At 40.8% G+C, this 144,179-nt stretch overlaps 1 protein-coding gene across 7 annotated transcripts; it reads left to right on the top strand.

Annotated features, from left to right (window-relative positions):
* Positions 1 to 78,400: 78,400 nt before the first annotated feature.
* Positions 78,401 to 140,445, top strand: LOC146519080 (semaphorin-3F-like). Of its 7 annotated transcripts, none has more exons than XM_085159262.1 (19): positions 78,401 to 78,855; positions 84,269 to 84,450; positions 119,184 to 119,344; positions 119,700 to 119,762; positions 120,242 to 120,361; positions 121,628 to 121,717; positions 123,402 to 123,495; positions 125,440 to 125,559; positions 125,815 to 125,954; positions 126,961 to 127,075; positions 131,927 to 131,996; positions 132,098 to 132,242; positions 132,471 to 132,693; positions 133,768 to 133,856; positions 133,984 to 134,025; positions 134,692 to 134,849; positions 135,216 to 135,283; positions 135,522 to 135,655; positions 137,584 to 140,445. In XM_085159262.1, exons 2-19 carry the CDS (start codon positions 84,333 to 84,335, stop codon positions 138,034 to 138,036), a joined length of 2,403 nt encoding a protein of 800 aa, XP_085015388.1. In that variant the 5' UTR covers positions 78,401 to 78,855; positions 84,269 to 84,332; the 3' UTR covers positions 138,037 to 140,445. The 7 variants fall into 7 exon arrangements, with proteins under 7 accessions (XP_085015388.1, XP_085015387.1, XP_085015386.1 ...); XM_085159261.1 differs by having other exon boundaries at positions 135,522 to 135,670; XM_085159260.1 differs by having other exon boundaries at positions 134,692 to 134,851; positions 135,203 to 135,283.
* The last annotated feature ends 3,734 nt before the right edge of the window (positions 140,446 to 144,179 follow it).

Here is a 144,179-nt window from a genome sequence, read left to right as displayed (position 1 = left end):
AGCTGCGTGGTACATATCACCATCCTTAGTGCTCGGCACCCTGTAAAAGACAGATGGTGACGTGCACACACACACACACCCTGTAATAACCCAGCTTAATGGGGCTCCATAGACAACAGCTAAGTGCATTCCTGCACCCCAGCCTTTTATGAATGTTTATTAGTGTGGATACACGAGTGAGTGTTTGAGTCAAATTAGCTGTGGTTAAGCAATCTCATTAGACTTTTTTTTCTCTTTAATGAAACTTTGTTAGATAAATGAAAGCTCCTCTCAGGAGATGCTTATTCACAAGGAGGCACCACAGCATGTAGAGCCATATATTTGATTTGGCAGATCTTTACATCCTGATATAACCTCCAGGGGATTTGTGTCTCCTCCAGGGACTGAATATGGGATCCCTCGCTTGTTTGTTAAATATGTAAAGTACTACACTATGAAGCCACTGATTACTTGGTTAAATTAAATACAAAATTAAATTTTCACACCAAAATAATTTATTGTATGTAGAAGTGACCCACCTTGCATTCTTTTTAATATCCAGAAGGGGGCGACTCCTGGGATGCAAAAGAATTTGGTGGTATTGTCTGTGAAAAAAAGGCATTGCGCTCCCTCATTCTGTAAGCTAAGTTAATGTTTCCTGTTTATATTTGTTGTCTTTATTCTCTATTTTATATTGTTGACTGAATTTGTTATATTGACTGAATATAAAATTCATTTAGGAAAATATGGTTATTATTAGAATCAGAAGGGAGATTTCCCAGTGTGTGCTCAATAAATAATAACTTTACAGTAATAACCAGTGAACGTACAACGACCAAAGTTTCACAGTCAGAGCCACCACTCACTCATCATGCCTGGTTTCTCGTTTATGCCATAGATGACACTAAGTGATAGATGTAGCTACTATGATTCATTTATTAGTTCATTTATTTCCCTGTGTGGACCTGCATTCTATTTCATGGCCAGCAGGGGGCGAGCCCTCTGGTTGCAAAAGAATCCTGGTTGTATAGAAGTCTGTAGAGAAAACCTTATTTAAGCGAGTGAGTGTGTCCTCTTGGTGTTTTTTAAATCACATGTGGTGATGAGGGTGGGTCTGACTGAAGCTATATGCTCATTAGCTGCCAACTTGTCAGTCACAAGTTGGCAGCTAATGAGTATGTCTTGGATAATCCTCTTTTCTCAAACTTAGACTGACTAAAATTTTAAAAATAGCTCATTGTTATATATAATATAAACCGAAATTAGCAACTGAAAACACAAACTCAGCTGCAAAGTGTTTATGGAGGTCCTGGCAATTTCCTATAGACTTCTATAGACCTAAAGTCTTTTTGCAACCCCACTCATTGCCCCCTGGTGGCCATTAAATAGGATAGCTTGACTTTTGAGCTCTGGAAGCTATGCCAATCTTTTACACCATAACCATGTTAGCAAGCTATTACTAGCGTTAGGCGCGGTACTGCAAGCATGGTTGAACGCAGGTATTGTTAACAGTGTTGGGTAAGTTACTTTAAATTAGTAACTTAGTTACATTACTAGTTACTTCTATCAAAAGTAACTCAGTTACTTCAAGTTACTCGTTACTTTCAAAGTAACTAGTTACTAGGGAAAGTAACTTTGGTTTTACTCAGAATTCTCTTGTTAATGTGTTGCTTCCATAACTTTGCCAGTCTTCTAGCTTGCTTACTTGCAACAAGTGCACTGCGCCACCTACCAATAGAAAAAATAATAAGAATGTGCATATTTCCACGAGAGAAATCCCACGCCTGGACCGCCGTTGACCGCGGCCATGATTCTAGCCTACGTCGCATGCTAGATCAGCTGATCGTTGATCAGTTTCATGATTGAAGTAGAAACGGATGAGGGAGGGGAGAGAATGAGAGAAGAAGAGGCAGCTGTGCAGCAAAGACACAGAATAACTCCAGCTTTGTGTCTTTTTCATTGTAGCTGAAGTCCGGGACAAACTGTGTTCCTTTTCACCTCAATACGAAACGCGCAATATTTTCTCTGAATACAAGACGATTCTGTTTTTTACGGGACGGTTGGAAACTCTAATAATTAACCTTATGAACAAAATAAAGTTTAACATCAGTAACATCATAGCACCCACCCAGCTGTATAGAAACTCCGTCATGCTAGCTAGTACGCAGTACTGAAAAAGTCAGAATAACGAAAATAAACTCCACCTAAACTTGGTTTATATCTGACCCAGATAGACTGCAGGTCATAACTTTTTACCTGAAGTTCAGTTCACCTGACACTCGGACCAGCGGCTGCCTCGGGTCTCTGCTCCTCTTGCCTCCCCTTTCTCTCATCCACCTGCTGCCTCCACCACTTGCTAATATTACTGAATCTGTGGAAGCTCTGCGATAGCCACCACACAAAGTAACGAGTAACGACCGTATCTAAATCCCAGTAACGACTAACGCGTTCCTGATTTTGGCATAATAACTAGTTACCGTGCTCGTTACCACAATAATAACGTAGTTACTGTAACGCGTTACTTAATAACGCGTTAGTCCCAACACTGATTGTTAATAATAGGCATATTATTTTATATTAATACTTATCTGTTCAAGGCTCTTTTTTTGTAATTTTTTGTGAAACAACCAAGTTTTCTTTCATTACTATTTTTTCAACCAATTATTCAGGTAAAACATACAAAAATAAATGACAAAAACTGCTTCAACCAACACACATGATTTATACTTGAAACAGAGATTTTCATTAGTTACGTAGTTAAGAGTGTACTCGGGCTGCAAGTGAGAAACTTGTTTTTGATTTGACATAAACCTTTTTTTTTGCGTGATTGTGGGAGTCCGAAAAAGCTGCTGAGACCTCCAAATGCAATAATTCCATTTCCACTCAGTGAGAGTAATCTTTCAGGTCCATTCTGTTATCCGGTGTCCTCTCAGATAGCCAGCTCCCCTGTGAATGCTTTCATACTCTCACCTCCCTGCCTCGGCTCTGACACTCTCCCCTCCTCTGATTCCATTAAAAATCATAACTTCAGCTCCTGGGGCTCTGATCAAACAGGGCGGCTAATGCATTTTCACTGCGTTTTGATTTTTTTTTTCCTGTGTACCTCATATTTACATATAGATTGAGTATTTATCAGTCTGCGTTTTAAGGCAGATTCACTGTAGTCCACTTTATTAAACCATGTTGGATTTATGTATATTTAATGAAAAGTTGGTGTAGGGAGTGTAATTCTTTGAACAAGGGAGTGTATTTGCTATGTGGGGTGAATAGTAATGCAGGGACTGAGCACAAGCCTGAACCTCTTCTCTCAGGAGCTCCACACATGTGCAACCTTCAACATGTGATTAATAATGCAAAACAATACATCAAAATCTTCCTCCGAGCGCAAAAATCTTTATTGGTTGTCTGGACTCCAGGAAGTCATTGCACCTGGCTAAGACATAGTCCCACACATAATTCACTACTGTTTTTTTAGGCATGTATTATATATATAGATTTATAACATGCAATAATTTGAGGTGCTGACATCTAATTTTGCTGTGTTTTGGCCAATCTGGCTCCTTTAATCTCCTTCCGGTCTGTAGCTAAGCTAAATTAAGTAGCTAGCAGCACAGCAATAGTAGAAAGCAAGTGGTAATATGTTAACTGTTACATAGCACACAGGAGAGGTGAAAAAAAAAGGCTTTTTTTTAGTTGAAAACCAAGGGTAGATATTGGGTAATTGCTACCCACACAATGCATACAATTAGTTTCCAGTAGTGCAAACACAACACTGTTCTCTATCTCACCGTAATTAGGCGGGTTTATTCATTAACATGCCCTGGGAGGTCTTTAAACCATGACAAACACAATTGTGAAGAGTAGAATAAAAGAGCATGTCGCCATAAAATGTGTCTTTTCTGATAAATGTTGTCCAAATCCCTACAAAGGAAGTATTCACTGTGCGCTTCCAGCGTTCATAGCTGAAGGCTTGAAGAATCCGCTGCTCTTTGTTTGCCTTAGCACCAGGTATGACTGTGTTAGAGGACTTTGCAGGGGCCGCGTGACTCCTTTATCCTCCAGTCACCGTAACTTCAGGTTGACAATGGCTGTAAACCCCCATGGATCATGAATAGAGAGCACTGACAGGACAAATGGTGCACTGTAGGCTGGAATGTTGAGGGGGGAAAAAAGATTAACAATAGGGGCAAAATAATGTGGTGCAGACAATGTAGCAAATGAGCAAAGGGTCAGCCGTGCTGATTTTTTTCCCCTTTCAAAAACACAGAGCGTTGTTTCACTTCCATTGCTCCAAGCACTAAGCCTGGCTGCCAGAAAGAGTTAAATATCATAGGCCACCTTTATTCCTCTAAATAAGGCCTTGATGAGACTTTGGACTCAGTTCAGTGAGAGGGACAGATGTTCTCAAACGAATTGGAAACCAAGCGACAGCTGGATTTAGACCAGGTAGCCTGCCTTTGATATCAGCACTGCAGGTAGCCTTGGCAGAGAACATGAGGCCAATCAGATGGAAGTACAGCCTTACCTTGGTTTGATCCCCTGCCAGGGCACACCCTACACCTCCAAGCTGACACGGTGTGCATATTCATCCTTACTGCGTGTCAAGTTGCATCGGCAGCAATGATGGAGTTAGCATAGCTCCAGATAAAAAGTGATTTATGAAGAAGCCTCCAGTGTTTTGTGAGCTGGCGATCTGTTGCTCTTCTTCTGACTCAGTCTTCTTGGCTACATTTGTTTGAATTCTACTTTTTTTTCAGATTACCTTAGGGAAATATCTACAGCACTGTCTCTCGAGCACCATGATTTATTCTTGCTCATACAGTACAAGTAACATTTGTCCCCCTGGGTTTGGGCTCCATTATAAACTATGAAGAGGCTGAAGTTTTGCTGATGAGAAACAGCTGCAGCACAAGTTACCTCAGTCGCATGAAGACAGGAAAAAATAGCAACTTGGCAACTTTTAGCCAGCTACCTGGACATGCACGCTTTTCAGCTACAAGCAGCCTGCAGAGGGAAACAGAGAAAGCATGCTATGGGACAGCAACGTCTCTCAAATGCATACTAGATACTGAGTTTTGCTATGACATCCTTTTTTCCTTCCTGTAACATGTTCACGTTTTCCACACTGTGTTCTAAGTGTGTGACTTTAATGGATTGTCCGTTTTAATTATGCTGACTTGCTTGCACTGGTTTGCAAATGGTAGTTTTGCTTTAGCAGTGTTGTTGTTGAGATTTTTCCAAAGCAAACTTTCCAGTCATTAATTTGCTCGCCTATACAACCACTTCTATGTGTTATGGTGTAATTAAAAAAGTGTTTGAACATGATCTGATGAAGAAAAGTGTTTGTCTACACAGGAAAGGAGATGAGGCATGGCAATCACAGCGGAAGAAAGAATTACATTCTTTGACATAGTTAGCATGTCCTTCACACTCACTCCGTTGCCAAGTTAAAAGCATTTCTGGGAGCCTGATTAAAGGTTGCATACAGAACAGCACTGGAGCACAGCATATGCAGGTCTTTGAGAGCAGAGTCCTTCCATAAAAAAGCATGATGAAGCACGACTGGAACGCTATTGTTTTTTCAGGAATGTTGTTTCCTTGCTGCTGGCATTCGCCTCCGAAATGAGAACATGTTACTATTTCTGGTGCAGAATGTCTCATTGTGTCAGACCACAATGAGGACAATGCCCTCTGAAGGTGACACTTCATAAAGGTTGGTTGGTGGTAAACAATAACCCGGGCCAGGGATCCAATGCCTGGGAGCTCAAAACTAAATGCCAGTTCAGATGAGAACTCAGAGGCAATAAAAAAGCCCTGCACCTTACACTCCATTATACCTCCTGATATTATTCTTAAAGGAGTTTGAACTGTTGGATTTTTTAAAATCAGTTTAATTATTTGTAAATGAGCTATTTTAAAGTATGTGGTATTTAGGTATTTGCTTGGTTACTAAACTACAGAAATTTAAAGAACAGACACAGTTTGACACCTTCAAGTTAAACTGACTGGTTCTTACATAGTCTATCTGAGAACACAAAGCACGTTTTTCCTATGTAAATGCTTTCTGTCTAACATACACACACACACAGAGCAAAGTGCAGTTAGTATGTTGCCCGAGGACACATTCCACACAAACTGGAGCAGCCGGGATCGAACCACCAACCTTCCAGATAGTAGATGACCTGCTCTATTTCCTGAGCTGCAGCCACCCCAAAGGCAGAGAAATTTAGCAAGTAAGTAAAATCTGTTTTCTGCATGTTAATCTAGAAGTTTTGAAATTTTAGGTATCATAAAAAAGTAAAAAACTGACATTTAAGATGCTAGTCTAGTCTCTCACATGCGTCATATTTTAGGCTGTTAAGAAAATGAGTGCAATGAATTCTGACTTAAACATATTAATTAACTCTGTTATAAACAGAAATTGATGCGTTATTATTTGTCATAAAACACTTTTTTCCTTCACTTAGAGAACATACAGTGAAATTTCAGGTTGCTATGTCAACAGCAGGCTAGCTGTCTTTTTCAGTTTCCACTCTTTCAGGCACTAGCTGTAGCTTTGCACTTGCTAGCTAATTAGCGAGCGGCACAAATCTTCTATTCTAACTGTTGCACAGAATACAAATAAAACGATAAACAAAAACAAAAACAAAATGGAGTGATGAGATTTTTTTTCACCAGCAGCCCTAAGTCGGATCATTTCCAGCTTCCATCAACTTAGCATTAACATTGTCCAGACACTACACATGCTGAGGTAACTTATTTTAAGCATGCAAATAAATCTAATGCTTGGAAACAATTAAAAGCACTATCTTTTAATGTCAATAGAAAAGAGAATTAAATCATGTTTGCAGACTTCCTGTTCTCCTCCCATCATGTGCACCTGCAAGAGGCTAATTCTGAGTAAACATGAGAGGGAAATTATTATTTGTTCTTGTGAAATTGGTTATATTTTCTTTGGAGCCACACAGACAAGTTCCTGGCTTGAGAGGATATGGACACAGAGAGAGGTTGTGCATACTGACAAGCTACAGAACAGGTTTTCCAGTTTATATGTTTGCACTGAATAGTTTACAGTCTTGGCTATTTCTCACTTTAAAAGAAATGTTTTTGTGGATTTTTTTTTCAGTCTCCAAGTATATCCTATTTTTATATCTGAAATGTGGCCTATAGTTGTAAAAAAGGAGGGCTTTCATTTTCCTGTGACACTTGCATTGTGTGCCTTTTTTACAGGCCTGGCGTGTGGAATGCATCTGTAGCTTTCTCTGGCTTATTGCATTCTCATTAAGCTATAAAGGCTCTCTGGAGCTGGCCTGCTTTCTGCAGCTACGGTGGTCTTCTCAGCGAAAGACGTGTCATGTCCCACGTCATTGTGAACTACCGTCTCCACCCTTTCACTCAGAGACACGTCACCTCTGCCTCTCAACATGCGAAACGTCACAAACTCCTACTAATCGCCATGCATGATTTCTCTGGAGATGGTTGACAACTATCTTTGTGTCCTTAGCGCTGCCTCTCGCTCTCGAGAGGCTCTGTGCATTCCTGCAGCCGTTGGTCACTGAGTCGTTTCCATTGTGGCTGAAGAGCATGGGAGAGCTGTGCGTCTCCGGACTGATGGATGGCCTGTCTGACTTTATCTGAGCAGGACGGACGCTGCGTTGGCTGTGACCCAGAGATTGTCACTTCTGACTGCTTTATCAAGGCCTGACTTATAGAGCTGTCATCCTCTTAGAGCAAGGTTCCCAGGCACCTCGTCCAGCCATTCCCTCCTTGTCTGTCACAGTGCCACCCAGGGACCTTGGCCTGTATGGCTTCATGCTTGACTGGATGCCTGCATCCTACCCACCCAGGGACTCATTCATTAAAAAAAAAAAAAAAAACTTGTCTTGATCCATCAGCCCCACCCTTACTTGTTGTAAGAGCCACTCTATTGCCAAGTGGTTTAGATGTTCACGTTTTAGATATACAGCAGATAGACTGTGAGTGTAAGTAAAAGATGTTTCCTGAGCAATTTCATAAGATGCCCCTTCCTGTTACATCTTCCTTGTCTTATGTGCTCAAAAGACATGACTTTCAAACACTTTCAGTACCATGGTGGATATGCCTCTTTTTCTGCTCTTCACACTACAAAGCCCGAGTGTAAAAAAAAAAAAGAAGAAGAGAGAGAGAAAAAAGATGGCAATTTTTCAAACATATTCTTAAAAGCTCAGTCCAAGCTCGAGCTTGCTATGAAACCACAGCGGAGTTCCTTCCTTATTCTCACTTTGATGAGCCATTGGAGAGCTTGGCAGGAAGCCAAGCGAAGTCTGGGGCCCTCTTGCACATTCTGATGTTTTGTTTCAAACAGAGCAGCTTTTGTTCAGCTGTCGGAAAGGGAGGGATTGGCAGCACGTCGGAGTGTGTTTAGCAACCACAAACACACTGCGTGTGTTTATTTTTCTTTTTACATTTTTTTTTACCAAGGTAATAAAGACGCAGTTACACGTGTTTCATACCGCAACCATGAGCATCATCAATTAAGAGTGCGAGGAATCGTGCCCGTGTTTGCGTGCGTGTGTGTACGCTCATCTTTAACAGATAAATGGGCTCAAGGATATTCCAGAGGGTAAAAGATCAGTTACAGAGTTTCGTCTTCAGATCTGTCCTTTGACTTCTGTTGACAAAACCCGATGTCCTTTGAGCAAATCCATAAATAAAATATAAAAATGACTATTAAATTATTTTCAGCATGGTTTGTCACTTAGAGGCTACCTGTTGCAGGGTCTTTTGGTTACTTTGCTCATCGTAGACTTTACTTGTATAAACTGTATAAACTGTAAATAAGGCGCATGCCATTCAGGACGGCAGCTCACTGCTCATCAGTACTTTGCTTTAATGCATATTGTGACCATCAAAACTGAGACACCAGGGACTCGTTAGGACCACTCGGCATTTTGACTCCAGATGTGAGGCCATTTGAGTGCATTCACACTAATTTCCCCAAGAGACTGAGAGTGTAAATGACTGTGGTTTCACTGAGAATGGCTTTCTGAACAGTAATGGCAAAAACAAAACCTTTCCCCCCCTACAAACTGTGTTTATCCTATTCGTAGCCATGGCTACAGGTGTGTTAATCTGTCAGTGTGTTGTTGCTTTATCCTCTGGCATAATGGCGTATCATATATCTAACTTCTGTGGGATGTCTGAGAGCGCAGATACAAACTTGGCTTTTCACGTCAAGTCCTATTTCACTACGTGGGTGAATGGGCCGTTACATTATCATGCATTTATAGATACACTGTGATCCTTCACTTAAATTTGATGTATAGCTCTAGACTGGATTTTGACCATCAGAAATCAAAAGCACCAACAGGCCTATGGTAATAAACCTTGAGAGTGGAGAATGGGGCCAGTGTGTCAGCCAGAGTCATTCCAGGCAAGCTGGAGTCTTTCCTGTAGCCCCCTCCATTGCTCTGCTTTCCATCCAATCTGGATCATATGCCTTTAATAGCGTGTAATCTCTTAAAGGGTGAGATTTATGTCCTCCTCCTCTAGAGTAGGGGCCTGCGATCTTTTAGGAAGAGTGAGCGAATGCTCCTGTGGGAAGAAACGATCAACCTTCTGTAAATTTGTGTGGGAAAAACTTCAAGCAAAGCATCCATAGTATTTATAGATGCTTTGCTTGAAGGTTTTAAAAAGTTAAAGTTATGAATAGCTAATTGGCTAAAGCCTAATTAGCTATTCATAACTTTAAAACTTTATTCACGAGCTTAAGCTGGACACATTTTTCAAGTACCTTTCTCACTTTTAACGCACTGCCCGAGATTCCACATTATACAGAGCAGGTAACAAATATGTGGACAGCTTGGCCATCAGCTTGCAGCTTATATAACCCCAATAGCTGTATTGTGCCAGTTTATTTCCTGAAACTGTTGCTGTGATGGTTCTGTGAAACTTAGTATTGTGTTAGATGATGGAAGTCATGCAGAAACAATGCACATTTGTTGAGCTTATAAAAGAACAATGCCTTTGCTGATTTATGGCAACTCTCTTTGGTGGGCTGAAGTTGCGCATAGTTTTGATATACTGGCTAGTTCCTTGATAAGCTGCTCTGCTACTCCAGCTTCAGTATGTATGGAACATATTAACTCTGGGAAAATCTCAGAGCAGAATTAAATGCTCAGTCAAAAAGTGCACTTCCAAAATTGAAATTTCAGTTCTTGTCAAATTAAATGCTCAAACCTTCACCTTAATATGACTAAAGGTTATCAGCTCTGTATTTATCTGCCTGTACTAAGCCCATAGATGGTATAAAAGATGCATGTAACTACCATGACACTCACTGATTTGTGGTGTCCCTTCCTGGAGCCTTGAGGTGAAAGTTTCCACTGTTGGGGTTCCAAAAATCTGGATGCAACGAGGCGGCGCGTCTGACTGTGAAACCACATGCTCACTGGCTAATGACTTGTGATTGATAAGCCTTTAGCCAATGACTGCACAGTTTCATACCACAGATAATACCACATAATACCACAATCTGATACACGGTTTGACCAAGATTTAGAAAATACCCTTGCTTTTTTATTCACTTTTTTATCATTTATCTCACTTATTTTTGGTCATTTATGATCAAAAATGAGTGAAAGAGCCATCAACTCAACAGGAAATGTTTACAGGGGTCAACTCAGAGAGCTATTTTCCCATTACTGTTATAATTTAGGGTGTTAGCATTTGCTGTTTGGTCATAAACACAAATTACAACTGTAGGCTCCAACAGTTGCAGGTCACTGAGCAATGTTTGGGACAAAGTTGGTGAGCTGTGTAAAAAAAAACTAATCATGCTTGTGCAAATTGCCTCAATGAATATCCAATAGATGTTGAGGCATTTCAAGAGAAAAGCATGCTGTCAGCACAATGCCATAACTTTTTTTTTTAACGTGTTTTAATATATCAGGTTAATCTGACCGGTCCCTGTTGCCTCTATGTAGCCGTTTTACAGACTTCAGTATCTTTCTTTGATCAAGCTCATGTTGCATTTCTCAGAAGAACAAATGAGCCACTTAACATACAAATCCAAGCCAGCCTGTTGAAGTTAACCAGGAGAATATTTCTTGCAATGGGAGCTCACAGCCCACATACATCATGACAAGCACATTTCTGGACGTGTAACATGTAACATTAACTGGGCTTTTCTACGCATTAGCTTGTCCAGCTTGTGAAATTCTAGCCTTTCTTGATTATAGCTGATGCATAAATCAAGGATGACTTTATCTTGTGAAAGCAACACAGTCTCGATGAGCGAAAAGGTTATTGGATTAATGGTACCGGCAGCAGCATTTACAAGGCTGCAGTACCTTTGATGTCTCTTAATGCAAGCCTCATGGATGAAGGACATACATCTATCATCACAGACTGATGAGTTTGTTTGGCTGAAATATAGAAGCCAAGTAAGATTCAGTGGCCTTACCTCACTGTGCTGAGGTCAGACTTTGAAGTAGATGCAGGTCCTTTCAGATGAAACTTTGCCATTATTTTCAATGATTTATGCATTGTTTGCATCAAAGAAATAATTGTGATTGTATTCATATGGTGCTGGTGAAGGATTACTTCAAGTATCATGTCCTGCTGATTTATCTACATATCTGCCGCAGGGATTTAATGATCTGAAGAAGAAACTTTTCATCTGAAAGCATAGCAGCTGTGGCAACAGATGCTTCAAGAATTACTTGTATTTGTTTTAGATAAACGCTGATTGGTTGAGTCCATTTCTTGTCCTCAGCTGCATTTATGTCTACTCACGGTCCCTTTTTTAAAAGAAGCCAAACTTCCTTCTGTGAACAGTACTGCAGCAAACACACTAAGACATTCTGAGTTCAAAGTCTTAGACGCTTACCAGCTGTTTTGTCTCTCACTCCAGCAATGCCCTGTCGCTGAGGTTACATGTCTGTACGCAGAACTGACCCATGTGACCTGGCAGAGTGCCCAGGTAGACAGTGCCACCCTCTGCCAAGGTGACCTGTCACCACAGGCTTTTATACCAGTCTGCCATGGGCCTTGCATTGCCCAGGGGAGCTGTAAAAGTGTTAACACCATGCTCACTTGGAGCACTGGTATTAATAAAAGGCCTGGTTACAAGAATAGCCACCTGTTCTCATCTGGTCTGGGATGACTGCCCTGACTGCCCCCAAGGACCCCATTCCAACCACAGCTTCCACAGACACACTGACAGGAGAGGCAAAGCAAAACAAACACACCACTGTGGCTCATTGTGGAACTCAGTTTCTGGACTGTCACTCAAAGTACTATTGCACTTCAATTTGCAAGGCCTCTGACAGAATATCTATGATAGCTGAAATCCTATTAAAACAAACTGATTCTTCTGTTCAATGCTACTATTTGTTTAGGCTACTTAAAAAAAACAACACAATTTTATAGTCATAACTATACACTGATACGTCTTCCAATATAGTGATGAGTTTTTGTAAACGTATATTATTGCATTAAAAATACAAGTCACCAAGTTTCCCCAACATCCTTAATACAGTGGCTGAGATGGACATCGCTGTTCAGCCTGATTATGTTTTATTTATGCAACTAGACAGTGGCCACAGATATATGTTACTTTTAATTTAAAGAACAATTAATAGCTCTTTCAAATTATATATGACCATTTAACATTTGTACATGTATATTTTCATCATCTCTTCCTCATTATGTCTTTCATGTCCTCCACCACAGCTTTCTCTACTCTCTCTTCCTCATTACCTCAAGCATCATCCCCTAAACTGAAGTCAAGGATCTTGTTCCTGAAAATGTGCATACAAATGCTTATTTATTTCCAATATTGTTGCAATTACTGTCAGCAGATTAGACAGGCAACCGTCCTGACTCTGGAAAGCTAACAACAAGCCAGCTAAAAAACAGCTGCTGGTTGTAAGCTAACATTTTGTTAGCTAATACTAGGGTAGAGTGTCCTAAAGATCACACGTTCGCTCTGATAAACAGTTTGACTACATGCTCACGTCATGTGAGAGTTTATATGCTAAGTGTTTGAGTCCAACAATTCTAGATCCACTTCAAAGAAAGTTTTACTAATGCCAGCTAACAGCAGCTAACGGCGACAAAAACAGCAGCGCTTACCAACAGAAAAGTTGAGGATATCATCAACAACTCACCTCATTATCACTGTAATTGGACAGAAGTGATATTCACTGACTCCTCAACTCATATTGGACTTATTTTGCAAAGTTTTATAGCCTCCTCGAGATGAAATAGCTGGTCAATTGAAGCTAATAGCGGACTGACAGCCTACTCTACAGAAGAATGGTTGCCAGAGTTGTTTGTCCTACATTGTGGCCACTATAGCTAGGATCATGCACATAAATTGGGAGAGGTAAGAAAACAAAATCATGATGACTGCACTCTGCAGTCTACCAACACCTAGTGGTGAACCTTTACACACTACAACCTAAATGTGAATTCCTACTACAGTACCAGCTGCTGACTTCCACTCTGTATTCACAAATGTACTGTATATGTGTAGGATATTTAATATAATTTATATTTGTATTTTTAAGGCATCACACAGGAACATTTAATGTAATCTAAAGCCTAATTAGCTATTCATAACTTTAAAACCTTGTTTTAAAATGATCAGGGATTTCTAGCATGACTATTGAAATTGACACGTAGCCAGCTTTTTCACTGGTAGTCTGAGTACTCAGCAAAATGGCCAAGAATATTTTAAACAGCTGTCAACTTGTCACAATGCTGGTCTAACTACACATTGGCTTCTACAACAGTCTAAACTGGCAAAACCAAAACACAATCCAGCTTTCACACTTATGCAGACGCAATAGGAGGTTCCTCCACATCACAACAGGTTTTGTTTTGGTTACAATAGAAGAAATGTCCTGATATGTGGTGACAAAACCAAGAAAAAGGGAATTATATGTCACAAGTGCTTCCAAACTTTCACTGCACCAACCATGTTTGGAGTTTATAAAGTACAGTTTAAGCTAACACAATTGATATCAAGTGAAGACAAAATGCTTTAAGGTGGCACAGTTATCTGCACACAGGAGGTCGATAAAAACATGTGTAAATCTCTTTTTTAAAGAATCATGTAAGCTTTAAATTAATTATTAAGCCTTTTATATAACCAGAATTTAAGCAAATATATAAAATGGAACCAATTTTCCAATGCTCTCTAGACGTTTTTCTCAACATACGGAAACCATATTGGCAACATCAATGGGGAATTATCTCGGGTCGAAACCAGACATCTGTCTCAAAGAATTGGAAGTGAGCCATAACTGTTATTTCAGTTTATTCAGTGGTCACTGAAAGCCTTACCTGCATGTAAAGGCTCATCAAAAAAGGCTGTTGTCAACACCACTATAACTCAGTTGGCTGAGCAGGTGACTTCCTGCCATTTCCCCCCCTTTCCCCCCTTCTCATTCCCCAGTCAAATAAAAGCCAAAAACGCACCCAAAATAATAATAAAAAAATTGTCCCAATTAAAGTTTCTATGTGCAGTTTCACAATATTTTTACTTCATTTATGGCTTTGTCCCTTACTGTTTGGATATATTTACAAATTTATATATTCTGAACTTTTCTTCTTGTTTTTCTTTCCCGTCCCCGAGTCCAGTCTGGCCTGATTACAATAACTTAAAATAACTAATAAAGATCAAATAAACTATGACAATAAAGCGGACCAGTATAGCAAAAGGCCCACTTGGGAAAGTAAATCTGTTGGGCATTTTTCTTGGCCTTCAGACAATAATTCTGATTGCTACAGTGCCAGACAGGACACAAAAAACCAAACCAAAACAAATCTATAAAGCACTTCAGAAATAACAACTAATAAAACTGACAGTTCAGGGATGGGCAGGATCCAACAAGGTGCGTGTGTACAGGTTAAGTTGCCTTATCTCTGTTGGCTGCGAAGTCAAGACTACAAGGTTATTGTGGGTCATTTATGTCAACTGATGAAAAACATGTCATGGAATAAGGACTATGGTATTTCTAGTTCTGCTACATTACTTTTGATTCCTGAGGCTGACAGTGTCTCATTTAATAGAAACAGGCTGCGATTGCCTTGTCATTTGCTCCCCTCCTCCTCGTTCACCACACACACACACACACACACACACACACACACACACACACACACACACACGCACATGTTTCAGGTGTTCAGCTAAACGGCACACAGATGGAGACTAAACCTCTGGGCACTGTTTCCATTTACCTTTCAAAATAAAGATCTTGCACTGTGTTTATTTTATGCATGATGGCTGATTACATATAAGTAATGTATATTTAGATGGCTGCAGACCAAAGCGAGATTTCCTGAGCCGTTTTTTTTTCACAATTTATTATCTCAGTCTCGTAAGGGCATCATTAAGCTGTTTGTCAGAGTCAGTTTAGAGTATTAATGGCTAATTATATGACCGCTTTTCCAGCTCAAAGTCGCTTACAAGTGCAATAATTAATTCATCGTATTTTTTTTTTCAGTGAAGGCACATATTTAATCATTCTGTCATCAGTGCTCTTTTCTGTGGGCCTTTTGGAAAGTATTGTAAGGGAGGAAATGAAGGCACATTTTCAAACCCACCACGCCTTTGTTCCTTCTTTTTACACCCGCAACTTTCTGCACTTCTACATCTGGGGCAGCTACTCAGAATAAAGGAGGTGCTGTTCAGTTTGCATGTAGAAATCCACACTTTTAAAGCCCAATGCTGACTAGTGGCTTGGGTCAGAATGACAGTTTTTCCATTCGGTCAGTCCACTGTGGATTCTGTGCAAAAAGAAAAAAAAATGCCTAGGTGTAAGGAAAAGGGTGCAGTCCCTTTTAGATTCCAGGATCTGCAGCCAATGTCATCCTCACTGCAGCTGTTGGTGGAGGCCTTCCTTTATAGCTGATTACCTCACCATAACCGGGTTATGAAAATATCATCACTCGTTATACTTGTGCGTAAGGACATAGCGTGGCACTTCCCTCGCTGCTAAATCGAGAATGGTCAGCAATGATTGTGTGTCACTTACAAGAGGTAGAAAGCTTCCAAGGAATCTCTAATATCCAACTGTGATTTGAACGTTTCTGTGCTTTTTGTCTTTTAAATCATCGCATTTCAAATGAATTCATTTAACCTCTTTTCTTTTTTTATAGGCGGCAAACCCATCGCTGTGTAAGAAAGACCTGACTCATGGCTATTTCAAGCCACATCTATTTCTCTTCCCTGAAGTTTCCATCCTCCACTTTGACATCCCTCACTGAAAAGCTGATGTCACTCCAATTTTCTTTTCACGCTCTCGTTTTCTTTTCTAAAACTTGTTGTCAAAACCTTCCACACTTTCAGAAAAAGCTTGTTTACTGGAGCAGAAAGTGCAGCGAGAGCGGCTCAAAGGGGGTCTGAGTTTCTTTTTGTACAGAGGTAATTATGTCAAAGCAGAGGACTCTTTTCTTTTGTTTTTCTTTTCCACCTAAATTATCTTCCAAGTTTGCCAGCAGCTGTCACGGGCAATTTTTGCTCTTGAAAAGATGAGGAGGGGAAAAAAGAAAAAAGGAAAGAAAGCAAAGGGCCCAGGAGACATATTTAGACATAAAACAGAGAGGCGCAGAACAGTCATGATAAGTTCCTCGTGAAACAGTATCCAGTAGTTTTACCCAGTGCCTGTTTGCCTTTTTACACACCTGTTCTCCTCACCTTTCTCCTGAATGAGTCTTTAAGATCCTTCCTTATTCATTCATATCAGCAAATTTGACTCATCTGTGCAGCATGCGACCGTTCTGAATCTCAGTGTTAATGGATCAGCGTCCTTTTCTGTCCTCCTGGTAAAGATTTAAAACTACTTTTATTGCTTCTAGAGAACTGAGCTCGCACTATGGCGCGTGGCCTCGCAACAAAGTTGAGCATAAATTAGACAGAGGTTATGATCTGGGGCCCCAACGCTTGTCAGACGGTGGAGGTGAATGCGTGTTCGGGTGAAGAGGTGACCAATACATTGTTTAGAGGCAGACAGAGACAGGAGAGGTCAGAACCGACAGAACAGCGAGAACGTGGACACCAGAACTTGCCTTGGCTCACACATTCTGTTTAGTACTGTAAGTGCATGTTGTGAGTTAAGGACAAATTTTCAGGTGAAGAGCTGATTTGAGGTTAGGTTGGGTAAGCTGCTAAACTGTGTGTGTGTGGGCTCCATTCAGGTTGGTCATGAGACATCCTGTGTGAGGAGCACAGAGGCTTTTAAACGTCAGTAGACTGGGTCTCTATTTATTGTAATGGCTAACATTAAAGTACACAACACATCAAATAGACTAATACAACAGCTGTGCGGGAGAAAAAAGTTGGGAAAAACATGCGCAATCTGATTATAATGTGTAAAATCTGATTATGTACCAAAATTAGATTATGGTGCATAATCTCTTTTTTGTTGGAGAAAGCATTACAACTAAGAAAAGTAAGAAGTATTTCCATAGCAAGAAATCAACCACGTCTTTCAGTCTTTTAGTTTTTCTCTTTGTCTGTTTTCAGTGAACAGAAGGATGAAAATGCAGAAAATGTGAAAGAATCTGGTAAAAACAGAAAATGATCTTTTCATGTTTTCATTCAGATTTGACACAGGGATTAAAAACACACATAGAGGAAATCTGCAAATGTAAATGCAAATGAACGAGTCCTGCTGTTCCACAAGTATTCGGGACACTATTGAGACACTATGCAGTCAGAACTCATTATCAATATGGCACTGCATGTACCACAAAAAAGTAATACTTCTTCTCATTGCTCCACCCAGATCTAAAGTTGATTCCCACTGGACATTTTCCCGTTTCATTAGTTTTTCTTATGACCTGAAGGATTTCTTCCTCATTTATGCAACTCCAGTTTTTATCACAATCACCATCCATACGTCTGTCTAATAGGCTCATTACAAAACTGATACAAAAAAGTCAGTTTTGTAATTGCAAGGGAAATTTTTATAGTATTGTTAAGATGAGGATTTTCTGTTAGCTGTTGCAGTCATAGATCTCATCCAGTCAGTTTTAATTACCAGTGAGACCAGCTGGATGAGTGCTTGGGGTGCACTGAGCTAAATTGACCTTAGCAGTTGAGTCTCCAGTTTGACTCTTCAGTGTCTGCATCTTTGACCCGTCTCACCACATTCTCTGTCTGTCTCTGCGGCTACTACCTTGAATAAAGGGAAGTAGGAGGACTGGTTCTTAGATATTGCTGCTCTACTGTACTTGAACATTCAGAGCACTTTATACATCAAGCCTCATTCACAGAGTCATACTACAGCTTTGTGTCTACTCCTAAGTACTTTCTAACATTCACACTCTGATGGACACATCAGAGAGCAACTTGGGACTCCGTATGTTGCCAAAAAGTATGCTGGTATGCAGAGTGGAGCAATCTGGGATAGAACCACCAACCACCTGACTTGTAGATGACCGACTCGGCCTTCTGCCTGCCTGTCTACCAAAAAGTAAATGGGTATGGAAGGAGAAGAACTCTTTCCTAGTAAAAAAAGAAAGAAAGAAAGAGTTTTGGTTAAAAATGAAAAATGGGTTGGTGAAAAGATGTCTCTGCAGATGACCAGCAAATTAAAACCCCAAACCTTTTTGCTATTATGAGGCAGCGTTAATCCCTGACACACTAGCATGTAGGAGGAGAGTTGCTACTTTCTGGAGGCTAACCATGCAAAACAGGACAAAACAAAACAGACAATAAAAAAACTGTGATAAATATGCCTTTTATATTTCAAAGTAATTCCCATTGTAGTCTGGTAATACAGTTCTTTTATTTGGTCACAACCAAAAAAATATGAAATGTGTTCCTTTAAAAAAAAACATTCATAAATTTGTGATTTCTTACCTTTCAAACTAATTTAAATGTAAAACTACTGAACAACTGGATTTGACCCAGAACACATTCCCCATGCGTACTTTATGGTTATGTAGCAGTCTGTAAATAAGTAGCTCATTTAGCACTTGGGAGTGATTTTCAGACCCAGTGAAATACTTGTTTTTACTCTGGTAATTGCAGTATTTCCAACAGCGTTGAAATTTGCTGAAAAATGGTCATATTAACAAATCCCCTGAACAGAATGATGTCCCTTTGGATATTACACTGGATGTTCTCATACATATACAGTGAAACTCAAGTTATGACTCATGTGTAAAGTCCACTTGCTATGTAGTAAAACAGAGAAAGGAACGCATGTACTGACAAATAACTTTGTGAGTCACCTGCAGTGAGCCTTACTGTAACACAACCTCTTATGTTTTATTTATTTTTGACTTACAAAAAAAAAAAAAAGAAAAGAAAAAAACAAAGTTTATATTTAGATTAATCTATGCACATTTATTTTAAGCACAGAGTTTTTATCAGTGCACTTTCTATGAAACACGAGACAATAATTGTAAGAACAGCAACCATGGCTGAAATAGCTGGAGCTGCTGATGAAAGGAAGTGGGTGATCTGACCTTGGGCCACTAATTTTACCTTCTTACCTTCTTACCGGCATGTGAGAGCTCACTGTACATCTGTCATCTTCCCCAGGATCATTGTTATGATTTGAGAGTTGGATTACACGCTGGCGGTACCTTTGTCTTTGTTACTTTCTTCATGTGGGGCCCTAAAGTTGATACTCTGTGGTCCAGTCAGACCATTCTCATTCCCAGGGCATCAAACACTGCAATTTCAAAGCTGCATCAGTGCGTTTGGATGTAGGCTTACAGCTGTAAAGGGTTAAGCCACATGTTGACTCTTGTGGTCACAGTTAGATGAAGTAAAGAGATATTAATCATTTGGGAAACGACTTGAGCCAGCTAGGAGTCAAACCTGGAATCGTCTGATCCATAGTCAGACGCGTTATCCATTGCACCACTGGCCCATGAGATGAGGAGCAACACATCGCTCAATTAGCACCTACATCCTGAACACAGGCTATCCTGACATTTAGAAGAACTTTGTCTGTAGTTATAAAATGATATCATCCAATATCGCTGCAGCCAGTGCATCAAAACGTCAACAGACACCTCGTTCATGTTTCTGCAATGTCAGTATGAGACGTCTTTTTTTTTTTTTTTTTTTTTTTTTTTTTGGGCTTATTCAAAAGGCCACCCACTCCATGAGCTCCATATGAGAAGCTTTTGAAGTTTTGCTTCAGTCTGTGTCTTTGTAATCAGATTGTGGTTTGAGCTGTGTTGTTACTATATCCCCCCGCAAGACTACATGTCATGCACATTATGTCAGTGACCACAAATATTGTTTTACATCATTCATCCCTTCACTGTAACCGCTTATATTTGGGATACATTATCAGGCTGGAACAAAGAGCGGCTCGTGCGCGGCTCGTTTTAGTTTTTGTTTCTCTTGTTTTTTTTGTTCACCTAAATAGAATCCTGCACCTCTATCTACCTCTGTCTGTCGTGTTCATTCAAAATGTATGTTTGCATGACGATAAGACAAAACAAAAGATGCGTATCTTTTTCACATGATCTCATCACAGTCCAAGCTGATTAGGCCTGTCCCCACTTTATCCACTTTTCCCCTGCAGACAGGAAAGTTATGTATTTTAAATCAGTGTATCTTGATTACGAAGAGGAAGAATCCAGTCTTTCATCTGTTTGAATGACGCGAAGCAGACGCTATTGTGTGTCGTGTCAGCTGATATCATTCGGGCCTTTGTAGCGGTCGGATGGATTCACCCTGTTTAGCTGAAGCTTTATCTCCCTGTCTCGTACCATCATTCTGGATCACTGCGTTACAAGACAACGTTATGTGGGTTGCCACTTCTCATTAAATGTGTCGCCACTTAGGGGAGGATGGAGATAAAAAGCGGCATGTTTTTGAAAAACTATCTGTGTACATATGCAAAAACATCCAGGGCGCTTACGGGGAAAACAAGTATGTACAGCTGCTTGATGGAAAAACAAGGTAATATGGAAATAAAATATTTTTAAAAGCAGTGTGTTCATGTCTGCATGGTGAACTGCTTTCTCTAAATATAAAAAACGAAACAAAACAAAAACTAAATATAACAGCAATTCTGCCCAATATTTGGTTCTTGGTTATGGAGCTAAAGTCTGGATTACCAAAGTTATTAAAATACATCCTGAGAGAAACATGACAGTTGGAACACAAAGGTTAACTTCATAATGGAATGATAGGAAAGTCATGTGAGAAGGACTTCTGTGCCAATCTGTTGTGTAGCTGTTAAATGGACTGATTCTTAAATAGCGCTTTCTACTCTGAGTACTTAAAGTGCTTTACATAAAATGTACATTCACCCAATGATTTCTTTCCCTCTTTTTCCTACATGCACCGTAGAGCCAGTGTTGCCAACTCCTCAGTAAGGAAAATCGCTATTGGCTGTCCTAAAAGTCGCTAGAAGTCGCCAAATGACGTCATCACCTAATTTGCATAATTGGTCATGCTAATGTAATTGTAATCTATGTTGTTGTAGAGAGAAATAACATCGTGGAAGAGACATAAAGTGAGTAAAAAACGTCCTAAATGCATTTAGAGTTTATTTAGAACTACAAATTAAATTTATTTGAGCAATTATTGTTTTTTTAATGTCACAATTCCAACCCTGCTCCTTTACCTGGGCTTGGACCGGCAAAAGTGACCCGAAATAGGCACTCTGGTGGAGTTACTTTGTGTGTGTGTGTTTATAAGTAGTTTTAAACCTTGTGATCCACAAAACAGCATAAGAGTAAAATAGTAAAAGAAGAACTGACTGCGTTACAGCACCCGCTGCTTGTTGAGAGTAAAAGCGATATGCGCTTTCACGTCTTTTTTTTAGCGACCTTTTTTTAGAAAAAAAGTCGCTAGGGGGTCTGAAAACTCGCTAAATATAGCGACAAAGTCGCTAAGTTAGCAACACTGCGTAGAGCAACATGGGGTTAACATCTAGCGCAAGGATGTTTAGCATGCAGACTGGGATCAAACCACCAACCTTCCAGTTAGTAGGTGACCTGTTCTACCACCTGAGCTACACCCACACCATAGCAACAGAAAAGCTCAGGAAGCATCATAGCTATATATACAATAGTTGTCAAGAAGCAAACTATGTAAACTTCAACACTGGGCTTGAGTGAGTCCCTTCTTAGATAAAACTCTGTAACTGTGTCAGATTAGATGAAATAAGACTCATACAATCAAGTATAGCTTGCTGTTCTCTACATAGGAAGTGCCAAAAGCCAGTTACAGATAACAAGTTAGTAAGCATTAGAATCAGTGAAACCAGCTAGATTTGTTTTATAAAAACCAGAAAAAAAAAAAACCTGATTAGGGACGTATGCATGAGTAAAAAGGACCGTAAAACGTTATTTGCCTTTAAGCACCTTTGAGTCATACTGTTTAATTTTGTTTTGGATCAAAATGAAAGTTTCAAAACCTTCTGGCATGCCAGTCCTTCTTTCTGGACGTTTTGGAGGGTCCCATAGGGGTCGTTGTCCGATACACCAAGTCTGTTGTTGTACCAACAGGCTATATATAAAAGATGGATCCAGTGAACATGATGTCACCCACTAGTGTGACTGCCACCTTTTTAAACTAGATATCACCGTAAGATCAGATATCACATCAGATATCACAGCAAGAGGAGGATCTGACTTACCTAGCACAGCACATTCATACAATAGCAGCTCATAAATCATAAAGTGAAATGTCCCAGTGAAAACTAGAAACTGATTCAATGAGTCGTTACTTTCTCTTTTATGCAACTAAACTTCCTTTTGCAGGCTTTGTACACCTTTTGTATACAGTCTATGTTACTGCCGGATACGCGTTTGCTCTCCTGCTTCACATCGCAAAGACTTCTCAAGACTCTGGTTGTTTTCACCATATTGTGCAGTGTGACATCAACACAAAACAATAACCACGTCAATAAGGTTCAGGGTCTGGGAACCGTGAACATCTCAGCTAAATTTCATGGGCGCTGATCTGGTAGTTGTTGTTACTTTACTTATGTGAGAGATAATTGAGAGTCGTTTACACTTGCAAAGACAGAGAAAAGGGAAAAAAAGAAAAGAAAACAACCAATTTGGTTGAGACCATACGGCTGGGTGACATTTGGGTTTTAGAGAATATAGTTAATCATAGGGAAAAGACATTTCTCTCCATGCACCACTGGAGTCACACAGCAATAACAAAGAACAGTTCAGCAGCTGTGGTCACATTTGGCGCACGATATGCCACTTTGTTTGTGTCCAGTATCCAACAGGACTACATACCTGAGTGAGGCACAGAACAGGACCTGTTTTCATTAGAGCTTTTCCTGAAGGGAACTGCAATTTTCCTTTATTAAGCTTTAAAGTTAGAGATGAAGATGGATTGTGTTTCCTTCATACTGGGGAATGAGTGCCAGGCATGACTAACTTGAAGTCATTTTAAGGGTTCCCCCAGTGTGTACACACAGCATGTAGGCATGCACAATCTTGCACATACTGTGCGTGTGTATGTGCAGCGGAACATATTTAAATGCATATACACAAGTGGCAGCATTTATTTTCCTTTCACACACTTCGCACGCACGCCCAAAGCACTTCTGTTCTCTTTGAAAATCAAATTAGGCTTGTCAAAAAAACAAAAAAAACCCCCAAAACCACCCCCCACCCCCAAAAGAAAAAACAAAGAAAAAAACAGGCACTGTAAGTTAAAGAAGACTTTTAGACTCTGTGATACAAAACAAATGTCACCTTAACCTTTTCAAGCTGACAAGCTGTTTCAGCTGCGCCTATTACTCTGAAAGGAAACCACATTTTTGATATTCATCTGACATGTGCTAATTTATCCGTCTTTACATGAGACGCAAAGGAACATGATGCATTATTAACATGGAGAAAGGATGGATCTCAGGTTGGATTTACGCTTTTGATCCTTTTGGAGAGTCTTTTTTTTTTTATTTTCAAAGCCAGTTGAGGAATGTTTGGGAAGAAAGGAATTTTAATTTCCAGAAATTCAAACCAACACACAAAGTGATATACTCCCCACTCCTTCTAGTCCCCTGCTGGTTAACTAATAGGTTAGGAATGATTGACATGAGAGATTCAAGGATCCATGGCTTTCTGCACATTTCAGCTTAAAATTAGGAAAGCACTGGGATGTGACTGGCTCTTTCTCTGAGATGCACAATTCAGTTTATCTTTTGGCTACCAACCTTTGAATCTCAGAGCTTTAATCTGAATTCCAGCCACTAAATAGCCATGAAAAGATATGATCTAGATTCCCCAAAGCGTTAACAACTATCTTCACGCTGTTTTACCTCTCATCGGCTTTTCTTTGCTTCCTGTGTAGCATGCTTCTGATCCCGCATTTCCTGTTGTTTCATTATTATCCTGCTTCAAGATTTAATTCCCAGAAGGTTTATGAGCTCCGTACTCTGTTACCTGCTGACACTAATCTACATTGAAAGTCTCCAGCAGCTACAAGGCCCAACATCTAGCTGCAAAAAGCTTTTCAGGTCCCTCTGTACATCCACTTCCTTTCAGCTGAGTTGTAATGTGGCTTGTATGTCTGCAAATATGTCCTTGACATTGGTGGACCCGCTGGTGATATGCATGAGTGTGCATTTCCCTGCAGTCTGTGGTCTTTAGAGGTTGAGTCCATCAATAAAACAACAAATCTTTTTTTTTAAAAGTTTTTCTAACATTTGTTGAATGCACCGTACATGTGTAATTTTCTTGATGAAAACCTTGTGCTACCTCTGGACTGGCAACACTGCCAGATTCTGTCCCGGGATAGGCTTTCAGCCCCCTCAGTGACCCCATTAAGTGGTTAAGAAAATGGACTGATGGAAGTGACCTGACAACATGACACAAACACCTTTAAATGCTGTTTCACAAGTGCTGAGCAAATTTTAGTGTCTTGATTTGTGCGGCCTTGTGTGACAGCTCACAATCAGCCCTGAGAAGACTTCACCGTGTCTCTTAAAAGTCCTAAACTTCTAAAAAGTTTTTTTTTTCCCCATGACTGTTATAAATATGTCAGCACGCACAAGTTGTGTGTACAGGCATCAGGAGACCCGACACTGATCGATGAGGAGAAAGCGTTGCTGTGAAACAGGAGAGCTCGTGCATCACAGTGATGTTACGTCATCACAGTTTGGACGTGTTTTCAAGCTCTGTTTGCAAATTCTGCATCATAATCATGTGCAATTTGTTAGAGCTGGCATGGAAAAAATGTCCTTTTGTCAACAAAGGCCCAAAAAAATCATCACGTTTTAGTTATACTGAATTAATTCGTAGCCAAAAGTTCACTAAACATCCTCTGATTCGAAGCCTGACGAGGAAATGATGTGACGACGGGCGACAAACATGGCAGACACGACGTCAGCTAGAATATTTTTTCAACATTAGCTTTCATCAGCCAACCAAAAATACCCACATTTTTTTGCTTTTACCTTTGGACTCCAGCTATCCGAGCCTTGAAAGATTACAGGAATAGCACACAGGGAAACATTGCCCAGCATGTAGATTGAGTGATAAGCCATACAGTGAAGCCATCCTCTTGGGTATAATCACTGTAACATTTGCTTTATGGGCACATGCTAAAGCTGGAAGCTGTCAGCTGAATGGACACAAACACAACTCTTTCAGGCCTAATGACTTGTGGAAAATGATGCTGACTTTTTTGAATGGGATACTATTTGAGGCAGAAAATATTTTGGGCGAGCACCTAGAAACAATCAGTAGTATTTCACTTTAAGGTATTTTGCCACTGGCTTCACTTTTTAGATTCGGTTACTACATCTGATATTTTAAACACGGTCTCTTTGTGCTATTCATTAGACTAAGTTGTGCTTCCACACATCCTTCCACGGCCCAGAAGTTGTTTCCCTCCACCATCATGGAGAATTTCCAATTTCATAGACTGTACCTTGAGGACGATGGGAAATACTATGGGGAGAGCTTAGAGTGAGGAAACAAAGGTGTGTGTGTGTGTGTTTTATCGTGTGAGGTGACGTAGATATAGATTTATCAGCTTCTCCACAAAATTCACTCAGTTTGATTTTGATATAGTCAAATATGAAAATATAAATGATTACCAGAGTACCTGAGTATTTTTTTTTAATGTATGATATTATCTGCAGTGGGGACATTTCTAGTTGTGTTTTCTTTAACGTGTAGGTGGCTACTCATTACTTTTTCTATTTCAGCCATTCTGTTGTAGATTTGCTACTGTTCTTGGGATCATTGGCCTTTTGCATGAACCAGTTTGAGCCAAGCTTTATGTGTCAGACAGATGGCTTCACGTTTGGCTCTGGAATACTTTGGTATTCAGAGGAGTTCCTATGCGACTCAATCACTGCAAGGTGCCCAGGTACTGTGACTGCAATACAAGCCCAAATCATCATCCCTCCACCACCGTGCTTGACAGACGCTGTGAGGTGCAGGTGCTAATATGTTATGGTCAAGCATGGCCGCTTTGATCTCATCTGTTCACATGACATTGGTCCTGATCTTACAGTTCGTTCAGATGTTGCTTTTCAAAGGGAAGTCTTTTTCTTTTTTAAGAGAAGATGTTTTTCTCCTGGCAACTCTTTCAAGTAAGGCATACTTCAGGCTATTTCTACTTGTACTGTCATGAACTTTAATATTTAACTTGCTAACCGAAGCTTTTAGAGTCTGCAATGTAACTCTTGGGTTTTTTACAGTTTCTATGAGCATTACTCGGTCTGACCATGGGGTGATTTTCCTGGGACACCCACTCCTGGGCTGATTGACAACTGCAGTGAATGTTTTGCACTTACAAATGATCTTTTTCACTTTATTTTACTAACACATGTGCTCCAGAATAGAAAAACTGCCAAAACCCCTGCTTTTATATGCAGTGCTCACACTTTCTGATCATCAGTGCATTTGATTAGCGGCACCTGGCTGCTACTTGTAATTTCTATGGAAGCAGTAAGGCTGTTCTTAGTTTTTGCACACACCGCTTCTGCACTTTATCTGAATTCTTGGTGAACAAATAATGACACTGTGTAATATGCCATGTGTTGTGCTTCACCTCAAGATGTACCTATTTTTACCACCTAATTTTAAGGATCGGATTATTTTCATTATGTTCTTATACATAAAACCATAGAATTTAAAGAGATTTACTTTCTTTTTACAATAACTATATTTTCACCACACAGCTTATTGCCAGTGGGGTTTTTTTGGATTAAAAAAATACCCAAAATAAATACAGTGAAGTGCTACAACAGTAATAGAGGCTACTGCTTTCTACATTGCAGTCTGAATGTTAAAGTGCATTTATATATAAATAGTCAACAGATTTGGATAATGGGTGCTTGCTTTATGGGAGTAAACGACTACACTAAAATTATCTATTGAGCAGGGAATACCAGAATTATCACTGTTGGTACTTGCACGTGCTTATTTATTGTAATTCAGGCATAAAAGTATTATAACACTTGCCCCAAACCATTTTAACACTCTCACTGGGCCCTTTTATTACATGCATTATTAGGTGTATCTGCTGGGCCTGCATTTTCTCTCTGATTCCAAAGCTTCTCTTGGCACATAAATGTACCACGAGTCAAACAAACGTGGCGCAAAATGGATTAACTGTAATAATTTACCTGGTTTGAGCAATTTGCAGCAGGCCTGTGCAAGTTCATTTCCTCAGAGTAATCAAATAAAACAGAAACCAATGACTGCTATCGAGGCTAAAAAAACACAAAAAACACAAACACAAGTTTGTAAATATATTACAAGTTTTGGAGAATAAATGGGAATATAAAGAATTTTTGATGTGTTGTTTAAACATGCAGGAGCACTGGTTTATGTAGAAAGAAAAAGTTGTTTTCACTAGAGTATCTATGTTTTTCTCTGCTCATCGTGCAAATACAAATTGCTAAGCACACTGGGAAACCTCTTTGTGATTTATCATTTGTGCTTTGCGAACAAGCATGTTAGGATTTGGGAAAATGCATTTGTTGCTCAGAAACTGGCTGCATACTGTAGCTGCAATTAGAGCGTAATTTATCAAAGCAGAGCTCAGTCAAGCCATGGCAGAGGTAGTGTGTTGTACCCCCTGCTACCAGCTAAATTTCCACATTTTTGTTCAGCCAGAATGACTTCATCTGGATGAGGAAAAATATAAAAATATGGGGAAGGAACTCACTTTACTGGGCAGTCTTGGTAATTAAAAATGATTGACAGGCAGCCAGGTTAATCCTTCAATCCAGCCTTTGCAAAAAAAAAAAAAAAGTCCCCCAGAGCTGTTTTGGGTCCTGGCTTGGTTCCACCCAGGTCCTGAACACATGTGGTTTCCAGATGTGGCTCCTGGGATGGATGCAGTCAGGCACGTGGATGACTCTCTGTAGAGAAGCACTAAGGAGAGACTCAGTGGTTAAAACACTCACACATTTACATCCCTCATGTGTGTCCCTCAAGGGAGGATCCTCCTGCCAAGACACAGTGGTTTAAGAGGAGCTGCAGCTCTTATAATTGATATTTTGGTAAAAGCTTTCCCCCCAGGCTTTATAGAGCTTCACTGAGAGACTAAGTAACCAAATCTGTCATAAAGTTGTTTTTGGGCAGTTTAAATATCTGTGAAACCCCACTGTAACACTACCCACTCACTGTCAGTCACTAGGTGGTTAAACTAGGAGAGCATACAGAGGTAAACATCTCCCTTGGGGGGTTTGAAGAGGACATCAACAGTTAAGAGGGATAGCTGGGTCCAGAAGTTTAATTTCCCCCAATTCTCTAGTCCTATTTTAGTTTTTTGTTTGACCAACATCCTTATCTTATAGATAAACCACATACATTTATACGGCTTTTTCTTTCTTTCATGCTTTATATATCACTCTGGCATAGTGAACAGATTTCATCACTATAATACACACTGTACACGTTGTCCAGGACAACCTCTGGAAATGTAAAAAAAGTGCAGTGAAACCTCAAAAATCCCTTTGGAGAAACGTTGCCAAACTTTTAAGTTGTTTTTCATTTGTTTTACTGGATAACAGCCTGCAGTGATTTGTTATAGTTTTCAACACACCTCCTGAGCAATCCCAGCCCATTCTTCTTTGGCAAATCTTTCAAGCTCCTCCAGATTTGATGGTTATCTGACATGGACCTTGTCTTTTGTTCACCCCACAGATTTTCAAAGGGATACAAGTCAGGGCTTCGTGCAGTCCAGCCAGTAATGTTCACTCTGGTCTTCTGGAGGTAGTTTTATGTATGTTTTGGGCCGTTGTCATGTTGGGCTACAAAATGAGTTTTGCTGCTGACTGCTTGAAGTTTTCTTTAGAAGTCTTCACACATCCTTCTTTCTTCATGATTAATTCAACTTTGACAAGGTTCCTGGTTGCAAATGTACTGAACCATCTCCACAGCATAATACTCCCACCACCATGTTTCACAGTGGGTGTATGGCTCTCTCTTCTAAACATGAGCAGGGTTTCTGTGACCAAAGAGCTCTAATTTTGTCTAATCTGGCCAAAGGACACACTTCTAGTACACAATATCTTTCTCCAGGTTTTCCTTAGGATACTTTAGTCTGGCCTAAAAGGGCCTCTTCTGCAGACGGGGAGTTTTCTCAGCATGCAACCGCATAGTCCATTCCTGTGTAGAGTTCAAGGCTTGTTCAGTACTGTGTGGCACTCTTTGAATTTCTGGATGTTATGTCTCACTCCAGTTGCCCTGATAATTCGTTGTTTTTTTTCTGAAATTATTTTGTTACTGTGTGCAAATAATAATTCATGCTTTGTAAAGAAAACTAGTTTGTTTAGAAATGCTATGCTGAAAATCCCTCAAAAAGTTCATTTTCAGAGGGAAACGTCTAAGGCAATATAACCTCAGCTTGTAACCTGCCACCATGAGCGTTTGTGGACTGAGGGTGACAGGAAATACTTAAGGTTACATCTTTACATCTTTACATCTTTACTGTTACATCCAGGCACAGAAATCATAGCTGTTATCTCTGGGACGAACGCATTAAAGAACTAATACTCCTTCCTCAAATTCAGACTTTTTAGTTCTGACAACTGGACAGCTCTCTCAATTCAAGAGTTTGCAGTTCTGTTTGATCATTTTTTGAGTTTTTGCTAACTCTAGCAAGTCTTAGAGACATCCTCACCACGTGGCTCCATCACAGTTTGAGAGAAAAGAGTGCACATATCTCTGATCTCGACCAAAATCCCCAGAGAGCAGGTTTTCATCTCTATTCTTGATAAATCTCTGAACAAAAACAAGAGATTCTGATGTTCTTCAAAGCGGGCTGAGAAAATCTATAACCCGTCTGGGCGGAGCCTTTCATCAATATCACATGAGGATCTTAGAGCATTCTCATGTGAAGCTGGCAAGGGGAGGTTTTGTTTCTCTGCTGAAACTCTGGCCACGCAATGCTGGCTTTTCTGTGTGGAGCTGTGGGAATGTGGCAGTAGAGGACACACTGTGGCCACTGAAAACCAAGCAGGTCTTGACAGGTTGAAGGTCTCGCTCAAGGAGAGATTGTAAAGGTTTGCCTGCAGCTGTAGCTGTTTTAATTGGCTGGAACTTCCACATGAGAAGAAGTAGTCGTGTTTTTCGATCGTCACAAGTTCTCCTTCAAAGGAACAGATCAAAGATCTTAACATACCTGCCTGTTGAGGGCTAAATGCTGGATTGATGGATGCAGACCTGTAACATTTACTGAAAGTTGTAGTCATTCAGTCTGGATTTCTGTACTGATAAGGAAAACAAAATAATTAGAATCATTAAATAAAATAAAATTGTAATTAAATACAATGAATTAAATAAATGAAATCTCTTGGAAATAACCACATTATGATTCCCCCCCCCCCCCCCCCCCCCCCCCCCCCCCCCCCCCCCCCCCCTTGTTTCTGGAGATCTGTTGAATTTTTGTCTCATATTCCACTCTTTGGTCAGCTCTGTTTTGCTACTAAATGTTCCAATTATTTTGAGCAGCAAGTTGCAAACATCAACTGTCTTCTGTTTGGAGTCGGACGGGCAATTAACATTTAGGTTTTACAGGTTTGCCAGTGAAAATAGGTGCAAGCAGAAGTTTAATGTGTGTCACAGGCTGGAAATTCATAACACTGAGCTGACATGTTTTGTAAACCAAAACTCATAATTAAATGTGCGTTCGTTACCCTTTGTACATGCTTGATCCTTTAAAGTGGGATTTTTTTGTACTTGTAGAGTTTTTGCTCTATATTAAAGAATCACTTTGCTATAAAAGAAACTTTCTCAGAAACTCAAAGCTCCAGCTCCCTCCACAGATTTTCTCCAGGATTGAGATCCGGAAACTGACTGAGCCACTCAGTGACCTTAATGTGCTTCTTCTTTAACCATTCCTTTGTGTGTTTTCGGGCACTGTCACACTAGAAGACCCATCCATGACCCATCTTCAGTGTCCTGGCTGAGGGAAGGAGGTTATTGTCCAAGACTTTACAGTACGTGACCCCATCCATTGGTCCTTAGCTGTTATCAGAAAAACACCCCCAAAGCATAATGTTTGCACCTCTGTGTTTGACTGAGGGGATGATGTTCTTGCCACCAAAGAACTTGATTCTGATTTCACTTGACCACAGCATTTCAAACCAAGCCTGAAATCTGAATCATTTAGATGCTTAAGAAGGTACAGCCACAATCGCGTGCCAGAATTGTGGCTGAGTTCAAGGAAACCAAGTACTTCACTGAATGACACGCAAATCATTTATACGTTTTTTGTAATGTGTGTTTTTCTGGATTTTTGTTTGATATTCTGTCTGTCTCTATTAAAAGTATCATAAAAATTAGAGTAAATTTGTGAGTAAATTTACAAATTCAGAAGGTTATCAAAAAACTGATCTCCATGTACATGTTTACATCAGGGTCCAGATGCATAAATCTGTGTGGGGTTTTATGTATGTCAGTGGATTCACTACCCTTGCTTACACTCACACAATCAGCCACAAATGAACATGTAAACAGCGTTGTGGCAGCTCTACCACTCAGACCTGTCAGCAGGAAAAACAACAAATGAGGTAGAGTCAACCACATTGTGTCTTCACATCACCTGGTAGATGTGGTTGTGGTTTACACCACTAATTTATCACTGTGCATTCCTGGTCCGAGGTCTAACTGACTCATTCTTACTGTGATTATTTTATAAATATTAGTTTTTGTGTGGGAAAAGGTGCAAACATGCTGTATGCTTCAAGTTTTCTCTTGAAGATGTACGAAACAGTTTTCATATAAGTTATAAAGACAAATTTATCTCACTATTTGCCTCAAAATAATAAAAACAACCCCAACGAACAGTTCCTATCAGCTGTATGAATGCCTTTCCTTCTCCCTGTCATCTGTTAGTGAACTGTTATCTGTCTTTTCATACTTGGCAGCACCGCTCATCGACAGCAGCCACACCTGTACGTCTGTCAGTGTTCCTCCCTCTCCACTGCTCTCCTCTCATTACACACAAAGCATACACTGTATGAACCAGTGCCCAAGGAACAACCACCTTTATTCATCTTCACTCATCTATTTGTTCTTCTTGTGCTCCTCTACCCGCTTTGCAAAACACAGACACCAGAAGAAGGTTATTATCTGGAGGAAGGATGATGAAAATCACAACAAATCTTTCATTTCAGCAGTCCCAAGGACTAGTCTGGGTCTCGCAGGCAGGACATTCTGATCGCTTGATCTGGAACTGATACTGTTTAGGGAGAAACATGGAAGGAAATCCTTGAGTCTTACTGAGACAAAGCGAGGGAGTGCAGCATAAAGGCCTCGTGTCAGATATGGAACATTTATGTTGCACGAAATCCTTAAGTCTTCGTGCTTCAGAGCACTTCCTGGCATTATCTATATGCACTGGTACACACATTGTCATCTTGTAGATTAAGCCAGGAAAGAATAACAACGCCTGACCACACATTATATACAGTGTTGCTTTCTTACTGATGGGTCCTGTGACACGACGGGATAAAGAGGACCAAGTGCACTGGCCCTATTTGTGGTTGCACAGAGTCTGGTATGTGCAGAATTTGTCTGAAAGTTTCTGTGTCAGTGCTGTGGCTTGACCTCTCTCTGGGTCTCATCAGGGGTCTCTCGGCTTGAGACGAGGAGGCAGGAGGGGACTGGCACTTCACCCCAGAGGAAATGAAAGAGCCAAAGGTACCCAGTCCCTGCTGACCTCTTACCCTTTACATTGTCACTCATAGTGACCTCATAGAACCTGCCAACAGCTTGCCCTGTTTTAAATGCTGCTGATTTAAAATGCATACTGTGGTGCCTCCCAGTGATTTCAATGGGAGGAATGAGCCTGATGTCTGTCAAAATGAGCGTTTCCTCTCTTGATTTGACAGATGAAAAAATAACAGCTATGTGACACAAAACAAACCCCATAGCTGCCTTTTCAAACCATCAGGCATTTGGGTTGGTTGCATTTCTGACTCATATATAAAAAGCACCTTTCTGTGCCAAATGTGCACGCACCATGACATTAAAACTGTCCAGTCTAGCCAAGAGCACAACTCAGTTTACCATGACAGCGGCGCCATATTTGCCACTCTGAATTTGTGGTCCTAGAAACTGGAAGTCCCTGATATCAGAGAGAAGGCTTACAAAGGAATAACTGGTCCAGGGAGGTTTTACTGTATTAGCCAATTGAAATTGAATGAAAATCAGTTTTCATTTGATCTTTGACATCATCCTTTTTCTAAGTTTAACATACAGATTTTAGGTCTGACCAACAGCCTCAGCTGTCAGAAAAGACGATGTCTAGTGATAGTTATTAAAATATATATATTAAATATTATATGTTATTTTACATTTTTGAAATATAATTTATTATATAAATTTCACGAATCAAAATAGTCCCAGGTATAGTATTTGATGCATAAACTTAAGTGAGAAAGCACAAAGTCTAAGGTCAGTGCAAGCTTTTGCCCCAGGTTGGCTAAACTCTTCAGTATCCTGAAAACGTCAGTTGCTGTCCTCCCTGATGGACCACCCTGTATGTGGCCTGCACAGAAAAACAGAAACATGTCCAAGTAGTCAGCTGGAACTTAATGATGCTCCTTCACAGAAACATGAATGAATGTCTACTATAAAATTTTTAACAACCTAAATCATCTTAAATCTATACAACATACCTGCACAGAGGAACAGGAAAATGTGACATCGGTGTTTGCAGTTTGAAATGGTAAATAGACTGGTTCTTGTATAGGACTCAAAATGCTTTATACAACATGTCTCATTAACCCACACATCTATACAAGCACTTTTTTTCTACATCTAAGTGCTTTCTATCTGATATTCTCATACATTCACTCCCTGATGACTCAGGGCAACTCAGCGCCCTGTATCTCACTCAGTTATACAATGGCATGCAGACTGGAGCAGCCAGGGATTAAACCATCAACCTTCTGATTAGAATATGCCCTGCTCCAGGTCTTAAGCCACAGTGTTGAGTATGAGTGCAATCAAATACACCTGCCTTTGATTAACTTAACCCAAGCACATCCATTGCCCACAGCAATTGGGAAACACACACAAAACCACTCTCAAATAATTAACAATTTCCTGCTGCAAAACAGAAGTGAGGCAGTGTGTTGGTCTACCACGTTATATGACTTTAAAACCCTTTCACTCCACCACAAGGTAGATGTTAGCATTTTCACAAGTTGTATATCCATAAAGAAGACACTGAAATAGAGCTGTAGCACTATAGAGCATCAATGTGTGAAAAAAACTTATCTCAGAAAAGAACATGGCAACATGGCAAAAACAAAACAACCAACATTTCTTGAACAATGTCCTTTAGAAAGATGAGACAAAAGCAGAGATAATTGGCCGTAATGCAGAGTGCTGTGTTTGGAGATAACCAACCACAGGACATCAGCACAAACACCTCACACCAACTGTCAAACACGGTTTTGGAGGGGTGATGATTTGGGTTTGTTTTGCAGCACAGGACCAGGGCATCTTTTAGTTGTTGGGCTGTCCTTGAACTCCTGTCATGCAACAGAATAATGACCCTAAAAGCAGCAGAATGGGGGAAGAAGGTGTTGCAATGGTCCAGAACCACTGCTGTGGCGATCGTGGCTCAAGAGTTGGGAGTTCGTCTTGTAATCGGAAGGTTACTGGTTCGAGCCCTGGCTCGGTCATTGTGTCCTTGGGCAAGACACTTCACCCGTTGCCTACTGGTGGTGGTCAGAGGGCCCGGTGGCGCCAGTGTTCGGCAGCCTCGCCTCTGTCAGTGCGCCCCAGGGTGGCTGTGGCTACAATGTAGCTTGCCATCACCAGTGTGTGAATGGGTGGATGACTGGATATGTAAAGCGCTTTGGGGTCCTTAGGGACTAGTAAAGGCCATTTACCATTTACCTTGACAAAGAGCTGTGCATAAATAAAAGCCAGCAAACCTCAATGAACTGAAGCAGCATAAGAAGAGTGGGCCAGAGTTCCTCCACGACAATGTGAGAGACTCGATGAAGTCATACAGCAAAAGATTACTTTAAGTTAGTGCTGCTAAAGGTGGTTATACAAGCCTTTGAATCATGGTGTGTATTAAGTTTCACATGAATGTTTACCCCAGTATTAGTGACAGAGGAGACAATGAAACATTCAGAGGTCTGGTTCGATTTTGCTAGAATCCATTTTAAGATTTTGTTCATACTGTGAGTTTTTCTGTCACTCTTGTACGTTTAAATGAAACCGTGAGGAACATTAAAACAAAAGTGACCAGTGTCTGAAAGAATGCTATCACTTTGCTAGCTAGCTTTGAAGAGGCTAGCAGTATCACTGTGCCATGTCTGAAAAGGTCTATAGCGACTCAGGTTAATATACTATAAACTGTTCCTGTCCTATGTCACAGGGTTAGTGGGGTGCAAAGAGGGTCTGAATAGAGCGTGTGTGTGTGTCCATGAGTAAACATGGAGTCATTAGCCACTTCCTCCTGTGTCTCCTTTGCACAGCCACAGCTACTTGACCCTCATAAAAGTGATGAACAGCGTGTCTAGAGATCCTTACTCATATGAACGCAGCGAAAGCTAAAAAAGTTTAAACTTTCACCCTGTAGGACACATTTTACTGTTGGCTCACCTCATATTGACAGAGACAAACAATAACTTCTCAAACTCACATGGCCTAGCTCCCAGTGCCTCATCAAATCAGTCTATAAGGCTTCACGCACTTCCTTTGAGTCATGTAGAGGTTTTAAGATGTTTCAGGACAGAATAGCCCATCGCCCGACAAACATATGACATCGGTTAATGTGGAGCCAGGTTTGTTTCATGGGCTTCACTGTAACGTTACACCACAAGTTGGAGGGCATTTGCTGTGCTTGTGTGATTTTAATGGAACCAAGGGAGAATAGAGGCTCCGGCTTCCTACCTCAACTCTTCCAGTGCACTGACTAACAAGTTTGTTCAAACATTTTCCTTCCTTTCTCACAAAAGATGTATACAATTCCCATTAGTGTCTGCTAACAATGACTTTTATAGATTATAGATGTCAGCCAGCACATTGGTTTCTATATTGTGCTGCCTCATTTTTCATTCTTTAAAGCCTGTCATGCAGTATGGAGGGATGTGGTTAAAGTTTACCGTTTACTATAAGCATGTCAGCGATAGTATATGGGTCTACTCTAATTATATCAACTTTAGTAAGTAACCCCCTCAACAACCACACGTTATGATAGTATTAAATCTTGAGATCTGTAAGTGACATACAATACCAGAAGAATGAGTGTGGAGACCACATTGTTATGATTTTCTTCAATAATTAATCCTCCTAATTCAGCCATCCTGTTGTATACCTTGAAAACAATTTTCAGTCTTTTATTTGACTTTAGGTTTGTTCAGCAGTCGGCCTACACCATCCACACCTAATTAACATCGTTCACTTTAACGGTGGAGTAACTCGACACTAAGCAGAATACCCAATAAAGGCAAAACATTCCCACCCTTACCTGATCCAATAAGCAAGAAGTGGTAGGAGGGCTCATTACGGCTCACACGGGGCACAGTGTCATAGCACGACTCATAAAAAAACATGGCCACAGCAGCTGTGGGGGCTACACAGCTCACTTACACAGGCTTTATTTGTGTTTGGTGTGTTTGGGGGGGGGGGGGGGGGGGGGTGGTAAAAGCATTTTGGTACACTGTCTGTCATGCTGCTAGAGGGGTCCAACCTGGGCTTCATTTTATAAGTCCTTGGTGCCAGGGGCCCCTGCTCACATCAGCGTGGGAACGACGCCTAGGTTATGTGGAAGTTTTTACAGTGTATTGTCCAAAGGAGTTGGAGGAGGGTGCCTCAGAGACCATGACCTTTATAACATCCATATAGCCACAGAAAATTGCTCACAACCCGAAACTCAAACTTTCCTGGTCTTTGTGTTAATTAAAACATAAACAGAGACGATGATTTATATGCGTGTTAGTTGTCTTGATGGTAAGCCATAGTTTTTCTTGCTCATCTCTGCCCTGTAATGGATGTATTCAGCCAGGATGTATGTGAGCAATGCATCAGTGGGCTTGACAAATCCACATCTTAGACTTTTAGTTGTATTTGCTCCGGTCCACCACTGAATCATTGGTCTTTGGTTAACGAATCAGCTTTGACCAAAACCCAGACATGCCTTTTATTATGTTGTCCACATTTTCAATTTAAGAGTCATTAAACATCATAAGCAAGGAATGTTATTTAATCTTTGCTCATTATAAGAGCAAGACAAGGGAATCCCTGGATTATCTAGGGTTTCATTTTTAAAAGTTGCACATAGTTCAGCTTTTAATATTTGTTACATAAATGAAGTGGGAGGTTACAGACCAAAGGAAGTAAGAAACTGCTGTGAGGCTGTTTCTCACTTACAGACAAAGAGCTTTTAGATAATATACTAACTCATCATATAAGTATATTAGCTAAAAAGTTAGCTTATATGCTAGTATTATTAGCTAAAAGGTTAGCTTATATGCTAACTTAGATGTTAGCTTAAACATGACTTCAGTTTCAAAGTTGACCAGGATTTAAGAACTGCACTGCAGAATTAATGATAAAATAAAAAAAACAAACAAAGAAAACATTAAAATATGTGTTGGCTTTGCCCCGCCTCCCGCCTGCCATGCTAATACATATTATTTTACTAAGGTGACAAGTAGGTATTTTCAGCCACCACACAGCTGAAACGACTCTACGAGATTTTGTGCATCTGTGAAATACACAGCAAAACAAGGTGTTTTACACTGGGATCCAATAACAATTAAATCCAGCATTGCAATAGAAGTAACTGCAACCACATTGTTAAGGAATTTGTCACCATTTAGTTTGTTATTCGCACCGTAAATCTCATCTTTACCCACATATGCAGTTATGGCACATTATTTTATGTAGTGATTTATGTGGAAACAGGACATTTTACTGGTGTGAGTTAAGAGGACACAGCTTAGCGTGTATCCTAGCAGGTGTCTCTTCTTCCAGCAGTCTCTTACGTCCCATGTGTCCACTCCATCAAAGCTTAACATTTGAATGGACCTCCCTGTTCTCATGAATGTACATATATACAATTAGGTTCCCAGGGTAGAGCATGAAAAAGCCTTTAGCAAGATGTGTGCATGCACCTGTTGAGGGGTATGCTGGACTGTTTGCGTGTGTTTGTGTCTGTGAAGTGTATGTATGTGGTCATTGAAAGAATCTGCTAAATATGCCAGTTCAAGACAGGCTGAAGACTGATGTTGGAAGACATTTGTTTCAGGATTTAGATGTTTTTGCACCTGCTACAGACATTACTTGTGTTACAACTGTCTTGTAATTGCAGTAGAAAGAGGAACCTCCAGCATTTTTTCTAGTTTTATAGAATCAGATTAAAATATAAATATTTGATATTTTTGAATATTTTGTTATAAAGTCTCATAATTTTTAGCAGGTAATCGAGCAACCCTGCTGCCTTTAAAAACATATTAAAATGTCTGTAGGTATTGTTCAGTGGGGCTTTTATTTTGACGTACTAGACATACTTTCTATAAAAGTTGGGAAATATTTAATATGGCAATTCTTTGTAATTTATCCAAATTGTTGTATTTGGAAGTATTTGTTGACAAAAGGAATTATTTTTTGAATAATATTATTTTATTAATTAAAATTTGCATAAATTTGACTCACACATGGATTATGCCTTGTTTCCACAGATGTTTCACGAGTCCCATCTGGTGATCTATATTACATTATAATAATCCTGCCAACTGCCACTTATCTACTTCTTAGGCTAAACAATCTAAGATATCCCCTGAGCTTTTAATTCATCTGTGTTTCATCATGACATACATCTGGGACCAGTTGTTTGTGGCATTTGAAGCCTCATGATGAGCGGATGGAACCTGAGACTGTGTACGTTCCCATGAGTTCAGGATGAGCTTCATCTCCACTGCTCTGCTGTGCTGCTTCAGCCCAAACCACAACAGATGTTACTGAGTGCACATTAGTAAATATTTACCCTGGTGAGGAGCCTATGAAACTGAGGGAGGTGCACAGTCGATGGCGACGCTGACAGAGCAGCAGATTCTGGCCTCTGAATTAGCCCGGTGTTTTCAGTCTCAGAGGTCGTGTTGAAAACGCACTGTTGTTATGCAGCACGGTCCAATTTTGTAGAAAAAGCTCGGAGGAAGTCTAAACCCAAACTATGGGAGGCAGCCATTAGAGCTGGTTTCAGAACTGGCAGAACATGCTCTGAACTGAAGCCCACAGCCGGAGGAGACTAAGTGAAGAGAGCATTATGCTTCTGATAAGTACTTTCATAGTGCCCCCTATAGTGATTTCACATTACAGAGGTCCCTGCTGAGTGTTGAGTGGGGTGAGATGTAGTGATAAACTCTTTATGATATAAATCTTTGAGCTGATTAGGCTGATTTGAACAGCTAATGTCATGCTTACAAGGATTTTTTAATGAATGAAAGGAAAAAGCTTTGGAAAGTTTAAAAAAGCGCTTTATTTAATATCTCCCAAGAGAGTTTTCAAGAAATATGTGCAATACATACAAGAAAAGGAAAAAAAGAGAAGATTTACTTATAGTATGATATGAAGCCTGACCTGCTGCCAAGTAATATCCCAGGAGAGGGGGGGGGGGGGGGGGGGGGTGTAAAAATGTGCCTCACTGCTCTCAGCCTCCTTCTTTCTAATGAAGATAAAACAGGCACGCTGCACTGAAGTCTGCCTGGATGCAAGCCATTACCAAAGCTAATTGGTAATTACTAGATTAATCAGCAAAAGAGGTACCTTTCAACTTGTGTAAGTTTTGAATTGAGCGCTTGCTGTGTTTCTGCTAGTTGCCAGCACAAAAGCAATGCAAAGTTAATGATAAGACAAGATAAAACAAGCCAGCGACGCTGGTTTTATCACATGTAAATGTGTACTGTGAGCATTTATATATGCAAACATAGGCTTCAGTGAATGTTTCTGAGATGATCCTTCTGCATGCCTTATGAATGTTTAGAGTGTTTCTGACATGCCTACATGGTGTCAGACATGATTTGCGTGTTGTGTCCATGTAGCCGGCAAAAAAAAAACCACTCCTCTGCTTCCCAACGTGTATCTCCAGAAGGGAATAAAAGCATTAATTATGCATTATTTGAATGATTATACAAGCATATGAGATTAGGAAGTGCAGTGATCTTCCATGTTGCAATAACAGCCTGTCTATGTTGGTACAGCTCGTCTCATTAGCACCATTCCCACAGCTGGATGCGGGCTAACAAGATAGCCGACGTTCACTCTCTAATTAGCTCCTCTGGCACCCCACATTCCCCTCTTGGAGCTCAGCACCGGGCTTTGCTATTGGAGGGGGTGAGAGATATTGATCGCTTCTTTAATGATAAATTCCCTTTGTGCTACGGAAGCCAGTTAGTGAGGTCTGTAGGACTCGCCAGACCTTTTCCCTGTAAAATGGTTTCGGTAAAGAATGAGAAAAATATCTTTGGTGTTCAGAATAAGGAAACTCCAAGGCACCTTTCAGTGTGTTGTCTTCAGCTGGCCTTGAGTGCTGAAGCAGAGTGGCACAAAAGGGAGGAGGGTCAGTAGTTTCCTCATATACAACAGGCAGAACTTTTGCTTTAATTTTGCTTATGAGTACTGGATTGCAATGGCTGATGTGTTTTCTCAGCAAATCTGCAAAGTTCATTCTTTCATATTTTCCCTATTACTTATCTGCATCCTTGTTAATGACCATAACATTGCAGTTAGCAAGTCATTGTTGGCAGGTCAAACATGTCAGCGGCACTGGGCAAGACAGAACGATAGGTCTCAAAGAGAAAAGGGAACCAAGGGGTTAAAAGGGCACAAGGAGGGTCAGAAAGTGGGTACCGGGAACAACTCTTGGTAAGGAACCCTTTCAGCCATGGTGTAGGGTGTCTCCAAACTACATGCCAGTGGTTTATTTAGCACCAGGCAACAAGTTGTGGGGAAACCCAATCTCCTTGCCGGCAAGCGGCTGCTCCGTCTTCAGAAAGGGCCGCCCTGATCTTCGTGGCGTCTTCTCTCTCACTTGTCTGTCTTTCCCTGCATGAAGTCCCCCATTAGGTGACGTCTGAAGCCTCTTATAGCCCACCGCTCAAGCTTTTTCTCCCGTGGCCAAGTTGAAACCTCTCATATTACACTGGATGGTGGGTATCCTGTCAATGATGGCCCAAGGGCAGATGCAACGTTGTAGGGAGGGCGGGTTCATCTGTTGGTTTCCAAGTATGGTAGTTTGAAAATACTCCAAAAGAAATGGGACCTGGTGGTAGACCTTGCTGGTCTATGCGCTTCTGGACCAGGTTAAACATACCAGACTGTGTACTTTTGACCATAATAATATAACTATTCTGAAGTTATTTAGAGGTTCGTAGCTGACCTCTTTAATATATATCCAAAATAAAAACAAGCACATAGCCAACATTTATCCAGGACGACATAACTGAGTCAAAAGCAGTAGTGTTAACCAGCAAGGACTGGACAGGAATGACCGTTTGGATTACTCATATCTCATTAGCATGCAAACATTGATTAGAAATGATCTGTGTACTGTCTGAACTGTTGCATGGTGGCGGTATGTTAGGCACACGCTGGACAGCGTGATTAATGATGGGAAAGTCAGTCAAACATGTTCCCTGGCTTTCCACATCCAGACAACAGTTAAGGGTGTAGGGTTCACTGTTTGCTATCACTGGTGGATTTATCAGTACCACGTTATCACTGCTGTCTGTTGTAAGGGCCAATGATGTGGCTACAGCTGGTGCCCCTAAATAGACTTGTGACATGAAATTGGATGATCAGAATGAAACTTGGATGGGCTGACCTATTGTTTTAAGACTATCACGTCTAGATAGTATGTGATGTATTACACACTGCTGTTATGCTGTTATTGGAAAAGACACGTCACTATTTTGGTCTTAGTCAATAATGGCCAGAGAGATTAGTTACTATCTGCTTTGAGAATTGAAACTATGCATTTCATGTGCCAGGATACTGATATTATTAGAGAAATAGGAAACTGTTTATTCAAAGTAAAGCAAGAAAGATGAAAACAGTAAAATATTTATTGATGTACGTGACTTGGAAAATGTGAATTAGAGCTGGTGAAACATGCTGGTTCGTTAGATCTAGAAAAAACTGGATGGTCTATCTGAAGAACAGATGTTTATATTTCCCCAATTTCCCCTAGAACCTCTCATTAAGTTAACATTTGGGCTTTTGGGTTAAATGTCTGAACACCTGTAGGTTTAATTAGCACCAAAAGTGCTATAAATATGCAAATGTATGGTATGAATATATCATATAACTTTGATAATCTTGTTACCTTTCATATTCCAATCAGCCACAGGTTTGCTATTGTGGTGGGGTGTTTTTTGGTAATTTTGGAAGTGTTAGCATGCTCAGTGCTAAACCATTTTACCCACATAGCAAAATTGGCAGCCACACAATGTGCTTACACATGGCCCACGTACCGCAAAGAATGACGGCCCTTTGGTGGCCCAGATCAGGTTTGCCAGAGGTGGCCCGCACATGGGCCAGCACAAGGGCAGTTGCAGACATACTGGTGGTCCTGTGCTGGCCCATGTGTGGACTACCTCTGGCAAACCTAATCTGGATCACCAAAGGGCCGTCATTCTTTGCGGTATGTGGGCCATGTGTAAGTTGTGTGCAGCCATGGGCCAGTTGCAGACACACTGCTGGCCCTGTGCTGGCCCAGAACAGTTTCAGCTCTGGCCCCAGATGTCAGCCTAATGTGTACCTTAATGAAGCTATGTAATAACAACATGTGCTGGAACATGATAGTGCAAAAGCAACTCTGTTCAGACAGTGAATGGACTGATTCTTATATAGTGCTTCTCTACTATCCCAGATTACTCTATACAACATGCCAAATTTACCCAATCACACACTTTCTCTAAACTAAGTGCTTCCTAACTACATTTATACACATTCACACTCTTGACATGCAGAATGGAGGAGCCAGGGATCAAACCACTAACCTTGCGATCAGTAGGTGACCTGCTCTACCTCCGGAGATACAGCCTCCCACTGGCAAAGATGAGTAAACCCTCACCAGCTTTTGGATAAAGTGTACACACACAAACCTGTCAAACCTGCACAGTATTGCAACACAACATTTGGGTCTTCTAACTAAAATAGGAAAATAGGAACATAAATAGTGCCATCATTGCCAGACCTGGCCCACATCTGGTTGACATACACTCTACCATGACACCAGTCAGTCTGAAGTGCCAGCTTGACGCCGGATCTGGGCCAGACCTGTTTTCTATGCCTGGGCCACATAAACCAAACCACAATCTGTCGAATCTGCCTTTGTTAAGGCAATGATGAACAGTAATGTTCATAGCATTGTAGCCTCCATTTGTACATACACATATTTCTACACTAGAATTTAAATCACTTTGAAGAATCTTCAGGCTGGTTTTAAGCTTTACTTTGTGTTCTCAGCTTTGTGTTCGAATTTAAACATGTGTGCCATTAGTATAGGAATTTGATCCTAATGTTTATATTATTAACTTGTAATCATGTGCATTTCAGGTCGTGTTACAATGTAATGCAAAAGTAATGAGTAGTGTAACAAATTACTATTTTTGGGGACTAATTAAGTAATTTAAAAAAAGTAATGTGGCAAGCTTAAGCATAAGAAGGAGACAGAGATCTCTATTCTGACTTCAGTTCCTGTGTTCCTTACACTGTTCGGCTACAGGAATGCAGCTTTATTAGCATAACACTCCAAAATACAAACAGTGGTACAGCAGTCTCATTCGTGGTGACCGTTGCTAGCCCCGCTCAATACAGAACAAACAGCTGCAATTTGACAACTGAGGAAGCTTCGCCCCAGAAAGGCAGCAGGTCCGGACAAGGTGTGTCCTAGGATGCTAAAGGCGTGTGCTGCTGAACTTGGGGAGCCGCTACAACGAGTCTTCAATCTCAGTCTGCGACTGGGGAGAGTGCCCGCCCTATGGAAGACATCCTGCATCGTCCCGGTCCCCAAAAGGAACCGGCCCAATGAGCTGAATGACTTCCGACCGGTGGCACTGACATCACATCTTATGAAGACTCTAGAGCGGCTCTTCCTCAACCTCCTCCGACCACAGGTACAACATGCCCAGGACCCACTACAGTTCGCCTACAAGGCGGGTGTCGGAGTGGAGGATGCCATCCTGTACCTCCTGCATAGAGCCCACTCACACCTCGATGGGGGAAAAGGCACAGTCAGGATCCTGTTTCTTGACTTTTCCAGTGCCTTTAATACCATCCGGCCCTGTCTGCTCCAGGAGAAACTGAACAGGATGGAGGTGGACCCCTGCCTGGTCGCTTGGATCTCCGACTACCTCACCGACAGGCCACAGTACGTCAGGCTAAAGGACATCACGTCTGACACTGTGGTCAGCAGCACAGGAGCACCACAGGGAACTGTGCTGTCCCCTCTTCTCTTCACCCTGTACACCTCTGACTTCTGCTACAACTCTGAATTATGCCACATTCAGAAGTTTGCAGACGACACAGCCATCATGGGGTGTATCTGGGATGACCAGGAAGAGGAGTACAGAAGTCTGGTGAGGAACTTTGTCGCATGGAGTCACACAAACCACCTGCAACTCAACACCTCAAAGACTAAGGAACTGGTTGTGGACTTTGGGAGGTCCAGAGCATGTCCACTGCCGGTTCAGATAGAGGGGGAGGAGGTGGAGGTGGTCAACAAGTACAAGTACCTCGGGCTGTGGGTGAACAATAAACTGGACTGGTCATGCAACACAGAGCACCTGTACAAAAAAGCCCAAAGCCGACTGTACTTCCTCAGGAGGCTGAGGTCTTTTAACATCTGCAGGAAGCTCCTGAGGATGTTTTACCAGTCGGTGGTTGCTGGAGTACTGTTCTATGCTGTGGTGTGCTGGGGGAGCAGCACAGCAAAGAAGGACTCATCCAGGCTGGAAAAACTGATCAGGAAGGCTGGCTCTGTGGTCGGCATGAAGCTGGACACTCTGGTGACAGTGGCAGAGAAAAGGACACTAAAGAAACTGCTGGACATTATGGACAATGCTGGGCATCCTCTGCACACGGCCATAAACAACCAAAAGAGTCTGTTCAGTGACAGGTTGCTTCTCCCAAAGACAAGAACCAACAGACTTAAAAACTCCTTTGTCCCGCACACCATCAGACTGTTTAACTCCTCTCTGGAGGGGAGAGGGAGGGGAAACAGGACGACAAAGGAGGGGGGAACAACTAAGCTGTAGTGCCTCTTCACTTCACTGTGCAATACCTTTTGTGCAATACTTTTTGTTAATAATCAGCGGTGCAATAGACTCCATATTTGAAATGTGCAATTCACTTGTATTTTTATTTTTATTTTTATTCCTATTTATTCTATTTATCCCCTTTGTATATTTTATCTATATATGTCTTTGTATTTATATATGTGCATATATATATATATATATATATATATATATATATATATATATATATATATATATATATATATAATATTCTTAACTCTGTAACTTCTGTCGGTGCTGTGCTTTTTGGAAAACAAATTTCCCAGAGGAACCCACCCGAGGGATTAATAAAGTTTTTATCTTATCTTATCTTATCTTATCTTAATTTTCTTATAAATTAACAATAACAAGGAGAAATCAACATGAGATATCTGGAATAGCTGTTATAATACTATAACTTAACACATGAACTTCAGCATGAACAGTCCCATGATTCTTTTGGCTAGTGCCCTCTCCCCTTGGCCCACTACATAGCCCCCACCTGAAGGCGTTGGTCGTCCGCTACAGTAATGAGTAATGCGTAATTCATCACTTGTTTTGAGTAACGACCCCAATAATGCATGGAGGTGATATCACCCCCCCACCCATCCTACCCCCCAGAAATAAACTACTTTATGTTTTACAAAGACAAAAGTTCTCAAAAGAAAACAGACAAAAATAAAAACATGCACATTTGTGTAAATTGCGTGGTGTTACATGCAACCCAATAAACCTCGGTGGCCCGGGATAGCCCTGTATTTATAGAGTGTGATAATTGCTATAGATTCAAATCCAATTAAATTCAATTCTGTTTTATTAGATAGCGCCAAATCACAACAACACTTTCTTCAAGTTGCTTTATGTTGAATGGTAAAGACCCTACAAAAATGAGTCTGCGCGCTTCAAACATTCAGTGTTTTTCCTGTCATAAAATTTTCTGAGCTTACAATGATTGATGCGTGGCACTAAAGCTATAAATACTGTATGCACAGTATTAGTAGGAAATAAGAAGCAGACATGTAACATCCCCAGCTTCCATTACATGTTGTACTGGAAATGTTCAGCGTGGCTATTTTCCTATTTTTTTTTCATGTTCAAAAACACTACTTCATCAGCAGTTTGCCATGAACCACACTTTTTCAATCATCCGCATACAACTTTTATTTTCACCTGATAATCTGTTAAACACCGTTTGCAAATGTTGAATGGTGACCTGATACTGTGAAACTCTGTGAAAAAAATCAAGCTTGAACAGCTGTCTGATGAAAAGCAGATGTACTGAAACAAAACAAAAAAGTGTGCTGTAAAGATGATGTACTATGTGGCAAAAACCCTTGTGGTCACATGACCCCATCTGACTGACATACAGTTAGCTTCTGAGCCAGATAACGGAGAAGCTCTGTGGATATGTGAGGCCTGAAACCTGTGTAAGAGTGCTTTAGTCAAACAGGGCTGCATGTGCAAGTGATAAGTGTAAAACCGTCTAAACAAAAAGAATATGAGACATATCTATCTGTGGGCACCTCGACATTCTAACAGTAATGATAAGCACTGGTTCCTTGTGTGACTAAAAAGCTGGGATCAGCCGTAGTACATAAGCCTAGGAACTCATAAAAGAATACACAGGCAGTCTGATATAACAATTAAGGATGATCTAAAAGAGCTGTAAAGATACAGCACTATTTTCAGTATAACGAAGTTTAATTTTAGAGTATATAACAACGCTGGTGGTATACTGTATGCTCGGCTAGGAAATTAATAATGCTTGTGCTGAAAGCAATGCTGATCCATGCATTCCACAGCAGAAAGCGATTGAGAGCTGCTGCAAATGGTGTGTAGCCACAGCCCACAAGCAATCATGGAGATCTAAGTCAAATACCCCTATTCCCTATCATGGCACAACAAAGGTTTTCCCAGCAGCCACTTGGTATTCCGTGCGGAGGACTTGTGTAAAGATGCCTCGACCCACAGTGGGGGAGAAGCCTCCCCTCTTTTATGTCAGGCATTGTTTTACATATGTCTGTTTTTTGTTTTGAAGTCCAGAGATTAAGGCTCGCTGTGAACAAGGCAGGTAATCCTCAAAGCAATACAGGCAATTAAGGTGATTAAATGATAAGATCAATTTATGAAATATGGTTGTTTAATGCCAGTTATCACGAGGGATATAACTGACGACTCTGGAGACATGCAGGTAATTAACGGGGCATGAAGGGTGTAAACACCAAGTGGTCACGCGGGAGGCCCGCTCAGATGGAGCTGTGCTTTGTTCATTTACTCACACAAGCTCAAATCGCAGTGTTTTGATATCGTGCAGACCTCAGACATGGAGTAGGTTGCTTATTTGCTTTAAGCAGACGTTGTACAAACATTCACATTTGGTGATGCTCAAGTGCCAGGAAAGTCTGCTTTTGCAGAAGCCTGTCTTCAGTTTGCTGTGCAATGAAGCAGTGGCAGCTTACAGTGCATAACAGTAGTTAGATTCTTTGCTGGTGCAGCCCACCATACAGATGAAAGGTAAAAACCTTGGGATAATGTCCATTTTTGGACATCTATGGTTTATAATGTACGCTAGGGCAGTATTCATTTGCACCCTGTGCAAGAAACAGTGTGTATACATGCTTGAATAAGTATGAAGTATACAAAGTCTTGTCCACCGTGGAGCAAGAAATTAATAATAATTAATGATTCATTTTAAAGTTGTGTACTAGAGTGAAAACAGATGAGTGAATGAGTGAGTGGCGTTGTGCGCAAGAGTTAATTGTGTATCTCGTGAGGCACAAAAACCAACACTGTATCAGTGATGATGCCTAGCGTGTTTGAATTGTTTTGACTGTCTTACACTGGTTCCATCACTACTTTTAGGTTGAGCAATGTGAGCACAGAGCATCCTGCCAGCCACTGAGTTTTCTTCTATGGCTTGGCTGTGTACAACTGTAGACATGGCTAAGGTAATAGGGAATTGTGAAAGGTGGTAACAGAAGACCAGCCAGTAACACACACGCAGCTTTGTTTGTCTAGATTCTACCTATCTACATCATGCAAGAAAGCAGCGAGACAAAAGCACTGTGCTTCTTTTTGTAGTCCACTTGCCATTTGAGATGTGTTCAAAATTTCTGTCTGACCAGCCTTTGGGTATCAAGAGCAAAAGAAGAACACATTGGCAAAATTTGATACTGAAATCATCAGCCTCATGACACTGTAAAAAACCTGCATGCCGCAGCCTAAGCTGCATTTATTAAGCCATTTTCTACCTTCTTTTCCCTGCGTTTGTCACTTTGTCACCATTAAAGATATGTTGGAGGATGCAGGTACTCAAAAATCTGCATCACTGAACATGTTTGTGTTGTTTTTGCAGGTTGGGGAATGTGGATTGGTTTTCATCCCCATGAGTTCTATTATTTAATAATGTTAAATTGGATAAATTAGCTCAAATTACAACAGATGAACATTTGTACACCTGCAAAGACCACCCATGACAAAATAATTCCCAAGAGTCATCAAAAAGAAGGAGCAACCATTAAAAAGAGCTACAGTATATGAAATACAGACAACATTATGAAACGACGGTCTGCTGCCTTGCACTCAAAACTACTGAAGAACTTAAGTTGCTATTCTTTCATCTCAGATTATAGCAAAATTATCTATGATCAGAGAGTACAAAACTTACAATATTTTTAGAATAAGAATCCATCCAGATCATTGGGAATGTGCTCCAGTGGAGGTAATTGAACTTTGCATGCCAAGCAGCATAAATATAGTAGCGTGAGTTGGATTTAGTCTTGAGTTGTTTTGCTTTCAGAGCACGCCTGACTGATAAGATTGTTGGAGAGATGGCGGTTGTGATAGCTAAAACCCTGTAGTCCCAGTTTGGAGTTTTGCAACCTCAGTCATAGAGACTCATCTTGGCAAACTAGAGCATTTACTCACTTTTCAGTCAGTTCTGTTCCGGGAATAACCTTCACACTATTGTGAGCAAACTCAGACACCTTATTTTCTGTTTGCTCTGGGAATGTCATTACTTTATCTGTGATTGAAATATGCATTATTTAGCACAGCACCATATATGTAATTCTTTGGTAAATATCTCTGAGGTTGCATAGGAGACATGGAGATTTTTTAATTTGAAGAGTATGGTGAATGATTTTCTTTCCACAGAGAGAGTGAAAAGGTCTTTGTGTACATGTGTGTTTTCTCTGTTTGTGCATTTGTGTGAGTGGGTGAGAGTGCATTAGCCAGACCCGGACCCATGGGTCTGACAAGTCTTTAGAAGGAACAGGAACCAAGGCCTGTCACGGCACATTCAGCTGCCACCAGCTTACACTAAAATCAGCTCCGCTCTGCTCTACATCTACTGAGTTTAACTCTACAGGCTGCAGCCAAAGGTCAGTGTCTAAAAAGGCAGATATCCGCTGCACTGTAATATGATGAACTAAAAAAAAAAAAAAAAAAAAAAGTGGTCACCTTTTCTGTCAACATTAAACACCGAGACCTGCTTTGGCTCTTCTTTCTTTCCAGTCGCACAGTGTGGAATTCACGCTCGCACCCTGATGAAAGGACGTGGAGGCTAACTCATCTAAATGCTAGGTCAGGCCTTCACCGTCAAGGCTGTTTTTCTGCTCGTTCCCTCATCGTGACCTGGCACCTTTCTCAAAGTTCACTTCTTTAAAAATCCCCCATTAAGCCCCTGCTGGCGTAGAATAGTTGGACCTCTGCTCCAGATCACCCAGCGATGCCTATCCTCCACCTTTTATTTCATTCGTGAGTGACTCTGAATGCAAAGTATCTATTTATAGATTTGTCATTCATCCCTTTCCCCTAATCAAGCCGTGTTGTTTCACCAACAGTTACGCTTCCCTACATCTGTTTCTAATTCCTTGGGAGGGAGCGGGATAATAAATCCACCTCTATCAGTAAAGATTTAGAGAGAAGGGTTAATTGAGATATGTGGATATGGGCATCAGATTACTTCGCTAAAAGCCTTTATTTCAAGAAAGAATAATGGTTCACTTCAAGTACTTTAGTTCTAATTTTGATCTATGTATGGTGTTTAAATTATGTTGTTTGGGTTTTAGCCTTGCTGGAACTGCTGTTCCCCAAAATTCCTATGCTTTTCTTTGCATTTCAATATGCTGAGCACTCACAAACAAATATGGTTTTATCGATCAGATACAGAAGCTGATTTTTTCAATTAAAGTTCAGTTCAATACAGTGTGAGCTCCACTGTATAGTGTGAGCATGTTAATAAAATTGTCCAGTATTCAGTCAACAACAACTCATAACCTGTTTGCTTCATAGGTACGTGGGCATAAAAGACTCAATTAATGAAAATCAAGCAACATACCTGATTTCAGTTTGGCTGTCCACCCCTTCAAGGTCATCCTCTTGTGCACCTCTGCACTGCTGCTATTTTCAGATTGCTCTGTAAAATCCTGCTCTGACTCCTTTCACTTGTGCGCCTTTGACCAAGGTTATTATAATTAACTAAAACTAACAAAACCGGTACCGGTCCGTGAGTAATTTGGTACTGGGCAGTGAGAGTTGAGGCTCGGGTGTGAAATTTATGGTTTTCAGGGTTTTTATCATTTTTAGCATCATTTTTTTAGCGTTTTTTATTGCTAACGTGGTTTCCCAGGGTCTTTTCCCGTGTGTTATGACTAATTTTTTTTTTTTTTTTTTTTTGGGGGGGGGGGGGGGGGGGGGGTTACTGGTACTGGTTTTATTCTGTTGTATTAATCCGCAACACCTTAAAGGCCGATCCGTGAAAATATTGTCGGACATAAACCGGTCAGTGGTGCAAAAAAGGTTGGGGACCGCTGATCTACGAGAGACTGAGTCAATCAAGTGCTTTCGAAAAGTTTGTGTTTTTACTGTAAAACTGATTTTCCTAAATCTTGACTCTGGCATATGCCCTACATCCAATAATAACTAAACTAAAATTAAGAGTAAAACTAATAAAAACTAAATTGAAACACGAAAATCGAAAAACAAATTAAAAGCAAATAATCAAAATGAACTAAAAATAAAAACTAATTACAGTTTATAAAACTTTAATAACTCTATCTGTGACCTCAAACTTTTGATTCAAACTGACCCTCCTTACTGTCACTGCCACTGCTTTTATAATTAAGATGTAAATCTTCAAAATGCAAAATTAAATTATCTTTAGAAAGCTGCAAACACAACTCAAACAAGACAAAGCGAGGCATTTGTTAGGGGATATTTATAGTACTGCTCCTTCAACAGGAACATTTTATGCGTGACTAAAGCAAAATAAACTGTTTCATCCCTCATTGTGATGAAGGAACACAGACTTCACTGTGTGTCATCCAAAGCACTGGGGAAATGTTGTCACAAGCTAAAAACAAGACACCTCCCTTTACCTGTTTCAAATTCTATTGAGTCAACTGACCTTTAAGTTGACAGGAACCATGGCCTTCTTCCTTTTTATTTATTTATTTAGTCAGAGGTCATAGCGATATTGTCCACTGGTGAATTATAAACCGAGATGCTATCAACCCAGCCACACTGGTCCCTCTCCTATCCCATTATGTCATATCTCTTCAACACAATATAACTCGCTTTACACTTCGCCTAGTAGTTTTTGTTGACCTGCACATCTGTATTTGATGATGTTTTCAAGCTGAGTTCAAAGTAAGGTCACTACAAATTACAAGGAAGGTCACCACAATGCTTTTCTGCAGAATGACACCTGGCATTTAAGCTGAAGAGTTACAACAACAAAGAAAAACGGTTTTCTTTCAGGAAGATACCATCTTTGATAGGCTAATAGTCCACATTATTTCAGTGCATGGGACGCATTGCTGAAAAATGCTTCCAGCTGTCACCACAGTATCCTGCGCATCTAACTTTGTGGAACAAGTGTGGATTTTAATTGCATCCAGGAATAGGGGGAATAAATGATGTCAATACAGTAGCATTAGTTCGTACAGTCTCCATAACAAGTAATTTTAGATGACATCAGCTTGCTCCTTTGAATAAATTATTCTATAATCCTTTCTCCTTTGGACAAGGCTCACACTAAGCCTGGTGATAATAGGCTGCCATAAGTGAAAGTAGACAAGGACTGAGCTTGTGCAGATAAACAACCAGCTGAGGAAGACGGGAAAGTGAAGAAGGAAAAAGCTCTGACCAAATTCAGCAATCTGCCTTTTGAGTTTCCTCATGTCTAAACAAGATCATTTTTCATATATACTCATGTTTATGCAGATAATAAATATAAGATAAATACATACTTTTTTGTTACTTTAAGACAAGGATGGTCTCTCTACTAACATTATGGCCAGAAAAAGCAAATTGAAACAGCACGACCTGGATGAGAAACAATAGACTGCTCTTCACTGGTTTATTCTGTAGCTGGATGTACTATGTTTTCTATTTAATTGACATGTTGGATGAGTTAAAGTTAATGCTTTCACTTCAAAAATCACCACGGGCCAAAAATCTGCTTTGAAAGTCTGAAATACAGAGAAAAAGACACAGAAGCTCTATATTTATTGACATAACACTCAAACAAACCCCAGGCTGAATGTTTCATTTCACTATATTGTTATAATGAAGACCAAAGCAAATCATCAGTAGGACTAAAGAACATGTGCATGAAGAAAGTTGTAACATAACAATAACATAAACAACACAATGGTTGTAATTTAAATCAACATCCTTGCTTTAGGACAGTGTTCATCCACACCTGTGTATTGATGTAGCTAGCTATGTATATGAACACACACACACACACACACACACACACACACACACACACACACACACACACACACACACACATGGAGAAGAGTGAAAATTCAGGAATTTGTTCTCTCCAGATGATATTGTAACAGCTGTACTCATCTCCAGAGTAAATGTGTGAGAGATGATCTCTTCTGAAGTATGAAGGACAGAGCCAGGCAGTCTTTGCAGGTCAAAGTAATTACAGAGCAACCTGAAGAGAAAGGCCAGAGAGGTCAGAAAGAGGTATCTGGTCTGGCCTCAGATTACCTGCTATGACCCACCACCCCTCAAATCTTATTGTTAACGCCACAGATTTTATTTTGAGAAATATATTTATAACACACTATAGCTGGAAAATCATGAAGTAGGCTTTTGTAAAAAGGGGAAGACTGCCTTAAGCAATTCCAGGGTTACCTTTTTTTTTTTTTTTATAACATAGTAACCTTAATACAGGACTCTGTGTGTGAGCTGTGTGTTTTTTAGACTACCCACCTGTTTTGCTTTCTTTGTGTTGGTGATCAAAATCACACTTGCTGTCCACCAGAACAATCTTTTCCAGACAGCATTTCATTGTCTTTTATTAAATTCATCCCTGTATTTAATGGTTCTTTCCACTCATTTACATATCATAAAACATTCCTCTCAGCCCTGCTAGCTGCTTTAAAGGGCAACACAGGACGTTAAATTTACATTTAAAGACATTTCAAAAAGCATACTTTTCTTAATTTAAGGAGATTCATAAAAAAAGATACTGATTATTACAACCCCAGCTGTCTTAGGGCAAGAGGCATGAGACACCCTGGACAGGTCACCAGTCTAACACATAGACACAGACAACTATTTACATTCACACCTATGGGTAATTTAGAGCTTCCAATTAACCTATCCCCACTAATTGGACATCTTTGGGTGGAAGCCGAGGTACCCACGCAAACACGAGGAGAACATCCAAACTCAGCCTGATGGTGGATTTGAACTCAGGCCCTTCTTGCTGTGAAGGGACAGTGCTAACCTCCGTGCCACCGTGCTGTCCGACTAGTACAAAAGTCCATACATTATTTTCCTAAATAAAAAAATGTAACTGTGTGGGTCTCTTTGTCACTCCTCCATGCTCTTGTCTTGCTGTAAGTCATAATGGAGCCGCTGCTGGTCCACAGCTGTCTTCACAAACACACTGTAGACAAAAACACTGTAGCATGTAACATGTGTGCCAGCAACAAGGTCAGTGTGTGGGAAAACATGTCTATCTGTGAGTGAATGTGTGCAGAGGCAATAACCCTGACAAGCAGCATTTTAGCACGTCCATAAATCAGAGTTACATCAATGTTTTCTTACGTGTGTGTAGAGTTTATCTCTTCCAACCAAAAACACACCATGCATATCTCTGTTTCAGCAAAAATGACATACATGCATAAATATCTGGCCTTTATATGTTGACAGGGAGAGCGCCGTTGGTCGCCAAGATGACATCTGCCACCGGTGTCGCTGAGATATGAGTGACTCTCGGTCTCCCTTTTTCTGCAACTCTCTCTGCGTGAGACTGAGACCCAATGACGGCAAGATAAAAGGGGATGTCACTCAGCATCTGCAGCAAGGCTACCCACCTGCTCCAAATACCACACAACTCAACAGCTAATGAGATACCTGGCTGTATTAGCAGAGATGCTGGAATACAGTATTTCATTAAGGGTCACTGCCGGTTGGCTGATTCCAGCCCGGCTCTGGCATTGAGTGGTGGCAAGACATGGTTGCAGGACAATGAGGTGATTATCTGTCATTTGATAATGCTGCCAAATACCAGCAGTACCATGTTGATTGAGCTGCTATCAAATGCCAAGATCTGCGGCTCTGGGGAACAGGTGGTAAATACTTATCGGAGCCTCAAGAGACCCCCTCCACCTATAAGCCCAATCTGCAGTTGCACATTAACCTTGCTATAAGCTAGAAATGTCATGGTCTTTTTTTTCATCTTTATTTTTTTATATATAAGCCTTCTTTTATACATATATTCTCCAAGTGTCTTCCTTATCCTTCCTGCGACTCATGTATTTCCCTTTTCTGCATCTCACTGTTGGCTGTGCAACATTTTTCTTGGTTCCTGTTCCAGTTTCATCTGTTTCAGCTTTATTTTTTCATGGTTAGTCTGGTATTGTGCGTTCTTTACTGACGCTCTACCTTCCATTCATCACCCTCACTACTGCTTTGAGTTTACCCGAGCTTTATTTTCCCTTTGCTCGATGTTTATATTTAGTCTATGTGTTCTCCCTCAGTTTTTGTCAAGTTGTCATCTGGTCTGCTTTTTGTTACCGTTATCTTTTGAGCTTTACCAGCATGCCAAGAATGGTCTTCTCTGTTGTCAGATAATTCATGTCAAAGATATTCCTCTAAATCTGGAAATTTCCACCAAATGTTTTTGTGGTCATCAAATACAAATTTGTGTCCATGCTGTGTCTTAAGCTCGACTGAAACCACATCGCTTTGTGCAAAAATAAATCCTATTGCCATTCATGCAAGTAGCAGCTTCCAAAATGTGATGGAGTGGAAGCTGGTTTTGCACTGTTTGAAGCACTGTTGGCACTAGCCGAGCAAACTGGCTAAACATGCTCAGACATGATATGGATTACGTATTGTGACTAACCAAAGAAATACTTTTGTAGTTATCAGCAACTTACTGCTTCAGTACATTTAAATGAATCTGAATGCCAGTGTCATCTGGGTAAAAGAAAAATGTTTCAGCACTGAGAAAACAAAAAGGTGACAACACACTGTTGACACAGCGATGGCCTAAGTTCAGAAGAGATGAACAACTAAGCCTGCAGACAAGAACAGGTGGCCCAACATTCATGCAGCTCAGTCATGGACATGATCCTTTAACCCTGAGACCCTTGGGGAGACATAAGTAACCTACAGTTTGTGTCACGTGTTTAGGAGCAGTTGTCCTCTGTCAGCATTCTTGGAAATAAACAGTTAAATACATTTAGATTGAAACATTAACTAAGAATAACCAAATACCCTATGTTACTCTGTGTTTTATTGTATGCATTATTACCCGAACCCCTTTTAAGCTAAACAAAACTAACCAGTGAATAAATCTATAAATGAATTTTCTATTCTAGCAAAAATAGAAAGGCACTGAACTGGTTCAATTGGAGGTGTCATAAGGTCTCCAAACACAACAGAAAATCAAGATGACATACAAACAAGATGTTATTTGTTTGTATGTGTTGATATAGTGCAACAAATTAAGCATTTCATATTTATTAATGGATGGAGGTCTGCACACTGATGCATACTATGTTGTAAAGCACTTTGGGTTTGCATATAAAATATATGATTTTTAAACAGTGTATCACTGTATAACAGCACTATATCAAAAAGCTTCTCTTAATCTTAGTGATAAATATGCACATTAGAGCACGAGCATGCTCTTGGACGTGTCTGCTCACGGTCAGGTCGAATATTTGGCAGGTTGCTGAGGTGACAGCGTGGTGAATAATAGCTGTTTATGAGAGAGACACATCAGCTCTAAAAGTCGCAAGCTGTAAATTATTATTGTTATTAGGAGGGCTATAAAGTCTTCATGTGAGGACAGGCCCTGTGAATTTGAAGCATTAGAACCACAAACTGTCTTTAGCTAAAGCATGGGATCCTGAGTGTGTGATTTACAGAACAGGTCATTTGGTGTGTATCACATCAGGACATTTATAAATACCCATAAACCCTCTCTCCTGGCTTTACATGTCTACAGAGAAGTTATTTATGGGAGCAGTTCCTTCTTACTGGTTAAAGTCTGATTTCTCTTTTAAAGGTGGACCTTTTTCTGTCTTCACTGGCTTATCCCATTTACTTTGTCATTAACAGTTCACATTTAATTGAATGATGTGGTGTAGTTCGGCAGAAGTTCAAAATGGATGTGTTCTTTAAATAAAATAAAAAAATCACTCATTGCAGCTTATCACTATTTGTAACAAGCAAAACAAAAAACAGTTTAAATATTCATTTCATCAAATATTCTTTTTTGTTTTTGCACATTTATTTATTTATTTTTAAATTTGCCTCTGAAAAATCACCATAAAGGACGAAAGATTTTATTTCATATCATTTATAATCTCTGGTTTATTGGCCTGCTGGTTTTGGCATCACTCTCTGGCATACGCAATCACCAGTTGCTATGGACGCTTCACAATTAAAAGCGAGCATGAGCTGAGTGCTGCTAATACTGCTCAGAGTAGCATTAGCATGGCTCTGATCTAGGACATGAAAGTGAAACGCGCCAGACTTGCTTCACCCAACTGGGCACATTTGCACAGTCTGCACACAATGCTAGCAGAGAATCCCTCCCTTTAAATTTGGGGCGGTTGCCATGGATACCACAGACTCAACACCAATTTCAATTACTCTCCATGTGGCACTGTGTGAAGGCCACACTACCTCAGAAATCCGACTCAAAGCAGCAGAAATGAACGCTTTGACCAAACTGACTGTTATTAACTTCATCTTGTCATGCATGAGCTGCATGCATATGGTGACAAATTAAAGGCATTCCTGAGCTATGAAGGTTTTGGGATTTGTCTTAATCAGGCACATTGGTAACTCCAGTATCAGCCCATGAGTTACCACAAACCCTCATACACATTTATTCGTGAGAGCTTTGTGCATAAATACAGTGTTAGGCACACACTACAACCTCAGAATGTTTCAATAATTCAAAACCAAAAGTTTCTCTGCCTGTGTCTCTTCTCTGTTTTTATCACATATTCCTTTTGCTTGGTTGCTCTCCTGGGAGCAACATGGCAAGGCTGGAGATTTTGCAGTCTGGTTTATTCATTTTCCTCCCTTCCCATCTCGGATCAAACAGTGACACCTCATCGGTTCCAAATCACCCTACCTGCCATAACCAAAGACTTGGCTTGGGTGCTTTTGAAAGAATCAGACATTTATTTTCCCGACCCTATCTTTGTCATTGATTAGAGGCCGATAAAACTACCATACTGGGTTGTCAGCATACAGTAAACATATTAATTTGACCCACATGTACAAACCTTGTGGTGAAAAATGGAAACAAAAACATCTAGAATGGATTTGTGCCAGTCAACCAAGTAGATCTTGTGATATTTGACTGTGTGACAAAGTGGATGAGAAGACCATTTGTCCATATTCTTAGTTAACATTCTTGTTTTGATTTAACCATATTTCACATGTAATCTGCAATAGGCAAACATCTACTATCCCGGGTTTGTTTACGTTTTGCACTTTTACAGATTATATAATATAACATCTTGGTTTAAATCAATCCCTACAAGTTTGTTAAGTTAACGTGTTATTTATTTCAACTGTTAATTTGCATTGTTTAGAACTTACCTTACCTACCTGTCTTCCAGAAACAAAAGGAGGAAATGCAGTTTTACTTCCTGCTTTATAGCTTCTGGGTTCATTTGAGGTCACAGGAAGAGACCAAGTGCAGAAGGGGAAGAACTCTTATAATTTAATAAACTTGATTTTAGAAGGTTTATGAAGAAAGTAGATTTATTGTTATAATATGTATTGATTACACCACAGCGTTCATATTGCCAGTAAAGAGGAGTAGTAGAGGTTTGAATATAATCATGTTCATCGTATCTACCTACTGATTGGAATAGTCCAGAGGAGAAATTGTTTGATTAAGTGGACTATTTAAGCAGAAGGACTCAGGTGTTTCAAAAAAAAGGTTCGGGTCAGTGTAGCTGTGTGCAGTTTGACCTTAATTTCCGTTGATTTAAGTTCAGTTATGTTTATTTGAACTGAGTTAATTATAGAGTTGAGTTTCTTATTTGTTTCTTTGTAAATATTGTTTGGGTCACAAAATGGTGAATAAATCACTTGCTACACTGGACAGCATCAGTCTCCTGCACTTCTTTGACCGCATAAGTCGAGTCCTACCACAGACTGGATAAGGGAAAAACCTGGATGTGCTGCTATGACTGACCAGTGAAGTGATTCATGTTATTCTCTGAGTCGACTCAAACTAAACACTACCATGTCATGTATTGATTGTCCAGGTAAAAGCTCGCAATAGGTGTTAAGGTCACCCAACTCTTTGATCTCTCAAATGTTACTCATGCAGCAGCAGGAGGGTAGTTACCAGCATGTGCACAGGTAAAAGACAAAAAATCCCTCCTGCCTCAGTCAGTATTAACTGTTCTCTGTGTGTTGCTGTAAATAAGACTATTTCCTGGTGACAGGCACATTTCCCTGACAACAGACCACCACTGTCCTTCAGCTTGTGATGTAAATACCCACTGTGGAAAACCCCCTCAGGGAGGGGTATAAGTATGAAAGTGTGTGTTTTTATTTGTGTGTGCAAATGTGAGGTGGTCTAGGATGTGGTTGTGTTTGCACTATTGTGCATAACAAAGAGAGTAGAAGAAAGAAAGTGAGCCTACTGCTTGGGTCAAAGTTCACTGCACAGCTTGCTCATTACAACCTTCAAGGATGGTTCAAGCTGTTTGCTTGCTCAGGATGAAAAATTGATGGAAACCTTTTGAAATTCTACCTTCGGTGACTGACAGAGGTTATTTAACATGTATCAGATCTATAAATGATCAATAAACTCATAATGTTCATATCTGAAAATATTATGTTTGTAGATATAACTTGCTGACAAGCAAGAAGCTTCTCTAGTTCAAAAATACCTTTTTTTTAATAGTTTTACATTTTCATAATTGATTGATCCAGTCCTCAGTGAGATTTATGTAAACTGTCATGTAGTTGTAAAAAAACATTACTACCTGATTCAGCTGTTTCTCTTTATTGATGACAAGCAAATATTAGCATGCTAACTTGCAAAACTAAAGATGGTCAATATGGAAAACATCAACTTGTCTTTTTAAGCATGCTAACATTAGCGTAGCCTTGTTCCATACTAGTATAAGCCATATAAGGATTACATGTTGTGGTTTTTAAACTGCATCCATCTCTTCCACCTCTTTTGTCATGACATATTAGGTTTATTCTCCTCTTTGCTTATCTCTCTTCTCTTATCACTCAGCTGTGTGTCACTATCCAGACCTCCATCAGAGAGCTGCTTGCTAATACTTGAGTGTACTGTTGGGCTGCCTGCTGGGATAGGGGGATAATCTGATCACCTGTTCCACGCTGCATTCCCTCACTCACTATCTGGGAGAGCTGCAGGTTTTAGTTGCAGGTGGTGTTTTCCTCTTCAGCCCCCCTCTGTTATATTTTTTCTCTCATTAGCTTTTCTCATTGAAAAGGTAATGAGGGTTGCTACTGACACCGTAAATTTCCATGAATCACCCCAGGTATTTCTCACAAGAAAACTTCTGATGTAATACCAAAGTTTCCCTGAGGCCAAGAACCATTACCACAGAGCTCAACAAACGACTGTTTTATCCTTTCCCGTTCAAGAAGAAAATAGTCTGTGTGCCATAGAGATATTTACTATTATGCTCTGGTGGTGGGTGATTGTAGTATTTTCAGTATTTCGAGTAAAGATATGTTAATGCTACATTTCAGCCAAATGGCAAACCCTTAGCTGGAACCAGTTTGCTTTATTTCTATGTCACATATCTCAAAGTGATATTGCTGTCCAAGCTGGGACTGATCTCTCAAAGTCACACCCCGAGACATGCAAACAGTGATCGCCCTCCTTCAATGAGAACCAGACCAGCATGCTTAGCTACTGGCCCGAGTCTTTGGAGTTGGTCATTCATCACATAATAACTTAAAATCTGAGATCAGGACATTCTCTCTATACAGTGGTTTTATTTTATCCCTTTTCTTTTACATTTCATAAAGCGTTTATGAAGCAAGCTTATCCTGTCATCAATATTGCCTGGAGAGTACTAGCAACAACAAATCCACCCTTGGAAATATGTCGTGTTTTTAAAACTGATTTTAACAACCTGGCACCGGCACGACTGGGTGACATGCATATATTGTCCTCAGACTCCCTTCACACTCTATAACGTAATTAGATAGAAACTCCTGAGGCAGTCTCACAAATATGTTTCTCTCTTTATGCAAACCAAAGAGGCTGCTTTGAAGTAAGTTAGTATTTTTAAACTGCGGGTAAAAGAGCGCTTTCTTTTTCAAGTGTGAGTCATACTAACGTGACAAAAGTACATTTTGTGCATGAGACTAATGTTGATGCCAGGGAGCAAGATTTGTCCTGGAAAGTCCTTTAGAGGTGACAGTGCCAATAGGTCGTATTAGGAGAGCACAAAGGGTTTTCAAGGAAGGACAGAAATCCAGCCAGGCCTAGAAACCAAAACAGTTTGTGGTTCAAAAGGTTCATGCGGAGTACTGTTTGATGAAGTCTGCTGCTCGTGTTTGAAAGGAATGAAAGTCAGTATAATTTCCAGCAGTGTGTTACTGACAGGATTGCTGCGCTGATACTAAACTCGAAGCCATTAAAGACCTTGACAGATGGTGTCTAGTATACACAGGCCTTCACATACAGCAACCTGCTCACATATCATCTAGGTAGAGAGCTATTAATTACTGCCAGTAATTAGAAGTGCATAAAACTCCGTGACTTTGTCACCCTTTGGAGCCCATCTGTAAGATATGAACATTTGGATGACATCTGATCATGATGTCTGTTGCAGCTGGGTCTCCCACGCACACCTGAGCAAAATTTCAGTGGCTCTGATAGTGTTGCAGATGGAAAATTATTCCAATTATTCATTCCTGACAGGAAAAGTCTGGCTGCACTTGATTTCTTCACTCAGGGTTTATAAAATAAACAACAGCATGCCTTTAAAGTGCCCTTTAAACTTACACACTTCTAAGTTATTAGGAAGAACTTTCACTCAGTAATCAATCATATCCTGGTTCTTGAGTTTTAAGGTGTTCCTCTTTGTTCTGTTTTAAGTGGAAGAGCTGTTTATTTACTGCCTGAAGAATTGTGTAGTTGTAAGCTACAACATGACAAAGTTGTACTGCACAGCTGCATTGTCACTGACAGGAGAATGAAATCATTCTGGAAGTGACCTCTGTGCATCTTCAAGGCAGTCTGGTTGCACTGCTTGCATTTTTTATTTATTTAGATCTTTTTAATCATACATCACCGAGTCCTCCACGGCACTGCGAACTATACATTTGTAGAAAAACACAGATGTTGCTACAGACATCTAGGGCCACACAATGTTCAACCCAGCAGCCACTCCCATGACATCATGCAATCCCACTGAGCTCAGTTCACACCCAAAAGCAGCTAAAGATTAATGTGTAAAAAAGGATTGATCGTGTTTGTGTAAACTTTGCAAAAGTCAATTTTACTGATTAAGGACAAATCCAATCTTGAAGCTGTGTATCATTTGGCGATGTTGACAGTGTTACTTAGTTCCCAGAAAATTAATTCAATCCAGGCTTTGGCCTCCTGGCGCTGTGTAGTCTACAAACTGAGAAGCTGCGCAGCCCAGACATGCAGGACCCATAGCCCCTCCAGCACTATGGCAGACAACACAAGTACCACACATAGAGAGCTGGAATTTTAACAGTACTTAAAACACAATGTCACTAAGTCTCCTGATAGTCACATGCAGGTATGTTTCTAAACTTTTCTCCACACTTTTGGCAATGGGGGGTTATTGTGCTCAAGCTGAAGGACATCAAAGTATTCACGCACCCTGCAAACGCTACAGTTGCAGATAGTTTTAAGATAATTTTGAGCATGACTGTGCACATCCTTCCTGTCAGTCTTCACTGGAATCTTGCTGAGATATTTATGGATGATAAGGGGCATGCTGATATGTGCATTTTTGTTCTTTCCTCTGGCTCAGACCTACTGTATTCCAGTCACAGTAGCACGGTAACTAAGAGATAAAATTAGTCGGCAAATGTGGATTTGGCACAGGTGAGAGAAATTGGTTTTTGGGATGTCATGTCATAACAAGATATTTTTTTGGAATAACAAGGGAGTCCTCGTCATTACTGGGTGGTGTGCGAGGCAGTATCACCCTCACATGTATGTAAGGCATACCCTTGACCTTTCACCAGGGTAGTCGTATCCTGTGAGCTGGCAAAAGGAAAAAGACAAACGTCAACAGGGAGAAGCGAAACAAGGATGGTGCTTCAGCATCCTTCCTTTGTGTTTTGAACACCTTTTTGGAAGAGTAAAATCTGCTTATATGGGACCTGACAGCATTCTCATTTCACTGTTTGACCAGTTTTTCTCCCAATGTATCAAGAAAGACTCTTTCCTAGTGGAAGCCATTGAGCCTGCTTTGTCAGCTTTTGTCTACAAAAAGGCTTTTAACCAGAATAGACTGGTCTGGAAACTTTACCCCAGATTTATCCTCTACACTGGATTACATTTGATTTGAAACTTTTTGTAATTACGTTCAGTCCTAATCCTACCGACATATTTAACATCCTTTGTGTATCTTGCTTAAAAACATCTTTAACACCTTTCCACTGTGGTATCACTTTTCAGTAATTTCAAGTAAACTTTGTTTGTGTTTTATGTATATGATGAAGCCAATTGGGGTCATAAAATAATTTAAATGAACCCACAGTAAGCCATCCCAGATATGTAATCTCTCCAACATGTCCAGGATCTGCCTGGTTTTCTTACATGTTGGAAGAACCTCACCTAGAAGGGTCCCAGAAGGCATCCTGGTCAGGTGTAGTAGCATCTCTACTCTGAAATCATCCTAAATGACCAAGCACCCTATTTCTAAGGCTGAGAACAAACACTCTTTCAAAGGAACCTCATTTCTACCGCTTGCACCTCTGATCTCATTCTTTCAGTTGCTACCCAGAGCTTGTGACCATAGGTGAGTGTAGAAATGAAGATCAGCCTGTAAATCGACAAGTTTTCACCCAACAGACTGGTATAGCATGTGCATCAGTACCACGATGGCACCAATCTGTCTGTTAGAGTTCACTTTTGCCTTCTTTTGGGACAAAAGCCATAGATACTTAAACTCCTCCACCTGGGACAGCAACTCATTCCAAACCTGGAGTGGGCATCCAGGCTATTTCTCATGTTAGCTGATTCACATTCAGCTCCAAACCACCAAAGTGCAATCTATGGGGCATGAGCCAACAGAATCGCATCATCTGCAAAAAGCAGAAATAAGATCCTCTCTAGAAATTCTGTCCATAAAAATGTTAAAAAGAGTGTGATAAAGGGGAGCCTGAGGATGATACTACGTTTTAAGTGAAGTTAAGTGAAAATCTGAATTTCTGAGTTCCCAGGTCGAATTTTCAATCGGAACGATGCCTCAATTCAGATTTCCTACTCAGAGCAGCCCCCCAACCCTGATTTAACAATCCAAGATGGCAACAGTGAATGTAAACATACGTAAAACTTTTAATCTGTGCTGCCACTGTTGTGTATTTGTGACTATCTAAAAAAAAACATATGCTTCATGCTCTACCATGAACGAGCTGCAGCTGTGTTTTAAAGTGCAAAAACCACAGCATTGTGCTGTCTTTTGTGGGTGGCTGTAGCTCAGGTGGCAGAGCGGTTAAGCCACTAACCAGAAGGTCGGTGGTTCGATCCCCGGCTGCTCCAGTCTGCATGCCAAATATCCTTGGGCAAGATGCTAACCCCATGTTGCTCTCCGATGCATCCATCGGAGTGTGAATGTGTACGAATGTTAGATACTCAGCACTTAAACTTAGAAGTGCTTGGGTGAATGAATTAGCTGTATAAAGTGCTTTGAGTGCTCGGACAGAGTAGAAAAGCGCTATATAAGAACCAGTCCATTTACCATTTATCGGTGATGCATGAATGGCTTTACCTTGCTAGGGAGCAAAGCAAATCCTGCTTTTCCCACTTTACTACTGGAACGCTGTCAACTTGGGAGTGACATCACTCCCAGTTACGGCGTCTAACTTCCAAAGCAAATGGAATATGAATCTGACATCTTGCTGGCATTGCAAACCAGCAATCCACTGCTGTTGTACAGGGACTGTTAACAACTAAAAACAACCAAAGTTAAAAATACATCACGGCAGTTATAACACACACATCTCTTCATGCTTAGCTCAGGACATGCTGCCATGTGACAGGAGGAACAAACAGTCCTGTCTGTGATTCAGGAGCAAAGGTAACACATTTTACATGTAGATATTTCAGGCAAGTTACATAAGCAGGTGGAGTTTTGCTCCTTGCCAGAAAGGTCATTTTTTCAGATTCAGGCTTGTGTAGCAGTAACTGCTCTCCTTTTCGTGTGTGGCATGACCATGACCAAGTGCATTTGTGAGGGCACACACTGACTTTGTAAGAGAAGGTCTGGCTCACAGTCTCTGCTCTAATTAATCTGAAAGGTCCTCCTCAAACTATTCCCACAAAGTTGGACTATGAAATTGTCCAAAAGGTTTTGGTAGTTTCTGACACTGGAACTAAGGGGCCGAGCCCAACTCCATAATCCTCCCTCCACCAAAGTTTAACTTGATGCACTGTTTTCCTGGCAATCGCCAAATCCGGACTTGTCCATCAGTCTCCACTGCTCTGGAGGTCTGTAGCAACTGACTCTTTAGAAAGTTGGGGCCTCATCATCCACTGAGCCCACTCGGTGATTTTATGCAGCCCACCACTTTGTAGTTGAGTCGTTCCCACTTCCCACACTTTGTGGGGAGTGACAGTGGAATTTTTAATAGTGAGGAAACTTCACGACTGGACTTGTTGCACAGGTGGCATCCTATCATGGTAACACGTAGGAATTCACTGAGCTCCTGAGAGCGACCCATTCTTTTACATATATTTATAGAAGCAGTGTCTATGACATTTGTCATGGGGTCTGTATGAACCCCATTTGGTAGGATGAGGGCTAAAGAGATTATCGCTTAATTGCTCTGGCTTATTCTGTTTAACTCTGCTTGCACTTTGCAGTGTAGAGGCCAGCAAGACTAATGGAGTCACTTTTTTGAGTCACAGTCTTCCTGGATGTTATACTAATTTTGTTCTGTTTTATGGAGGCCTATTCCTACAGATCTGTTTATTGCCTGAGTATTGTTTCTTTTAGTTTACATATTATTCTTTGGAAAATACTTCATAAAAAATAAAGGGACATTTGGTGATTTCTCAAAAATGTTTAAAAAATGGCAACAAGTGATAATATAGACTATATTTTGTTAATTAATTCACTCAATTTACTAAATTATGAACTGAAATCTTTTACACTTCTTTGTGGAATCACACTACATTACTCAGAATAAACACCTAAACTATCCAGTTTAGCTATTTCCTCTTGCCCTTCACCAACTCTTGCATCAAACCTTTCCTCCAAAGGGGCTCAGCATTTAGATGGCGGCAGCAATATGAACAGCAAATAGTTTACCTGTGAACACTTGACCCATCCACCCATAAACACTAATATTTGGTCTATTAAAGTGCATGTGGAATGTAGCTGAAAAAAAATTTGATCTGGAAATGTGTCGGTACACAGACTGTTAAATCCTGCTCTAAAATTGATAGCTGTAATTGCTTGCAATTTTGCCATGTATTTAATGTTGCATTTAACTTGAGCTGGCCTACTCAAGTCGGCTAAAGTAGTTTGAGATACTGGGAGTGTATTTGACTTCATGGGTGAGAAAGGTGAGGATAAGGGTGTGGGAGAGGAAGGGAGTATCCTGTCTCTCCAGAAACAATACAAGTTGCACAAGCCAGTATTGAGAGTCTGCAGGATCAGGGAGTTTAAGATAACCCTTCAGCTCTGGCAGTGGCACCACCTCAACAACCAGGTTTACGTAGTTGGCATGGAAATGGCGAAACAGAAAAGTATCAACTCAAGGGAACAAAAGTGGCACAAAGTTTGTGGTTTTGCTGGGTGGATTCATTCCACTGGTGGTTGAGTATCGTGTTTTCATTATGTTTTGTAAATGAAACCCAGCCAGTTTGTTGTTAAGGAGGCAGAATGTAGAGATGGGTGCAACAATTTCCAAAAATGTACTTGACCTGAAAAACTAAAAGAAAAAAATGACAACTTCTAAATGTATTGGTGAATTTAGCCAGTTGGAAGAAGTCACAGGTAGAGATGGGTATTGATAAGAATGTAGCAATGACGATTTCATCATTGATATTAATTTCTCTATTGATTCTCTTTGGATTCTCATTGGCTCTGCTTTGAGAGTCGCCACCATTGCTAAGCAGCGTATCAAATCCTTAACGTGGTAACACTGTGTGATCAAATGTTCATTCATGTTGGAGGTATTTCCCCTCTTGGTTGTCATCAGTGTTGGGGTAATGCAATATATTACTTAATGACTCCCAGGAGAAAGTAATTTATTACAATACTCTTTACATTACTTTCACTCTGAAATATGACTTAAAACACATTGCCTCATAATTACCATTATTATAAACCTATAGGCTACAGCCTCACACACAAACACAAATCCCTATCCCACGGAGGACACAAATATGATCTTTCTCTCAGTATTTACATATGAACACAAAGCTGATAGCATGACACAAAATGGTAAATGGCCTGTATTTGTATAGCGCTTTACTAGTCCCCAAGGACCCCAAAGCGCTTTACACATCCAGTGATCCACCCATTCACACACACATTCACACACTCACAAAGATGAAAACCAGCACAAAGAGACTTCAAAGCAATCAGCACAGTGATTCTACTATTTTAGAAACATGAACAGATAGAAACGGAGGCTGCAGCCTGGCTGACAATCATTGATACCTGCTGAAATTCAGGGTCTGGTTGCTTGGCTGGGGCCAGCGTTCACTCAGCTTTAACATCATTATGAGTTCTTTGTTAGCTTAGCATTAGTGTCTTGATGCAGCTGCTTCCAAAGATCTGAAGTTGTGCAAGAAGCATAAAACAGTTTTTCTCTCTGTATTACTCCTGCTGCAGTTTCCACTTTACAATAGTGCTCTTATCTTTTTTGTGCAATTAAAATAAAAGCAACGTTCACATCCATGATGTAGACTGTAGATTGCGACACTAATTCCTCCAAACGTGCACAAACTGATTGTAGTGCAACTGGAACCAATAACAGGGATCGATAGGCAGGCAGACTAACAGTTCCAAGGAATGGCATGACTGGACTGGATTCCCATCCCTAGATGCAGGTTTACCTCAGCCATAGACCTCATAGTTAAGGCTAGTAAGGCTCAGATACCTGAGGGACCTCATGCACTAACTGTTCCTTCTCCACTTATCTATTCTCACTCCCCACGTCTACATACCATTGCTGCATGTCAGTACATTTCTGTCTTCTGTCTCCCTGAGTTTGTGTTTTGTCCCGTCTCTCTATGCTCTCCTTTTCTGTTTTCTTCTCTTTCTTCTTTTCTTGCTGCCCTCACCTTGAGGTGCTTGTCGCATATGGCTGTCTAAAGAAGAGCCTTTGATCGTTGGATTTTTCTCCTTGGCTTATAGTCTAAATCACTTTGAAGCCACTGTTGTTGTCATTTGGTTGTATATAAATAACCTGAATTGATTCACATGAAATACAGAAATGGTCTCCTTTTTTTACCCCTCTTCATAAAGTGTAATATTTTGTTTTGGGTGTAAACTGCTTGATGGGTAGAAGAACACAGAACATTACTGACAATCAGATGCTGACTGACCTGTTGTTGGTGTTAGTGTGTTAGGGAAACAGGATCCATAGTAAGAAACAGCATCTATTACATTTTTGTGGATCAATTATATTGACTGGACACTGTTGGACAACAGTGATACTGTCTGAGATTACTAAATGTAAATTATTGTAAATTATTGCTGGTGTCAGTTCAATCACTGGATATTGATAGCTGCATGTCTCCACTGCCTTGTCCTGTATTCTCCACCCTCCCACATGGACTCCTTCATCTTCAGAAGTCTACAGTTATTTCTAAGGTTTTTTTCCCCTGAAATTAAAGCATGGCAGGAAATCAGCTGGTATTAGATGATGAGTGCAGCAGATGAGGTCATGACCCCGTATCCTATTGAAAGGAAGGAATGACAACCTAGAGGAAATATCATGCTATTACCCACTAGGAGTCCCATGACATCCTCAGGAAGTTACCACAGCACAGATTAGTGCCAAGTAAACACCACAGTAGACAGCAAGACACTGGGAGAAGGTGCAGAGCGCAGACTGTTCTTCATATCACTGGTCTCCACCCCTTAGTGCATTCATGTTGGTCCATTATTACATCAGACACACTTAATATAGTTTTGTTATTACTTTTCTTGTCTTTTTTTCAGATTTTAGCTTTTGAGAGAGTATAGAGACAGTAACTACATATGCTGACAGAGGCATTGCTAGTTAGTCATGGATGGTTCTGTAATGAGTTTTGATACGTATTAAAGAGTTATGCTAACAAATAATGCAACTGTCACAGCAAAGTAAGTGTCATGTTGTCTGCTGTTTAATTTCAATAAATCAGCAAAATATGAAGACATAAACTGATCGTGTCCTGAATCTGAATTGTAAATTAATGATCAATACAACAAGTATTTATTAACCTGTCTGTATGTATTATGCATGTATTGGAACCAGTACCTGGTTAACTTAGCTTTGCAAAACAGTGAAAACTGTGAGATGGAGCAATGTTTTTTTTTTTTTTTATCTTCTAGGAACATTACTTTTATCAGCCTACCAGCTCCTCTGAAACTCACTAGTTAACTTGCTATATCTTGTTTGTTTAACTCATAAAAAGGTGTAAAATTACATGTTGTGAAATGTGGGACTGTTTCTAGCCTGGAAGCACTTGTTAAGTGTCTGACTGAGACTCCAAGATGCACATACACATACCTCCTATAAAACAGTAAATTGATACTTTTGCTCTTATGAATTCAAAAGCAAAACACATCATGTTCATTATTTCGGTTTAACCGCGAAATATTGCTGCCTTTGGACATAGAAGGGTTTTCTGTTTCCCCCTAAGCTAATGTAGCTGACTGAGCTAAATGTCTGTGGAAGCTCTGAGTCATGCAGGTTGTAGCAGCCTTCAGCATTGAAATTCACTTCAGGTCTAATTGCCTTGAATTTCAAGCACTCAAGACCAGAGATGTGTTATTGTAATCCGATTACTTTTTTCAAGTAACTTGAGCAACACTGCTCAAGACTAAGCTACCTATTTATTGTCTAAGCACTTATCTTATTTCTTTAAAGCTGGGGGTTGGCCCTGCACAGACTCCCATTCAGCCCACTGGACAGCTGTGATAAATGTGAAGGAGACATACATTTTGAACTTTTAACTATATTTTAGAGTTTTACAGCTTTCATAATGATAAAGACCTTGCTTATGGCCATTTAAAATATTAAAAAAGTATATAAAAGATTAACAGCTGTTTTTCACTTTTTACCTGTTTTTATTATAAAAAATAAACAAACAAACAACAGAAAATTTTCTGTTAATTAATAAAAATGTTACAGGATGGTCGATTGTCTTTTTAGCTATATGTGAGTAACTAAGTAAAAAATAATTAATTTTTCTGCTACAGCTGCCCTAAATTAATGGCATTGTTATTTATCCATAAAACATACACACAAACCTTTTGATCAAAATGATATTTTTAATGTCTTGATGTCTGCTCAGTCATCCAGGTAAGGACATAACAAAAAGCTGATTATGTTCATCTAGAAAAATGCTATGTCAAAATAAAAGTATTCTTCGTATCCATGAATTTTAATGTTTTTTCTGTTTAAAAAAAAAGCTGAACAAATTTGATGCACATTGCTGTTTTAATAGAGTATTTAAGTATGATTAAGATGCCAAATCACAATTATTTACATTTCTAAACAGGAAAATTAGTTTAAAGGTTGAATGTTTTATTTGATTGTGCACAAATACATTAATTCAGTTTGTTATTCACCTAATGAATGACAATATAGGTTTTTGACACATTTCTAAAATGTTTAGCGTTTTCTTTTTTTTATTATTATCTTAGGTCGTCTAATAAATTTGTTAAGCACTGTATGTCTAAATATATCACATTAGTTAGGACGAAGCAGTGCAGCACTGATATGAGAGGATTAGAGTCAGCAATAAGGAGCTAAAAACAATGTGTCTTTTATGTGGAGCAGCACAAGAATTTAGTAAAAAAAATTTTGCATCAGTTCAGTGGCTGACAAATTTCACACTAACCCAAGCCTCATTTCCATTTTCAAATAAGAAACTCTTTGCAATAGTCCTTTTGGTGGTGTAACACTCTGACAAAGTATTGGGTAATGCAACATCAGTTAGAGGTAGCTGACAATCTGTGTGGCCCGTTCCCCTGTCTCTGTAGCTTTTATTGCTGCATTGTCTTGGGATGGTAGCAGGACCTCCCAGTTCTGCAGATTCTGATATACAATCATCGTATGTGTGAAAACGATTGCCGTTTCACGCACATGTCAATACTTCAGTGGTTCAGTGATTCAGTCCTGCTTTTACCTCTCCCATGGGTAGCAGCAACACAACATCAACTCTGTCCTAGTATGGTACCTCCCAGAAAGTTGTTGTGAAGGGGAAGTATGACACAGTATGAATCATGTTTGACCCACCTAGAACTTGTGTTTCTTTTTTCATAATCAAACCCAGCACTCCACTGAATGAAATCATCATTTAGACTTTAGTAGATGGATTATTTGTTCAAATTCTGACACTCAACTTTACAGAGGTCGCCTGCCTCAGACAGGCAGTCTTGGAGAACAACGCTGTATTGAGAATCTTAGACTGGGTTGGCTATTTCTCCTCGGGCCGATGTGTCGGTTTGTGATTTTATTCAATTACAGAATATTTACCTTTCACATTATGTCAACACTGATGTAGAGCAGTGTTGTGTAAAAATGAACTCACCTGTTCCTCAACGCACACATTATATTATGCCCAACACACACACAATTCAGCTGACACAGTTATAAATGTGCACACACACATCCACACACAAACACACACACATATACTGCGGCATAAGTTTGTTTATTCAGCTAGGTCAAGTCCCGTGTATGGGTTTCTTTCCCTTGCCCATTTGATGTGTGAAAAGTGGAAGGAAATCAAAGTCATTTCCTTCGTTCTGGTTGCTGTGGGTTGTGGTTCCCCGGGGCAGCAGGGGCGACACTGGCAGTAAAGCATCGTTAGGGCCAAAGCGTCTGGGAAGTGGATGGAGTTCCACAGTTAGCCAAAAACAACAGAGGAAAGTGTTACTCAAAGCCACCAAACACAGGTAGGGGAAGAGGAAGGTGGTCCAAACACTGAACTTTAATCATCAGTCTGAGGAGTCAAATCCATGTATTCATTATGATTAGAAAGTTTGAAATCCCCTTCTTTCCATCCCCAAAGTACGTGTTATACTAATTGACTCACACTCAGTCATTTAGCTCAGGAGATGAGAAAACTTTAGTCTACACTTTTCCAGTTGTTGAACAAGTTTTACACTGTTGAGAGTTCTTCTGTGATCTAGATATGATACTTTTCCTTTCTCATTTAAATGCTAATAACTTTGAGGACATCATCTAGAGAAAGTGCTGGGAGCAAAGCTTTTCTCCTATCTGGCTGCAACACAAGGTGAGCTCTTGTCTGCTGAATTTGAAATATCGCTAAGTCGTGTTGTTGGAGAAACAAGGCAGTTTAAGTTCAGGGGCTTTGTGCATGTGTACGTGTGCAAGTATGCGGGTGTGTTTGTAACACTGTGTGCTAGCTGCAGACCTAATACTTTTAAGGATCAGTATTATTCCCGTAAAATTAGGTAGCAGTAGCCAAAACAAAGAGCACTTTGTAATTTACATTACCTTTTTGTTCTCAAGAGGAACAGCACTTCAGGTTTGCAGAACAACGTGGCTTAGTGACAATTTATAATGTGATAACGATGCACTTACATCATTGTTTATATTCCCAATAATTTGGTGGTCAGCGTGTTTGTTTTTCCTGCAGGGAAGAACTGATATTGACACATTTTTCTCTGCATATGTTGACAGCACACATAAGTCAAAAAACACTAATAATGAGCGTCTTGGTGTAGAGCCACAATATTAAAAAGAAGAAAAACAACATGAGTGTTGTTTATATGATTTAAGTCAATAAAATCTAAAAATCTACCAACAATTTATGAAATATTTTTTAAAATGCAAATAACACTGGGTAGCCAATGTAGCGGTTAGCACTCATGCTTCACAGGAAGAATGTCCGGGGTTCAAGTCCACTGTCCCGCTGGAGCTTTTCTGTGACAGTTAATTTGCGCTCCCTGTATCTGTGTGGGTGCTCCAGGTACTTCAGCTCGCCCCCACCAGCCAAAGACTGGTGATTCAAAATTGACTGTGGTTGCCGTCTGTGTTAGCCCTGCCATATTATATGTCCCGGGTGCACCCTGCTTTTCTGTCAGTGACATCTGAAATAAACTCCAGTCTCCCTGTGATATCAGGAATTGGGTAAACAAAAGAAAATGAATGGACAGATGAAATAAAAAGCAGCATTAAGAAATGTTATATAAAATACTAAAAAAAATCACCACAGAATCCATTTAGAAAGAAAGAAAAATGCACAAGCTGTACGTATGATAAGTTACAAAATTCCATTTTTTTTGTATGTCTTTTTAAATCTATTTAAATTTGAGTATTGTTTCCTTATTATAGCACTCAGTTCTTTTAAAAAGAAACTGTATTATATTAGAAATATTGCACTTTACCCACTAACATTCTGCATTCAAAACACATCTGAGTGTATACAATATGATGCAAATATGATGTCGTGAATGACGTTTAACAAATGTTTAGTAGCTTCTTCTCTAACCACGACGTCAAGATGCTGCTTACATTTTAATGTATAAGTATAAATTATTAAACCAGTCCTGTTTGTATAAAAAGTAGAGTTCCTTTTAGCTTCAACTACCTGTTTATTAGCTTTTCTTTTACATAAGTAGAATTTTTATGGAATTATAATATTAATTTTTTTTTACTTGTAATGGATTTTTTTTTTGTATTTCTATGTTCACTGAGGTAGAAGATCTGAGCACTTGTGAAAACTTTAGAAATATTTTAAGTCATACAGTCTCTTACTTATAGGTTGAGTGAGAAACATAAAGTAAATCAACTTTATGTAGCATGTTTTGATGTGTTTCAATGCCATTATGTTATGGGATGAGTATTTAACCTTTCCGAACGTTGGGTTGATAAGAACATCACAGTAAAACTAAAAAGAAGATTTATGGTCAAAGATTTGCAAAGTAGACAAAACAGAGTAAAACCAACAGTCACGACATTTTTTTAAATCTCAGATATGGAGCCTCAGATCTTTTACGGTTCAAAACAAGTATAAAAACCACAAAGAAGTGTCTATGGGGCATTCAGTGTGTCACATCTCTCCACACATGAACTTTAGATTGCATTACAGATGATCCGCTGAACAAATACTGATATAACACCTGGCATGTCTTCCTGCCCTGCAGGCAGAACCACCAAAGGCACTGTTCACACCTCACCTGAAATGCAGAGTCTTCTCTAGAACTTTAAAACAACTTCATGCATCTCTAAGATCGATGTCAGCAGCCCGCTTGGAATCAGGCACTGTCAAGATTTTTATCACAAATGTTGCAGTTCAGGGCTCCCTTAGAAACAATGTATGAAACTCTATGGTATGCATGCATAAAATATGTGCAATCAAGCTGACAGATGATTGTTTTTTCCTTTCAACAAATTGGATAGCTTGTGTAGGATATCTTTGGAGAAGCATGAGGTCCTGGCTCGTAGAAAATCTGTCATGTCTTTACTGAATACCGAATTTATTCTGAAGAGGAAGAAGTCTACTTGCACTCATCAGACTGATCCTTTTCTATTTGACCTCTGCCAAGTCACTTTAAAAAAGAACCTTTATGTTGAGTCAGGCTGCAAAATGAAGGCTGCAGAGCCAATGCCACGGCTTCATATGCGAGAAAAGTCGAGCGGGACAGCTTCCTTTGACAGCATTGAGCCAACAGCTGAATTCTTTTGCAAACTTTCAAACTCCCCGACAGGCTTAATGGTGACTCGCCATTAAAGCTCCAGATTGAATGAAAGGCAGATAATGCAGGTGTGAAAGGGCACTGAATGGAATATGATTAAAAACTGGAAAATGTTTAATTTTCTCAACGAGCTTTAGAATATCTTCACAGGCGGTGACTCTGTGTTTGAATAGAGGAGTAAATTAACCATTTTAATGTCATTTTCCATGTACCATCAAATGAATTACATTACTCACCCCTTTTCAAATCAATGGGTACATAACGAAGATAAGAGTTTTAATTTCTGATAAGTCAGACTCGACAATCGCGACATTGTCTGTGCTCTAAGTCACAAAAAAATGGACTTGACGGGTCAAATATTGAGTATAAAGAAATCAGTGTAACCCTGTAATAAACTTGCATGCACAAAACTTTTAGCTCGTGAATGGAAACTAATAGGAGTGATTTTTGTGTCGTTTTGATAAACACTTTAAAAAGTATGAGGAAGGTGAGCTAAAGTGAATTTTTGGGCGTGAAGAAGAATCTGAAAAGGATTTAAGTTAAAGCCGCTCACTTGTTGAAAGAAAAAAGAAGACATGTATGCACCATTTAGGCCAATTCCTCTTGAAAATTTTCCCTCCACACCTCATGTGTGGGTGGCAGATGGTGCCTCGTTGGTTGTCAGAGAGATAGAAGATGTAAATACAATCGACTGATTTAAAGGAAACTAACAGCTCCTCTGTGTAAGACTCTTTGCTGTACTATACCGGTTGTTGAAGAGATGGGAAATTCGACTCAGAGCTGTTCACACAACAATATTTTTTCCGAGTCGTCATGTGCAGCTTACTAATTTGCATATTAATAAACACAGAAGTGGTATCAAAAGCTTTACATCATCATACTTGACAATTGCTTACCTCGGTTAGCATTTGGTCTTTTCTTGGCAAACTGTTGTTGCTTCTGCTGCCACTTTTAAAAACACGCCTGTCATCTTCTTCCCTGTACTATTTTCAGGCATTACACTTGACATAATTTATAATTTTATATCACAGTTGACGAAATGACTTTGTGTGCTATGAAAGGTGTTGTTTGTAGTGACAAACCCACAGAGAATTCTCACTTTCTTTCATCTCATTGGTTTGTATTTACGGCCTGTGACAAGTGTGTTTTACAGGCTCCAAGTAGCCCAGCAGAGTGCCTCAAACCCAGGCGGTCATTAAAAAAAGCCGACTAATTTTTAATTTACAAATACAACTGCCTGCTTTGGAAGTTAAAATTAAGCATTCAGGGAGACCAGTGGAATAATTAACTATAACGTATGCCACGTTTTGAGCCCAAAATCATTTAATGTAGCTTTAAATTCCACGCAAAAAGCAGCAAAGCTCACATCTACCTGCATTTAATAATAAAGCTTTTAAAGCTAACCACTGCTTTCTATTAATGATTATCAAATAACTTTCTGCAGCCATTCATTAAATATGGTTTCCAAAAGAATTTGTAAGTAAACATAGAGCGCAATGAAAGAATGTAAAACCTATCAAAACATATCTGTCATCCTCTAAGTTTTTTGAGATTTTAGCTGGTCAGGTCTTCCTTTATTACGTTTTTAAAAAAAATTGTGCCAGATCTCTTCGGTGGGTGCCCTTCAGCTTCAAATCCATAATGTCGTAGTATGTGTAGTAAGAGGTTTGGGATCATCTTTCTGACTAGCCAAGACACTTCCTGACCAAAGATGCTGTCCTGATGACCGTCTGTGATGCTCCAAAAACTGTGTATACTCTTTAACATTATTGATGCCTCTGAATCTGCAGGTTACCCAGGACAGACATAAATGAAGCCCCGTGCAGTCATGGATGATGGCTCTTCAACTGTGAGGTGATAGTAAATCAAATGCTCCCTCTTCTCGTTAACCTGGAAAAGAGAATTTCAGTCTTTGATTGGTCATCCCACAGGACATTTTCCCCACTTTGCCTCAGTGTTAGACAAGTTTGGAGAAAGCAACTCCATTTCTAGTTTTCATGTGATTTTCAAGTGACTCTGAGCCTCTTATGGGATTTCCAAAAAGAATCCTACCTCTCTGTGGGTTATGAAAACAGTTTTGTTTTTTGGCCATGTCCCTTGCCTACAGAGATTGTTATTCACTTTATGAATCTTTTAATTATGCAGTGCATCATATATGATAAAAACCCCAAATTCTTGCCAACTTTAGATGAACAAATCTTTATTTTAAACTGTTTAAATTTAATATTAAGAAACTCAGCCCCCTGAGTTCTTTTTGTGCCCAGTCTGTCACTTATCATCTTAATTACTGACAGATTCTGAAACAGGTGTTTCATAGTTTTTTCTTGAGCACTGCACAACTTCCCCAGTCTTGTATTTTCCTGTCCCATCTGTTTTTGAAGCATGAAACTGGCTCCAGCTTCGATGCATGTCTATTTTTTAAAGGCTGTTTTTTAACATTTGTCTTTTGAGTTAAATTTGAAATGATTTGAAAAGTATTGTTGTCTGATTTAGTTTTCTATTTTACACATCTGTTTCTGGTTGGTATACAGCCTTTGAATTGCCAGTTTGTGAACACTTTCGGCTGTCTCATTGTATGACGTATATCTATAAAAAGGACCCTAATCGTTATTTCCTACTTTGTTTTACAGATGAAAGGATAATTATTTAAAAAAAAGACTGATGACTTATTACACTGTCATAACACCACTGAAAGCCCATAGTTAACAAATAAAGACCGGCAGACAGTGGGAGCTGGCGCAGAATACTTTGTCTCTGTTAGTGCGTTAATCCTGATCTTGTTTAAATAAGGTGTGAACCCCTGATAAAATCGTCACAAGGGGATGATCCTAAAACTTTCTGCTTTGATCTCTGTGTAATAATAAATGTTCCACGATGAAATGGTGATACAAATACACTTTCAGTCAGCTACGCGAGACCAGAGCACAGTATAAAGTCTATTCTCTGACAGCATACTGTGGTATGATAAGGTAGTAAATCACGTCCCCCCCAGGCTGGCAGGCTCACTGATGGGCGGCTCGGCTTGTCGCTGCCCGCCCTGTGGGTGTGTTTAAGGCAAATGGGCCTCTGCATCCACCTGCTAGCGCCCTGCCTCTCTACAGTCAGGAGCGCCCAACTTTCCGACGGAGCACACGCTACGCGTCTGGACACCGCGGGGACTTTTCTTGTATCGAGCGGCTTTCCCCCCCCACGGGATGTTGATTGTAGTCGTGCGACGACAGCATCCAATCGACTCTCGGTCACGCACAAGGTTCAGTTAGGAACATTTTCTCCCTTTTTATTTTCGCGCAACTGTAATTTTTTCTCATTGTGTTCACTGACAACTCCGGGGCCAATAGACACGCAGTGCGCACAGGTACAAAGTGCCCCCACCCCACCTCCACCCCACTCCTGAACTGGGTTCGACCAGAAAGCCGCGCCGGGATTTTCTATTGTTATTACTGCTTTCAACTTGGAGAGAGAGAGAGTGATCGATCTGTTGGAATTGGTTTGTTCAATGACTTGCAAGGCTGAACTTATATCCGGAGACCCGTGAGGTAAGCCTGTATGGACTGTTCCTTTGTGATTATGTATCTATGTATTTATTTTAGACTTTATTTCCTTATTATGAATATCACGCAACATGTTACCTGCATACAGGATCGCGCTTTTTTTGTCAAATACTTTGTCAATACAAGGCACCACGCCTTACCGACTCTCTCATTTTCTTTTTGAAACAATGAAACAGAAACAGCAAATTAGGATCATTATTAACCCTCTGGTCTCTATCTGGCCATTTTTGGCCACTTTCTTTATTCGGTTTTCAACCATTTTTGTTCTGTTAATGCAAATGGAATGAAACTTTCCAAAGGTGTGCATTTTTTAAAAAATTTTTAATTTTCAACATTTCAACTTAATAATGTCAATAATATTCACTATACACCAATTTGTTCCTGTTTTACTGATCGTGGCCATTTTTGGCCAATTGAAACCCATTATAACCACCTTTTTTGATTCCTTGTTACTGGCAGTACTATAGCATGCAATTTAGGTAAAATTGCTTTCATTCTAAACTCAACACATGAAAATTGTAGTTTTTCATTTTTTCTACCACATGACATCCTTGGCCCATTTTCTGCCAAGCAAGCAATTTCATGTAATATTCTTGGTTTCCACTAGGTGGGGTTGATGGGTTACCACACTCCAATGGACCAATATAATGAAACAATTTTGACATAGGTTTGGTCTTAAGGATCTGATAGTTTGTGTTTGTGCATGACATTGCAGCACAAACATGTATTTGCAAGATAGACTGGAATAAATAATGACGCATCAAACATTACATAGGCTGCAGTGAATTCCTGTGGATGCAGGATATTGAGCTTTGAGGTTCCCAGTCAAACTTAGCTTTGAAGCACATGTGAAAAGCACTTTTACTCTTGTATTTTTCATAAAAAGAGACCATACCCAAAATATTAACTCTAGAAACAAAAACAAAAACAAAAAAAAACCCCAATCACAGGACATTTTGCACAGTTCAAACCTGCAGCTGCAGCGCAAACAACAACAAACACTGTTTGTAAACGTGTCCTGGAGTTTATGCAGGTGCAGACGTTGCTACTGCTGTAAGTCAACCTAACAGCTTCCAGACCATTTATTCTGGCAATATGGCAAGAAGGTGGGAGTGTCCCCCCCACCCCAAGAGGGACAAAGGGACCCCCTGATGATCCTCTAATCGCCTGAGCCAAGGTGTGAAACTGGGTGTGAACTCTGGCTGATTGGGAACCACACCCAGTTCAAAGCGTATAATATCTAAATTTGAATTATATTTTGGTTTTCATGACTAGGACTGGTGCTAATTTAAAAAATCAAGTCAATGAAAGTAGAAAAATGTTTTAATATATATGAATTTTATAGTATTTTGAAAACGTAAACATGGGTGGCCATTTTTGGCCACGAACAAAATGAGAGGGATTTTTTGTTTTTCTGTCACAGCACAAAAAACCAAAGATACATAAAACTCATTGATACTTTTAATTATTGCTATGCATCTAACCTCCATCATGGTTAGAAAATAAATCAGTTTGCATGTATTATTTAGGAAAAAAATGGGGATTTTATGCTTTTATCCCTTTATCCCTTTATCCCTTTGTAAATCATTAAAATTATGTAATTTAACTGGTATTTAAAGGGTTAAAAGTCTGGATTTGAATTAAATTTTGGTCTTGATGAACAGCACTGATACTAATCTAAAACATCAAGTCAATGAAAGTAGAAAAATGTTTTAATATATATGAATTTTATAGTATTTTGAAAACGTAAACATGGGTGGCCATTTTTGGCCACGAACAAAATGAGAGTTTTTTTTTTTTTTTCTGTCACAGCACAAAAAACCAAAGATACATAAAACTCATTGATACTTTTAATTATTGCTATGCATCTAACCTCCATCATGGTTAGAAAATAAATCAGTTTGCATGTATTATTTAGGAAAAAAATGGGGATTTTATGCTTTTATCCCTTTATCCCTTTATCCCTTTGTAAATCATTAAAATTATGTAATTTAACTGGTATTTAAAGGGTTAAAAGTCTGGATTTGAATTAAATTTTGGTCTTGATGAACAGCACTGATACTAATCTAAAACATCAAGTCAATGAAAGTAGAAAAATGTTTTAATATATATGAATTTTATAGTATTTTGAAAACGTAAACATGGGTGGCCATTTTTGGCCACGAACAAAATTAGAGGGATTTTTTTTTTTTTTTTTCTGTCACTGCACAAAAAACCAAAGATACATAAAACTCATTGATACTTTTAATTATTGCTATGCATCTAACCTCCATCATGGTTAGAAAATAAATCAGTTTGCATGTATTATTTAGGAAAAAAATGGGGATTTTATGCTTTTATCCCTTTGTAAATCATTAAAATTATGTAATTTAACTGTGATTTAAAGGGTTAAAAGTCAGGATTTGAATTAAATTTTGGTCTTGATGAACAGCGCTGATACTAATCTAAAAAAATCATGTCAAAAAAAGGGGAACTTTTTCTTAATATATATGAATTTTATAGCATTTTGTAAATGTAAACAGGGGGTGGCCATTTTTGGAAGTTTTTATGTTTTTCTGTCACTGCACAAAAAAACAAAGATGCATAAAACTCATTGATACTTTTAATTATTGTTATACATCTAACCTCCACCATGGTTAGAAAGTAAATCAGATGGCATGTTTTATTTGGAAAAAAATTGGGGTTTTGTGATTTTTTTCCATTTATGAGTTCCTAGGATTATTTGATTTAACTGGTATTTAAAGGGTTAAAATTATGAATTTGAATGAAATTTTGGTCTTGATGAACAGCACTGGTACTAATCTAAAAAATCATGTCAAAAAAAGTGGAAATATTTCTTAATATATATGAATTTTATAGCATTTTGTAAATGTAAACAGGGGGTGGCCATTTTTGGCCACGAACAAGCTGAGAGGAAGTTTTTATGTTTTTCTGTCACTGCACAAAAAAACAAAGATGTATAAAAGTCATTGATACTGTTAATTATTGCTATGCATCTAACCTCCATCATGGTTAGAAAGTAAATCAGATGGCATGTTTTATTTGGAAAAAAATTGGGGTTTTGTGATTTTTTCCATTTATGAGTTCCTAGGATTATGTGATCTAACTGGTATTTAAAGGGTTAAAATTATGAATTTGAATGAAATTTTGATTTTCATGAACAGCACTGGTACTAATCTAAAAAATCATGTCAAAAAAAGTGGGAATTTTTCTTAATATATATGAATTTTATAGCATTTTGTAAACGTAAACAAGGGGTGGCCATTTTTGGCCACGAACAAGCTGAGAGGAAGTTTTTATGTTTTTCTGTCACTGCACAAAAAAACAAAGATGTATAAAAGTCATTGATACTGTTAATTATTGCTATGCATCTAACCTCCATCATGGTTAGAAAGTAAATCAGATGGCATGTTTTATTTGGAAAAAAATTGGGGTTTTGTGATTTTTTCCATTTATGAGTTCCTAGGATTATGTGATCTAACTGGTATTTAAAGGGTTAAAATTATGAATTTGAATGAAATTTTGATTTTCATGAACAGCACTGGTACTAATCTAAAAAATCATGTCAAAAAAAGTGGGAATTTTTCTTAATATATATGAATTTTATAGCATTTTGTAAACGTAAACAAGGGGTGGCCATTTTTGGCCACGAACAAGCTGAAAGGGTAGTGATTTTTAACAAGGCCAGAGGATTAATTTCTTTTGATCGGAAAATCAATTCCAGCGCGATTCATTATCACTGTTTATTTAATAGCTGTGCAGTTTACCGTGCGCTCTAATACCGTACCAGACTGTTTACAGTTCTGTCGTCCATGTGTAGCCAAGACTGCCAGTCTGTTACACACATTTCAGCGTGTTTCAGCAACATTCAACATTTTTGCATGAAATTTGTTTTATTATTATTATTCATTGCCGAAGAACACATTCATACATGCACGTGAATGAAGTTGTATAGTGTTTTATTTATATTTACATACAATACAACACTGAGGAATTTCCCTGTGTCACGGTAACTGTGAAATGTTTTTTTAAAAAATGTTTTTAATCGGCAGCAAATGCAGATGGTTATTTTCTTGTCTGCTGGATTAAAGCAGCGCTGTAGCCACTGAGCCATGTCCATCCAGATTTTACTGGTTTCCGTCTGTAAGTTTTAATGATTGCGTTACATTTGTTCAACACATGTCAGTTAATAAACTGTGAAGAAGCTGAGCGCATTGACCTTTTCTTCTTTTAAGCTATTTGGACTAATATGATGTTCCCATGACTAGAAGGGTTTTTGTTTTTTTGTTTTTGTTTTTGTAAACTTTTGTATTAATATTTCATATCACTGTCTATGGCATACATATTTGTATTTTTTACTTCATGGTACGCTGTCTTTCGCAATCCTCGGTGTCCTCTGTGAGCGGTGCCTTGTTTGATTTCATGCGCTTGTGCGAAGGAGTTGGCCTCTCTCTTAGAATAAACAGCTGGATGGTTTACAAATTGTAAACAGCCGAGGTTTAAACAGCTGCTTTTACTCATAAATTCGCTTCAGTCAACCAGTCTGAAGACTGTTCTGCTCTGTTGAGGTCTCTGAAGGTGCTTTTGAGGTGGAAATTCGTCCAATGTTTGAAGTGTCGGTGGTTTGTGCGGAGAGGAGATACGCAGGCTGTAGGTGTCCAGTCAGTGAGCTCAGGGAGGCTTTATGGGAACAAAGGTGGAAAAGAAAAGTTTTGCAGGTAAAGAGGTAGCCTCATACACGAGTATTTCTTATGGTCAGTCACATATGTGTGAAACATCAGCTGCTTAAAGGTGTCTATACTTCATTAACAATTAATGTCACCACCTTTTTTTTTTAGTTGTTCAGCTTTGAGGCTGTCATTACTTGCAGGCCTTTTTTTAAATCAACAGCTAAGACCTGAGATGCATCAATCACAATGTTATTTTTGTGCTATTTTCCTTAAGTAAGTGTGAAGTGTGGTATAGCCTGGCATTAGGTGAACCCAGTAATTACAGCGTGGTGTCATGATGCAGGAATGCATTCTGGTTGCGTGTAGAGGAGCAGAAGAAAAGCTTCAGTGGAGTCAGCGCGATCCTGCCATTATTTTGTCGCGCTCTGAAAAACAAACATAATTTTTACCAAATGGAAGCAATGTGCAAGTCTCTAAAAGTCTGGCTCCTTTCCATTAGGACTCATCAGTTTAATGAAGCTCCCAGAAATCTGGGCGTAAACTCCGCACCTCGGTGCTGTGTCGCCCAAAACTCGCAGTGTGATGGGGCCCTTGGGAGATACAGATTTGACACGTCACATAAAATTATAAATGAAAAACAGGCTCACGGTGGCAGATTCTTTTTTGGTTTTAAGTGTAAAGTAGAGTCAGCATCTTCTCTTCTCACGTGTTTCTTTTTGTCCCTGCAGATTTAAAAAAACAAACAAAAACAAACAAAAAGCAGCCTTTGGAGCTACAGGAGGTTGGTCCACCATGCAGCTGGACGGTCTGTGGACGGTCCACACCCTCCTGGCACTGTGCGGCTTGGCTTTTGGGAACCAAGTGAGCAATGAGCCACTGGCCGCGCCCCGTGTCTTCATCTCTTTTAAAGGTGGGAACCTGAACTGCTCTCTTCTACCCTCATCTTCCCTCTTGCTTCTAATTCTTGGTTTACTCCTGGCTTTCCTGTGTTTTAGTCAGTGCTGGTTTTTCCTCTGCCATGAGTTTGCTCACCGGCTCACTGATGAAATGACAGTTGTGCAACTGGAGTGATTGTGGCTTTGATAAGTTCTTGAGGGTTTTTCAGAGGAAGAACTTAGAGCATCACCAGAGCAGCGCTGTGCAGACCACAAACAAATCATACAACTCATACGCACGCTGCCCCCTTTCCTCAGACCTCCAGGCATCATAATAACCACCAGATGCTCCCACTGGCCTGTATTGCACAAATACAAACACGGAGCAGATGCACATATTGAGAAATGTGTACGTCTCGCTCATTTTGAGAGCATATACATGATTATTGTTTTAGTTAATCAAATGCAGTGTCTTTATCTTCAATCTTCTTTAGTACCGAATCTCTAAATTGGAGCCACAAAGAGAGATGGGATAATAAGGAGCATGTAATAACTCCATAGCCATTATGTGATTATTCTCTGGTGAAGCAGATGCACTTTGGGAGGCAGGGGGAGGTTGTATTTGTGCGTTCCATCGGCCATACAGATTAGGTGAGATGGTCTTCCGGGTTCTCCGGGGTGCAGAGTGAGAGAGAGGGTATTACCAAGAGCAAATTGCCAGGATCAGCCAAGCAGAGCGACATCCCCGGGGCCTGTCCTGCTCGCAGATCAAGCCTTTGATTAGCATCCAGAGAAAAGCTCGGGGAGCAAGCGGCAGCTCCCCTGTTTGCTTTTGCTTTCTTCGTTTCCCAGCGCTCCCTGGTAGTACAAGTTGACTTAATTAAGTGGACTGGCACAGTTCATTGTCGAAGGCGTTTTCCTGCTTTAATCAAGTGGGATTTAACACACCAGTGAGCTCACATCCCGAGTTCAGCAGTTTTTTCATTTTCCAGATATCATCTTAGTCAAAGTGCTGTGTTGTTTTAGAGAGAACTGTGCAAATTGTTTGTGTGCGTGTGTGTGTTGTTGTTTTTTTTACTCTATAAGCTGTTCTGTGTCCAGTGAGCTTGTGTATAGGTTCATCTTTGGATGGCTGAACTTATATATTTGAAAGCGACAGACTACAGGCGCTGTTCTTTGGCTGACAAGGAAAAAGCTGGGCGCTGCTGCTTACCTGTGTATGTTTGCCTCTCTAGTCAATATGAATTTCACAGTCTACTGCTACTGCCTCTCTCAGAGGAATGCACCCCCCTCTCCATTCAATATTATGACTCCCTCTGCCTTAATTGCTTTTTGAGAGGGGCCTTGTAGTCCTTACCTTGGCAAGCTGGCTGCACTTCCCCTGATGCATCATGATGTGTAAAGTTTTTTGCTTGAGCTGTTTGGGAAGGCGGTTTGCCTCTGAGCGGCGGCATAAATGGAACACAGCTTGAAGACAAGTATGGGCAATATGCAGGTTTTTTATGGTGAGACTACAGGAGGGTATGAGTTAATTTTCAGGTCCCACTTCATAATTATTGATCATTATGCCAGTGAGTCACCCTGTGAAGAAAAATCTTAAATTGCAGCTATAAAGCTGCTTGTCTGTGCTGAACTAAACACATGTTTCAAACTGATTAACTTGGTAGCAGAGCAGCGAGGTTAAGAACCATGACCTCCGTCTGGGAGGCCCTCACTTCCCTATTAAAGCAGGTAGAGTAAATCATGGGACCTAATTGCTTTTGCCTTTCCTCCGTGTCGCGCGTGCAACTTTTATAGCAGGAAAACACGTTCGGCGATGCTAAAATAACCCTCTCAGTGTACTTAGAGGACACGGGAAGTTGAACAATGTATCTGCTCATATGCATTTGATAAAAGATTTGTGTTTGCAAAATCTAATGGATAAAAAGTCTAACGGATAAACTTTGCAAGTAGACTTTGTTCAGGCTTATCAGCTGAGGAGAAAGGGAAACTCTGGCTGAAGAAGCCTTCCTCACTTTAAACAGCAAAAAGCTGTAGTCAGTGTCAGATGAGCAAATTGGGGACAAAGCAAACCCATAACAACTAATCAAGTGACTTTTTTTTAAAAGTCAACTGGCATGATAGACTCATATCAGATAAGTAGCTTATTTATACAGTGAAAGTTTTATATTAAAATATCTTCCTGTTTGGGGACTGAATCAATTATAATTTCAATAACAGTTTTTAACACACAGTAATGCATGTTTTCTTCTGTTTTAATGATTTTAATGGAGACATGCATCCTGTGGAGATGAAAACCTGTCTATTGTAATAATCACTTTCTGGCATCTTTGAGCTAAGTTATCTTAAATAAAGCAACCAGTCTTTGTTTAACACCAGATACAGTGCAGTGATGGGCAGAATTGTGTATGTGCTTTACCCTTTTCTCTGAGACTCCCAAGTCACGCAAGATCTGAGTTTCAACAGATCTGAGTTTCAACAGATCTCAGAAAAAAAGAAAAAACGTAACTCTTAAAAACAGATCTTGCGTTTTTAAGAGTTACGTTTTTTCTTTTTTTTTAATCTTTTAAATGTTCTGCTTATATCACGCTGTGTTGCAGAAAACATGGCATTTTCTAAATGGGCAAAACACTCCAGGGGGAGGGAAAAAGTCATGCCGCTTCTGTTGGCCCACATTTCTGCTATAACATGTTTCAGTTCCTGCATAAAGTAGATCCAAATCTAAATCCATACTAATGGCTCTGCTATTCTGGGCACATGAACTTTAGCCTCATCTGGGCTGCTGTGAGTTCATACGCTTAAAATAATTGCAGAACATCACTTAGGCTGTGCTGTGTTCTTCAAATGCTTTAAATGCAGTTGTTGACATAACGGGCGTGACCGGTGATTACGAAAAAAAAGAGAGAAGAAGAAGCCTTTTAATGTAAAGTTTTTCTTAGTCTGCTTAATTGCTAAGGCAGACGGCAAACGTCAGCTCAGAACAAACAGAGGCACGGGGTCAAGAGTCTCCATGCAAATTTTCACTTTGAAAAGTCAGGCCAGCATAATCTACCGCTGAGGGTGGAGCCATGTCTTGCACCACAAAAGAGCACTTCAGAATTATCACCTTTTGGAAACAAGCTTCTCACACTTAACTTCAGCAATGCCACTCTGAGCCCGTCAGTGCAAGTAAAAAGTCCTTTAAATGCCATAACATCATCAGGATTACAGCACACTAGCCCCCACCTCCTCCCTCTGACTGCGCATGAGGCCAAAGCCACCGGGATGACGGCAGAATGTGGGTCAGCTCCGCTACAATAAACAGGCTCACCACAGGCAGTGCAGGTGGCAGTAAGAGAAAGCCACTCTGGCTCATCATTAAGCCGCATATTTCTCATCTGCACGCCCTCCTGTGAACGGCAAACAGCGGGCTACTATTTTTACCCCTCAGGAAAGTCTGTAGTCTATATTGGGTGAGAGTGCATGTGTGTTTTGGTGGGTGGGTGGCAGCGTAAAGGGTTAGAAACTTCCCTTTGGGGTTAAATGCCAGGCATTCTGGTATGTGTCAACCCGTGTTATGGGGTGGTTATGTTTCTGTTTAGCTTTTAATTCCATCAAGTAACAACAGATGAGGATCAAATCTGAAACTGTCATGCAAAAAGCAGCGTAGCAGGGAGGTAGCTGCTTCGATAAGTCAGTAGTTTGATATCGCTTCGACTCTGGGCTTGGCCTTTTACAGCCAGCCTGTCACTTGTCTAGTAAATGTTTAAACTGTTATTGCTGTTGTTCACACAACACATTCCCATGGTCACTTTCTTCTTTGGAGCTATAGATTAGTGGCCCGAATGAACCCAGGCTTATCGGCGTGCATGTTTGAGTCTGAAGCCTTAAGTGTTTATTCAGCATTGATTGTTTCAGTGACAAATGCAGTTTAAACCTTTGATCTTTTGTATTATTACTTGTGTATTTGCTGACTGTAATAACAACCTGCAGCTTCCCTTTCAGTTTCTTGATGCACGTCTGACTTGCTTCAAGCATATTGGTAGAATTTCACCCTTGCAGTAATATTGCAATGGTGCCCGACCGCATGCAGAAGCCACGAAACCACTGACCCTGTCGTCTGGGGCTGCTGCTGATGTTTTGCTGTGATCTCTAATTACTGTTTGCGAGGCCTGAGTCCATATAACCCCACGGCAGTAGAGTAATGACTGAAAAAGCACTGAAAACCACTATTACTTTGGCCACGTCCCAGACCTCAGCTTGTCTCCACAGCAGCTAAGCTCAGTTATATTTAGTGTAAAACTCTCTTCTCCCTCGGCAGCCACACAGAAGTCATTTGTGGCGCTGTGGTTAACCACTAAACGCAAACGGCCAAGTAGTGACGGTGGTTTAAGTGCAAGTGCAGCTTGGTCCGGAGCAACTTGCGCTCTGCTGCGATCCAGCTGTCAAAAGTGTCACTTAATTGTAACGTCCAACTTGGCCTGGAAACCATTGACTTTTAATTTAATGGAGTAGGTGTAGAGAAGAGTGTGTATATTAAAGCAAAATGAGGCTGAGCCCGAGCCCGGTGTTCCAGGAAACGGTGTTAATCCTCCGCTGCGATGTACATGACTTCAAAACATTTGTATTTGTAACGGCCGCTCCTTAAACTTTATGGGGAAAATTTGTCTCTCATTTATAATCACTGCTGAGGACTTTAGAATTCACACATTTGTTTTAATTTATGGACGTAACTTCGATAACTTCACGCGTGTGATGAAACACATTAAGTGGGGATTTGTGCTCAAGCAATTAAAAGCTGAGTTCATGTTAAAATGGGATGCAGCTCAGCCTGAAATCTATTTATCTCTCTGGCCAAGCTAATTTCTGAGCACAGCATGGTTTATTTTCACTTCATTGAACTTCATTTAAATCTTTTCAACAGTTGGCTTAAATGAAATGTGACTGCTGGTCTGCAGCAGTCCTCATCCAACTTTAGGCTTGAATGCTTGTCTGGTCACAGGTAATCAGTGAACGCTTCACAGCGGTATACGTCCAACGGCCTCAGACTGAGAGGTCAGACTCTGGGATCGATTATCTGTCTGTCTCTGCCCCCCTGCAACCTTAACTCTGCCCCCCATTTGGTGGATGACTGATGGTACCGTGATTACATTTTATTTCTGGACCACTGAGTCTATTGTTTTGATTGGAATGCACTGAAGATGAAAAATAACAGCATACTTTTCACTTAAAGCACAGCGTCATTAGAATTCGTGTCTGTGGATAATATTTTAATGTGATTCACAATGAATCAATATGTGTTGCAGGTTCTAATTATTCTTTTCTTCAAGTTTTACTCACATCCGTAATGAAAAGTAATGTAATCTGTAATGCATAATAGCTTTTAAATGTGCTAAGAATTTATCTTCATAAAGTTTTGCAATTGAATTTATTCATCTATTGGCCATAGACTGCAGTACTGCAGGACACAGTGCTCCTGCCACCATCACCCCTCTACTTGTCAGGTATATGTGTGGGACAGACGTGTGATATTCCCTGAAAAGATGAGTCTGTTGGCTCCTTTCAGCATGTTGCCCCTGAATCCAGCAGTAAGCTGATGCCCCGTCTCTATCGGTGCCAGTTTCCTTCTGCAAATAAACTCGCGTTCACAGTGTCATCTCATAGCCAACCGTTAGCTCTGTCTGAGCCTCCCACCCGGCGCTGATGCTGCGCCTCCTGGAATATGTGTTTTATCCTCTCACTGCCAATCGCTGTTAAATGCGCACAGGCTTTTCTTTATGATGGTCCATGAATTGACTCATTGTGTTTCAGTGTTATTGAATATAGCCGCTTGGCACCTCTGCTTGATTCTAATGCCATATGGCTGTGAGGTTGTAAAGAGTATCACATGCTGCTTGGGTGGTCCTAAGGTTTGATAAAAGAGGGAGTAGTATCATTGCTGGGATTCTCTTTCTTCAGCATATGGTTACTGGATGTAGTGTGTGTGTGTGCGCGCGTGCAGGTGTGTGTGTGCAGGTGTGTGTGTGTGCAGGTGCAGAGTTGTTAAGAGAGAACATTGTTCTTATGCTTCTGATGATTGTGGGCAACCACTGAAGGTGACAGCTGATCCCCCACGCGCCACTCCAACCAACAACCAGTTGTGCTGCCTGTCATTGAGTGTCCTTCCTGTTAAAAGGGGGATTTTTCATTCCCACTGTCATCAAGTGGTCATTCATTCAAAAAAATATCTCCAACATGCTGACTTTCAGTTCTACCAAATTCTATCTGTGACTTTCTGCACATATTTATACTGCACACCTGCACATATGGATAGTATGCATTCAATTGTTTTATAGTGTTGGTTGTGTGTGTGTGTATATATATATATATATATATATATATATATATATATATATATATATATGTGTGCTTCTTTTCATGTATGCCGAGAATTACCAAATTAAATTTCTTTACGTGTGAACATATAATCACAATAAAGGACTGTTCTTCTTCTTCTTTCAGTTAGTTGAATACATACATACATAATTTATTTTACAATAGGTCTGTATAATATGAATTAATTTAATGGAATCTGATCAAATTAAATTTACTTGATTGGTATGCAGTTTATGCGAAGCATATTTTCCAAACATATTGATTATTATTGTTTATTTATTATTATTATTTGAATAAATAAACTTTTGATTTTATATATTTCAGTTGCATTTTACTCTTAAAATTATTGCTTCATGTTTATGAGAATAAACAATATTGTTTTTAGGGTAGGGGTCTGATTGATAGGATCTTACAATATGAAGCACCTGGAAGTGACTGTTGTTGTGATTTGGTGCCATATAAACAAAGTTGAGTTGAACTGAATTAAAAATGGTTGCTGTAACCAATTAACAGTTTAGCTACTGGTCACATTGGGTAAAGAAAAGCCTGAACTAATTTTAGAAGCATGAACTGGTAAATAACTCCACTCTAACCATAACATATCAAAATAGCTGCCAAATAGTCTGTTAATTTCAGCTCAGCTCTAATCGAACTCTTATGCCTTAATGTCCTTTTTCCTTCTACTACTTAGCTAACTTTCTCTGGCATCAGAACTACAGTAAATGCACGGGGACTTGGGTGTTTTGGATTCCTGGCGTGTCAGCGGCGCTCTCTTTTTGCATCTGCAGTATGAGATCTGTCATATCGAGAGCGGGGCGTATGTGCTTTGGTCAGGGTTTCACCTGTGGAGCAGCCTTCTGAGTCAGGTTACGCGGTCTGTCAGTGACTCGCCAGTGAAACCGAGATGGTCTCTCAAAATGAATGAGGACCCAGTGTTGTCTCTCCATCTTGTCTTTCAAGGGCATGTTGCTACATCTAATGCCGCCACCCTGACTCTCCTCACAAGACTGAAAAATACCACCCAAACTGTCCAGATATGGTTGTAATTTTTTCTTTCTTTCCACCAGTATCTGTTGCACATATGTTTTCTATTTATGGAACTGTACACTCTTCCATTTTTTTATGAAATTGCCAAAATATACAGGTTTAGAGCACTAGAGATCTCAAATCGAGCAGAGGACGTGGTTATGTCACAGTATGGACAAATGTGTTGGAGTCATAAATTATTTTGGATGTTAAAACCAAGTAATGAGGTTAGATGATGTACTTTGTTAGTTCCTGTAATCACAACAAGCTGCCAGGGTAAGGTTTTACTGCCAACAGTAACCTAAAACTTCTCAAAGGAGAAAACCATCAGTCACCCTTTGTTGTCATTGTACTACATTTTCCTTTGTTGAGGAAACTGATAATAGATAATGATGTAGCATTCCCAGCCTTGACATCTTGGTAACCTGGTTGGTATCTAGCACACCTGCCAGTCTTCTAGGCTCGTCCTTTCCAGGTGGCATAATTAAGACTTCCTGTGGGACTTCATGTCTTTTCTCGCTTGTGAAAACAGGGCATTAGCGGAGACCGGATGAACAGGTTGAAGACTCAGACTAGCTTTGTCTTTGCACTGCTGCTGAGGCTGAACATTGTATATTCTTAGCACCAGTGTTTCTCTTGTGGCAGATTAAGGTGTCAGGGAGAATAATGGTCCAGACGGCTTACACAAGTTCTTGGATCCAGCTCAACCTGCGCCCAAGTTTCACAAAAGGTTTACGGTTTCGAATTTGGCATTGTGTGTTTTCCTTTAGGAAAATGTAACTCAAGAGAAACATGGTAAAAAAGACAGGAAGCTGTACACAGAGGTGTGGGAGTAAGATAATGAGATGGGTAAAATGAATTCAGTGGTTGCCCAGGTGAATGACACCTGCTTTGAAGTGCTTCTTTGTCTTGTCATCTGGCAGATGGATGACTTGATCCCTATCATGGTCTAATACTCACCAATTTCTGTTATCTTAGATCATCAGACAGAGAATTGTCGTTGCTTTTTGAGACTTGAAACTGTGGATGGTATTCAGGTTTGAGTCATTTATCTGCTCCTGAACACTTCCCTTGAAGCCAGCCTGTCAAAGCACTCTTTTCATTGCAGCTCATCCAGAACACTGAACCACCTTGTCTTCAACCTCTGCAAATTCACCCCGCCACCCCCAACACCAACCCCCTACCGGGGCTGTATGTAGACGTTCATATCATATTCAAAGCACGGTTCTGCCATACCAGCTTTTGAAGGTAACAGTCCCTTTCTTCTCCTGCCTTGTACCTCCTGGTCTGTGACTTTATTCCTGCACACCACCCCAAACTTCCCCGGGGTAAGCTGCAAAAAGACACTTGGCTCGCTTTTTGCTGCAAACAGCCAAATCATCACTTGTTCGCTCTTGTTCCTTACTTAAGGCTTCCGAATGGTTACCTCACTCTAGCCTAAACAGTAAAGTCAGTCCATGTCTGTAGTTGCAGGCTTTTAACGTTATCTCTTCACGAGGTATCTCATATCACCCTCATATCAAGACGCTAAGTAAACAGGAGTTGTTCAGGAAGGTCAAGTGGGAGGGGGTGACCCAGACACGGGAGGTCAAGGCCACTGTCACCTTCTGATCTACAACCTCAACATTATTTCTCACCCTCTGACGCTGGGGGGTAGTGTTTCAGATGCCTCTTGCAGACTTGGAACTCCTAAGATGAGCTCTTTTTTCGTCCCTGCAGTAAATCCACCATAGCTGAGATGGTGCAATGGTTTCAATGAGGCCCCAAATTGCTCCCGATGGTCAGGCCGCTACCTTTCATAGCAGCTCTCTGTGTGTGAGGTCGGTCCAAGTACTCGAGCACTTTGGACAATCATAGGTTTACTATGTACAGTATGAAATGATTTGTTTTACAACTAAAAGATACTGTAGACCATTTATTTAAGTAGAAGCACTGATAGCACGCAGTTAGTGCTCAGGTAAAGTATGTATAGTAACCATGATAAGGTAAAAAATATTTTAAGTATTAAAAGTGATTGCAAATCGATTATTGTTACTCATTTCTTTGACTTTGGGCCAGCATTTTACTCTTGGAATTAGCTGAAGTGGAACAGATTTTTAAAAAAACAGCGTATTTTGAGATTTTTGTGTGTTTTGCATGTAAATTAAATAATCTGAAAAGCACCTAGTAGCACAAGCTGTCATATAAAATCTACTGGAATGAAAATAATGTTTATTTCTGATATGCTGTGAAAGTGGAAGTAGCTCAAATTCCAACTTAAGAACAAACCATAAAGTTTGCAAATATATTTAAAGGTGGCTACTTTTCACCAATTTAATTTTCTAACAATACGGTATATTTACATTTGATCATATGAGGATTAGTTAGACTGTTCAACAAGCAAGCGGCTACTTTCTGAGTAAAGTTTTAAATAAAGTGTTTACATTTGGCTCCCACTTAATCTTTGTCATAATAATCTTGACGGAGATTAATGCTGAAAAAAGGGTTTTGCAAACATTAGGTCATGTTGGTGAAGCTGACGTAATCGCTGCCATGTAGTTTAAGTCATAACACAGAGTTTTTAAAGTGCGGTGTACAAGAAGAGCATACATCCATAAATATCTTTTTCAGCTGAAGCCCCGGCTCCATTCATGATGTATCAGTGCAGTTGGCTGCAGTGAAGAAACTGGATTATTTCTGCTGCGCAGTGACTTTTTATTGGAGTTTCAGAAAATTTAAAAAAAGTGATAGTAAGTAAATCCATTTGACCTCTTCAGATTCGCATTTAGTGACAAACAAATGTTCATTATCAATCACCAGTCACCCATACTGCTAGGACAAAGTAGAGAAAGTCGTCTGTGAGATTGGAGTGCAGAACACAGAAACTGTGCGCTATTCAGCTCACAAACTGCAGTCAGCAGTTCACCTCCCGCCTAAAACCTTTCACCATGTTTAGACCCTGCTTCCCACCTCTTCATCCGATCACTGATGAGGTCATACATTATTCCACGTCGGTAAGGGGAAATGAGGCCGTTTGGAAGACACACTGAAGAGTTTAACCCATAAGAGCACTCGGGCATAATACAATGCATGCACTTTGATGTCTTTGTTGTGGTGTGGTTTTGAAATGCTGATTTGGAGATTTCTCTTTTGCATGTTGGTGGAGTAGGTGTTAATTGCAGAGTGTGGGGACGGACTCTTGATCCCACCCATTGAGGATGGGCTGGGGCAGGCAGTGACCCCCTGATAGGCTTGTTTTTTTGTAAATGTCCCCCCTGCGGTGTTGTGTCCTCTTGATTGGTGAGGGAGATGAAAAAGGGGGGACCCTGGCATGCAAGTCCCCTTGTTGTTGTTGTTGTTTGGCGTCGCCCACACACTCTTCCCCCTGTGAAGGTCCTATAGCTGCAGGGGTGTTTGTGTAGGTTTGCCTCTTATTCATAGAAGTTCATTCACATTCTGGGAGACCTGGGGGTGGACGTCAAACTGGCATCAGGCCTTTTTTGTCAATGAATGCCGCACACAGGATCCCCGCAGGCCTTTTACCGTGCTTCCTATAGGATTCCTCAGTCCGGGTCCGAGGAGCACCGCTGTGGCGCTCCAAAGGGAGGACAGCAATTTAGAGTGGAGGTGAAAAATGAGGTCCTCAGATGGGAAAATGAAAATCAACAAGAGGAAAAGAGACTGTTTACATCCTGCACTCCACCTGGCACGCTGCCAGACCAACAGTGGGAGATGTGTTGCAGTAGAAAAGCAGAGAGGATTATGAGTAGTAAGGGAAATATTTGTGAAACTATTTGGTAATGCCCTGGTGTTGCTAACTTTGTTCTGTCATCCTTTTCTTTGATTCTCTCGGTGAGATGTACATGCTCATGAGCTCTCCAAGCCTCTTATTGTTTTGTAAATCTTCAGATGAAAGAGCGTGGTGTTACTGTGTGTTCTAAGTCCCTGTTTGACTTCTTAACTCAGTTGCTTGTTTTCCTGCTTAGCCCTTCAATGGTGGGTTAATGAATACTTTATTGCCACTTTACTGTGTGGATCTTAGTGGCCGTATTTAATTTCTCCCCCCTCGAGGGACGTCCTGTGGCGTTTCCCAGAGTTTCGGCGCAGCCTACTTTGCATTTCTTTTCTGCGAGAAGACAAACGGGCCTAGAGTCCAAGATGAAGCGCTCTGACAGAGGGAGGCCGGGACAGAGAAAAGGGGATGAGAGGAAGAGAGGCAGGCACAGAGTGAGCTAGGATTTCACTCCCACTTCTTTCCCTCCGAGCTCTGGATCAGTCCAAAGTTCCTCTCATGGGCTACAGTGTGGATCAGGTTTTACCCCCGCTTGTCTTCTACCTTCCCAAGTTTTGACATGCTTATGTTTTATCTTTCAGGGTGGAATTAAAAGAAGCACAGTAAGGCTGCACAGTCAAGAATAGAGTTGCAGAAAGTTTGATGGATGAGCTCTCCAGGATAGACACAGAAAAAACATAAACACAGAAAACCCAGTCAGTAATCACACACCATGGGATGTGTCCATATTTTGTCATTTAACTGGAGTTGAGCTTCAGTGGTGTGGATTCAGGGAGCAGTGAATGCATTTCTGTGTCACTGTAGTTGTATTACCTCTAGAGAAAAAAGACAAAGCTCTCAGGTCCACCTCAGGTGGGTCACCACTGATATCATAACCCACCTTGAAAGTGTTTCTTCTCTTCACTCAAAACGCTGTCAGACACATCTCAGTAATCCTGCTCAACTGTGATGAGTGTTTGCTGTTTTAAAGCCTGTAATTAAGTCAGTTAACCTCCCCTTTGTTCCAAGAGGTTCCAGAGAGAGAGGTTCCAGGGGGTCCAGGCGCCCTTCTCTGTCACATGCTGAACCCCGTGGTGAGCGATGGGTTTTTAATGGAGGCCTCCCAGCACAAAACCAACCTGAGGGAATATTTAAAAGATTGGCACAAAACAAAAAAGCGCAGGAATGAATAAACAGCCCCTTCCTGTCCCCGTAAATTTGGAAGCCTTCTTTTTCCAAAGGTAATTGATCGGAACAAATTAGCAGCGGAAAGATAAACTATGGCTAGGTGAGATGCTGGACTTCTGGTGATACGCTCTGGTCATAATTAACTGTTGCGTTGAGGCCCGTGGTAAAGCTCGCCCCTGTGTTTGCCGTATTAGCAGTAGTGCTGGACTCTGTGGAGACGATCTGTAAATCTACTCTACGTTCAAGCAAAGTGTTTGAGTTGTTTTAGGGGATGCAGTTTGTTTCCACAAAAGTATTACGCCAGAAATAAGAAAAAAAGTTGCGTTTGCTTAGACTGGCAATGATGTGGGAGGCACTTGTTGCACATGTGCTATTGTGGTGGTTGTGGTCATCAGTTTGGATATAGGCTATTGTAGTTGCACCTCATATTGCACCTTAAAAAAATCCGTAGTGGCATCAGAGACTAAAATCGCAGTCAGAAGTAATTACACCATGACTCAGTTTATTATGATTTGCATGGTTAAGGGAAAAGCAGGAGTGTCTTTTGGCTAAAACTAAGACAACAGAACATGAAAGCTCAGTGAAATAAAATCAACAGAAGATGATAAAACCTGGGATATTTAAATTATACCTAGTTTAAGTTGCACATTATCGGCTTTCCATTCTCTTTCTATTCTTGCCAAAGAAACTTGCAAAATCTAACAACCAAGTTACGTCAAGTTCTGAAACAGCTTTTAACACGCAGACACCAGAGTTGCTGATAGATGCAGCGATGAGTCTTTTCACAGCTCAAGCCTACCTCTGCCTCTGTATCGTTCCAGGTTTAACACATCCACACTTCTTTCTCTTAGCAGTGTGCTTCAGCTGCTCGGCAACGCCTCTCGAGATGTCAAGAAAATTCACTTTCATGAATTAATCAGACGGGAAGTCTGAGCGAGCTCTGAAAAGAGCTGTCATGACCCCAAACAATCACTGACACACCTGATACTTTAACTGTCACCTGGGTTTCCTCTCCTTTTTAATTCTCCTTTATGAGCCGTGCCTTCATTGTGAAGGATGCTTTCATGTGCTGTTAAATGTCTGTTGATATGCCTGCAGACATTTTGTCCTTTTGTCGTTAGGGCTTCACACACAAGGTCTGCTGTTAACATTCTCTAATAATGTCATCTAAATTAGGGCTGTTCGATATAACGATATATATCGGATGTCTATCGTTTCATTTTACGCTATCGTTTGTTTCGTGGTGTCGCAAAATAAACTGTTTACGGCAATATTTTTTCGTCGTTTTGATGGTCACTGTAGTGGCTATATTAATTTCTTAAAGTTCTCTCTTTCTCTTATATTTAATATAACCACACTACGGACGGACAAGCGCCTGTTTTTATGTGTTGTCGTTAGCAACAACGACGGTAACACCATCCCGTGTCCGCTTGTTTATGTTCCACATAAACCTTTCACAATAAAGCTCAAGATCCTGTTGAGACTTTTCAAAATAAACTGAATCACGTGAAAGAGCAGATTATTTACGGATGTGAAGTCAAAAAGAGCCGACAGGTGCTAAAAAATAAACCCTAGACTCAAACGTTAGAACAGGCTTTTCCCCGCAGCACGCTGTGTAATAAATACAAAGAAAGAAAACGGCGGCCGTTACAACTTATCTCTAAAAATGTATAGTTTCATGCATCTGTTAAAACACTCGACTCCAGCTACATGACGCGCAGCTGGAGACAAGTCGAGCTGCCCGAGATTCACAGAATTTACAGAAAATGTTACATTTTTGTGATTTATATCGTTATCGGGACGATAGATGTCTTAATATCGGGATATGACATTTTGGTCATATCGCACAGCCCTAATCTAAATGTTTTCCAATAGAGATGTAAGTTACCAAACTGTGCCACTAAACCTTTATAATGTTCATATCTTTAATGTGGCTCAAAATATATTTTGATAAATTAGGTTTGGCGAGAGGTGGATGTTATGAAAAGAAGTGTGCCTGTGAAATAGGCTTTTTAGTAAAGCTTCCATCTGCAGCCTTGGTTCTCAATCTGACTCTTGCTTGTTTTGATTTAAAAAGGGCCTTGAGGTTTATTGTGAGAAATAACATCTGACAAAATAAGGTATGCTCATTTCTGCAACCTAGACAAGGTTAAGGGTCAGATAACTGATAGATGGATATTTCTGTAAGTTTCCAAGTCTTTCACTCAATTTCAATCAATTCAGTTTTATTTACAGGGCGTGAAATTTAAAACAACAGTCACCTTCTCCCCCATGAGCAAGCACATTGTGACAGTGGGAAGGAAAAAAATCCCTTTTGAGAAGAAGAAGCCTCCAGCAGGACCGGGGGCAGCTTTACCAGAGTTGTATGCTTTAACTAGAATCCTTATATCTATTATAGTATTTTTGAAAATGGAGATTTTCCGTTTTCGTTTTAAAAAATAATCCCATCCACACGTAAATGCAGGAATGAAGGAAAACACTGCTAGGAACATGCCAAAGCAACAGGTGGCGATATATTCCTAACCGTGTAGAAATGTTGGCCAATCAGAAGTCTAGAAGCCTCGGTGGGAAATAGTAAACAAGGATGGGGCATAGAAGCAGAACTGAGTCGTATATGTGGAGGGACAGTAACTGTGTGTGTATATGTAAGCATTTAAACACTGCAGAGAGTACAATTAACAGTAATAGTATTGTAGAAATTCATTTCACCGAAACAATAACGTGGCGCACAGTGTGACGTCAAAAAAGGCGCACACCTTTGATGCTGCGTTTTCTCCGTTTTTCTCGTCCACACGTAAATGCAAAAACTGAGTTTTCGAAATTATCCACCCTGGCAGGCGTTTTTAGAAATCTCAGTTTTCAGTGACCGAAAGAGCCGTTTTTGTGTGGACGAAAGGTTCAAATGCATAGAAAAATCTACATTTTCAAAAATACCGGGTATGTGTGGACGTAGCCTCAGTTTTAGAGCAATTACAGCAGCTGACCTGCTGATCTGAAACAAGTCTGTTTGGTTGTCGTTTATCTAGAAGTTGAATGTTTTTCAAATATAAACTGAGCGTTATGCGTAATAATTTTCACATAATATTGTTTCATGTTTTCTTACTTAAAGAAAACCTTCTTGAGAAGGTTTAAGAAGCACTGATAAATGCAAAATAATCTAACTGCCCTTTTTTCATGTGTATGTCAAACATGCATAATTTGTTTTATACGGGTTAAAATCCGGCACGACCCTTTAATGCTGATGTACACTAATTAATCTCCCACTACTCCCAGCGGTGATACACTGCAGTTAACTGCACATTATTCCCAAATATTTTCTCTGCAGTGAACTCTCCCTGGCTGAGATACAAGCAATACATCTTGGATGAATACTCCACATTCTCAAGATAAACTTGCCCGGGGAAGCAGATTACTCTGCTCATATAGAGGTTCCGCAAGAGCTCTGTTTTGACTTGTCTGGCTTAATTGCTGCGTCAATTAAAATGTTTTTCAGAAACACTGTGTGAGCTGGGCAAGGGCCAGGAGAATTGCTAGAGGCTCCGGCTTGTTCACAGCTGTGCGTTGCCTGCAGTGTTGATGAAGGGAGAGGAAGTGAGGCTGAGTTGCCGGGGAGCTCAAGCGGTTAGCAGCCAAACAAAGGCATAAGGTGCGCGCTCCTGCCCGCAGTAAACAACGAGCGCTGTTATCAAAATGTAAACACAAACATTTGGATGTAGTTAGGCTTTATAGCGAAAGAAATAGACTAAAAAGTCACCTAAATGCAAAAAGCATCAGTTGCAGCCTTATGATTGAAATGATGTTAAATTATCACCATGGCGCTCTGCGAGTTTATTATTAAGAGTGGAGCCAATGACAACATAGGATATTAACAGGATTAAAATTGGAGCTGAATCTTGTTCTCTTTGGCGATGTGTAATATATTAATGTGGTCTCCTTTGGGACATGAAGGACGTGACCCACGATGGGCTTTGTACGAAATTAACGGTTAATTGCCGGGTGCTACAGGGCCACAGATGACTGTGAGAACAAGGCCGCTTTCCTGCACAGATATGCCGGCTGAGAGCATCCTCCCGTGAAGAACAACAGCATCAGGACATGTAACATGAACCAAAAATGACACGAGTGACGTAGTGCTCCAGCTATCACGTTAATCATGTTGAGCAATGAAGGAAGTCAGAATACATTATTAAAGAGCGACAAAGTTTGTGTACGGGGGAAGTTAAGCTGGATGGATGGACTGCGTTACAGTCTTGGCCCATCCATCCAAGACTTGTTTTTTTAAGCTTGGCCGAGCTCCTTCCTAACCTTAACCACATGTCTGGAACCTTTAAGAAGCAGTCGCTTCAATCCATAAAAAGGATGTTTACCTGAACCTCAGCAAGACAAAAGAAGTGCCACCTTAAGGAACAACTGTCTAGGGTTCTAAGAAGCGTAGTAATATCAGTGTCTGTGTTACAGAACTAACAAGCTTTCAGATAAAAACCTTCAAGTCGAAGACCCATCACTCAAACTAATTCCTGAATTCACAAACGCTGAACCTCCAAAACAGGAGCTCTCAAACTCAGTAAAGGTGAATGGTGCCTCAAACAGGAATCAGCTGTTGCTAGCTACACATGTCGCGGTTACACTGGGCCCCTAAATGTTTTCCAACTACCATAATTTATTTTTCTCATTTTCTTATTCCAGTGATTATTCGCCCATTATTTGTGTCTGTTTCGCAGCAATCCCGTGAAAGCCTTCCCACTCGGCTTCCTCCTCTCTGCTTTTCTTGTCTTTACCATCTAGGAATTCACTCTCAACAGTGCAGTATTTTAGCCACTTTGCAATCCATACCTCCGACCTCTCCTGTAGCTTATTACCTACTGCCAAGACTGTTCAAGAGGACGACTGCGGGGTCACAGAACAGGATATCCTGCATGTCAGTCAAACGTCAAGGCTGTCAGGTGTCTCCGATTTTAAACCCAAATCGGGGAAAGCCTGACTGGTCATTAAAAATCTCCCAGGGAGGGTGAGTTTTGAGTTTTGCCAAAGCTCAGTATACTTCCACAGCTGTCAAGGTGTCTGTATGTCTGCTGCGTTGTGGAGATGTCACCTCAGGCACTATTCAGTCAAGTAAGAGAGAAACAGGCTTCCTCTGGATTAATGAGGAAGGGATATAATAATGTTGGGATATAGATGAGTTGAAATGTGACCGGCTCTTCTTTTCTGTGTTGTTTCAGACTTCACTGTACTCTCCCAGGTGTGTTTCCCAATGCGTATCCCATATATGGGACTGATATCCAGACTTTTTCCTGAATGAAAAGAAATTTTGATTAAATAAACTTCCACAACCTCAGGATATAAAATGATTATAAAAGAAATGTATTCTCATGTTCAAGAGACCCCAAAAGGAGTATAATATGGAAAATAAAATCCTGCTCCAGTTTTTATCTGATGCCGTACAGTATGAGATTTATAAGTTTCAGATTTTTTTTTTGTCAATTTTGCAATCTCAGTGGTATTGGCCCATAGGGAGTACAGGCAAAGGGAGCGTGCTAAGGAGCATGTATAGCAGTACAGTGAACTTGTTTGCTCCATTTAGACCATTCATTCACTCTTCTCCTCCCCTCCCGCCTACTCCCTGCTGATTTCTGCTGTCATGCCAGCCTCAAAAGTTATAAATCACTGTGGATTCTGCAGCCTTTTCATGGGTTTGTGTAGGGGAGTCCCTTTTGTAAGCTTCAGATGTTTGGGGTCAAAGCCAGGCTATCAACTAAAGCAACCAAAAGAATTGTTGATGTGTGAAGTGCGAGTTTGTAATCGAAACGATAAAGGAAGTCCTATAGGGACTGTATATCATCCCACTCAACAAACACAACAAAGGGTATTTGAGGGATTGTGGACTTCTCAAATGAGGAGGGGGGTGTCTTCAGAAACAACACTTTTCACATTCTACACTTTTCTTCCTCCCGGTTGTGGTGCGGGGCTGCAAGAGCGCAAAAGTGCCGACCTCTGAGTGCACTCAGGCTCTCGGAGAGATTGCAGCCCTGTCAGAGAACACGATGCCGCCCCATTAACTGAGATAAGGCAGGTAGGGATTGAGAGGCTGAGATCAATGAGTCATTATGGGGAGTGCAGAGGATTCGAGGCCCAAGTGGGATGGTTACATTCATGGCTTAGCAGTAGGACGGCCCAGCATTCCCATAACCACTTCCTACCAATCCGTGGAGTGACCATCAGGGTAGGAAAACCCTGCAGGATTTTCTCTGGATTAACCGTTGAGTCCATGTCAAATATTCTATCCAAGAATAATGAGGCAGGGCACAACCTTTTCACCTGACACATTTTCATATCTCCAGAGCAACACATTTATGGATTCTGCTGTTCTGTGAAAATGCTTCACGGTCTCAGGTCTTTGTTCACGTGAAGAAGATTTAGCTCTTAAAGTAAGACAAAATATCGTACATCCATTTTTCTCCAACTGAGTGTAACTCTTATAAAATCCTGGAGGTTAATTAAAGTCAAAATGAGCTCAGTTTGAACATTTGGTTTGTTTTCCGTGTTCTATTGTGAATAAAATTTGGGTTTGTGAGATTTGTGAATCTTTTTTTTAATTAAAAATTTTCACAGCAACACAGCAAAGTTTTTTCTGAATTGGGGTTGTAAAAAACAACAAAAACAAAACAAAAAAACAACATTATCTATCTCACTTGTGGTTTTATTATGTTGATAGTTGCGGCAAAGCCTCAGAAAGAAGTATTTTTTTTAAGAAATATGTTGGTGCAGTTTAGTGCGTTTTGGTTTGTGGTGTGATCCCATTTTTGTGTTTTTCCACTACCCATTTTAAATGCCCACTCTTACCTGAGGCACAGTGCTGACAGTCCTCTGTGTTACTCTCTGACTACATTTTGGCTGATATTGATCAAACTTGAAAGGGGAGCCCTTAAGTGAATGTGTAAAAAGTCCTGGTAATCAATGATTGACAGTTGGCATTTCCCCTCATCAAGGTCACCTTGCCAATTTCAGCGTGTGGAAGAGCTGCAGGACAATCAAGAGATGTGAGAAAGAGAGGCTGTTTTGTCTCTTCAGATTTGGCTTTACCAGAGGGAGGTCGAGCGCAGAGCACGACTTTCAATCACAGAAGTACTTCAGCTGCGAGAGCTCGGTAGACCACAACTTAAAGGAGAAAAGGGAATATCGATCTTTGTGCCACTAGCATATCTGCACTCCGCTAGACATGTAATGCTGCTGGGATGGACTTTTTCAGTCTGCAATTACAGCTACAGCTAATTCACCTGGGACACCACAGGTTTTTTTTTTGGTTTTCTTTGCAGTTCAGTTCAGTCAGAATCTATAAAACACACTTTCTTGGTGTGTATTTCTCACCCATTTGATTATTGTACTATACACCTATTGCTGAAATGAAGATGTATAGCCATGTAGTCAGGGCTTAGCCAAGACAACCTGTGGACTTGAATTTCGCCCCCTGAAGTTTCTACATGTGATTTTTAAACCTGGTTGCACCTGAAGTCATTAAATATATTTTGACAAGCACGTTTCATGTAGCATGTGTAAATAAAAGCTCGTTTCTAAACGAAGTCCTGCTGGGCTGGAAGCGAAACGTAAGACCACTCAAGTTCACAGCTTATTAGCTCCTTATTACAGGTCATATACTGGTAGAGTTATGCTCATAACATCCCAGCTCTTTAGATTAATTCTGTTTGGCTGGGAATGTGAGAAAAAACAGGAGAAGGCTCCCCTGATTTAGAAAGCATGTTTCCTGAGTTCGGAAAGAAATGAAGTGTTTATGGTGGGGCAAAAAGAGGCCGCACTGAGGGGGGGTTATAAAGGAGGAGCAGTACGAAGATGCTTTGGCTTCATGTTCCTCTTTTCGCCTCTGGGGCTGAGGTTTTGGTCAACACTGCCAAAGCAAACACCTCCATATTCCACAACAGAGGACCCGATGTGAACCTTTCACACACTTCTTGGTTTCGCCTAATCAGCACCTTCCATCTGGAGTTACCTCATTTATCCTTAGTTTGCATTGTGGTTTTGCATGTGTAGAGAAACTGCTCTAATGGAGACTCTTGGTTCTGTATCCATTACAGCGTTGTTGCATCGTTTGATTATGTTGTGTGCAGTGATGTTTGAAACAACATGACACACCAGGAGTGGCCTCTACTTGCAGGCTAGGGCACCTCCCCTCACTGCAAAAACTGCTCAGAAACAGCTCAAAGAACACAAGAAACATAACCAAGGCTATTGACCTGACCTCTCCACAACCCCCAGATCTCAGTCTGATCAAGCATGCACAGAATTATTCAGAACGCATCTGATCTTCTGGGGCTCCAAACAGCAACCCCAGAAACCAAAAGATCAATTTCTAACATCCCAGTGAAGTGGATGAGAGACACCACAGGACACCCTGAGATATGTTTGTGTCCATCCGCTGAAGGGTCAGAGCTTTTTTGTGGGGAAGAGGAAGACCTACACTACTTGAGCCAGGTGTTGTCAAAGTTGTGGCCCATCGTGTATACGTGCATGCTACACATGTTATCAGTATGTTTGAAAGATACAAAGGGAGGAGGCTGAACACATCTCTCTCGCACCCACTCGGTCTGCTTCACTCGCTATCCATCTCAGCAGTTATCAGGCTGATTTTAACATCCTGTTAGCTGCCGGGAGATTACCAGTGACAAACTGGGATGGCTAAATCGGCTTGGTAAACTCGCTGACCCTGCAAACCACCACCCACCCTCTGAGCCACTATCTCCTTAACACCACCTTACATGGGAATAGAGAACGGTTGGCCAAAATAACAGTCTGAACACAGATAAAGCTCAGAGGAAGCATGTAGGAGAAGACTGCCAAGAACAAACTCCCTAAAAAAGTCGATCAGGCCAAGTAGGCATGCATACCGTACAAATTCATTGACCAGGCGACGTGAAATGAACTGTTCCTGATATCATAATAACTTGTTTTACTTATTTATTCATTTCTTTTTTTGCCTTTTTGACGTAAAATGTAAATTGTCAGTTGGGGACAGCGTAACCCACCACACTGATTCCTAGGGTCTTAAGGGAACCTATTATCTTGTTATGACTTAGAAGCAGGATAAGATTGCAGAGCCTTAGAAGCCCCTTTAAAACAACACGGTTTAGGAACAGCAGGCTTATAGCACCAGAGAGCATAATGAAGTCACAGTTTAGCTTCTTGCTGACTTGTAACTTCTACGCGGGTTTCCTTTAGTGGCCAACAAACTGTTAGTTCAGTTCAGAAGGAGTTAGCCCTGTGACCCTTGGTTCCCATGGGTGCATGTGTTCGGGGTACAGCTCATTTAAAGCTTAGTCTAGTGAACGGTCCCAGTGAGGCAGTGGCAGCCGAAAACACAAAGCTGTTTATAAAGGCTAATCGCCTTCATTTCAGATGAGCGCCCTTTAAATAGAGAAAGTAAGTGATTAGGCAAAATGCAGTGAAGCTGTTGACATACATGTGGAAAAACGGGATTTGTTCACTAATCCCACTTCCTGTCCCCAAGGCCTGGGAATCAGGGGCACACTGGAACTCAGCTGATCATTTGCCCCTGTTCAAAGAGGCGACGGGGAGAGGGGGGGACGTCCTGCTTCTATCAACATCATGTGGCTCATGTCGAGGGTGACTGATGACTATACAGGCTCCAAATGGCAAAGAAAATGGCAAAAGCTTTCCTGCCTACAAGTTCTGTTTAAGCCTGCCCACCCAAGAAACAGGAAGACAAGCACTGAGGTGGCACCGTGCGCACTTACCCAGGATGAGGGAGCAGTGGGAGACTGGTGGGAGGAAGAGACCTGGAGCAGAGCCACAATGGCTGCTGTCACAATCTGTCCTGCCTTCATGTCATTCTCAGGAAGGGGCAGGAACAACTGGCTTCCCACACGGTGACCCCACACTGGCTCGACAAATAAAGCATTCATAACCACGGGGCATGTCAGCGAGACACTGGTGTCAGATACATTAGGTTTCTATATCCTGTGCCTCTTCAACTGTGAATCTTCATGTAGCCTGTCAGGATGCACCTGAGAGAGCTGGGACAAATTGCTGCACTGAGACGTCTTTCTGACAGTTTTCTATGTGGTGGACCTGCTGTGCTCTGAAAGCCTTTTTCAAGACAAAGTTGTTCCCCTGCTCGTGCAAATCAAATTATTGGCTCACTGGATGAAAACTACTTGGAAATATGGGTTATAAATTGGATATTTATAATTGAGCTATTGTATATAATAGAGCTATTTTGTTATATTTTGTAACTTTGCAATATATTCTATTATATACTTTAGTTTAGTGACTTTACTGTTCTTACTGTCTTGGAACAACTGCGACCACATAATTTCCTCGGGTATTAATAAATTATTCTTAATCTGATGATTGTGATATTTAATGGTAAATCTGCAGAAGATTTACTTTATAGCACAGCATGAAAAACATCAGCAACAAAAAGAAAATAGAACCTCTTAGCTGGAAGTCAGCCCATGGCAGCTGAAACCTGAATTTTGATGCCCTTTGATGCAACTGTTTGTGCCTGTCACACTCAAAATATTACACACATAGGCATTTAATAATATTTATGAGAAACTGTGTCATTCACGACAAGAAAAGTAAATATTTTTTACGTGAAACCTCTGAGCGGATTCTTATAAAAACGACAGATCCATCTCAGATTCAGCTTCTTTAAAAAAAAATCTCTTTGTTCGTAAATTTGACAGCAGCTTTCAGGATGTTTGAACAGAACTGAGCTTCAGTCTGTAGAACTGAGTGTTGTGAAGCCTGAGTTTCTATGGGCTGCTGTTCTTTAACATTACCTGTTTCTGTTCTACTTCTGCTTTTGGTGAAGCGTGGCACACATTCAGTAAAATTAATTTCAGCCTTCTCACAGAGACTTTCTACAACATTAAACAGAGAGTGAGACTGAGACAGATCCATCTCCATTACATTAAGGCTGTTCTGGTCTCATAGCTGACTGTTTCTCCCAGGTGCACACACCGTCTGGCTGCAGACAGTAGAACGCTCGGGCAGAGATGAATCTGAGGTATGGCAGATTACGATACGGTAAGGCTAAAGGTAATGAGGCTCCTTCAGTCAGGGTTTCACGTTTAGTCTCTGTGGCTGCTTCGCCCTAAATTCCTTTGCTAATTCTGCAGTGGGCTGTCTTTGTTGTTCTGTTATAAATGTGTGTGCTCTGCCTTCTCCTCTGGCCTTTGTACAAAAAGTAGTGTTAAAATGAATTTACCATGCTAAATGTCCTCAGGAAACCAGAAGGTATGCACATAACTGTGGCTAGACCACAACCCTGTGATTCAGTGGTTCTCCGGGTGTAGTAATTCAGAGCTTTTTGCAATTCTTATCTCCACTGAGCTGAAGCTGGAGTGATGGCAGAGAGGTTACAACCCGGAGCCCACTGAGCCATTCTCGACATACACACTCCCTTTTTTTCCTTTGCTCCCGTTCAGCGGACTCATTGAGATTCTGGACGGGCCATCGAGTAATGCCAGTTTACCCGAGGCAATCCCTGTTTCCTGATTCCTCTCAGGCTGTGGAGAGATAACCCTGACCCTGAGCTAATCCCAGATTAAACCAGAACATAAAGCACTGCCACTGCTGTCCAGTGACCTCTGACCTCTGCACGTCTCCCAGCTCAGGCTGCAGCAACACTGCTAGAAGGAGCTTGCAAAGATTTTAGCCAGGTATATTCCAATGAGGGCTTCTTTATCTGTGCTGCTGAATAATAACCCCAGAGATAACTCAGAAAGCCAGACTACTTAAGTAACCAGTAAGTTATTAGGTGACCATTTTAGTTTATTTGGAGCAAAACAGGTCTGCAGAGCTTGCCAAAGTATTGCAGGAACTGACGCGCAGGACGGGTCAGGCGCATTGATGTGTCACCGTTGAGGTAGAGGCTGATAATAAAACACATGTCTGTTAAAACAGAGCCCTGTTTGTGCAGATGTGTGCGATTAGATCAAGGCTCTCCAGGGAGGATCTCCTTCCCTACTAGTTCTCCACATTTGACATCATCCTCAGCCAAAGCTCTGCTTTCATGTGTTTCATCTAGACCGAGAGGGAAGGACATTCATTTGTTTGGAGAGAGAACGCAGGGTCCAAAAGCAGATCCTAGTTCGAGGGAAGATACAGAGAGTCAGACTTACGGATTCTTCATTGCCTCTGCACCGTGAGCACATCTGTCTGCTGTTACAAGAGTTTACATGAGAATGGAGATAAATGTGTATCTCTTTCCCCTCAACCACAACCCTCCTCACCCCTCCCTCACCCGTTCTGCTTGTCCATCAGCACGCCGGACTTGGCAGGGAGCAGGAGAGAGGCTTAGGTGACGGGAGCCAGAGGCTCTGTGATAAGGCCATCTCTCCGCATGAGAGCTCATCAGAGCTGACAGTGAATACAAATTGATGCCATTAGCGAGGAGGGGGTGTGGATGTAGGCGGGGTGGGGCACGACAGTGGCTCCTAATTATATAGTGGGTGAGCCTCCCTAGGTCGACAGGGGCATGGGGCACGGTAGTAACGAGGTGACGATGGTGGGGTGTCACGGCTCCCGCCGACACAGACGATGGCGGTGCGATTTCTGGATACTGTGAGGACAGACATGGTGGTTAATGATGTGTGATATGGGATCGCTGTTAGTGCGTATCCATTATGACGGATCACATTCAACGTATGTCGAGACAAGAGGGGGGCACACCTTTTCCCTAGTGAGGGAGCTCGCAGCAACAGAATACAAACAGCATGCCATGAATAGCCAAGTAGCTTCACTTTGTTGTGGTTTTAATGGCTGGCAAGCCCTGGCATGGAATCACGCCAAAGCTCCGCACACACTATTTGTCATTTGTGTTTTTGTTTTTTATGGCAATAATAATTTCAGGGAGTATCAGATACTTTTGTGACACTCCTGTTTCTACACTGTAAAAAAAAAATTGTAATATAAAAGTATTTTACTGTGTATTTTACAGTGTTGTACTGTTCTTCTAGAATACCATTAAATTTACATAAATAGACTGATTTTACATTTCAAATGTGATTTTACATTTCAAATGTAAATTAACGTAAAATCACTGTAAATGTAATAAAACATAATTTTCTTGTTTTTTAAATGTATCTGTCTGTACATATGCATATGTAGATTGTTAAAATACATTCACAAATGCATCATAATTTCACAAATATTTGTCCGTTATTTGAAAGATTGAACTGTTAAATTCAAATGTAATGCTATGGAAACGTATATAAAATGATTCTTATAAACTTTTTTTACACCAAATAATAATTATTGTTGTTATTTAGGGCGATCGTGGCTCAATAGTTGACAGTTCGCCTTATAATCAGAAGGTTGCCGGTTTGAGTCCCAGCTCGGACACTCTCGGTTGTTGTGTCCTTGGGCAAGACACTTCACCTACTGGTGATGGCCAGAGGGGAATTATAAAGTGGGATTGTAAAGCGCTTTATGAATGCAATCCATTATTATTTAAACCAACTGTTAACTGTATATTTCTGTTATTATTCATATTGCCGCATTCATTGACCTTGTTTACAGGTAATTTCATTGTTTAATCACATTAAATTGTTCCTAATTTAATGTTTAAAAGCACTTGAAAAAGGCAGAATCCCATGTAAAATTAGGGCAACAAACTGTATTGTCATTACTGAAAATAACCGTATTTTTATGAGAAAGTTATTTTCTGTTATTTTATGGTATTATTTTGGCGCCCCAGCTGCTGGACCTTTTTTTTTAAGGTTTAGGATTACTGCTGCTTTTCAGGAATCAAGTTGTTCAAATACAGTGCTTACAGTAACAGCTTTTGAATTCACAAAAGAACACCATAAAACTTGCAGAACTTTGATTTTCCAGAGAGAGGAAGCAAGGATTTAGAGCTTTTGTATCCAGATGCTTTCATGACCGATAGGCAGCCACGCATTTTAACTTGTCTCTTAAATTCCCTTTTTTCCTTTAAAGCTGCATCTATTTGAGGTCTTTGTATCCACAAATAGATTTAACGCTATAAACACGAGTGCAGAAAATTTGTGTATGTAATTTTGTTCTGCTGTCCTAACTTGAAACCATATTCCAGTTCTGCCGTTAGCTTGATCGGATGATACGGGGATCGTGTGCAAAGTATTCTGAGAATTTTCAAAATGTTTTGGTGTTTGCAACATGTACGAGAAAAGAAGACAACCAAGACAACAAGGCAAAAATAACATGACTGCTAATGACTGATTTGTCATCTTAATGCCATGCCTTGTCAGTTTCAAATTTGAAGTGAGATGATGGCAAGCATAACCGCTTTTGGTGATGCTTTGCACATATGGGGCAGGTGTTTGTACAGGCACGCTGTTATGTCTGTGTTTTCTTTCCTAGTAGCAAGCTGCAGAGCCTGCCTCTCCACAAACACACACACACACGCACAGGGTGCAGTGAAGCTTTGAGGCCATCACAATAGATTACCATTCCTCTGCGGGTCAGACACTTTGGCATTACCAGTGGGTCAGATCATATCTCTAGATTCTGTGCCCTTGCATATTTGCTAGCCGCTGAATGATGTCCTATCTGATGTGACACAGTGGCCAAGCCTTTGACCGCCTTTATTATCCTCTGCCCTCACAGTGACGGAGCCAAGACGAGCAGCTGGTGCGTTCTCATGCTCTTATCGTTCCTTTTCATTTAGCAGCCCAGCTCACCTCAGACCCACTCTCCAGTAATCACACAGGCATTCTTTAACAACTCTGTCACTCCTCTGCTGGCTTTGAAGCATGCAGCTCACGCAAACCCAAATAAGTCGTGTAAATGTTTGACATGAAGGCAAGTTGAAAGAGGCTGTCGAAGGAGAGAGAGAAGGCGCTCTGGGCCCCGAAAGTCGCTGATTTAAAGTGAGTCTGCTGAAAAGACGGCCGCGCAGGAGGCCGTCAGGCCCTCCAGTGGGCACCCGCTTGTCCTAAAGCAGAAGAGGGTTTCTTAATCTCCATCGCTATGTTAGTGCCCCTATATTAAGGCTTCCTTATTCTATAAATACAGGAAATCGCTGTGAGAAAGTTGTGCTAGATTAAGATAAGAGAGGAAACACGGCCGCTCTTGCATACAGGCATCTGGATATCGGCCAACTCTGCTCACAACTGTGCAAATTCAGTCATTTCTTGGACTTTTTCTTACAGAAAAAACTCCCATGTTAAACATATGCGTAAAACAAAAGTCTGAATGTGTTGTTTGTGGCTATTTTGCATAGAGGTGCCAATTCTTTTTCACCAAACAGTTAAATACCACATCGTAAGTCAATAGTTAAACAGTAATGTTCCAGCTTAGAGGTAATTGCTCAAATAAAGTGCGGAAAGTGTTCTGAACTCTTTCCAAACACATGAACGCCCTCATAGAAAAGCCAAGCATATTCTCCTGACTGAGAAGATAAACAGAAATCTGCAGAAGCGGCATTAGGAGGTCATGCTGCAGCAGGATGAGCATAGATTGACACAGTCCTCTTAGACAGATAGCAGCTTGTTTGCCCAATCTCCACTCTTGCTCTCAGCTTCATCTCCACTTTATTGGCAAACATAATAAACAAGGTGCACAACCATGCCCGAGAGAATAAAATGCACCTTTATGCAGCTCAGCGGGGAGTGGTTCTTATGAATATTTCAGTGACTTAGACTCATACAAATTAATGAGAATTGTGTCATGTCGAGCAAGTCTCTTAAACCTGTGGCACTGTCGCCTGTGGCGTCTCAACTCATTAATGCGCCTTGTTAAAAGTTGACCCAACTGCCAACTAGGAAACCCTGCATTTTTTTTCCTTCACCCCCCAGAAAAGTCTCTGAAGCTGTTTTGTGCCGCTCCATCATTGCAACGAAGCGTGCCTTGTGAGGAGTAATAAGAGTGTCTTAACTGGAGTTTTCCTTCTTTGCATTGACAGCATTCAAATATTTGGCTAGGATTCCTGACAAGTGCTGCCTTTGATGTGTGAGAGCATGCAACCTCTCCCACCCCCTCTTAATCACCCTAATTATCACGAATGTGTGTGTGTGTGTGAACCGACACACCTTTCTGACGGGTTGGAAACTACCTCAGGGCAATGCTCAAGTAGTGCAGCTTGTTTGTGATATGCCAGGAGCTACTGGGGTATTTCTGCACTACCTATTATTGCACTACCTCAGAACATTTAATCCAAGCCTATTTAACCCTACTTATTTTAATTTACACTTGTTTGATCTGCATAGATCATAACCAGCATTTTCCATCTCTAATCATGCATCGCTCCTTAGACAGAAGCACAGGCCGCCGCAATAGTTTCTAATTAGCCACAAATGTTCCCCAATTGAAAACCACTGAGCTGTGAACTGAGTAGATCATTGCTCCACACAACGCTCGTCCGCTTTGTTCATTGCTCCCTTCCTGCTCAGTGTCAAAGCAACGGACTGCAAAGTTTTGTCTTTTCCCATCATCATCCCCCTCCTCCTCCTCCTCACCTCCCATACTTCTCTACAGGGAGTACTGCAGGCTTCAAGCAGCAACATGCACTGACACTCACAGTGGCCTCCACTTTTAATTTACCCAATTTGAAACCAGAGAAATATGCAGTGGGGTGGAACACCCATATCAGTGTCAAGTAGCGAGTGGCCACTGCGCTGTCAAGTGCCAGGATGTGTATTTAGACCCCCTCAATTCTCTCGCTCGCTGTCGCTGTTTTGTTTAAACACACAGTCTGAAGTTTTCCATGATCCAATCACTTATCCGACGCTTGCTGCGAATTTGCCAGGAAAGTTATGAGTGGGACGGGCCGCGTACTGTTAAGCTACGCTGGATACAGTAATCGCTGCTTTAATGAGAGGAAGTTCTTATGTTACCGAAGCACACTGTGAGGTAGGACGCATTAAAAGCTGAATATGATATGTGAAATCCCGTCTCCTCTCTCCCTCGTGTACGGCATGGTGGGAAATCACTTCATATAAGTCGGCATTAACCACTGCGCTTTCTTACTTTCTTACTTCTGGGGATGAACCCTCGTGAGTGCGCTCCATGCCTGTCCAAACATATTTCCAAAGTAAACTCGGCCCGTTGGCTATTAATTTAAGATCAGGAGATACGCTATAACATGCAGGCCTGCAGCCCTGGAGATCACCGTCAGCAGCCAAGTATTCTCTCAGGAGGAAAAGGGCTGGCTCCGTCTGACAGTGAGGCATGCTTCTCCCCCTATGTTTCTATACCTCATTTAACCAGGTAAGCTTATAAAAATACATTTGTACTTCTAATGGTCTGAGGAAAGGGTTGCGGTCAAGGTACATCCGCTATTTTCCAGAACAACAACTGTATTGTATTGCAGTCTGCAGAACATGTAGTCACCTTGAGTGAATGAGGAACTCAGGTAATCAGTCACAGCAACCTGCATTTATACTCGGCTAATTAACCTGATGAATGCAAAGAGAAAGAAAGAAAGAATCTGTGCTCTGTTCGATATATGTCTTGCTTTGGCACTTTAGTGCCACGAAACACAATTTTCTTCCTAGCCAATCACCAATTTTAGAGTGGACTCACATTGGTAGTGAAGATGGGTTTTGAAAATGAAGTGCTCTTTAAGGTTTTTACAGTAGAGTCTGAAGGGAACTGCATGAAGAAACAACCACTAATAACATCACTGTTTCTAACTGTAAGTACTGAACAATGGCAGTTTTGCAGGAAAATGCTAGAATTATAAACTCGATATCAGTTTGTAGTGCAGAAAAACAAACAAAAATAAACAGAGGATTTTTTTTTGTCTGTCTGAGGTAGTGCTGAGCTTCTGCTCAGGTTTTGGCATTGTTGTTAAAACAGAGTTGGTAAGAAAGGCTCACACTTTCAGCTTCATACTACAACTTTAAAAGAAACAGAAAACTTATTAGGCACAAATAATTGTGCTCTGCAGTTAAATTAACACTGACTATTAACATTACTGACCAGCAGTGATAATGTTTGCTAAATCATTTTGTTATTAGTCATAGTCATTTTTCTGCTTGCCACTATCTTAATGGTAACAGCTGGTTAATTTTGGTATCAGGTAATTGCTAATAGTTAAATGGCTGACACTGACAAATGTACAGCAAACAGGAGCTTCACTGAGCTTCAGTGCTACTACTGCTAGTGGCAAATTGTTTGTTATATTAATCTGCAGAATGGTCACAGGTGAGTTTTGACAAGGATGGTTGTACTGATTATGTCAAATTCACACAAAACTGAATAGCACTTTTTACTTTCTTGATTTGGGTAGAAGTAAATATTTTTAATACTTAAGTAAATACTTGGTACTTAAGTACAATAGTTTTCCATAGGTCATGACCCTCCAGAGAGGGGAGAATATATTAAAACAAAACTAAAAAAAAAAAGAAAAAAGAAAAAGTAAAGTTTGCTACAAAAATCATTATTCTTATTATTCTGTTTTTTGTAAACCGCTGGATAGCTTTACCTCAGTTATTTAAAATATAATGATTAATTTATATCTACAACATTTTTGCACACTTGCACTTTATGTGGTCCTGTGCCAGTTGTCTGTTATATGTAGCACCATGGTCTCCGAGGAACGCCGTGTCATTTCAATGTGTACTGTACAACTGCACATGGTTGAAATGATAATAAAGCCACTTGACTTGACATGACAAGACGTCCCAGGTTGCCACTTAATTTCTAACACTGCGTTCAATCTGTGCTGTCGCTGTAATGTTGCTGCATACCATATGACTCGACCTACACCATAGCCTGACATTCACCCGTGCAAGCATGTCAAATTCAGCTGCATGACCACAACAAGTGTGATTGGCCTACTTGGTAGTAATATGCCATGTAGACCAAGTATACTGATCTTGGTATACTGAGCGTAAGGATAATGGCTCCGTGATCCAAGATATAACTGGCTGTGATTGTATCTTGCTTGTCTCCAGTGCTAATGCAGAAACCAGTAATCCCAAGCGTTTAGAGTCAATGCGTAATCTCATTTGGTTCTGAAGTCTTCATTCTATCCTCCATTTTTAGCTCCAACATAAATGTATAAATGCAAAAAAGGTTGTTATCTATATTGATATCTTTACTACTTTATGTCAAATCATAGTAAGTAAAGTAAAGTATAGTAACTACAGCTGTCTCACACAATTAGTGAAGTACAAAGTACACCGTTCCCTTACAGTTAAAATATAGTAGCAGTAAAAAAAAAAGAGGGGACAGTACAACTAAGTCGTGGCTGAGTTTAAGTGTAGTACTCATGTCAAGATATACATCATATCAACTTACCAAAAGCTTTTTGGCCTTGTATTGTTGGTAGATCTCCAGCATCTTTAGCAGGTTGCTCTGATGCCACTAAGCTAGAATTTCTTCAGGTCTCGTTCAGCTCAGCGTCCAGTTTCTCAAAGATCAGCAAAGGGCTTTCTTGAGGCCAGAGTGCAGCGAGTAGCAGGAAACGGGCAGTGGGCTGTTTGAGCCAAGAGCACCTTGGGTTCCTTGGAGAGAGAAGCGGATTGTCTGTGTTCAGCAGACTGAAGAGTGTGGACCGGAACGCCACGCACAAAGGAACCGAGATGCCTGAGGTCACTACTGTGAAATAGCTTAACTTTCTGCCTTTATGCTACACCTGCATTTCTTTCATGAGCAAGAAAGACTGAAAATAGGAAAAATGTGATAAAGTGACCTTCTCTCTTTTGTGCGCAGGTGAAGGCATGCTACTGTAAAAACCCAAGTGAATGAGGTATGGGATAGACACTGAGCTTGAGGATCAGGTTGCCCCACCGGCTTACTTTCACCTCCTAATAGAGCCATTGCAATTTCACAAGGGAGAAGCAGTGTGGTCCTGAAACAAAGCCCCTGCTGTGTGTGTGTGTGTGTGTGTGTGTGTGTGCGTGCATGCGTGTGCGTGTGTGCAGACCCCCCAGAGTGGGCCTAAGCCATACAGGCAGTAATGGGCTACTCTAAGAGTTTATCTGGCTCTGATAGACATATTCACACTCTGCTCCCAGCCTTTAAATCTCTCGGATAAGTCTGCATGTGGAAAATGCTGTCATGCTCTAATGTGGCTGACAAAAGATCACAAGTAGTTCAGCCTCTCTGAGCCTGTCCTGTGTGAAACTGTAATCTGCGGCTGCAAATCTGTAAGTAAGTCTGGGAAAACAGCTGATTGAGTGTGCAGCCTAATATATCCGAGCTCAATAAAATGTGACTGGTTCAAAAACATCGGGGGATTGTCTGCGAATTAGATTCAGCTCAGTGCCAGAAAATTAAGACAAATGAGTCGTGCAGCAAACATAAGATTTTGTTACTCTCTGGGAAATACACCCCAATCCCACAAGTTCTCCTTCATCTTTTAGGTATGGGCATAAACAAAAAAGAAAAGAAAAAGCACACACACTCCAAACTGGCATTCTTCAAAAGTGTAGCCTCTCTGCATGTCTCTTCGAGCTGATTGTGATTGAGTGTTTGCTTGGCACCAATCTCAGCCCAGAGACATGCTGTGCGGCCTGACCTCTGGAGCAGAGTTGCAGCCAAGCTCAGTCTGCTGCCATTATACTTCCTTGATCAACATGTCAAACGAGCACAATGCCATGTGGCCCCGCCTGAGGTGAAGATTGACTTTGGGATTGAGTTAAGAGGGACTGACAGAAAAGACAATGATATCCAGTAGGTGGAGTGGCGCGCCTTTTTGTAACCAGGTTCTGTTGTAGTTAAATCGCCTGGATTTCTAAAAGGTGATGTCTATGGTGGAGACCACATTACATGCAAATATGACGGATAAGTCATGAGGAAAGGCACAACGTTTGGGGTGAATTCTACCTGTGACATAGAATCCAGTCTGGCCTGTCTGCATGTTGTCAGATAACTATGAGATTAGAGTACACGTGTTTGTTTCTTAATGTGCGCCTCTCAATAGGGCGTGTTGTTGCTTTGCGCTGTTCACATTTCCTATTCGGCTGACAGATGGTCCCGTCCAGCTTCTCTCTGACAACAAACACACACTGAGAAGTCGCTGACAACCTGCTTCAGAAGGGGGGCGCCCCGACTGGCCCTCGGAATGTGTGTGTGTGTGCGCACAATGCATTCTTATCCAGTGTGCACTTGGCCTAGAGTGTATGGGGACTCATCATTCAACTTAAGACTCAACACAAATAATCACAGGGTCCAGCCACATGTTGCAGCTCCTCTACGCGGGCCTGACAGCTGCCAATCACTCTGCTGACCTGTAAACGTTCCATTGGTGGGCACAGTTATTAAATCAAACTGTATAAATATAGAATATCTAATGCTATTAATCTTTGCATATTGACGTAACCCCCGTGCTAAATTTAGATCTGGCTCAAAAGACTGGCAATATCAGATTCCATAGGGAGTCTGTTTAAAAAGGTCTCTACATGGTGTTTATTTTAAGGACCAGTGGTGGACATGTGGATGTCTTTGCATGCTTGGGTGGCCAGACCTCTTCTTCAGAAACACCTAACAAGCTCGTAGTAACGTCAAACCCACAATACATGACTACACATACAGAGCTTGTTAAAAAATAAAAAAAAATCTTAAACTGGCCATTATGAAGCTACAGTGTGTTTCCTTCAAGGTCTGATATGCCACACTGGCTGTGCGTTTGCTTCTTTAATAATACGCCGGCACACCAGTGTTCAACTATGTCACATTTAAGCAGTCAAATGCAGCTAACTGCATGTAACAGTTTATCCTTTGGTTTCCTTCTGGCACGTTTTGGTGGCTAACTCTGGGTTAACCTCAAATTGTGCCTGTGATCTCTCGGTTATAGAAGAAGGCTAACTTTCCTGCTGTTTGAGTGAAACCTCTCTGTTTGTCCAACAGTATCTGAATGCCAGCGTCTAAGGCCTCTTACCCTATAGATTGCAAAGGAGTGTGTTTATGTATGGTGGGACACGGGGTCTTTGCTGTCTTAGCAGTGGCCTTTTGCTCTGCCTGTACTTGGTTGCTGAACGAAGCAGAACATATCAAACAAACACTCCAGCACAGAGTCTATAGGGAGATTGGGTTACTGTAGACATGCGAGGACGTGTCAACTGCATTGTGTTGCTGAAAGCGCACACTTGTCTGACCTTCAGAGAATGGTGTCCAAGCATGCAATGAAATGTTGTGCCTTACCCTATTCCATGAACTATGTAGTATGAACGTCATGGCTAACTGCCAGTCTACTGTTTCTGTGTTTGCTGGCTTCCCACAGACTGCCACTAACGAGTGACTTTCTAGATCCTTTGATCCACTCAGGAGGTATTAAGCCATCAGTGCTGTTTGACAGACACTCAGTAGCACTTGTCTCTAATGAGTGGTGTTCTGTTACACAAGTGCCGGTGAAAAACCATCATGTAAGTCCACGGAGGAGTGGCACGAGGAATGTGTCAGTTGCCCATGCACGTGTGCGCGCGAATATGCGCACATGTAGCTGCAGCTGTCGGTAACCAATGCATTTCTGTTTCCATACAGAACTGAGATCCACTGGTACCGCTCATCACTTCGCCTACCTCATCAACACATCTGACTATCGGATCCTTCGTATGGATGAGGACCATGATCGAATGTATGTTGGGAGCAAGGACCACATCCTGTCCCTGGACCTCCATGACATCAACAAGAACCCACGTATTGTAAGACCTTTCCCATGCTTTTCTCCCTTTGGGCCTTAAAATGGGCTGTTACCGTGGGATAAAGCCAGCACCTTTACAGCAGTTTTACCCAAAGTGAAATGTTCTCCACTCTTGCCCCAGCAGCAGACATTTTGGTTTGTTCACATCAAGTTTTTGTTGGACTACTCTTCTTTTTTTTTGTTTCTGGTGTGGCTCATTAAAACACTGTAACTGGGCTATGACAATCCCAACAGGACTTATATTAGCCTTGGTGGATATCCCTTTTAAAATTTTAATCCAAATATGCAATAAATGCCAGTGATGTATAACGTTTTGGGCTGGAGCTATAAAATGTCCCGCGTTCCCACTCTTGCAGATCCACTGGCCAGTGGCTGAACAAAGAAGAATGGAGTGCCTCGTGAGTGGGAAAGATGCCAATGTAAGTATGCGCGTTGAAAACGCACATACCAAGAGCAGGATTGCCCGAGTAAAGTTGTTTCCTTAAACTTGATAGCTTAAAAAAATAAAATATATCTTTTTTTTTAATAAATTGCATTTAAAATATATAATTCCCTCATCTGTTCCCATCAGTTTTAATGTGATGAACCTGTTAAATGGAATTACCTGCGGAGTTGGACCTGGCCCAGTAAAATTCTGGTTCCCTCGTGTCTAGCCAATGAGACAGGAATGGAGCAGAGAAGCCCAGAATCCTTCTTTGTGCCAGCTTGAGTTCAGGAACCAAGCACTGCTGGCTGATAGTTTGATATATTGCCCAAATACAAATAGAAGCACATTATTACTGGCAGATTTTTAAGTCTTAATAAGAATCAGTGAGCATTCAGTAAATCAGCAGGAGGTCCGGCAGTAAAGATTAACTATGAACTGCTATTTAATTTCCTTCAATGTCTGTGTTTCCAGGAGGAGTGTGCAAACTTCATTCGTCTAATTGAGCCATGGAACCGGACTCACCTGTACGTCTGTGGGACAGGAGCTTACAATCCAGTCTGCACCTTTGTCAACCGCGGACGCAAACCTCAGGTTAGAATTACAAAGGAATGTAGAGGCCGAGAAGTTGATCTTAGCAGCATTAAAAGCTTCCTCCATCTACATCGTGAATGATATGGTTTGCCTTACTCTCCATCCGCCCTACACTAAACTCCCTTTATGATGATTTTGCTCCATCATTAAGCTTGCTTGTGGTACCCTGTGTCCCCATATGGCGAAGCAGCCAGCACACCAGCCTCACCAGCACACAGCTGTTGTCCCCAGTGTGCCGTTAGAGCTACTCTGTTTAGTCTCAATCTTTAATGGGACCTCTTGAATTTCGTAAACCTAGCCAGGCCGCTTACGCTGCCGTACTCCTCTTTAACACCTCACTTTTCTTTAAATATCACACCCGCTCCCTAATTGTGACCAGGGGACTTTTATAAAAGGCAATAAATAAAAAGTAAATTTCCCATTTGACTTTCCCTTGTGATCACAGAGAAACCGCAACAGCGAGCACAGCTTGCTCGAGCCCCTTGCTGCATACAGCTTGTTACTAATGAAGGGCTTCCACCCAGACTCTCACCTATCCTTCCACCCCTTCATGCATCCATCCAGGCCACCCGCCAGCCTCTACCATGTGAGATGCTGGGTAATTGCAAGTGGGAGCTCCCATTATGGGGTGCAAGTGGAATGTTCCAGTTCTAGTGGATTAATGAGAGGGCTGTTATTTTCTCTGTCACACTGACAGGTCCAAATCATACACCCCTGAGCACCTTTCTCAGCTGGTCTGTGGAGTTAACCACAACTGTAAAAACAAGAGGGGGTAAACTCTGCACGGACGCATGTACACACACATATCCTGACACACATACTGTAGGGACACTTGTCATTCTTAATTCAGATGGATTTCTATCAATAGATTTTACCATCGCAAGAAACATTCCTAAGATGCGCTTAAAGACTCGTAGCAAAATGTTTTGCAATGCCAGCAGATTTTAGGGGTGTGTATGCGGCATACTGTGACAGCCTTTACTGACTAAACCACAGAACAGAGGACTGTTATTGTTGCCTTTTCCACCATCTGGTCCAATAAAGAAACCCGCATTCCCTGCACAGTCTCGCGTCCATATTTCTTTATCCTTTCCCTACGCGCTTGCATTATATTGATCTCAGGAGTTCAGGGTTTAGGGAGTTTCTCATGTCTCATGTCTGCAGGTCAAAACAGGCTCAAGCAATCTGCAGCAAGGTCATGAAAGGCCTTGATCCCTCCTCATCAGTAGTGTAACGCCGAGAATGTATTGCTTTTTCCTGTTTTAGACGTCCATGTATCTGCAGATGGCCCAAGCCAGAGGAAGGGCTAACCGCGCAGCTGAACCCAGCGCGGTGCACGAGACACTCGGACTCAAGGTGCGATGCGGGCCCTGTCTGCACGAACCGATCACCAGCAGCATGCTCCCCTTTTTTGTGTCTGTGCCCATTTTGTCGATACCATCTTTAACCTGGCCATCGTTTGTTCATCTCTGTAATATTTGCCATGCACTGTTTTTCAGTCCCTGCACGATCTCGACATTTTTAGTGTAATTTGAAAATGCATTTCATTTCACGTCGCTTCGTTTTCTCCATGTTTCACTCACATTTCCTTTGTGTAAGTCTTGTTGTCTGAGCGCCCTGTCTTATTAGCCTTTGTCCTTTTGGTGCTGTGCCTCTGTGTTAAATGCCACATTTTGCATGAGAGCTGGCTAATCAAGTGGAAATGGCTTATCAGGCTGTAAAAAAAACCCAAAAGATACACGGCCCACGTTTAATTAAACAGGCTTTTGCTGCTGTTCAATGCATGACACGGTCATTTCTATTTAGCATTTAGCTGGAGCTGTAAAGAGCAGATTTCCGAATCATTCTTCTTCATCATATGAGACAATCGAGGGTGTCACACCCAGCAGTTCTTCACCCCAAAGAGCCCTCCGCCTTCTGTAGGAATGTTATTCAGGCTCTCCCACAGAGGCGACAAGACTAGTCAGCATCTGACCCACTCCCACAGCAGGCTCTGTTAGCTTAGAGCAAACACCAGCCATCTGTAGCCAACTAGCTATGGAGCTGAGGAAATAAAAGAGTCACATACTTCAACATGTCTTCTCTGTTTGAGCTCTCCAAGCACTTTAAAAAGCAGAGAGGGACTTTTGAAGGACAACAGGGCTTTATGTGAAGTGGGACACTTTGAAAGTGTTTCAACTGGTTTTTTTTTCAGGCTGATTCTTTTTCTACACGTGTTTCAACCTTTTCTCAAGGGTCATATTTTATAGCAGGGTTGTAAAAACACATTCAGGGCACAGTTTCCCTCCGGTACACATAAATGTTTGTGACCGTTTTTGTTTTTTTTTTCTCCAGAATGGCTTTGAGTAAGCTGCCAGCATCTACTTATCAGCGCAAGTGGTGATTTTAATCAAAGATGATGTAAAGGGTTGCATGTATGATCTAGAGAAGGGAGTTTGGCACAGCGCTCCTAAATAAGTGCTGACGGACACCGACAGAGATGTCTTCATCTCGGCCCGCTGGGAGTAAAAAAATAGGGATTGGATGTGCTCTGGTTTTTGCGGCGGAGCTACAGGACATGTCATCGCATGCCACTGTTTCATTTTCCCCACTATCATACGCAAATTCCTGCTAATCACCTTTCAGTGCTTGCGTGCTGGGATGCCATGAGCTGTGAGCATCAGTCATCCAGCCTCCATCGCAGACTTGTTTTCACTTTGCTGGATTGCAGGTGTCACGAGTCGACCTGCACACCCATAGGCACAGAGAAGCTGAGAGATATTTGGCATGCCGAGAGAAGCAGCACCGCAGCACATTGTTTTTTACAGTGGAGTGGCATGGAGATGGATTAGAAATCCATCGCTTTTCCTGCATGTGTTTTTTCTGTATGAACACACACTCATTATTTTGATACTTCATCCCCCATCAGGACCTATAGGTCCCGCAGGAGTCAGAGGCGGCGCATATGCTGCCTCATTTTCCCTACACAAGGGAATCACAGTGACAAGATGGAGAGTGTTGAATTTATTGCCATCTCTGTATGATTTTTTTTCCATTTCAGGAAGAAATTTTCCATTTGGAGCCGGGCAAAGTAGAATCTGGGAAAGGAAAGTGCTCCTATGACCCGAAGCTCAACAGCGTGTCAGCTTTGATCAGTAAGTATCATCTGGGTTTGGTCACATGGGATTGCAGGCACAGGCACGGTCCAGCACAGTTCCTTCTAGCAACAGCAGTGTCATCTCATATGGATTCTTCATCTTTTCTTCCATTTCTCCTTATATGATCTTCAATGGGCTTATGTTTGGCATACTTTGTAAAGAGCTTTTTATTGTTAGCCAGTGATAACCACAAGGTCAGGTCAAGTGTCCTTGTCACTTTGCCTTTTTCCCACAGTTTAGCCAAATGGGCTGAATCACTAGGAATTTTTCCTTCTTAGGACTGCGATGGGCTCAGTAATATGTGACCATTAATATTTATATCCTCCACTGAGGAATTAGTGGCTTCAGATCTAAATATGTCTGACATGCAAAAATAAAAAAAAATGTTAATGTTTTACCATTTGAAAAATGAAAACTTTGACTTAATTTGGCAGTGTGCTGATATGTGGGATCAATGCCTCAAACAAAGTCAGTGAAGCAAAATATTAACAAAATGATTGTGTGCTCTCGCTTTTTTCACGTTTCAGCCGTTAGATGATTTTCAATTTTCAGTGAGATTAGGTTTGGATGAAATGTTTTATCATCTGTTGTTTCACTCATGGAGCCAGTGTCCTCTGTGCCACTGCCCAAGGTCATTTAGTCAGGTCCAGGCCGCACAGTTGCCACCAGTGAAAGGCGATCTTCTCTCTGTGGGTCGAGGCGGCGGGTGTAAATCACTGGCACTGCTTTCCCGCATTAGCGCAGTGCCAGATGACCAGTATGGAACCAGTACTGTCATCCAAGATGGATTTACCTCCCACATCCACCAGTTAGCGTCATGTAAGGGACACTGTTGTTAGTGTTGATAAGGATTAAGAACCCTGTACCACAACAATAGATTCACCATTGACCGCTGACTGCTCGATGCGCCACCGCATTAGGCATCCTATCATCCGTGGACATTTTAATGATATATCATCAATCTCCCTATAGTACTGCCGGGGACCATGACATTGAGTTTAATGGTGGTACAACAGTGTTTCCTGTTCCTACTGAGAGGTACACCTGCTCTCAGACCAACACCTTTCCTCCCTGTGGCTTAACGAAGCTGTTTTTATACATTTGTCAGTCGTCACACACGGGAGTGCTCATATCTCATGTCTTAATGAAGTGCATTTGATGGCTGTTTCAGAAAAGTTTGTATTGATAGGAGCACACAGTTAATACCCTGAAATAAGAGAAAATATGAATGAATTTAATGTTTTAAAAATAAGACATTTTTATAGTGGATCTGACCACCATTGATACAGTTGCATTTATGACAGTGTCGATTGTTGTTTGTGTTCAGCGGATCAGCAAACTGATTGTTAATTTGCAGCTGAAAAAAATCCCCAAGAAATGAACTATATACTCCTATTTTAGTAATGTTTGCTAAAAGCTGTAGAGCACATCAATTTTAGAGAATTCAAAAGACATTTGTAGTGGGCTGAGGTCTGACTACCACACATGAGGCCCAAAAGTATGTAAATGAGGATTTTGTTGAACGCTTGATTAGCTTTATCTCCTTCGTGTCATAAGATAATTTTCTTTGTCTTAATCCTTTAAGCGAGCGCTTTGTACTGGTACAAGAATACAAGCTACTTATAGTGTTTTAAAGCAGTGCAGCCCCAAAATGCTGACATATTATTAGGAGGCAATGAGAACAGTGGAGGCTTACCTTGTTTATCAGCCATTTAAATGTCAGTTGCTTACGTCTCAAGTTGCAACCACGTCCTGACCACTCGCATGTGCAGATGATGACTTTGTTATGCTTTGCTTCTGTGTTGTGAAACTGAAGAGTGTCACGATTTTTCTAAATATACTTTTTGAAATAAAAGCTGGTGGTTCGTGCCACGGGTGGTGCTGGAATAATGTCAGAGTCGAGGAATCTCACGAAACTCAAGTGTTTTCTCTCTTTCTCAGATGGAGAACTGTACGCTGGGGTCTATGTTGACTTTATGGGAACAGACTCTGCCATTTTCCGTACTATGGGGACAAAGACTGCCATGCGAACAGATCAGTACAACTCCAGATGGCTGAACGGTAACAGTCCTATTTAGCCTATAAATGATACACAAGACTCTGATCGCGGCCTTTTGTGCACAGCTCCTTATCGTGCTATCCAAACAAGCTTATAAAATACAGCTAAAATGTAAAGATTGCTGTTTTCTGAAGATGTTTAGAAAGCCTCAGCAAGTGATAAACAGGAAAGGCTGAAAGTTTAGAAAAGATCTCAAACCAGATGTTTTCCCCAGATCACTGTCCACATAAACATCTCACCACTTCTTCTCCCCACAGACCCCACTTTTGTCCACATACACCTCATCCCGGATAGTGCTGAGAGAAATGATGACAAGCTGTATTTCTTCTTCCGAGAGAAGTCCTCTGAGATGGGCCAGACTCCTGTGACCCAGTCCCGTATCGGTCGTATCTGCCTGGTGTGTATACACTGAGGAGCACTTTTCCACTGAGGTGTGATCCTGATGAAAAGAGAAACTGCAGCGTAATTAATAAAAGTCTGGAGTCTCCCAGTGAGAAGCACCTACTGTCTTTAAATGTGTATGGGCTAAGGACTTGTATTTACCTCTTGTTAACTTGCTGGACTCCACATGTGTCTTTAACCTTCATGCTAACAATGGATCCCTCTGTATGTCAGATTGCCCTCTGACCTCTGATCACAGGATCTCCCTCTGCACTGATATTGTCACTAGTAGTCCTAAAACACAGGATCACAAGGCCTGCACACTGTGTCATCTTACTGAGCTGGTTGTATTTACACATTAAACGTTCTTGTCTTACAAGTTTGCGTGCACGTGTGAGCCTAACAGCAGGAATATGAGAATGGTTAGGAGTACAAAATGTGCGCCTCAGTTGTTCACTGTTGTATTTATTTGGGGTCAGGTGCTGACCCGACAGACAAACACTCATCCCCCTCTCGGTGGGCTATGGAGACCCCGGCCTGTCACTGTTACTTCGCCACACATCTGGATGCTCTTTGCATTTCTTCGCACCGTGCATACCTCCAAAACTACACTTGGTTCATTTATGGTAGAGAGTATGAAAACATCTCAACTTCCCAAATGGGAAAGCATAAAGAGAGTGAAGGTTATGGCCACCCTTAAAAAATTACTATAAAAAAGACAATTTCTTACAAAGTGTGACACATTCTCGAAATATCCTGGTATGGATTCTGGCTTCACTCCATCGCAGATGGGAGAGCCTAAATAGGAGGAAACTGTGTTTACCTAACCCCATCAGCACCCCCCCCCCCCCCCCCCCCCCTTAGCTTCCTGTCTTTGCAAATCAGAGACACGTATGTGTGGGTGGCTCCACCTGGGCTTTTTTTTATTTTTAAATCAGGAGGGGGTGGGCTGAGGGCTAATGAGGATGCAACTGATGGAGAAACTGTATTTTTGTGTCCACCCCACCCTTCCCAAAAAATAGAACGACGACGGAGGTCACTGCTGTCTGGTCAACAAGTGGAGCACCTTCCTGAAGGCCAGGCTCATCTGCTCTGTGCCCGGGGCCGACGGCATGGAGACACACTTCGATGAGCTCAGTGAGTACAAAGGACTGTAAACCCGCATCACGCTGTGTTTCTTTCCACTGTTTTTTGTTGATGTGGAAATGAGTAGGTTACATGGTGGGGGTGGGGTGATGTTTTATAGACTTCCTTGTCAATCAGATGTGCTGCAAGCTCCGCAATGCCTTCTCTGTGGGCGGTGGTGCTCACTGCTTATTTTTCAGTTTGCATCCTACACATTTGGGGCTGCTAACTCACAGTTATTTTTTATTAGCAACTAGTCTGCAGATTAGCATCTCTATCAGCAGTGTAGCTGTGTGAATCAGAAAAACACATTTAAAAAAGTTACAAAAAAACATATTTGGATCACCTTCCTAAATCTCACGTAAGTCTTTTGGCACTTTTCAAGTAATATGAGGGAAGTCATTAACTCATGATTGAAATAGTTAGTGCACCTGATTTATTAAATCAAGTTGTAATTGTTGTAATCGCTCTAATTACACACTGTAAAAATTAAATGTGTGTGTTTAAATGTAGTCGTTTTGACACAGAAATTCCACTTTTTCAACAAAAAAAAAGAAAAAAGTTAGCATTACTTACGCATCCTCCCACAACTTTAGTTACACCCGACGTTTTGACAGAAGCCATGCCTCTTCTTTGTGCAGTGAATCATTCTGACAGTGGGTATTGAATGGCAAAGGAAAAAAAATGGCGTGACTGGATTTATTTGAGACGTGCTCATTTTCATTTTCTGTCATGTACAATCGCAACTGAAATAGTGAGTAGACAATAGTTCTCTGCAGGGTTTGGTTCTATTGCAGCACCTGCCAAGAGTGCAAACACACCCACACGCATCAATCTTTGAACCATATGGTAGGCCCATTCACCGTATTGTAATAGAACTGACACCCATAACCCCACCACTGTAGTTGTCATTTACTTTCGAGATTTTTTTTTTAAAACAAAAGTAAGTGTGTGTGTCTGTGTGTGTGTGTGTGTGTGTGTGTGAGTGAGGAGGCGGCGGCCTGATGGTGGACGAATGGGGTCACCGAGCAGGAATGTCTGTGACTGTGAGACTATTAGACTGTCTGAGCGAAACTCGTCCTCTGTCCGTCACCACTGGTTGGAAATGGAGACAAAGACTGATAGGGGGCTTTTCTGTGTGCCCGCTGTTGCTTTTGAACTAATTTTAAGAAAGAACAGTGCTATGCCATGATAGTTTTTTTTCTCTTCGTTGCAGTCCTTGCTTTTATCATCACCTGACTGCAGTTTAAAAAAAAACCCACCTATTTGTTTTTACTGTGGACATTTATTTTATACCTCTGAACGATTTGGAAAGTGACACTTGAAAACCCTTTTTGTGTGCAGCCTCTTCCCCACAAATCACAAGTAGGAATGAGCTGCCTTTATGTTATAAACAAGGCTTCTGTCTCTACCTAGTTCAGTCGGTGTTGAAACAGACACTGTGCATTGTAGAGCGGTTCTGTGGTGAGAGCCGGGGAGCTGTCAGTGTTTGGCGCCGATGATGAATCTTTTGGATATTTCTTGAATAAGGCTGTAAATGTTTAATGGAACAGGCTGGTGAATGAACAAGGACGGGCATGCCAGAGTAGCCCAGAGAGAAGGAACGGCTACACAAAGCAAGCATCCCTGCCAAGGACTCCTAGAGGAGACAATAAATGGGACACAATTTTTTCATGCAAATGGCATCACATTTACTGTCTAGTTTGAATGTTTGAAAAGCTCTTTAGCTGGGGAGTTAGTCTTTGCAGACAAAAGGGGCAATTTTAGGATGTTAAGAGGGCCTTTAACTACTAAGCACAATGGAGATCATTGGGAAATACAACAAAATGTTCTCTTCCTAAAAGTTAGATGAGAACATTTGTGCAACTCTCATGAATGAATATGACATCCACTTCTATAATGGTGAAAAATAAATAATTAAAAAAACAACAGGGAAAGTAACTAGCCTGCCCAAATATCCACTTACTAGAACCACTAAATACTAAACCCATCCATTTTCTTCAGTTTTCATGGGTCATGTAGACCCTGGACACCTCTCATCTGTTGCAGGGCTAACACAGAGGGACACCTATTCACGCTCACATTCACACCTACAGCCGACAGTTAAGCTTTGGGCTGTTAGAGGAAGCTGGAGTACCAGGAGATAACTCCTGCAGGCACAGGGAGAACATGTCGTTTCCATTCAGAAAGGCCCAGCACCTTTTATTGTAGAGCTCGGAACATAAATCTAAGAATCTCAAGTAAATGAATAAGACTGTTACTATGAATAAAATAAAAATGTTCAAACTCTTCCGCACAGCTCTTTTAGTTAGATGACTTCTCTACAGATCCAGTTGCAGTTATGTAATAAACTCAGATGAAAGACTCCTACAAACATCTGCAAGAAAGAAGAAAAACACCCCACAGTTCATTCAGTCCCTGTTAACATTTTGTCAGATCCAGATTTTGTTTATGACTGCTGGACTGTATTATTAATGTTTTCCAGACAAGTTTGTGACTAAAACATAAACATCTAAACAATGTCTCTTTTGTGCAGTGTGTTGTTTATTTACCTATGTTGAGGCGACCTCTTGTGTGACATGAAATCTTATTGGGCCAAAAGTCTTTTTCCAAAGTTTACACAAACATCCACTCTCATGTCGAATAAAAGCAGTACTGCAACTGCGCATCTGAAAATGGTTTCAAGCCGGGACACGTTCTCAGTTCAGCTAGATATCCTTGAGTGAGGAGACTCTTAACCCTGCCATTCTCTAAGAGTCTTTAAAATATGAATGTATAACTTATTATTACCCCGCGTAAGTACCGTTCCATTTACTGAGGAGTTTTTCAAACATCCAGAGCAGCTGTTGTCTTTGATGTAGAACTTTTTGGCAAATCACGTCTGAGACCTTGGGAGTTTTTGCAGTTGGAACATGTAACATTTTCTTTGCTCTGTCTTTCAGTTTGTACCTAAATGACCCACAATGATCTAAAATAGTGTTAACCATTATAAAGCTTCTATGTTTTATACAGGCAATGCTTTAAAACGCATTTCTTATCAATAGGTAGGGAGAAGAAAAGCCAGAGAGCAAGAGGAAACGAGTGAAGGAGTGAGATATGCTAGAGAAGAATACTAATTGTTCCCTCAAACAGAAAACCTTTCGTTTTGTTTTGTTTCTTTTTTAAATAAAATTGGATGCGTGACGGCTGAGATATTATTGCCAAATAAAAATAAGAAGAGCTGGTTGTGGTATGTGGATCCTTTCCTAGTTGTTATTAACATGCTACATTCCCTGGAGCAAACTCATTCCTGTCCTGTCAGACTAGCTTTTATTGGAAATCACGTAGCTTTTCTCCCCTGAAGCCTTGATCTGTTTTTAGCAACTGTATAACTCTACTGTATGTTGGCCTCGGTGCTGTCTTGTCTACATGTGCACGCACTTGTATCTCGTTGCGTGAAAGTAAAACAGCACCAGCTGGGTGTCACGACAAGGATCATCTGCTGTGTGACACCCGTGACGGCCCATCGTGCTGTGAACGCGCTAAAGCCGTGACCGTTCCCTGCTCTGCCTCTGGCAGCTGCGGAAGATGGCGTGGCGATGTGGGTGTGTGGATGGGTGTGAAACTGGTAGCCACTCAAAAAGAAGGGCAAAGTGCCCGCTATCTTTGAGCTGTATCCTTTTCCTCCTGAGATGAGTTCACAGCTGCACGCAGTCCCCAGAGGAAGACTGTATAGCCTCGCTAATGTGGACAAACCCAAAACCCTGCAGTTCAGATTCAAAGATAGCTTATCTCACCCATGTATCATTCTATCTACATAACAGTCTGACAGCTAATTTCTCATGCTGGTCTATATGGAACTGAGAGTGCATAAATCTTGACTGGTATAGCTTCTTCTATAGTTCACCCTTATTCTCCCACGTTGCAAGCTCTAACAGCCACATTTGAGGATTTTCTCAGTTTTACTCCTGGTCGTTTTCAAACTGGAGGCCATTTCCTATTGTAGACTGAATATGCCTCCTGGGACTGTTATTTAGGCCAGGTACTAAAGAGCAGAGAGACTCATCACTAATCATGCATTTACTTCCTATTTGTTGCTGTCAGAGGCCTGGAGGTGAGCATCTATGATTTAAATACCTCTAAAACTGGCCTAAACGCATACTGTATGATGCAGTTCTCCTTTGGGAGAGAAGAGATATTTCCTTTCTCCAAAATTGGAAGACGTGAGCTATGGATGCTGGAAAAGGATAGAAAACCATATATAAATTTTACTGGGAAATCTCTCGGGGTTTAGCAATCCTCCAGTCTAGACTGTAGATATCCAGACTGTTTGCTTTCACAGCTTGACTTTAAATGCCTGTTTGGGGCTTGGATTGCTTCATATGGGATGATTAGGTGATAGGTTATAATATTGTGGTTGCTAAAGTTCTTTGAAGCTGTAAAATGCTCCCGCAGTTTTGTAAATACTACAGTAGATTAATTTCCTGTGTGTCATTTTATTTGATTACGTAAAAGCTGGATGTGTAAATGCATGCAATATAAGGCACCGGCACAGATTTTCCAGGTTTATGCAATAAAAAAATAACACATCATGTGCACTAACATGGATTTTATAGATGTCTTAATATCAACTATTATAGCCATGCTTAAGACCTAAAAATGCAGTTGTGTATTTTTTTTAACACAAGCTGGTTGGTTTCAAATCCTGTAGCATGTACACATTTTGCTTGAAAGTTCATCTTTTTTGGGCATCGGTTCTTCCGGGGAGGCGTCGCCCCCCCCACTAGCTGAGAGTGATTGGACTCACTGAAACAACTGTAAATATTAGTAAAGAAGAGTGCTTGTGCTTTGCACTGACCTGACTTCTCTCTTTTTCCATCACAGGAGATGTTTACATACGACCAACACAGGATATAAAAAATCCTGTCATATATGGAGTCTTCTCTGTCTCTGGGTTAGTGCACCACACCAGATCCTGAGCAGGCTCTGTTCCTGCTTCTTTTTTAAGTTACCCTTTTATTTTTGTCTTTGGCTCACTTTGTGTTTCCTCCACAGCTCTGTGTTCAAAGGCTCGGCAGTTTGTGTGTACTCTATGGCTGACATCCGGATGGTCTTCAATGGCCCCTTTGCCCACAAGGAGGGACCTAATTACCAGTGGGTGGCCTACACCGGGAAGATACCTTACCCTCGACCTGGCACGGTGAGCTTCACCTCTCGCTGACCCTGGACATAAATCCCATGGCAAGCTGGCATAACAGGGCCTTCTATCTAACTTAAGAAACCGCTCGAGTTAGATGCAAGCATCAGCATAAGCAGACTTAAAATATTACTGCAGGACAGGCTCTTCACCAGGCATTTTTTTATTTATTCACATCAGTTTTTTCGGCTTGTGGTACTCATGCAGAGAATGTTAATGTTTCCCTTCCAGTGCCCCGGAGGTACGTTCACCCCCAACATGAAGTCCACTAAGGACTATCCAGATGAAGTGATTAACTTTATGAGGAATCACCCTGCCATGCACAACGCAGTGTACCCAGTGCACAAGCGCCCCCTGGTGGTTCGGACCAACGTGGACTATGAGTTCACCACTATTACAGTGGACCAGGTGGCAGCTGCAGACGGCAACTATGAAGTGCTCTTCTTAGGAACTGGTGAGTGCTTTCTAAAAGTGCAATAACTTTATGTGTTAGAAATGATCCGTGGAGCCAGCTCTCCATTTGTGGGTCATTTGTAACGAATGTGTATAAATGAAGTCAGTCTGAACCCGCGACCCCTTTGATTAGAGTCGGGGAATGGTGACTGACAGTGTCAGTGGGACACTGAATAATGGAGAGCAGAATGCCCCAGCCCCCTGGAAATAAATCTCATGTAAGTGGAGGGCTTGGCTCCCCTGCAATCATTTATCATTAGGAGAAAAGCATTCTTCCCCTTTTGTGCTTGAGTGGAACTTTAACCAATCAAAGGGTTTTTACCTCGCTGTCTTCTCATGAAGTAAACAACAGGAGATTTGTACCTGGAGGGCGGGGGTGGATCAGCAGCAGGGGTGGGGGGGGTGGGGTGGGGGAGTAAGGCGGAGAAACAGAAAAGTAGGGAGGAAGGAGGGGTACAGTGAGCATACGCATCACCTTAATCTTGCCCACTGGTGTCAGAGAGATTTGTCTGTGAGCCTTTAATAAGGCCCTGTGTGACAGCCGCCACAGCTCAGTATGCTGCCTTTACATGTCGTGTGCGACGCCTCCTAACCGGTTTCTTTGTGCGTCTGTGCATTATGAGGAAGAGACTAATGGGCCTGCGTGTGACGGCAGCCACTTTGGAGGAATGTGTGTCCTTTCAGCTGCTGTCAGAGACAGCCTTTCAGTCCTGCACCGGGGCTAGAGCAGAAGTCATAATAAATCTCAGGTGTCCCCTCTCACAGGAACTCTTTGTAGAACATCTCACGGCATCCAAATGAATAGGTCAAGGCAAGAATGACGGGAAAGGTTTGTCATGGCGGCAGCGGTCGGTATTCCAAGGAGAACAGAGCTTCGTGTCACTGAGGGAACCAATGAGAGCCGTGTGACAGAAACACAGAGTACAGTGCAGCCTGTTGATATGAGGATTATCTCCTGTTAAAGGTTGCTGAGAAAATAAAATGGAAATCCAAGGGCCCGTTGACAATCGGCGGGGGTGTGACGATGTCGATGTGTAACTGACGTGTGTGTGTGTGTGTGTGTTGTGGTCCACAGACAAGGGAACGGTACAGAAAGTCATTGTGCTGCCTAGAGATGACCTTCAGACAGAGGAGCTGGTCCTGGAGGAAGTCGAGGTGTTCAAGGTCAGCTTTGATTGCTCTCTCTCTCTCTCTGTCACCCTCCTTTTTATTTCTGTTTTGCTATGTGTGTCTGTTGTGCTTAAATTGACTGTAACACACTGTGCTCCCCATTCTCATTTTCTACATCAAGGTCCCCACTCCTATAACTACAATGAAGATCTCGTCCAAAAGGGTAAGCCTGTCTGCACTAACTGATTTACCTAACCTTTGCTCACAGAGGAGAAAAGGAACCCGCCCTCCAAAGAAATTAATGATGTGATTCGAAAAAGGTCACAAGCTACATGCCTACAGCTGTATTCCCGTTATTTTTCCCCCCTCCCTCATAATTCATAGAAAAGTCTGGGAGACAATGAAGGAAGAAAAGATGGAAAAGACATTAAAAGCTCCGTATTGTCTTTCAAAATGATTCAGATACTTGGCCTCTTCTGCACGTTATGACACGAGTCTGCAGACGGAGTTAGGGTTACACAAAGCCTGCCAGACTGATGAATGTCAACAGCTGATCATAAAATTATGATGGCAACCTGATAGAGATGAGCTTAGTGTTGCCCCCGATGATCCAGGGACTGCTGCTGTTTTAGTGCGGGATGGATGCTCATCACATCCAGCTGAGTTTAGGTCTTTATGTGAAAGAAAATAAACGCTGTCGCACAAATTATTCTGTTGCTTTAATGTTGGAATTTCAGCAGCATTTACATTGAGGTGTAGTTTTCTAAATATAGAGCACTTTTTAAAAAACATACCTGATGTGTGCAATTTGCAGTATTGGCCGCTGCTTGCTCACTTCAGTTCTCCTATAAAAGTCTAAATACCTCTCTCGCCCCCTTTCTTTCAACAGCAACAGCTGTATGTGTCATCTGCAGTAGGGCTGACCCAGTTGGCTCTCCATCGCTGTGACATGTACGGCGAGGCCTGCGCTGACTGCTGTCTGGCCAGAGATCCTTACTGCGCCTGGGATGGCAAGTCCTGCTCCCGTTACTCCGCCTCACAGAAAAGGTAAGCACCAACAGCGCTGTTAGCATGAGCTACGCTAACTTCATAACTAACTGACTGACCTAACGTGCGTGTTGAGTGACGCTCGGTTGAGATTGCCTGGATGGCTGAATGGCTGTTTCAGTGGCATTCCTAATCAGTTGTGTTCATGTCCCGGTCTTTGTGGCTGATGACACTAATAAATCATCTTCTTTTAACAAGTAAAACCACAGATGTTAAAGATGTTAACATGACGATGGTTTGTGGTAATTTCAATGTGCATTGAGTACGTTACTGCATTTCTGTATTGTCAAACAGCTTTGAATGGCTTGCAGTTGCTTTATGATGTTTTTCTCTCCTTATTTGGCAATACTGGTCTGACCCATTTAGACGTAGCCGGAGGCAGGATGTCAAGTACGGGAACCCCATCCGCCAGTGCAGAGGCTTCAATTCCAAGGGTAAGACATGTGTTCCTGTGCCTCCTGGGTTGCTGTTACCTTATTAATAAATTTAGACAGTTGACATTTCGGCTCATTTTTGCTGCTAACTGTATAACTGTATCCCGGCACCTGTTAAAGTAATTACAAAGGCAGGATGGGTTTTTTTCTAATTTGCCACAACTGAGATTTTGGTTCTACGGAGCTCATGGTAATGAGTGTTTTGGTTGCCATGGAAATCTCTCTCTGTGCCCTGCAGCCAGTAAGAACACTTTGGAGATGGTGCAGTACGGGGTGGAGGGGAGCAGTACCTTCCTGGAGTGTCAGGCCCGCTCTCCACACGCTCTCATCAAATGGCACGTGCAGAGGGATAACAGTGACCGCAGGAAAGAAGTGAGCGGCCTAACAGTGTGTTTCTCAATTTTTCTTGTTATACAAGCAGATTATATTACAGGGTAGCTCACTCAAATACATAATTATCCATTTTTAATGTCACATAGACTTCCCGAAGCACTGAATTTGCTTGGATTTCCCTTCATTGGTAACACATGAGCAGTTCCACAGATTTCCTTTTCGACATGCTCACCACAATGTTTAATTTCTTCACTATGTTGTTGTGGAGAAGAGGAGAGATTTATGTGCAGTGTGACACATTTGAAAAATAACTCTAGTGTAATTTCCTCTTGATTATCTGTTAACGTGATTAAGTGTTTTGGGCTGTGATTGAACGATGCCTGATTTCTTGCACAGGCCTCCAGCTGTCCTGAGGCACGGAGGGAAGGACACATAAAGGGGAGCTGTGAAAAAAAGCTCTCTGTTGTGATATACAACCCTCAGGATCTAGTTAAAGTTTTATTGTGAAGCTATGTAATGTTGCTGCCTCTCTTTTATTGACTATTCTGTTGGATGGTGTCTGTTCCCAAAAGCAGAGCAGTCTTTGCTGCTGGTGAGCAAAAAAAACAAAAGAAAAGAAAAAAAGCTCCTCTTATCCAATCAGATTTCTATATGTAGATACAGATGTAGTTACAGTTCATTCACAATTTTTGCTGGCTTTGTTTTCTTTTTACCTCATGACCAGAATTAATGGTGAAGACACCTGATATAAAAATACAAACAGTGAAGCTCAGATCAAATGCTGGAACAAATAAATAGGATCAGCTTCACACATTCAGCCTGAAGTGCAAAAGGGAGAAATGCAATTAATAACGCAATTAAATCAATAAGATATCATGTCTGTTGTACATGATAGACTCAGCATATCACAATGGATCGTTTCCACTTGTTACATTTTAAAGGATAAGACTTGTTTCTATTAATATTTGATAAAAGCCTATATTTAGTTATGCTGATAGTATCAAATACTCAATTTTATACTTATTAGTCCCAGGAAGATGAGTTTGCTGTTATTATGTGACACTATAACATGCTTTCAAATTTAAGCGTCTTCATTTCTGCTGATTATCTTAAAACCTAAAACTGGCACATTAATAGCACTACCTCCAGCAGTCGCAGAGGTTTGGAGCAATAGATGGAGATCAAATTGTTCGATATACTGATATGAACATACCGACTGTCTCCCATTGGTTTGTTGACTGCTGTTTTGAAGCCTTTCTAATTCTGGCCTCTGTGATTATTGTTATCAGCTAAGGCTAGCAGGCTTGATTAGAAAACTTAGTGTATTGATTTTGCTAAGTAACAGGCAAACATAAAACAAGAGTTTTGTCCTCCAAAGCCAGCACATAGACTTATTTTTTTAATTGTAAGAAAAATTGTTTCAAAGGACACCAACACCACAAATACACTCAAAAGATCTGGTTTAGTGACTTGAAGTAACCGAGGTGAAGCCTGGCAGACAGTTAACAGCCTAGTCTGCACCTGTAACTGAAAACACCCAGATGATGCAAAACTTTAAATTTTCAAAGAATTTTAATTTCATTTATTTAATTAATTAATTTTTAAAAAAAAAAAAAAGCTAAGGTCTAAAGGTGACTCACTTTTGTAGACAACCTCAAGTGGCCACTAGAGGAACTGCATGTTTGGCACTTGGCCATGTCGCTACTCCTACAAATTAGACAATTAGACATGTAAGTAACACAATAGGGGGGAAAAATTAAGCTACAGTTATTAATGAAACAAAAGAATGATGACTACAAATGACACAATCTAGATAATGTTGGTTACATTTACTTAAACATGCTACATAAACAAAACCTCATTAAGATATGTGTAGCACTATTTTTGTGAACCAAGTAAATACACATGTATCTTTGCACAGGTTATTGTACTACTTTTGCTAATGGACCGTAATCCTTCCTTTGCAGATGCGCTCAGATGGTCGGATTTTGAAGACAGAACAAGGTCTGCTCGTGAGATCTCTGCAGCCCTCTGACTCTGGCTTGTACCAATGCACGGCCACAGAAAAGAATTTCAAACACACGCTGATCAAGCTGCAGTTGGTGGTGTTGTCAAGCCGGGCTGTCAACAGTGCACTGGTGGAGGGCGGTGCAGGTTTGATGGCATCTTCTTTCCACTCCGGCAGCACGCAGTGGACCCCCAGCGCAGGCCAGTACAAGGACCTGCTGACCATCCTGAGCCAGCCAGAGATGAGCCTGATTAATCAGTACTGCCAGGACTACTGGCAGTTTGGAGACCCGCTGCTGGGCCCCCTTAAGGCCAAAGACCTGAAAGAGCTCAAGGAGCAGAAGAAGCCCCGCAACCGCCGACATCACAGGGACGGGGAGGAGGAAAGGGAGCAGCAGGGAGTAGAGACATGAGGAGCCCGACTTTGTGTCTGAAGCACCCCCCTCAAACCCACCCCCAAACACAACCCTCCCCCACCCCATGAAAACTGGGAGCGACTCAATGAAAGTAGCAGCGTGAAAAAAAAAAATCCACAAACCGGAAAAAAAAGCTGAGAAACTGACAAAAAAAAGAGGCTTACGAGTAAACCCCACTACACCCAATACATCCATTCAAACAGTAAGATATATGATACACAGTATTTATTGTAGGTTGTATATAGTATCATTCTGTGGATTTCTTTGTACTTACAGAAAAAAAACATGCTCTTTGTGTATAGGTACCTTTGGGGCAAATATTGTTATTATTGATATTGTTAATTTTATTGTTGCTGTTACTGTCATTACAAAACTCATCTGCCAGCATCGTATGACTTTGGCAACTCTTTGAAACGTGTTATGAGGCTCTTGAGCTGTTAGGGTAGAGCTACAGGCAGCTCTGAGTAACGGGGAATTGAGCTACCTGACGGGAGGTGACGGGATCTCTGTTGTTTTTTTGGTTTTTTCGCTTGCTTTGACTAAGTACCGGGAGTTTTGTATAAGCGGACACTGCAGGAACACCTGTGATGCACGCTCCCTGTGGCTGCACGCAGACAGAGACTTCATATTGCAAGGGGACCACTGACTTATGGTCCCGGTCATTGTGGAGAAACAGTATTTTCTCCATAGGAACCCAGACTTACAGAAGACTACTCGAATATTATCAAAGTTGTAACTGGGTCATTTTACAGGAATCTTGTGCTTGCCCTTTGTTTTTGTTTTTTTTTCCTTCTATTTTTTTCTTCCTTGGAGGACGGATTGTAAAATATCTGCAGCACCACTGCTACACGCCAGCAGAGACACTGATCATGCTGAAAATGATTTCCATTTGTTTAGCAGTGATAACAATCTTACTGTACTCTACTCTCAGTAACCTGCAGTTTCTTCTGGCTATGAATCCAAGTAAACAAGGCAAAAATCAGATCAGTTATGTTGCAAGTCTATTAATAAAAATACTTTTTCTTCCCGATGCAAACCTCCTTTGAACTGAGACCGAGGTGCAATACGGGGTTGAGGATTTTGCACATTGGGCATTATTCTTTTACATTTCAGGGGACATTGGCTGGGGCCATATGCAACAAGCACACTTGGGCACGGCACAATTGTGGATGAAACAATTGCAGTGCATTTAGAGGAAAGTGCCCGGATCAGGCAGCAGTTGTTAGCAGTTCTTGGCACACAAGACATCTTTTTTTTTTCTCTCTTTGACATTCATGTGTGGAAAAAAAAAGTAATAGCCCGTATACACAACAGAGCATTGTAACAATGTTGTGACACTAACCAAAATATTGAATATTGGGAAGCTGGCTTTCATTGTGTGCATGAACCTGTATTTGTACTGTAATTCTGAGATAATACGATAGTGTGTGGTTGTTTTGGATTTTTTCTTCTGTTTTATTTTCATCTCTGTGGGTGTACAGTGCAGTCTGACCAACTTAACTACAGCAAAATGGGGAAAATAAATGCTTTAAAGATGCCGTCATTTCAGATATTCCCTGTAAAAAGCACGATACATCTTTTTATTGACATCGTTATAGATCTTGTCAAAGTGTAAAGTAAAATTATGTTCCTCATAAGTTTGGATAGGATATATGTGTGAGAGTCATTTAAGTGGGAATAGAAAGCAAGCATCATATTAATTACACAGAGCCTCTATTAGACAGTTCTGGTGAAAACGTTAATACAGCACATCTACAGGAAGTAAAACTATTGGAGTCTCCTCTGTAAAAAAAAAAATTGGAACAAGTTTAAAATATATTATTTTCATGTTACTTTAACATTAAGGGGCTTCCAGTATATCTTCTTTTTAGGCAGTGTGAAAGTCAGTGTGGATGCCTCGGGGAAGATGCATCTATAATTCATACATGGGTATCCGTATCTGCTCCTTAATTTGGGATCTGTCTGTATTCCCAGGAATCAATCAAAGCTCCTGATCATCTTGTTTAAATGAGAGGAGACGAAATATGGAAAAAATGCAAAGAAAGGTTGTACCATTTTTGTTGAGTATTTCTGTTTTTTTTTTAAAGTGTCTTTAGTTTTTGAGTGTTTTGTTTGTTTTGTACGTTTTTTTTCTTTCTGCATCATCCAGACTTTATGAAAAAAAAATTAAGCAAAAAAAAAAAAACAGAAAAAGAAAATGCACAAAGGTGATGTTATTGTAATGACTCGTGTAAATTACTCTTATCCTCCCTTTCCATTGTTGTTGCTGACTAATAAATTAAAGCTCTATATTTTATAAGAATGGAATGCTCCCCCCCTTCATTGTGATTCGCTTGATGCTGAATGTTTTCCATGTTCTGCCTAGAACCCTCTGGATCCTTGGAATAAAGTTGTACCTGTAAAAGAGATATGTATGCACATTTCTATAAAATGTACGCAATTCGTTTGAGTTTGCAATGAAGTACATTTGTTCTCTGTTTATATCTGTGCATCTGTACCTCAGGGCCTAATAAGTATGGATTATGCAAGTTCCTAATCCGCATCGGTTAATATGTCCAGGCTCGATCAGTACTTAAAGGCTCATTAACAAAGTGCTAGACAGTCAACAACACTGCAAGCGCCTTAAGGGGTTGATAATCAATGCTTATTTCCTGAGAAAGACAGACACTCCAAAACAAGGTTATTAAAGTTATTAAATCTATTTTGGTGAAAGAGGAAAATCAGAAATAGCTTTAGTTAAAGGCTTTGGTCACATCTGTGAGCACAACCTACCTGAGGAGGCTTTGGTGAAATTGTTTGTTGAGACTTGAGGAAGCCTGCATGACTCTGAGTCAACTGCCTTTACAAAGTGTGTCTATTTGTATTGTAACATGGCTTCTGAACTTCTTACCCCCCATATTACAAGTAAAAAGACTGAAACTAATACTGAAACCAACCAGTAAACTAAAATTAGACTTTTCAAACAATAATATCTGAACTTAAATGAGAAAACCCACCAATTTGCTTGTTTAAAATAGCGCTTTTGACATGTCACTGTAGAAAGAAGCAGATGTGTGAACAGTTTAATGATGGCTGCTTTCTATTTAGCCGATTCAGCGGCTCATTATGATACTGCTCTGAGTTAAGAAGCTTAAATAGAGCTGAACAAGAATACCTGCTTTGATAAAGGCTTAGTCCAACTTTATCCAAGAAGGTTGCAGAGACCGAGTGGGTCTGGGTCTCTCGCTTTAGAGCTGTAGTCCTCAATGGATCAATACAAAACTATGAAGCAAAAGTAAACTGAACTAATATGAAATATGAAGAGAAAACAGACAAAAATCTACAGATGTCATCATACCTTTTCTTCTAAACAACAGCTTGGATCTTGCTTCATGTCTAAAATTGTGGAAAGTGGAGGATGGAGAGAAAACGTTTTGGTTAAGGAAGGCATGGCAGAAAAACTATGAGAGCCAAGAGCTAACTTCTCTCATTTCAAAACATGAACTTAAAATATCTGTAACATAGTGCTGTTTGCTATACAAACTGACCCAAGAATGTATATTGCAATCCTTTTTATTTTTTATTAACTACTTTCTATTTAATAAATAAGTTGCAGCAAGATTTCACCTTATACAGTGAGCTCATCATGTAATGATAAGATCATGTTTGAGTCAGCTGTGTTTTCAGCAGTGTCGGGCAAGTTACTTTGAAAAAGTAATTAATTATAGTTACTAGTTACTTCTTTCTATTGCATTACTTAAAAAAAAAAGTTTAACCCTCTGGGGTCCAGGGTATAATTGGCCAATTTTAACTACTTTCATAACTTTAAATGCAAATATAAATTGACAATTTTAAAATTATATGCACAAGTTTTGCAAACAACATCTCAGCCTGATACCTGCAGGTCTGACAGCAGCAGGTGTATCACTCCTGTTTTCTACCTGGAGACAGCAGTCGCCTCATTGTTCTGACACACAACACTACACACTAACTACACAAGACGACACTTCACTCCTAAAACTTCCACCTCTTCCTAAACAGCCAAATGTCATGTTGCCATATCATTTTTTGATTGGTCGACATGGTGCATTTTTCCACCAACACGAAAGGGCAGGTTTGGGTGGTTTTTTTGCTCATAAGCAGAGAGTGCTTGCTAGCGCTGTCCTTAGACGGTAAACGTGACGAAACTATTGAGGAAAAAACGCTGCGTATATATTGTTTATCATGACTCTGGTTTTACGTGGCCTATCAACACAATTTAAAAACTGGTACATCTCACCTTGTTGCTTTGTCTTAAAGTGGTCGTGTGATTAGCTTACCATGACAACTTTATTCCTCCTCAATCAAACAGCAACCTCATGCGATTGTTTTTCCCCCTTAGCTCCAGGTGTTGTGCCAAAAAGTGATCGTTGGGCAGAACGTGATCGCGGGAGCGCGCGCAGCTGCTTAAAGCTGTAGCGCCCGGATTACTTACATAGACAGCAACTTCCGCTTAACTGATATAAGGTGCGGTAAACTGAAGACAGAGTCAACCGTCTGTTTGTTGAAAAATAGTAACGCGGCCGCACCGCATTTTGTTGTTAGTAACGGAAACGGCATTGTAACGATAGAAATAGTAATTAGTTAGATTACTCGTTACTGAAAAAAGTAACGCCGTTAGTAACGCCGTTACTTGTAACGCCGTTACTTGTAACGCCGTTATTCCCATCACTGGTTTTCAGACATTTTAAGGGATGTGGCCAAACTTCATATGACATGATATGAAATCTTTGGTCACTAGCAATAATCAGAAATGACTCTCTTGCCCTTTGAGAAAAGGTTTCATCTAGAATTGTACCCTTTATTTTTCAGACCACATGAGGGCATTATGAGCTGCCATTGTTCTGTGTTCATCTGTTGTGCAATCGTTCATTAAATGCAGCTCTCTCAAGTCCCCTTACTCAGCACTAATATTTCCATCATATAATGACTCAGATGTTACGAGGTAATGGAAGTTCATGGAGGCAAACTGACCCACAGCACCCAAGGGGAACAGGCCAGAGCGGTGTCTGTTACATCAGACCAGAGTTTCTGCACCTCATAAAAGCCTTAATGGCACAGCTGACCTCCGATCAGCCCAACAGTGACTCGCTTTTTCTCTCAACAATCTAGGTCAGAATAAAGTGGCAGTGGAAGAAACAGAGATAGGTAAAAGAGGACAAAGAGTAAAAGCCACTGGAGGAGCTGGCAGGTAGCTGGAAGTAGATATAATAGAAGAAGACAAGAAAATAAACCCAAGACAGAAAATGACTGTCTATACAAACAAACACAAGACAAGTAAAAGCAAGTAATACAATAACTGGATGATGAAAACCTCTCACATACATCCTCACAGGATTTGCATCCATCCATCCTCTTTTCAGCTTCCCTGCTTTTTGACGCTAATTAGCATCAAATTAGCATCAAATTAGCATCAAATTAGCATCTTATATATTTAAATATATAAAACATGGAAAGTGCATGAAACAACATATTATTTTGTAAAGGACAGAAAATGTTTTCCAACATCACACACTTAATGAATTATGTTATATACTTGGTTTGTGAAGTTAAGTCATTTACTGTGATGTACTGAGAAACGTTCACTTAGTGATTGTGGGTCAGGGTTAGCATTGGGATTTATTCTGGGTAACAGTGGACCTCTGTGGTTAAGAAGAACAAACATACTGGGCTTTAGATATACATGCATTAGACACCTAGGACACCCTTAGGTGCATTTATTCAACTGGTTACTAATGCAAATATCTACTCAGACAGCCACGTGGCAGAAGCTCAATGTATTAAAGTGTGTAGACATGTTGAGGACAAACTGCTGAAGTTCAGTTTTTGAACACAACCATCTCTAGGGTTTACAGAGAATGGTCTGATCAGCAGTTTTCTAGGTGAAAACCTTTGGTAATACCAGAAACCAGAGGATAATGGCCAGACTTTGGGGTGATAGAAAGCAGCAGTAATTCAAATAAATACTCAGTGCACCCAAGGTATGCATGAGAGCATCTCTTAAAGCATAATACATCAAACCTTGAAGCAGATGGGTTCCAGCCACAGAAGATAACACTGGGCACCAGCAAAGATCAAGAATCTGAGGCTATAACTGGAGAACAGAAGATTAGTAAAATGTT

Source organism: Neolamprologus multifasciatus, chromosome 5 (genome assembly GCF_963576455.1).
Source record: "Neolamprologus multifasciatus chromosome 5, fNeoMul1.2, whole genome shotgun sequence".
Classification (NCBI taxonomy): domain Eukaryota; kingdom Metazoa; phylum Chordata; class Actinopteri; order Cichliformes; family Cichlidae; genus Neolamprologus; species Neolamprologus multifasciatus.
This window is presented reverse-complemented; position numbering and strand designations above follow the sequence as displayed.

Excerpts from the sequence above, each read along its gene's own strand:
- LOC146519080 (XM_085159259.1), top strand. The coding sequence starts at position 84,333 with ATGCAGCTGGACGGTCTGTGGACGGTCCACACCCTCCTGGCACTGTGC. Across the intron at positions 119,763-120,241 it reads TGAGTGGGAAAGATGCCAAT|GAGGAGTGTGCAAACTTCAT; the intron begins GTAAGTATGCGC and ends CTGTGTTTCCAG. Across the intron at positions 134,852-135,202 it reads CTCCGCCTCACAGAAAAGGT|CTGACCCATTTAGACGTAGC; the intron begins AAGCACCAACAG and ends GGCAATACTGGT.